Genomic DNA, 144,179 nt, shown 5'->3' with positions numbered 1-144,179 from the left:
CTTTTAATTAACCATCGCGGACGATGGTTTTCAAAAGATGGGGGGAGATGTGACCAAGCGTGCTATGCTTGCTCCAAAACTGCTCACACACAAGCTACAGCAGACGACGTTTTCCCTCCTTACCAGTGCCCAGACTTGTGTGACGTCACTCTGCTTACATCATTTTGTTCTGGCCAGACAGCCCACTCAAGGCTCCCCAATGTTGTGTCGCAGTACGCTATTAGCTGAGCTGGAATCTGTGTTTCTGCTCCAAAATATTTAATTAATAGCTCTTTTATCAGATCAGTAAACTACAAGTATTATATACTGGCAGAATCGTCGTAATTCGATCTTTAAATCTATTCCATTGATGTTCGCCTACGCTAAACTGATTTAACGCAGTTTATAATTTTCAGCAACTAGCTCGTTAAAACTGACCCTGTTCAGGTGACTTAAATTAAGATTATAAATTCATCTTAAATAATCAACACTTCATTTTATACTCATTATAAAGTAGGTGTTGAGCTCTTTCTTTTGCAACTTATCCGACGTAAATCGGTTCAGGAATCATTTAGAAATCTATCACTGAACACCTTGAAACATACAGTTCTTGTCAGATTTGGCTTCATTAGAGTCAATCTGTTTGCAACACACGTGACGGCCTTTGCGGTCCGCTTCACTTGCATAAATTGGCACAGTGAGTGATAAGTGGTCATTTCATACCTGGTCAGTCATCTGACCAGAGCCTGCTCTCTCTCTCTTGCTGTGTCGTGGGCAGTGTGACGTGTGTGTCCCCACAACGGCTGACGCCTCGCTATGTATCGCTGTAAGTACTTCTTCTTCTTCCTGTTAGGTGTCCACGGTCATCACGTTGACCATTCTGACACTGTAATGGGGAGGAGCGCAGCAGCATGACCCACCTTCCTAGGTGATGGAATGGATCAAAACCTGGAATTTCATATTCAGAATAATTGAAATCTTTTTGATTTTTAGCTTTAGCTTCCGTGATTGCTATTATACTGGGTTTTATATCATCCATTAAAGCAAGTAGTTCATTTTTCTTGTTAAGGAGACCATTATCAGAATTTGTGTACAGGACTGTACGTAAGGTATTTGGTTGAGCTGAATGGTTAAAAGGGCTAAAACTATTTTCATTTTTTGAATGGGTATGTTGTCAGGCTTCATCCCGGTCCAGCTTCTGCTGGGCCCAGGTGACCTCGACAATCTCACCCCTGCGGATTCCTATGTTCTTCTCACCCTTTTCTATGCGAGCCTTGAGCTCATCTCGAAGCTCTTTGTTTTTCTTTCGTTGGATGGGAGTGTAGTCGGGATTTATGTAGATCCTGTTTTTCTCTTCCACCCCCTCGTTTATTTTGCGTGCCTTGCGGAGGATCTCTGTTTTGATCTCAGAAAATTTAACTTTCACACGCAAAAGCCTTGGTCTAGTCCCCAAGTTGACTCGTCCGAGTCGCACTTGTTCGTCAATGATATCCTTTCTCTCCATATTCGGATAGATTTTCGTCAGGACTTTACTGGTTACCTCTAGGCGATCATGGTTCTTTCTCTCCTCAGCGTCTTCTGCTTTGCTCTCCGGAATGTTGGTAATAATCAAATTTAGCTCTCTCTTGTCTCTCTCTACCTTTTCATCCCACAGTTCATTTACCTTCCTCTCCACCACCTTCTCTATCTTTTTTTCTATGGCTGCTCCTGAGCAATTTTCTTCAAGACGCTGAAGTCGAGCATCAACCGATTCAAAAAGTCTGAGAATCATGTCTAGCTTGTCATCAACAGCCACTTCTGCTTTGTGTTTCCTTTTACCTGCTCGACATTCCTCACAAACCCAATCAATGCCAGCCTCAGAGGCTTGGCTATCGCACAGAATATCAAATGCCTCATCTGAGAGAGATGTGCAAGCTTGGTGCATCCAATTCTTGCATTCATAGCATTCTATGCAATCTTCACCATCAACATTTTGTTTACATCCAATGCATGGAAATGCCGCCTGTGCTTTGTCATTGCTACGAGACTCTCTTCTTGATGAATTTAAACTACTTTCACTTTTCTTCCGTCCTGCGCCTGTGGTTCCCTGCCTGTTGTTTTTGGAGCCACCTCCCCTGCCTCCTCTACGACCCCCCATGATTCAAAAATAACCAAGAATAGACCTCAATGAAAGCAGTCTTACCTTATATCTCTTGTCTTCGATAGTAGGTTGGTAGAGATAATTCACAGGGAAGGTTAACACAGATCCTTAATAGGTAAGTGAACACGTTTTTTTTTTTGTTTTTTTTTTTTTTTTAATCCGCCATTTTTTTGTTAGTCACATGTAGAAGCACCACAAGAACACTTAGCGATTATCCAAGAATATTCTTTGCACAGAAGAAAACACCGAGCTGGGCGTATTTCTTGTGATATATTCTACAAATCTGCCAATTTTTGTGTTAATTGGAGCACTTTAACTGACAAATATAACCACAAACAAAGAATAAAAATACCAGATGCAGCTATCTTCCCATTGATAGTCATGCGCATGCTTTTCTCTGTAATTCAGGTTTACCTAAGCCGTTAACAATTGCTCTGTCCGTCAATATCTTTATCTCACTGCAGCGCACATCACTTTTCTGACGATGAAACCAAACAGGAAGTAACTCGAAACCAAACAGGAAGTAATTTATAATTTTTTTAATAACTTGATTATTTTAGGTGGTTTTTAACTGCTTTAAGTATTGGGTATTAGTGTCAGTCATTGTTCATCCAGTCACTGTCAAAAATGAAAATAGAATAAATAAAATAACATAAAAATAAAATAAAGCAGTAGCAAATAGGTATATATACATATAAATGATTATTATGTACAAACTGTTCCACATATTTCTGCCTTTCTCATTAGAAGAAATACATTCATAAAATGTTCTTAGAATTTTTAAATGGTCACATGTATGCTTTCCCTGTTACATCATGACACTTTGTAGAAACAAAAGTAACTATAATCATGACACTTTGTAAAAATTAGAAGAAAAAATCATGTAACTGTGCAGTTTATACATAAATGATGAATCAGTTATTTTCTCTTTGTCTGATAATATTCAATCAGAAGTTTTTCTTTATTTATTTCTTTATTCATATTCTTGAAAGCCCATTCACCCTGCAGCAGTTAACATGCAACACACATTGAACCATACTCAAAGCAGTGATTACATATCAAACTGAAAAAATCCATGCTTGAAGTGTTTCTTCCTGACCGATTCAGTGATTGATTTGGGGGCATGTTGTGGTTTGATACTTTGGTTTTGTAAGTTTTAGAAAATAGCTCAATAATTATTAAAATGTATGTAAGATGTGTGCCTACCCCAGAAAATGGGCTATGGCTGCATATTTTGTTGGTTAAAATGTTCTCACTTGTAAAAGCCCACTCATATATAAGTGAAGGTGGGAGTTGCAGCCAGCATATGCTAAAGAAGAAGAAAATGTGTGACTGTGAGGTCAAAAGAAAAAGAAACAGGAGAAAGGAAATCCAGCTGCAGTAAATATAATTCCAAGCCAGACTACATGCGGTGTAAGGCAGACTGTTATTTTCTTTTACAAGCAAAGTTAGTAGTTTGCATGAGTCATTATGGAATTTCTACACACCAATAAAATCATAGGATGGGAGGTTTGTACATGTGCTGAGTGCACCAAGCATATCAGTTTTCCCTAGAATCATATCATATCCAGTGTGAACACTTTGGATGGCGACATACACTGACTTTTTCATTTAATGACATGCATGCAAAACTGTTATGGGGAAAAAAAAATACAGGTATACTTCCAGCCAGGTCTGTTTGAACATGTTTTAAAGACACTCACATTCCCCACTTTTCAATAATTCTTCCCTTATCAGATTTTTGTCAATAGGATAATATTTTATTTTTTCCATCTTTGGGTTCACATTTATGTCACATCATCACAAGAAATATTTTTATGGGTGATTCTATACCACATTGATACACCTGAATTCTGAGATAATGTTCAAGATGGATTGTTCTTTTGATATCACAGGCGAATGTACTTAAACAAAATGAAGACATACATGAAACCACACGTACATACTTAAAAAGAAATCTTTTTGTCAAAAGTAATATGAAACTGTATAATCAGGTGTGACTTGGATTATAAAAACAAAAACAAAACAAAACAAAAAAACCCACCTCAATCTTGTACACAGTAAATACAAAAACTGAATCGTTGTGTCAGAGAGATGTCACAATCTGGATCATTATTTTTTTTGCAGATTCCCATGCAAGGAGGTTACAGTACCCACAACATTTTGCCAGAGAGCAAAAGTGGTTTGAATCCGCTTTCCTAGTGCCAGGATATATTCCTGATGTTGACCATGTCAACAACTTGGAAGCTTTCAAGGACATCATTTGGAACAGGCCTGCAAGGGAACTCATCAATGAGTATGGTATGTTAAATTTATGTATCTATCCCAGTAGCTTTGTTAGTTTCTATGTGGACAGTATTTCATGCTAATAAAAAAAAAAAAGTACTGTTTTCAATGAAAATTTGATATGTTGGTTACTTGTTTTGGCCATAAATTACCAAGAAGTCATGTATGTTTACCCTCCACTCCAACTGAATACAGTAGTTTTGGTTCCTCTCTGAATGATGTACAATCATTTCTTTACAGTTGTACTCATTGCGCAAATTCATTTTCTGTGTGTACTCACACACTGGCATGTACTGAATTTCATTGTGGGATGTCAACATTCAAGTAACTCTCTCTCTCTCTCTCTCTCTCTCTCTATATATATATATATATATATATATATATCTGTGTGTGTGTAGAAAGAAAAAGTTGTGCAGTACTGTGATCTTCACTTTTGGATAAGAATGTCAAACATGGTATTAGTTGGGTTTTTTTCTTCTAAATTCTTTTATAGTGCTCTTGCTGAAGAGTTCAGGTTGACAGACTTAGAGGCATGCAGGTCTAACAATTACACAAACTGATATGAAGTTTTATACAAATCTGAAAATGCAATAAGTTACTATTATTTTTATTAACTTTATCAACATTATGAACATATGATTATGAATAAAAAAATTTTTTTTAAAGCAGTGTTAAGCATTTTCATATCATAGAATGCTGATTGTAATTCCCTTGAACCCCATGACTGGTTAGCTTAAAGGAGAAACATCCAGATTATCAGTTACATTTTCTAACGACTGATGCTATGAACTTTCTGACAAAGATTTTTTATTTTATTATTCTCATTATAAAGAAATTTGGTCTCAAAAAACAAAAACAAAAAAACTTAATCTTGTGTGTATGTGTGTGCACAGGGAGCACTGTGGAGGAGATGGCCGTTTTATGCGGTGAAGGGCGTGGAGGGTGGGTTTATCCCTTTCAGCTGCAATGGCTGGCAGACAGGGCCAACAAACAAGGCACACCTGCTCTGACGGTGTGTGTGGGTATGTCCACACCGGATAGTCTCCAGCGACTGGCAAGTAGGCACGATGTTCCAGTAGAGAGACTGGTTTTGGTGGCCAATGTTGACAGGGTGCCTGGTCAGGGAGTCCAACGGTACAAAACTTTTGTTGGCTCTCCCAAACGACCAGGCAACACTGGGTATTGATCACCATGGACCTTACAGACCATCGGGTCATTATGTATTGTGACAGTTTGGGGTGGGAGGTTCCTGAAGATCTTCTGCAGTGGCTGGTTCCATACACAGGTGCCTTTGGGATAGAAAATCTGGACAAACCCAAAGTAATAGTTATGCATCCCCCCAGTTCTTCAGGCCACCAGCATAAATGTACAAAAAAAATGCAGGAACTACCCCATCCAGATCTGCAGCAATGTTTGTGGGGTGATTGCTGGTGTGTGTGCTGTGCTAGCTGCCACTGATGAGCCCTTTTTCAGAAAATTAACTGGACCTAAGGCTGATGATGGCATCTTCCTGAAACACCCATCGAGGTACGAATGGTTTCTGAGAAGAGGCCTCATCAGGTGGTTCATGACCAAAGATCTTGATGTGTCCATAATGAAACAACATTTCCCACATGCAGACACTGACACATCAAATGGACTAAATAAAGCAAACAATCAGATACAAAGTGACCACACCTACAACAGCAAGGACAGAACCACTGAATATAGTTCCCCACCAGAGAGCCAGACACAAAGTGACCACGCCTACAACAGCACGGACAGAATCACTGAATATAGTTCCCCACCAGAGAGCCAGACACAAAGTGACCACACCTACAACGGCACGGACAGAATCACTGAATATAGTTCCCCACCAGACAGCCAGACACAAAGTGAGCACACCTACAACAGCAAGGACAGATTAAGACGCAAAAGAAAAACAGAATCCTCATCTCACCAAGCAAACAAGCAACATTTTCACATTAGAGATGATCAGACAGACACAATGGATACCCATTCTGGCAGCAGTCAGGCACAAGCCAGCACTGGGGATACAGAACAGAACAAACCAGAAGGCAGCACTTCACAGACCTCACATAACCACACTGCATCTAGTTGTGAAAAAACCTCTCACTCAGCTCAGTCTTTCCCCTCTTTGAAAAAAAAAATAAAAGGAATTGCCCTTATTGTGATAAAAATTATGGCTCAAAGGAAGGGTTGTGCAAACACAAACTAACAAACCACACAGTTGAGTATGCCCAACACAAAAGCAATTAGCCTACAAACTGTGTTTGTCAAGACTACGAGGGGTTTACATGTGTTACAATTCAAGACCTCATAGAACACTACCGCATTAAGCACAAAAAAGAATTTAATGTCAATACAGACCAAAGAGTTCAATAATGAAACAGATTTTACTGAATGGAAAAGGAAGGTGGAGAAGGATTCCAAATCGTATTATACTCAATCATGTGGATCCCAGAAGAGAAAAGTTTTCTTAGTAACACATTTTTTTTGGTCATCGTTCTGGCAAACCTGAACTAGTTAAAAATCGTATTAGGTCCATGAAATCACAAGGCTCCTGCAAGATAGGACAGCGATGTACTTCATATATAACATGTAAAAATGTAGAAAATGGAACTGTGACAGCTGAATTTTGCTTTGAGCACACAGACCACTGTTTGAAACTGGCACATTTGAACATTTCTAGTGGTCTACGTGATTTCATTGTAGGTAAACACACAGGGTCTTGATGCTAAAACTATTCTCGATGAAATAAGAGCTGACATAACACATATTGACAGAGACATGATGGTCACTAGAAAAGATATTCTTAACATTAATAAGCAGTTCAAAATATCACGAGCCAGGCGAGATGAGCACGATGCAGAAAGTGTTTACCTGTGGGTAGAAGCTTTAAAACAATCATCAGACAACCCAATAATATTTTACAAACGTGCAGATGATAAACATGATTCACTAGAAAATGAAGACTTTCTTTTGTGTATTCAGAATGATTTCCAAAGGAACATTATGTTAAAATATGCAAAAAATATTGTCTGTATTGATTCCACACATGGTACAACACAATACACATATTTATTAACAACTGTTTTAGTTCTAGATGACTATCAAGAAGCCATTCCTGTTGCATGGGCCATTTCCAATAAAGAAGATGCAAAGACTCTTAAACTATTTTTCAGTGCCATAAAGAATGCCTGTGGTCAGTCTTTGGCACCACAGGTGTTCATGAGCGATTTAGCCAATAATTTTTATAATGCCTGGTGTGAAGCCTTTGAACAAGCCCCTGAAAAGAGATTGTATTGTTCATGGCATGTTGACAAGGCCTGGCGGCAAAAACTCAGGGAAAGATCGGAAAGATGTCGAAAATGAATGCAACATTTATGCCTGTTTAAAATTATTGCAGATGGAGACTAATGAACCAAAATTTCTTACACTTCTTCAGTCTGCTCTTAGCTTCTGGGAAATAAATTCACCAACATTCCACGGATACTTTAATGATAATTATTGCAAAGGAAATAAAACAAAACTCTGGGCTGCATGTTATAGAATAGGATCTCTTGCAAATACAAATATATTTGCAGAGGCTTTTCACCGGGTATTGAAGGATGTATATTTTGATAAGAAACAAAATAGAAGGATTGAAGACGGGCGCAATAGCTGAGTGGTTAAAGCGTTGGACTTTCAATCTGAGGGTCCCGGGTTCGAATCACGGTGACGGCACCTGGTGGGTAAAGGGTGGAGATTTTTCCGATCTCCCAGATCAACTTATGTGCAGACCTGCTAGTGCCTGAACCCCCTTCATGTGTATATGCAAGCAGAAGATCAAATACGCACGTTAAAGATCCTGTAATCCATGTCAGCGTTCGGTGGGTTATGGAAACAAGAACATACCCAGCATGCACACCCCCGAAAGCGGAGTATGGCTGCCTACATGGCGGGGTAAAAACGGTCAAACACGTAAAAGCCCACTTGTGTGCATACGAGTGAATGTGGGAGTTGCAGCCCACGAACGTAGAAGGAGAAGGATTGAAGACCTCCTGGTGATGTTACTAAAAATTGCCAGAGACAAAGCTATTGATCAGTTCCTTAAACTAGAAAGAGGAAAAGTCACTAATCGGATACGTGAAATAAGGAATAGGCACAAAAACGCCAACAATGTGGCAGGCATAGAGAAAACTGAAGTTGAAGGTGAATGGAAGGTGCCTTCTTCTTCTGAGCCTGGTTGCTTACACTATGTGAAGAAGACAGACTGTGGCCAGTGCAGCTGCAGATTAGTATGTGACTTCTGTCATGTTTGTGTTCATATGTATTCATGTACTTGTCCTGACTTTCTGACCAAAGTTGTTACATGCAAGCACATCCATGCAGTCCATATGATGCAAACTACAAAGCAGAATGAAGTGACTTGAGACCCTGGTAATTCTGATGAAAACCACACAAATTTCTTTGAATCGGTAATATGCTATCAAAACAGGCTGGAAGAACACAGTTTTGACAGAGATCAGCAGTTACAAGCTACTGAAAGTGTGGCCCTTGAAATCATTAGTTTTTTACACAGCATTGATGATGTCAATATTTACCGAGAGGTCCGTGATCGTTTAAAGGATGTACTAACAATTGGTAAGGGCATGCTAAAGAGTAAGCAAGAAGGTATGGGTATAACAAGTTCTGAGAAAAAGTCAATTTTCCTTCTAATAAAAAGTTTGAAATACAGCATCGCTTCATACCAGCGAAAAGAACAGCTAATAAGAAACCAGATCTCAAAGACAAACAGCGTGTGGAACAAACACTGTCATCAGTACCAGTGGAGGTATGTACATGTTGCCTTAGTCATGATGACAACACAGGAAATCCTGAAATACTCTGGATTGAATGCACAACTTGCAGTGGCTGGGTGCATGTTCATTGTGATGCATGTTTGCAAGGTGCTGAACCACAGGATGACCATGGCCACTATGACTGTCCAGCATGTCAGAAATCACTCCGTAAAAAGAATACTTCAAATTTTTAATAAAACACTTCGGCAAACAGACGGCTTCCCTGTATTGTCATCATGATAAAGGCAACATGTACATACATCTACCAGTACTGATGACAGTGTTTGTTCCACATTACTTCACTTATTAAACAGGACTGACATGTAAGTTGAGGATTGATCAGAGTTCTACCGGAGATTAGAAAAGAGAGATAAACCACTCGCGGCAGGCCCCTTCTTACTGTCTATAACAGTGCTGAAGCCGTTTTGGGGCACACACGCAGTGCGGAAGGGTGGGGGTAAATCACCCTCTCCTTCCCCACCTGAAGGAAACTGGTCGGTTCTGACGGTTCAGCTGCAGTAAAGCGAAAGTTAAGTTATGCCTGGAATTTCCCACGTGTAGTAAGATTCGCTGTATACAATGAAAACTGATTCATTTTTGCTTGGTTTTTAGCACGTTTGCATCTGCTTGAATGTAGATAATATAAAAAGAAAATAAAGCAGCCCCCCCCACCACCAACTCTCCCCCCCCCCCTAGCGCAATGTTGCACATGAGAGAGACAGTTATAAATTATTGAACTGCGTTTTCGTAACGCTACTTTTTCTTCACACTTTCTGGTTTACATCACCATTTCTTAAAAAAAAAAAAAAAATATATATATATCAAAACATAAAACACATATTCAGCTCTGTCTCTCTTCTAACATCTGTCTATACATACATACATGCATACATGAATACATACATACATAATTTCATATAGATCTATCAGTATGTAAATCTAAATCTATCTATATTACATAATCATATATATAATGCATATATATACGAACGCTTCATGTTGCCCGAGCAGACCGTTGTATTGTGCTCTATCTCTCTCTCTAAGTCTCTGTCTCTGTCTCTGTCTCTCTCTCTCTCTCGGGAGTTTTACATGGCTGTTAAAAGCATCTACGATTCTGTACTTGTATGTGTTCGTGACAAAGGTATTTATTCAGACTTTTTACAGTGTCCAAGAGGGGTTAAACAAGGTTGTATGCTAAGCTCACAGCTGTTTTCCTTTTTCATCGGTGAATTGGCAGTGGAGTTATCAAAGAAGGGGAGACATGGAATACAAATGATACCTGGCGCAACAGATTTGCTCTTAATGCTATTTGCTGATGATGTTGTTCTCTTGTCTGACACACCCATAGGGTTACAAAATCAATTAAATGCCCTTAAGCAAGAAACAGATAGACTACAACAAACAGTGAATCTCGATAAGACCAATATTATAGTTTTCCGCAATGGAGGTCATCTTTCGACTCGTGAAAAATGGTGCTGTGGTGGGATGCATGTCTATGTTCCCTCAGCTCTATGTTCCCTCAGCTCTATGTTCCCTCAAGTCAAGTTACATGTTATGTCATGTCATGTCATAATGCCATGTCATATCATGCCATGTGCCATGACATATGCCATGCCATATTACGTGACGTAAATATCTCTTGACTTGAGGGAACATAGAGCTTAGGGAACATAGAGCTAATTCTCCTAACAAACCGCTCTATGTTCCCTCAGCTCTATTTTCCCTCAATTCAAGTTACATGATGACCAGAGGTCAACTAATGGTCAGAGTGACCAGTGGTCAAGCAATGGTCAGTGTGATAGTGTTCAAGCAATGGTCAGAATGATCATTGGTCAAGCAATGGTCGGAGTGACCAGTGGTCAAGCAAGGGTCAGAATGACCTGTGGTCAAGCAATGGTTAAACTGACCAGTGGTCAAGCGTGAGTTTATAATGAAAATGACTTGAGAGAGAGAGAGAGAGACACAGAGAGAGAGAGAGAGAGGGAAGCAACTGCGTTTGAGGCCAAATATGACTGTAGTCGCTTGACCACTGGTCAGATTGACCATATAGCTTGACCACTTGTCAGTTAGACCATTGCTTGACCACTGGTCAGTCTGACCACTGCTTTACCACTGGTCACTTTGACATGACATGACATGACATGACATGACATGTTACTTGACTTGAGGGAACATAGAGCTGAGGGAACATAGAGCTGACCCCCTGTGGTGATAGGGAAATAAAAGTAACCAATACATATAAATAGTTAGGAATGTTATTCACAACAAAATTGAATTTGACATCTGTGTGGGATGAAGCAAACAGAAAAGGGAAAAAAGGTGTAATCCAAATTATAAAATCACTCAGGAGACTGCGTTCGACTGACGCTTTCCTTTAGTTTGGGCGGGGCAAAGGCAGCTCATGAATAATGAATGCGTGTCGCGGCACAGGCTGCCTGGCTTCAGCAATTTCTGCAAGTGGTTTATCTCTCTTTTCTAATCTCCGGTTCTACCCAGTGCAAAGGCATCCTGAAAGAATTATGACTGAGTGTATGAGCCAGCCACTGCATCTTTATGTAGAGAATGTCCATCTAAAATATTTTTCTATTAAAAAAATCATTGTCATTCCATATTTGGGTTAAAAAATTTGTCACAGTAATCTCATTAGTGAATCTATACCACACTTGTTTATTACACATTCATTCTGTGTAATGTGCAAAGAGTCCATCTAGAAAACTGCATTAAGGTGTTCAAATTTTCTGACACCTAGACAAGTCATCAAGTTTAGTGTTGTTTGAAATCTATTTGATACATTTATATTTGCCATCTTCTTATCCTTTAATTAAATTTTCATAGCATTGCAGTTGATTGATTATTTTGCTAATGTGTTAAAAAATGTGATTGGGCTGTGGATTGTCCATAATTCTCTTTTGTAGTCCAGTCTCATAACACTGGATTTTTTTTTTTTTTAATCACTTGTAACTAGCACTGACTGTCACACACACACACACACACACACACACACACACACACATATATATATATATATATATATATATTATTAAATCAATAAATGTAGAAAAGTAAGTTAAAAAAAAAGAAGGTATTTATGTATGAACATACCACATACAAACAAACACACACACACACATAATATTTTATATATACATATATATTCTTCACACACACACACACACATACACAATAAACAACGTAGAAGAGTAAGTAAAGAAAAGAAAAAGAAATAGGTATATATGATGCACATACCACATACAAACACACACACACGCACACTATTTTATATATATACATATATATTCTTCACACACACACACACACACACACACACACACACACACACACACACTATTTTATATATATACATATATATTCTTCACACACACACACACACACACACACACACACACACACACGTGTGTGTGTGTGCCTGCGTGTGTGTGTGTGTGAAGAATATATATGTATGTATGAATTATTATGTTTATGTGTTGTTATGTGCATATGTGTTTATATGTGGTATGTGCATACATATATACCTATTTCTTTCTTCTTTTTTTTTTTACTGACTACATTTATTAATTTTATTAATTCAAACTTTGATCATTTACCTATACTGAAGCTGCAGTGCAATGTTTGTGCGCATGGTGTAGTTGTATCAATGTATGGTATGGGTGGGTGGAGTGAGGGTTGGGAGTGTTCATGTTATTATGACTCTTGTTCTTCACAATCCTAATGACTGGGATGGGTTCTGAGAGTAGGGGAGTGGAGTGGAAGTGGGAATGGATGAGGTTGTGGGAAAGAGATGGAAGAAAGCAGTTTATGTGTGTGTGTGTGTGTAATCATATTACATTTCAAGTACATTCTTAACTTACTCGTAACTTAGGGTTTTAGTCCACAGATCTATATTTCATCATAACGTTTGCACATGTAGGTCCAACTGTGTATGTTTGTACATTGGTAAAGACAATAAACCAGTCTTTAGAGTATAACTCATTTTCATGTACTTTGCTCTCATCTGATTTTGTATAATGTGAACACATTCCTTGTATATATTTCATAATGTACTTCACAACTTGTCTATATTTGTGAGGATGTTTTCATGTCTTCAGTGGACTGGATATGCAGTGTGATGTTGTATTGTTAATAATTGTATTACTATTTCTCTGCATTTTAGTGAAATATAATTGTGTACTAGACAAGTGATCAACCACAGTTTTTGATTAAGGATTATGAAAGGTGCATTATTATGTATCTGGTGTAACACACAATTATGGATGAGAAATACATTGTACTCCTTCTGGCTGGATACAAAACATTTTGTGTACTTTGTTATACATGTCACACCTGTTCTTGTATCCAGATGTTTGCTGAACACAAACATACAAGCCATGGGAATATCCACAGCAGTTTGTTAAAACAGACAATGCCACAGGTATGTCTGGCAAGTGCACTGGCCCTAAATTGTTAGGAATTAAAATCTGTGGAATGAATTGTAGATTGTAGTTTTTATTCTTGAGTTCCTGACTGATCTGTATTGACTGTTGTTAACCTACAACATTTTGAAAACACAGCTTTTAAAAGTATTCGAAAGCAGTTCTGATGACTTCTTTGAAAACTGTAATGTAACTGCAAATAAACTGTGTGTACACTGTATTCAAGTGCAGATTTTTCTCAAAATGCATGTAAATACACTTATATGTGCAATTTCTGCTGGTGTATAGTGTTATTTTTAACTACATATAAATAGACTAGTCCCTGTCTTTCTTTTTCACTTCTGAAATGCAGTCAACATCAATCACTAAGTGATTTCCAGGTCTACCACAGAAAAACATATTTTGCCTCCCCCCTCTGTGTGTGTGTGTGTGAGTGAGAGAGAGAGAGAGAGACAAGACAAGACAAGACAAGACAAGACAAAAGTCTTTCTTTTCGAGGATAACAGATAAGCACTGGCACTTTTTTTTCATCCAGTCCCCACCCTGAAACAGGGTCTACAATACACAATACTACATTATATATGTCATTGTATGCATTACACAATGCTACCTAAAGTCATAGCAAGCAAACACAATACTACTGAAAGGCATAAGCATGGTAATGAGATTCACACACACACACACACACACACACACACAGGCACAAGCATGGTATTAATAAACTACATTGGAAAACCCCCCATAGAAAACACACACACGCACACACACAATCTCTCTCTCTCTCTCTCTCTCTCTCTCTCTCTCTCACTTACGCACATACACACGCACACACACGAGCATATACATTGTGTATGTTATCGAATACTATACTAATGTGAATATTTAACAGTTTATTACAGATAGCAATAAAAGGGGGTATGGATATTCATTGCCAAGAAAGCATAATTCAACATATAAAATATAGTATATGAAAATAATAATGCCACAGGAGAGAGACTGAGCGAGAGACTCACAGAGAGAGAGAGAGAGGGGGGGGGGGGAATAAAACAATAGCTAATGGACAGATAACTTCATATTACATGGAACATATGATTGCAACAGCAGGTCAAAGAAAGTAACATGCATTGTAGTCACACACACACACACACACACACACACACACACACACACACACGGAGTCTGTAAACACTGGGGATACAGATAATTTATATTCTTTCTTTACTGACACCATATTACAAGCCGCTGATATATCAATCCCAAAATGTAATTCGCTTAAATCAAACAAGCATTTAGGAAATATTTGGTGGACACCAGCCTGTAAAAGCAGCAGTAAATGATAAAAAAATGAAGTTTATAATTTATATGAAAAACAAGTCACAAGAAAATCTTACTGAAAAGAAAAGGGCAAACCATTATAGTAACATGATCATTGCACAGGCTAAAAGACAATATTGGTCCTCATTCTGTAATAATGAGATATCCAGTCATAAAGATACTAAAAAGGTTTGGAAAAAATTCAATGAAATGAAAGAAGGTATAAATTTGCCATCTTGCCCAATTAAGATAGAAGACAAAGAATTCCCGTCCAGTGCAGAGAAAGCAGAAACATTTGTGGAAATGTTCTCAGAGTCTATGCGATTGGAAGGTCTATTGCCCAAAAAGAGTAAACACAGAACTGAAGAAGAGAACAAAAGTGATTATACAGATTCAAGTCCCGATAACAGTCAATACATCAATGCTCCGCTCACACTCAGTGAGGTTAAAGACGCATTACTATCCCTCCCTAAAAAGAAAACATCTGTAGGACTTGACGCGGTCTCAAATGAGATGCTTAGGCACTTACCAGAAAATTTTGTTTTTTGTTATTTCAGCTTTTTCAAAAGTGCTGGATTGATGGTTTAATGCCAGCACAATGGAAACAGTCTATTGTAATACCAGTTCATAAACAAGGAAAATGTAAAACAGATAAGAACAGTTACAGGCCAATTGCGCTAACATCACATACTGGTAAGCTGATGGAAAGAATAATTTTGAGAAGACTGATGTACTATTGCCATAAAAATAGAATTATCCCAATTAATCAAGCGGGCTTTCAGAGAGGTAGATCTGCAATTGATAATTTGGTTAAACTTACAACACATGTAAAACAACAATTTGCTAGAAGAAAAAATGTTCTTGCAACTTTCTTTGATATAAAGAAAGCCTATGATCAAGTTTGGCATACAAATTTACTCTTTAAACTGAAATCTGTTGGCTTTTCAGGGCGTCTCTATAATTATATCAAAGATTTCCTGACTAAAAGACGTATACAAGTACGAGTTGGAAATACATACTCAAATCCTAAGACTCTTCACATGGGATTACCCCAAGGTTCTGTTATTGCCCCTGTTCTATTTAACATATTGCTGAACGACTTACCCCAACATTTATCAAAAGACGTGATCCTAGTGCAATACGCAGATGATATATGTATGTGGATGAATGTAACTATGAAAAGAAATACATCAAAAAGGGCATTAAACTATATTAAGTAAACATACCAAAGAGAAATAGATAAACTGAATAAGTATATTGTCGACAATGGTCTTACATTATCAGCAGAAAAAACTCACATTATGCTTTTTAACAATGGTAATAATCCGGAAGAGTTACCAATATTTAAAATTGAAAATGAGCCCATTCAGTACAGAGATATGATAAAATTTTTAGGCTTAATGCTTACTTCAAAACTAGCTTGGAATGCCCATATCGAATATATAATAACAAAAGCAAGAAAATGTTTAAACTTGCTCAAAGTTATAAGTAAACAGTACTGGGGACAAGACACAACGATATTGAAACATTTACCATCATCACTTATTCGATCCAAACTATCGTATGGACAAGAAGTCTTTTTCAATGCTCCAAAGTATTTGTTAAAGAAACTTCAAAGCATTGACTGTAAAGCATATAGACTTGCTCTTGGCGTACCTTTCCATGCATCAACCCTCGGAACATATAAAGAAATAGGAGACGCGGTGACATTGTCACAACTATATATACACTGTTCAAAGTGGGATGGATGTTGTTCACTGGAACCCCTCAATCCTGTTATCAATACCTCTTGATTTTCTTATTTATTTACTGTAAAAAGTCTCATTACAGTTTCATTACTCATTGTACATTATTTTTCTTTTTCATGAGATATTCAAAAAGTGACATTTGCAATCACGATTTATCTCTAGTCCAACACACACACACACACACACACACACATATGAGTGCGTGCACGCACGCACATGCATAAGCACACACACACGCACGCGCACACACACGCGCACGCACACACAAACACAGAGTTTTGATTTTTCTTTCTTTGATGTGTGTGTATTTGATTGGGGAGGGATGCAGTGTGATTTGAAATGCAGAGCAGACCTCCGGGCCGCTCCTCCCTACAGGAAGTGGTTTTATTTGCTGTTTTTGAAATGTGTGATAAAAGTAATATGTTGGTGGTGGTTTTGTTGTTGTTGTTGTTGTTGTTGTAGTTTTGTATCATTTTGTTTTTTACCCCAGATATTTGTTTCTGGGTAAATATTATTTTAAAGTGACATCTTTAAATCAACATACAACATTCTGATTTCTTTCCAATTTAGATTGTTGCAATTGGGTGTTGTTTTGACCCACTTGTTTTCTGAGTGTAAAGATTATTGCTTCACTCCTCGTATGAGATATGTGATTGGCCGGCTGGCATTTTTACTGTCTAGTCTAGCGTGCCAGAGTTATGAATGTTTTTGTCTGTGAAGTTGTACCTGCGTTACAGTTATTTTCATTATCATTATGAGTGGTCAGATTTAAGGACATGTCAACAGATAGAAATGTATGAAAATGTACACCCGCGCCTGCCATGTGTAACACGGGTAAACAGAGAACACGTGATTTTTTTGATTTTTTTTTGGGGGGGGGGGTTTGTGTTTTTTTGTTTTGTTTTGTTTGTTTTTTCACAGCTAAATGGGGTTTGTGAACAGATCAATCCTTTTTTCTTTTTTTTCTGTTTTGTTTTTGGTTTTTGGTTCTTTTCTGCAACACACACACACACACACACCTACACACCTACACACACACACACACGCACGCACTCACTCACTCACTCACCCACCCATGCACACACAGCCATACATGCTTCTCCCGCGCGCGCGCGCACACACACACACACACATACACACACACTGCACACACACAAATTAATATTTGCATCCAACCCTTCAGAAACGCGCGCATTTTAATAACACGTAGCAAGTGCAGTCATAGCAATACTAAAATATGTGCTCCTCCATTGCTTCACTTGGTAAACTATTCGATGTCAATAATGCCAAGATTTAAGGGGGAAGTGGGGTGTCTTGGTGTTTTGATTTTTCTTTCTTTGATGTGTGTATTCTTTGATTGAGGAGGGATGCAGTACGATTTGAAATGCAGAACAGACCTCCGGGCCGCTCATCCCTACAGGAAGTGGTTTCATTTGATGTTCTTGAAATGTGTGATAAAAGTAATATGGTGGTGGTGGTTTTGTTCTTGTGGCTGTTTTTTTCTTTTTTCCCCCAGATATTTGTAAAACGCACACACTCACTCACCCAAGCACATCCACCCATACACAATTCCTCACTTGTTCGCACATGTGTGCGCGCGCGTCCGCGCGCACACACACACACACACGCACGCATCCATGTGTGTGTGTGTGTGTGTGTGTGTTTTTTTGTTTTTTTTTTGTTTTGTTTTTTGTTGGTTGGTTGTTGTTTGTTTTTTTTGTTGTTGTTTTTCCAAAGACAGGTTGAGGTGTTTAGATGATGAAAAAAAAAAAAGGTAAGGGGAAAAGGATTTTTTTTTTTTTTTTTTTTTTTAATTGTGCATGAAGTCCCCCCCCCCCCCCCCCCCCCGGGAGTTTTGCCTGAAGGTCAAGGTCAGAGGCATGTCAGGATGAACAGTGAACATGTTTTGTGCCCAGCTGGATGGATAAAGGACAGTTTGATGGAACCTGTTTCGGTTCCCTGCACGCCCACACCTACACACACACACATCTCCCTTCCTCATCCCTACCCAACCCCGGTCCCCCACACACATACATACACGCAAACCTCTTTTATTTTATTTTTTAAATTTTATTTATCTATTTATTTATATATGTACCTTTTTTGTGGTTAGCTCCTGTCCATGCTTTAAAAGAATATTGTTCAAAAAATTATGGGTTGCACTTTTTGCTCGAGAGCGAAAGTCCAGATTATCAGCCTTTTTGATTGTTTTTCTTTTTTTTTCTTTCAGTACTCCGTGTTATTGCTGTATTGTTTTGTTTTTGTTTTATATGTATGTGTATTTTCTGTGGAACATTATATACGTGTAATAACCATTCTGTTCTTTGTTTATTTTTATGTCTGACTTTGAACCATTCTTTTTTTTCTTTTTCTTTTTTATGTTCGATTTTGATAAAAACAGACAGGGTTTATCAGATCATGTACAGAGGGGTAGATATGAAATCTTTAGACTATAATTAATGTCTAGTCTTTCAATAATTTCAGCTAATGTTCAGGGCCTAGGTGACTTTCAAAAAAGACGTGATGTCTTTCAGTTTCTTAGACAAAAAAATATGTCAATATATTTCTTGCAAGATACCCACTTTGTAAGTAAACAAGAGAGACAGATAAGAGCTGAATGGGGATATGAATGCTTTTTTTGCATCATATACATCACAATCAAGAGGCGTAGCAATTCTGTTTAATAATAATTTTGATTTCAAAGTAAAAAATATAATTAAGGATGTTCATGGGAACTATCTGATCATATCAATTAAAACTATGGAAAGAGATATCACACTGGTAAATATTTATGGTCCGAATAGGGATAATCCTCAGTTTTATGTAGAATTAAGTAATAAGATTAAAGAACTGGAATCCGAAATAATAGTAATTGGAGGGGACTGGAATCTAGTTTTGAATCCACCATTAGATTACAGTAATTACAAACATGTTAACAATCCTAAGGCACAAACAGAAGTTATTAAATTGACAGGTGATCTAGAACTGGTAGATATATGGCGGGAAATAAACCCAGAAATACATAGATTTACATGGAGAAGATTAAATCCACTGCAGCAAGCTAGATTAGACTTTTTCTTAATATCCGAAAATTCACTAGCTAATGTAAAAGATGTAGACATTTTGTTCGGCTATAGGAGTGATCATTCTTTTATTTCAATAAAGTTTGAGTTTAGAAAAGATACTCGGTCAAGGAATTTTTGGAAATTCAACTCATCACTATTAAAAGATAAAGAATATGTAGATATGATAAATAATACAATTGAAAACATAAAAGAACAGTATGCTGCACTAGTATTTAATAGATCAGAAATATGTAATATTCCCATAGAACATTTACAATTCACCATATCGGATCAGTTATTCTTAGATACCTTGATAATGGAAATAAGGAAAAAATCAATAGAGTATAGTTCCAGAAAGAAGAAAAAGGACACACAAACAGAAAAGCAACTTGAAGAGAAATTACAAGCTTAGAAAGTAAAAGTTGTAAATCAGAGGAAGATTTACAGCAAATACAAGAGAAGAAGAATAGTTTAATTACACTAAGAAAAACTAAAATACAAGGAATATTGTTAAGAAGCAAAGCTAGATGGGCAGCGGAAGGAGAAAAGGTATCAAAATATTTTTGTAACCTTGAAAAGAGACATTATGTTAGCAAACAAATGTTTAAACTAGTATCTAAGAATGGTAGAAATTTAGATAAGATAGAAGATATGCTGCAAGAAACGAAAGAGTATTACAACAAATTGTATGAGGAGCAGGAAGTAAAAGACATTAAGTTAGAAAAGTACGTTAATAATTCGCCTAAACTAACAGACACAGAAGCCAACTCGATAGAAGGTAAATTAACTTTGAAAGAGGCATCACTAGCACTAAAAAATATGAAAAATGGTAAAAGCCCAGGAACAGATGGAATGACAGTTGATTTCTTCAAATTTTTCTGGAAACAGATAGGTGGTATTGTTGTACGATCTTTAAATGAAGGGTTTGAGAAAAAAGAGATGTCCATTACACAGAGAGAAGGTATCATAATTTGCCTACCAAAAGGAGATAAACCCAGAGAATATCTTAAAAACTGGCGTCCAATATCACTGTTAAACGTAACTTATAAAATTGGCTCTACCTGCATTGCAAATAGAATGAAAACAGTCCTGGATAAACTTATTAATGAAGATCAAACGGGTTTTGTATCTGGCAGATATATAGGAGATAATCTAAGGCTTATTTATGATATAATCTATTACTTGAAGGAAAAAAATCTACCAGGACTATTAGTTTCAATAGACTTTGAAAAGGCTTTTGATTCAGTTAGTTGGAAATATATGCATAAAGTTTTAAAACATTTGGGTTTTGGTGAGGATATTCGTAGATGGGTAAAAGCGTTCTACACCAATATGAAATCCTCAATAGTAGTTAATGGTAAAGTATCTACAAGTATACAGATTGAACGAGGCTGTAGACAGGGAGACCCACTCTCGCCATATTTGTTTATTTTGTGCGCAGAGATAATGGCTTGTAAAATTCTTCAAAATACAAACATAAAAGGTATTAAGATATCAGAGGTAGAATTTAAGATTAGCCAGTTTGCTGATGATACGTCTTATTTTTTAGAGGGTGACAAAAAATCATATGGAGAACTGTTCAAAGAACTAGAAGATTTTGAAACAGTCTCAGGACTCAAATTAAATCACGAAAAAACATGCAATGTATGGCTGGGAAATAAGCGTAATTGTGATAAAGTTTATTTATCAAATTTGAAAATGAATTGGAATCCACCACAGTTTAAAATCCTTGGGCTCTGGTTTACTAATGATTTAAGTAATATAATAGATTTAAATATAACTGATAAGTTCAATGAAACAAAAAAACTGTTTAACGTGTGGATAAAAAGACCAATTACACCTCTAGGAAGAGTAGCTGTCCTTAAGTCGATTATCTTGTCAAAATTAATTTACTTATGGATTATGCTTCCAAATCCACCAGATAACAGTATTCAAGAATTGCAAAAAATGTGTTTTAATTTTGTATGGGATAAAAAGAAGGACAAAGTTAAAAGATCAGTGGCAGTGCACAGTGTACAAAACGGAGGTATAAATATTCCACATATTCTATCATTTATAAAAGCTTTAAAACTCACATGGTTGAAAAAATGCTACAATATGTCGTATCGTCCAAAATGGAAAATTATATTATCAAAAGAATGTCCAGAAGTTGAAATGTTACAAGAATATGGCCCAGTAGTTCTTACAGTTGGAAGACGTATAATAAACCCCTTTTGGAAAGATGTGTTTCGTAGCTACACAGAATTTTATGACAAAACTGATATACATGTTGAGCAAGATATCCTGATGGAACCTTTGTTTTTCAATAACAAATTTAAGATTGATGGTAAAGTCTTGTATTTTGAAGACTGGGTCAGAAAAGATGTTTATTATGTGAGAGACATTGTGAAAGGGAATGGACATTTTTGCAATATTCAAGAAATCCAAGATAAAATTGAAAATCGAGTCCCAATGTTAGAATTCTTTGGTTGTGTTAATTCAGTTAAAAGTTTTTTAAGAGAAAAAAACATAACATTTGAAAACAATGATCACAGTGGAATCAGCTTTAATAAAGCATACACTGCAATGATAAAGGCCCCAAGAGGAACGAAATGTTTCTACGAAATAATAATTGGAAAACCAGAAAAGCCAAATGCCTGTAAAAATTGGGACTTGATTTTTGAAAACAAGCTTGATTGGAAAAACATTTTTTTCAATACAAAAAAAATCCATGAAATAAGGTTGAAATGGTTCCAGATGAAAATTAATTACCATATTCTTGTGACAAATTCGGTTTTGATGAAGATGGGAATACTCCCACATAACATGTGTAATTTTTGTAAGGATGAAAGAGATACAATTCTGCATTATTTATGGGAATGTAACCATGTACAACATTTTTGGAAGGAGTTTGTGAGATATTTAAAAGAAAAGTGTTTACATTGTGATAGACTTAACCTGAATGACACACTGGTGCTTTTTGGACATAACAAAATGAAAACTGATGAATGTTTCTCTTATATCTTATTGACAGCTAAATTCTATATATACAAATGTAGAATCAACAAAGTAAAACCAACATTACAAATGTTCAAAAAGGACCTTAAACAGGCATATGAAATAGACAAGTATGCCTTTAACATAACTATGGAATATAACAAATTTGTGGAAAAATGGGCACTTTATAATTGTTTGATACAAGATTAAGCTTTTCAATGATACCTTGGAACTTTGACATTGAACATATATTGTTTTGCTGTTATAGATTTGTCAGTACTTAGAACTTAATTATATGCCTACCCTATACTTTCTAATGCACAAAACATATAAATTCTGTATCTGTAAACCTTTGTCTGAATAAAAAATGTTGAAAAAAAAAAAAAAGAAATAGGAGAATTACCTTTGGATGAATACCGAAACCTGGCATGTGCTAAATACGTATTGAGAAGCTCAACAACTGAAAATTTTACATCGGAGGAAGTAAGATTTACATCTGAAAACAACTTCCCCAAAAGAGCTAAAGCGATATCTTATCTAACACCAGTTGGCACGTTTGTGTCAAACCTTTTCCAAAAGTCCGAAATTAATCCAGATAATGTAGACACGCAGAAAACAGTAAGTCCATGCCCCATTTGGGAGATGAGTAAAGCACAGTTTGATATCAATCATACTGACATTGCAAAAAAAAAGAAAATCCAAATATCATGGCAACAGAAGTCCGATTACACCTTCAGAATCGATACCGTGACCACTTACATATTTACACAGACGGCTCACTCCTAGACAATGGCCAAGCAGGTTCAGCTTTTGTTATTCCAAAACTGAAAACTGAACGATCATACCATATTGGTAAAGATCGGTCAATATTCACAGCTGAACTTATCGCTGTTCTTATGGCTTTAAATTATATTCTTGATCTTCCAGTTTGCCATCCACAAGTCTTATTTTGTGTTGATTCAAATTCTGTATTATACGCTTTAAACTCATCAAATTGTAAGAACAAGTCCAAAATAATAACAGAAATAAGTCACATTGTACATCTTATGAATTTGAGAGGAACACGTATAACTTTTTGTTGGGTTCCTTCTCACCTTGGTCTCCTATATAATGAATGGGCTGACAGGGCTGCAAGAAAAGGTGCAAAACACCAACAGGGAACCACATACCTTTATGTACCTTTGTCTGTACAAGAGGGGTACCGCTTACTAGAAAAAGCATCATGGAGCAAAGTCAGGGAAGTATACCAGCAACATGGCAAAGTTTTAAATAAAAGTATAAATAATATTCAACAACCGGAATCTATCAATCAATCAAATACATTCAGTAATTTATTCAGATTAAGGCAAATTCAGGCATTAGCAAACAGGATACAGCTGAACGCTTTTATAACAAAGTTCAGCAGAGATGTTAAATGCATATGTGGAGAATCTATTTCTAGAAAACACATACTCTTTGAATGTCAGAGTCTGAAATCGTTTTTACCAAACTTCTCGGAAAATTCTTTTGAATGTATTTTTGACAATTTCAAGATGCTATCTGCTATTGCAGAAGGTTTGCTGCATAGTCCAATTGGACATTTGTTATAGTTGTTACAGTTGTTTGATGTTAGCGTTTCCTTCTATATTGTGCCTATGTCTCCCGTTTTTAATGCTTTATTTTTTTCCAATGCTCTGTATCTTCCCCCCCCCCCCCCACACACACATATGCGCACACACGCGCACACGCACACACACACACACACACCATTTTTCACCCTCTGCCCAATACCGTTCCCTCCACCACGCCCCGCCCTCCACCCTCCTGCACTCCCCACCTTTTTTTTTTTTTCCCACGTCTAATATCACTTAAAGTGGAAGACCTTAAACTGAAGACTACTACTACTACTACTACTACTACACACACACACACACACACACACACACACACGTCAAATTTGCATTTTCTGTGAAACTGGGGATGGAGCGAACCTTTGACCTGAATTTAGGATGCTAAAGTGCGATTATTCCCAGACAAAAATCAGAGTTAGTGAGAAAAAAAATCCCAGGATTGAAAAAGAAAACACCTCCAAAACAAACGACAACTGACGGCGGTTTGCACTAGCGGTTTGTTGGCTGGTTGCGAAGGCAGAAGGAATTCCCGGGTATGACGTCAAACCAAAATGGCTGCCGAGTGTTAAAAATACTATCCAATCAGAGCGAGTTGGCGGCCATTGTTGCCGTTCTCCGGCTAGCTGCATTAGCCGCACCCCCACCTTACCCTTCTTTTGACTGTGTCCCAGAGGGTCGTGCTGTTCGCTGGCGCAAGTGGGTTGCACGACTACAAACTTACTTCACTGCTTACAAGATCACAGACGACATGCAGCAGAAGGCAATGCTTCTAACTTTTGGTGGCGCAGATCTAAACGACATTGTTGACACGTTTTCAGAAGATGACGTCAAACCAGGTGACGATGAGACATTTCGCCAAGCTGTGCACATCGATTTCCAACCATTTCAACCCAGAGGCAAATATGGAGTTCCAGAAATATGTGTTTCGTCACACTGAGCAGAAAACTGACAACATTGACGATTTCTATTCTGAGCTCAAACATCTGGCTGCAACTTTTGGGTTTCACGACATCAGCGCAGAAGTCAAATCACAGCTGTCAAATCACAGCTGATAGCCGGCTGCAAATCACAGAAGGTGCGCGAGAAAGGACTTGCCAACCCAAAGCTCATTCTGGCAGACTTACTGACCTATGCACGCACTCTGCAGCTAACCACAACACAAGCTGATGATGACAGCAGAAAGCCCACAGTTCGAGGTACATCGTGTTCAACACAGCAACGGACCCCAGGTACGACGTGGTCAAAACGGCTCATCCGTATAAGAGCAGCAACCCTTAAGGCAGTCCTGCTACTTCTGTGGAGGGAACTGGCCGCACGAGGGAGGAAGAAACGCCTGTCCAGCGCTCAACAAGCAGTGCCGATCATGCGGCAAGATGAACCATTTTGCCTCAGTATGTCGCTCCAGTCAGCGAGTGCAGAATCAAGCGCCTCACCAACAGTCTGCTGGTCAGTCACAGTCTGCCTCACACATCAACACAGTCCATGGGAGCACAAGTAAAGAAACCGAGCCCGGCACAGCCACTGACACTGCATATGTTTTTGCTGCATCCATTGCCAACTTCCCCACATTCCTAGTCACTGTCAACGGGAAATCTTTCCCTTTCCTTGCAGACTCTGGTGCATCCGTGAATCTTCTGTCACAAGCTGACTACAACACATTCGCACCACCGCCCCTCCTCCAGCACTCATCCAAACAGATCACAGCCTATGGCAGTCAGTCCCCAATCCCTGTGCTCGGAACATTTGACACTGTCCCCTCACATGAACACACCAGCATCAGTGCAACCATATGCGTTGTTGAAGGCAGGGATAGGCCCATTTTGGGCTGAGAGATGAGCAAAGCATTAAAGCTACTAACTGCAGTGAATCATATCAAGTCACAAGCAAATACATGGAGGAATTCCCAGACTTATTCCATGGCCTTGGGCGACTCAATGACAGGAAAATTGAACTGCACATTGACTGTGAGGTCCAGCCGGTCGCACAGCAGTACAGACGTGTTCCTTTTCATGTCCGGCAAGACATCGAGGAGCAGCTCAAGCATGATGAAGAGTTGGGCGTCATCAAACGAGCAACAGGGCCCACTCCTTGGGTTTCACCAGTCGTGGTTGTACCGAAGCCCAAGCAGCCTGGGAAGGTGCACGTCTGTGTTGACATGCGTGCGGCAAACAAGGCGATAAGGCGCGAAAGACATGCTACACCCACACTCGAGGAGCTGAAAACTATGCTCTCTGGTGCAAAGGTCTTCTCCAAATTAGAACTGAACCAAGGCTGCAACCAGCTGGAGGTTAATGAAGAGTCCAGGTACATAACGACATTCGCCACGCATGTTGGGCTCTTCCGCTACTGCTGCATGTTCTTCGGGGTGAACTGTGCCAGTGAAATCTTCCAGGAGACCATACGCCAAGTCCTGACTGGCCTCAGCGGCATTGTGAACATCAGTGACGACATTCTCTGCTACAGGTCTTCACAGCAAGACCATGACACCAACCTTTGTGCACTGTTCCAACGCCTCCATGAGAAGGGTCTGACACTGCATGCTGACAAGTGTGTATACAACAAGCGGTCACTGGAGTTCCTTGGCCACGTGTTTGGCGAGGAAGGCATCACCCCAAGTCAGGATAAACTGAAAGCCATCATTGACCTGCCAACACCCACCAGTGCACCAGAAGTCCACAGCCTGCTGGGGATGATGAACTTTTGCGGAGCACATCACATCCCCAACTACGCAACGCTGACCCATGAGTTGCGTCAGCTGACAAAGAAGACAACTCCATGGTCCTGGACATCACAACATGATGAAGCCCTGTCCACACTCAAGTGCGAGCTCAGCAAGGCTACAACACTCACCTACTTTGACCCCAAGAAACCGACGGAGATCTACACTGACGGCAGCCCTGTTAGTGTCTCTGCTGTCCTGACGCAAGAGGGTCGTGTCATTGAGTTTGCCAGCTGAGCACTCACCGCCACAGAACAGCAGTACTCACAGACTGAACGAGAAGCGCTGGCTTCACAACTACATTTTCGGAGCCCCATTCGTAGTGTACACTGACCACAAGCCACTCATTGCGATGTCCACTCGTGTCGAGCATTGGGTCCTGAGACTGCAGCCCTACGAACTGACTGTACGCTACCGCCCAGGCGCTGACAACCCTGCTGACTACCTCAGCCGCCACCCTGTCGCCCAAGACCCTAGCAGCCGATCTGTGCTGATCGAAGAAGAGTATGTGAACTACATCATCAACACATCAATTCCAAAAGCAATGACCTGTGATGAAGTCGCAAAAGCCACAATAATTGACCCAACACTGACTGCAGTCATCAGTGCCGTCACCACCAACCAGTGGCATGTGCGCAGTGCGGACATTGATGAGAAAACATTTCACACACTGCTCTTGTGCCGCTCTGAACTGTCACTCGCCTACAACGCCAGCATCATTCTAAAGGGCCGGCAGATCGTTCTTCCTATGTCACTGCAGCAGAAAGCTGTCAACATTGCACGCAGCGGCCATCAAGGGACAGTCAAAACAGTCGCCCTGCTGCGAGAGAAAGTTTGGTTTCGCTGTATGCAAGCCACTGTGGAGGCCACTGTCAAGAACTACATGACATGTCAGATCGCCACGCCAACAACTGCACGGGAACCACTGCAGATGTCCGAACTGCCTGAAGCCCCATGGACGGAGCTGTCCTGCGACTTTGGACACCTACCCAACGGCCAGTACTTGCTTGTGGTCACGGACAAGTACTCCCGCTACCCAGTCATTGACATCATAGGCTCCACGTCAGCCAGCACAGTCATCCCCAGACTGGACAAGATTTTTGCTGAATTCGGGATGCCGCGCACGCTGAAAACAGACAATGGCCCGCCATTCAACTCCCATGACTTTGCAGCTTACTGCAATCACCAAGGCATCCACCACCGCAAGATCACACCTGAGTGGCCGCGTGCTAATGGAGAGGCTGAATGCTTCATGCGAACTGTGAAGAAAGTGGTCAAAAGCCCTACGCTGCCAAACTTCCATGAGGATCTGTACCGCTTCCTGCTAGACTACCGCACGACGCCACACTGCACAACAGGAGTGGCCCCAGCCACGGCCTTGTTCTATCGCCCCATCAGGACAAGGCTGCCGGAACTGCCAGCTGAACACCAGGATGACAGTGCCATGCGCAACAGGGACGCACAGCAAAAAGCGTGCATGAAGCTGTATGCAGACAAGGCATATACCAAACCCTCTCCCATTGCAGTCGGCGATCCCGTACTCCTGAAGAACTCACACCCAACCAAGGCTGACACTCCGTACCAGCCCACCCCCTTTGTTGTCATCAGCAAGAAAGGAAGCATGCTGACTGTTCATCGAGGTGCCCAGCGCGTGACCAGGAACAGCATTGTCTTCAAACCTTCCCCCAGGCACCCCACGCCAGCTGAGAGTGAGGAAGACAAGGCTGATCCCATAGACAGTGGACCCGCACAGCCAGACAGTCAGGCGCACACTGCTCCGAGCAATCACTCTCAGTCTGCTGAACATCTGACACTTCGCCGCTCTGGACGCGAGGTGCGCAGACCAAGGCATGATTTTGTCCTTGACTTTGTCCACTGAGGTATGGATACCCGTCAGTGAACACCATAAACGTTGTAAAGATCCCCATAGTGTTTGAACTTTTATTTTATTTATTTATTTATTTTAGGGGGAGAGAAAAAAAAAAGACAGTGACAGTTACAGTTTTGTTATGGTTTTGTTGGTTTTTTTGTTTGCCGTTGTGAGATTTCAACGTTTCAGTGACTGTTAGTTAGTTCTTTTATTTGCCTTGTGAGGTTCCAAATTTTCAACGGTTGACTGTTCATGTCAGTTCCGTTACCATATGTTATTTTTGGGAGTTAATTTTCCATCCGAGGGAAAGGGTGGTGTAGTGTTGTGAAATCTTCCTTTGTTTGGGAATTTTGACATTAAAAGACACGTGTCTTGTAATGCCGGAAAGAGCAAGGTGCAGAATAAAAGTATATGCAAATTCATTCGAATTCATGCGTTATCATAAGCAAGTGTGGCTCATGCAAGCAAATAAGACAAGCAGCAATTACAGCAACTGCGACGCAAACACCACACAGCCCCCCAACCCAACACACACACACACACACACACACGCCACACACACACTGACACACACACACACACACATTGTCAGTGAACGAATACGTGCAAAAAATCAGGCCTATCATTCGAACATAAAAGGACTGACAAAGGGACAGGTGGAACGATAACACACAAGCAGCGGACAGTCAGACAGAGACAGAAAGAGATACAAACGGAGAGACAGACACTGACAGGCAGACATAGATGAAGCAATGGAGGCAACAAACAAACGGAAGAGATACACGCAGTGTCCCAGCATCAGTTGTTTTTATTAGGACTCAGTACAGGCCTGAAATCAGTAACGGAACTGCAGTGGGAACGCAGGGAGAAGTAGGGAAGGGTGAACAACTTTAAACATTCACATCAAGATAAAATGTGTCGCCCGTCGAAATCTGCATAAACATTTGCATGTAATAAAGGCTATTTCCATTTAATAAGATGACACAAAATCGCATCAGATTCAAGGTATATTACTTCATGTGCATGCCACATTCATGTTTGTCAAAATTTAATACTTCTGACAGGTCTCGCTAAAGTCCACGCAATACATATAAGATATCCCAACATTAGAAATATTTCCACTATCAGCTGCAACAAAATAACAGACTGCTGCAACAAAATGGCGAAATGCTGCAACAAAATTGTCAGTTCAACAACCTTTTTGTGGACAAACAATTACAATTTGTGAAAGGGAAAGCAATCAATGCAGAAACAAATGTCCATCATACACGTAAAACAGTCATATCACCGAAGGTCTACCGAATTTCTCCGACCATTTCGGGAAGTGGAGTAGAGGGGAATAAAAAAAAATGTTCAAAAATAAAGTCATTTGGGCAAGAACACTGTGGGCCCATCTTGTGCTGGACGTCACGTCTCCCAGCAGAGCTCATGGAACTGAAAGCAATGGCTTATGTATCTGGCCTTAGTTTTCCTTTCTCTCGTCTTCCTTGACTCTCACCCCCTACCATTCTCTCTCTCTCTCTCTTTCTTTCTCTCTCTCTCCCCCCCCCCCTCTACGCTCCATAGATCTTTGCGTTTGGTATAAAGAGACGAGTGTGCACACATGCACACACTCGAACATTTACAGACTTCATGGAACATATCCATTCCTGAAGTTGGGTGGAAAAAGTGTGCCGTAAACAAAACGAACACGGGAGAGATAACGGTCATTATCATTTCAAGATCTCGATCGAATTTTAATTACTTCTCTGTAGCTAACTTCAAATTTAGATCGTGAGTTTTTCGTGAACACTGTGTATACCCTGTTCAATTTCCGGTGTCGGCATATCGAGGCCACACCCTGTTAAATACCATTATCAACCATATATTGACTACTGTGTTCACCCTGTTAAATACTGGTGTTACATATCTTGACCTCTATACACCCTGTTAAATACTGGTGTTAGCATATCTTTACTACTGTGCACCCTGTTAGACATTGGTGTTAGCATATCATGACTACTGTGCACCCTGTTAGATACTTGTGTAAACATGTCCTGAACACTGTGTACACCCTGTTAAATACCAGTGTCAGATATCGTGACTACTGTGCTAACCATGTTAAATACTGGTGTTTGTATATCGTGACCACTGTCACATTGTTAAATACTGGTTTTAGCATATCGTTACCACTGTACATCCTGTTAAACACTGGTTTTAGCAAGACCGCTGTACGCTCTGTTAACTACTGGTGCTAGCATATCGTGAAAACTGTTCACCCTGTTAAATGCTGGTGTTAGCATATCATGAAAACTATGTTCATCCTGTTAGATAATGGTGTTAGCATATTGTATCTGTTTTGTGTCTGTCTTTGCAAAATACTTGTGAACTGAATGTAATCGAATTTTGACTATTGTGTTCAGTGCCATTTACATTCAAATTAAAAGCACAGTATGCACGTACATCCTGTTTGATGTTCGGATGAGACGATAAACCCCGGTCCCGAGTGCAGCATGCGCTTAGCTCACGTAAAAGAACCCACAGCAACAGAAGGTTTGTCTCTGGCAAAATCCTGTAGAACAATCCACATTGGTAGAAAAAAATCATCATACACTTGCAGAGAAAGAATATAAGTGGCACTGTTCTGTGTCGACAGAGATATAAGTCATAATTTCACACAAAGAAATATGTTGTCACAAAAAGTACAAGTCTGGTGAGTGGCATATTCATTGGTTGTTTGGTATATCTGTTAAATTCTGATGAATGGCATAATGTGATTTTTGTGCACAGCCTGATCCATTCTGATGAATGGTATATTTGTTGTTACTGTTGTGTACACCTTCCTAAATTCTAGTAAATGGGTAGTGTGACCGGAGATTAGAAAAGAGAGATAAACCACTCGCGGCAGGCCCCTTCTTACTGTCTATAACAGTGCTGAAGCCGTTTTGGGGCACACACGCAGTGCGGAAGGGTGGCGGTAAATCACCCTCTCCTTCCCCACCCGAAGGAAACTGGTCGGTTCGACGGTTCAGCTGCAGTAAAGCGAAAGTTAAGTTACGCCTGGAATTTCGCACGTGTAGTAAGATTCGCTGTATACAATGAAAACCGATTCATTTTTGCTTTGGTTTTTAGCACGTTTGCATCTGCTTGAATGTAGATAATATAAAAAGAAAATAAAGCAGCTCCCCCCACCACCAACTCCCCCCCGCCCCCCCCCCCCCCCCCCCCCCCAGCGCAATGTTGCACATGAGAGAGACAGTTATAAATTATTGAACTGCGTTTTCGTAACGCTACTTTTTCTTCACACTTTCTGGTTTACATCACCATTTCTTCAAAAAAAAAAAAAAAAAAAAAAAAAAAAAAAAATCAAAACATAAAACACATATTCAGCTCTGTCTCTCTTCTAACATCTGTCTATACATACATACATGAATACATACATACATAATTTCATATAGATCTATCAGTATGTAAATCTAAATCTATCTATATGTACATAATCATATATATAATTCATATATATACGAACGCTTCATGTTGCCCGAGCAGACCGTTGTATTGTGCTCTATCTCTCTCTCTAAGTCTCTGTGTCTGTCTCTCTCTCGAGAGAGTTTTACATGGCTGTTAAAAGCATCTACGATTCTGTACTTGTATGTGTTCGTGACAAAGGTATTTATTCAGACTTTTTTCAGTGTCCAAGAGGGGTTAAACAAGGTTGTATGCCAAGCACACAGCTGTTTTCCTTTTTCATCGGTGAATTGGCAGTGGAGTTATCAAAGAAGGGGAGACATGGAATACAAATGATACCTGGCGCAACAGATTTGCTCTTAATGCTATTTGCTGATGATGTTGTTCTCTTGTCTGACACACCCATAGGGTTACAAAATCAATTAAATGCCCTTAAGCAAGAAACAGACAGACTACAACAAACAGTGAATCTCGTTAAGACCAATATTATAGTTTTCCGCAATGGAGGTCATCTTTCGACTCATGAAAAATGGTGCTGTGGTGATAGGGAAATAAAAGTAACCAATACATATAAATATTTTGGAATGCTATTCACAACAAAATTGAGTTTGACATCTGCGTGGGATGAAGCAAACAGAAAAGGGAAAAAAGGTGTAAACCAAATTATAAAATCACTCAGGAGACTGCGTTCGACTGACGCTTTCCTTTCGTTTGGGCGGGGCAAAGGCAGCTCATGAATAATGAATGCGTGCCGCGGCGCAGGCTGCCTGGCTTCAGCAATTTCTGCAAGTGGTTTATCTCTCTTTTCTAATCTCCGGTGTGACCGATGTGTGCATCACGCTAGATTCTGATGAGTGGCTAATTGATGCACAAATACACTTCGTCATTAAGAATACAGGTCCAATGAACACAGAAAGATCACAGATCCACTTGATTATTAAATGAACAGATCCACATGGTCAGTCAGAACACTGATCAAATTCGTCACTCAGAACACAGATCTACATGGTCAGTCAGAACACTGATCAAATTCGTCACTCAGAACACAGATCTACATGGTCAGTCAGAACAGATCCACGTGGTAATTAAAAACATATCCAAATGGTCAGTCAGAACACAGATCCACATGAACAGTCAAAACGCAATCCAGATCCACATGGCCAGTGAGAACCCAGATCCAAATGGTCAGACAGAACGCAGATCCACACAATCTGTTAGAACACGGATCCAAATCGTCATTAAGAACTCAGATCCAAATGATCATTAAGAACACAATTCTACAAAGTGAGGCAAAACAGAGATCTACATGGTCAGTCAGTTCAAATGTTGGGATTACTGCATTATTTGACAAAACAATTCTGCCTGTACCTACACATGGTTGTGAAATTTGGGGTTTTGATATATCTGGTATTGTGGTAAAATTACAATTGAACTTTACAAGCTAGTTCTTGAACTTAGACAATCCACCCCATCTTTTCAAGTATTTGGTGAAACTTTAAGTTTCCTGTGTCTGTCCATGTAAAACTAAGCTCTTTAAGCTTGTTACTATCAAAGTACTTCAAAGATATCTTCAATTGTTCATACAATAGAACCAATACCTGAAAAATATGTTAAAACTGAAATCCTTTCCGTACTTTTTTTTTTTTTTCTTTTCGATATAGCTTTGCCTGGTGATAGGGAAAATTAGTCAAGTACTACGGAAAATCGACATATTCTTATGTTGATTTGCATATAGAAATGCTTGTTTGCGTTATTAGTCACTTACTAATTGTGAAGTCTCCCAACGACGGACCAGGCGGAGGAGGAAACCTTTCCCAACGGCTGTGAAGGCGGAAGAGGATGACCAAAGGGCAGGGGGAGCTCTTATCCTTGACTGGAAGACCTCCTAGGAGACGGGACTCCGAAGAAAAAACCTGCACTTGCCAAGGCCGTCCTACACGTGGCGGTATCTGCACCTGTGGGACTGTGAGCGTCGGTAGGCGAGAGAGTGGGGAAGAGACTGCACAACTCCTCTTCACTAAAAAAAAAAAAAGTCACCTGTGTTGGTCAGGCAACCAGGCTAATGTCAAAACGACGAGCTAGCCCTTCAACACCCAGCTTTCCCAAGCCCTGTGGCGATGGAAAAGTGATAACTAGGGACAGGCAGAGGATGCTGCTGGCAGTTCCTAGTCACGACTCTGCACGCAGGCGGCTGTGGGGTGATGGTCGTCCACCGTAGACTGGGGCAGATGCGGCGCCCGTATCCTTCCACCATGTCAGAGCAGCCCTTTTTAGGGACGGCACTGCTCTCCCCACATGGGGAAGGGGAGATAAAAGGATCCCTAAACAAAGCCTGCATCGCCTAGTACCTACTAGGAAACCGCACCTACTTGGACATCCAACACTAGTGGTCGAAAACAACAGAAGAAAAGAACCAGGAGTCATGCCCTGACTCTGGGTGACTGGAATGTTTGCACCCTTTTAGACAGAGACGACAGACCAGAAAGGCGCACAGCGCTCATTGCTAGAATGCTTGATTGCTACCAGGTGGACATAGCAGCCCTGAGCGAAACTAGGTTTGCCGGTGAAACCCAGCTGGAGGAAGTTGGAGGGGGCTACACCTTCTACTGCATTAGGAAACCAGATGGCACCCCAAGAACCTCAGGCGTGGGCTTTGCCATACGAACCAAACTTGCGCGACAGCTTGACAGCCTTCCACGTGGGATAAACGATAGGCTGATGACCCTGTGTCTGAAGCTGTCCGAGGATTGCTTCTCCACAGTCATCAGCTGCTATGCCCCGACGATGACCAACCCTGATGACATCAAAGAAACAAGGAGCTCAGCCACACCATTTCAGTGGAAGACATAAAGGACAGGCTTATCATCCTTGGGGATTTCGATGCACGCGTCGTCGTGGACTTCTCCTCGTGGCCAAAAGTCCTAGGACAGCACGGCACTGGCAAGTGCAACTCCAACGGACTGCTTTTGCTCTCACTCTGCGTCCAGCATGGACTGACCATCACCAACACCCTCTTCCAAGAAGCGGGCAAGTACAAGAACACATGGATGCACCCCCGCTCCAAGCAATGGCACATGCTGGACTATGTGATTGTCCGGCAGGGGGACAGAGGTGATGTTTCCATTACACGCTGCATGAGAGGAGCCGTCTGTTGGTTGGACCATCGCCTGGTACGCAGCAAGATGAACATCAGACTTGCACGCAAGCTCCAACCAGCCACGCAGAAACCCCCTAGGAAGCTGAACATCCACTGCCTCCCTATCACCAAGGACGTGCTGAAGCAGCAAATCCAAGCAGCTCTCTAAGAAATTCCTGCATCGACTGATGTAGAAGAGGTACGGAGCACGCTGTGAACACAGCAGCAGTTGACACACTCGGCTTTGTACAGAGGAGCCACAAAGACTGGTTTGACGAGAACGAGTCTGGAATCTCCAAGCTCCTGAACACACTGCACATATGGCATCAGGATCACATTTCCGATGAAGACTGCCAGAGGAAGAAGAACTAGTTCTTGAAAACCAAGCAACTCGTACAGAAGAGGCTGCGTGAGATGAAGAACACCTGGTGGGAGAGAAAATCCGATGAGTTTCAGTCCGCTGCTGATGCTCATGACATGAAGACCTTCCATGATGGTCTCTGAGCTGTGTATGGGCCGAGAGTCACAGGATCAACACCTATCCGAGCCTTGGACCAGACCATCCTCCTGACAGACAAGAAAGACATCCTTGCCCGCTGGGCAGAGCACTTCAACACCCTCCTCAACAGGGACTCGTCCGTATCTGACGAGGTAATTGCATCCCTCCCACAGCTACCAGTCAATGACTTGCTAGCTGCCCCTCCCACCAAGGCCGAAACCCGGAAGGCCCTGAAGCTGACAACGTCAGGAAAAGCACCAGGAGCGGATGGAATCCAGGCTGACATCTACAAATATGGAGGCGAGGTGCTGACAGACAAGTTGACTGCCCTGTTCCAGTCTATCTGGGAGAGATGGGAGGTCCCCCAGGATTTCAAGGATGCTTCAGTTGTCCACATTTACAAACGGAAGGGAGACAAAACATCCTGCGATAACCACCGTGGAATCTGCATCGCCGGCAAGATCTTCGCCCGCATCATACTGAACAGATTGGTTGACCATGTCTCCAACACAGTCACATCCCTGAAGCACAGTGCGGCTTCCGCTCAGGCAGGGAAACATGTGACATGGTGTTTGCTGTACGCCAGATGCAAGAGAAGCGCCGTGAGCAGAACAAGGAACTCCACATGGTCTTTGTAGACCTAAGACCGTCGACACAGTGAACTGCCGTGGTCTGTGGAAGATTCTCCTAAAGTTCGGCTGCCCAGAGAGCCTAATCCAGCTGTTTGCGCCATTCCATGATGGCATGCAGGCGAGAGTACAGGAAAATACTGACATGTCGGATCCGTTCCCTGTGGTAAATAGAGTGAAGCAGGGCTGCGTCCTGGCACCCACACTGTTCTCCATTCTCTTCTCTTCCATGCTGATTGACGCCTTCCAAGACTGTGACCGGGGCATCTACATTCAGTTTCGCACAGATGGCGAACTTTTCAACTTGCGGCGACTCCACGCCAGGTCCAGGGTGTTTGAGGCACTGTTGAGAGAGTTCCTCTTCGCTGATGACTGCGCGCTTGCTGCACACACCCATGAGGACATGCAGTTCATTATGGACAGGTTCTCAACCTCCTGCAGGCGCTTTGGACTCACCATCAACCTCAGCAAGACCGAGTCCATGTACCAACCAGCTAGCTCACAGAACGCCAGTGTCTCCCCCCCCACCTGCACACAAAAAATCGATGACACAGAGATCAAGTCAGTCGACAAGTTTTGCTACCTGGGCAGCAACCTATGCAGCAATGGAGCCCTTGATTCAGAAGTGACGTTGCGCATCACCAAGGCCAGCCCTTTGGCAGACTCAACAACAGGCTGTGGATCAACAAAGGCATCAGGCTCAGCACCAAAATCAAAACCTACAGAGCTGTTGTGCTGACCACCTTGTTGTACTGCTGTGAAACATGGACGACGTATCGCCGTCACATTCAACAACTTGAGCAGTTTCACCAGAGATGCCTACGAAAGATCTTCGGCATAACGTGGCAAGACAGGGCCTCCAACCTCCAGGTCCTAGAGAGGAGTGGCCTGCCCAGCATCGAAAGCCTGTTGATCCAGTGCCAGCTACGCTGGACAGGACGCGTTGTCCGCATGACAGACAGCAGGATCCGGAAGATGCTCTTATATGGCCAGCTGAAGGAAGACCACCGCGAACTTGGAAAACCCTGCAAGCGCTTCAAGGACACCTTGAAGACAAACCTCAAAGCCTGTGACATAGACATCACTTCCTGGGAAACTGATGTCCTTGACCGCTCTCGCTGGAGGATGCTGTGCTGTAGTGGCGTAAAGACGTTTGAAAACAAGAGAACGCTGGCCATTAAGGAGAAGCGTGAGCGAAGGAAGCAGGGCTCAACTTCTGGATATGTTTTCCCTTGCAACACCTGTGGGAAGTGCTGCGCATCCAGAATCGGCCTCTTCTCCCATAATTATGAGGACACACACTGACAGATAAGCCTGCCTGCCTACTCATCCGTCGGGCCGACGGGAGACTCCATCATCATCACTTGCTAAGGAAATTGACAAACTGATTTGTATTTGCTTATTTGGAAGAGTTAGCTTTTTTGTTTGTTTTCTTTTACATAAATTTGTTGATACGGTATGTGTAAAAGATGTATGTGTGTATTGTTTCAGTTCTTCCAGGGGGGCACGTAAAACAAATTTCTTCTTGTCTTGCCTTGCCTCAGTCAGAATACAATACACATGGTCAGTCAGAATACAGCGATCCACATGCTCAGTCAGAATACAGATCTGCATGGTCAGTCAGAACACATATCCACATGGTGAGATAGAACAAAGCGATCCACATGGTCAGACAGAACACATATCCACATGGTGAGACAGAACAAAGCGATCCACATGGTCAGACAGAACACATATCCACATGGTGAGACAGAACAAAGCGATCCACATGGTCAGACAGAACACATATCCACATGGTGAGACGGAACAGAGCGATCCACATGGTCAGACAGAACACATATCCACATGGTCAGATATAACACAATAGAATACAGCGGTCCACATGGTCAGTCAGAACACAGATCCGTGTTGTCAGAACACAGGCGTGGAACCAGTCAATCGATCTTTCCATCGGACGACGTCAGTCATAGATTTGCACCATCAAGGAATGTTCATTGTGTTGCTAAAGAAAGCAATATAATTTTTAACAAGTTAGTGATTCACTAAACACACACACACACACATATAAATATATATATATATATGTGTGTGTGTGTGTGTGTGTGTGTGTGTGTGTTCATATATATACGTGTGTGTGTGTGTGTTCATATATATATATATATATATAAATAAATATATATATATATATATATATATATGTGTGTGTGTGTGTGTGTGTGTGTGTGTGTGTGTGTGTGTGTGTGTTCATATATATATATATATATATATATATATATATATATATATATATGGTTGTGTGTGTGAGTGTGTGTGCTATAATAGCATGATCAAATCAAAATCAGTACTATGTTGTAGGGTGTGCACATGATGTGATATATGGATCTTTCCTTTCCAAAACGCACGCACTCAATCGCCAGATAACCAATCAATCCAAGCAGATTGATAAACAAAGACAAAAGTCGCATCAATTCAAACACATATTATATCACATGGTAAACAACATCACATTCATAAACGAAAGGTCCAACTCTTCAGTTATTGTAATTTAAAGCTAGTTAAATCAGCTAGGTTCGCTCACACATCAACAAATACTCTGTGAAAGACTTCTACTTGTCAACAATGTTAGGATGTGTGTGTGCTGTCCATCCACTGTCATTACTGATCGTGACTTGGATTTTTGTTTAAGATCACTTGCAACGAGAAGCAAGGCTCCATGCCCTCTTCTATCTTTCTTTTCGATCTTCTTTTTTTTCTTTCTTTTTTTTTTTTTTTTTTTTTTCTTTTTTTTTTTCTTTTTTTTTACACATACAAGCTTTCCAATTCTTTCCACCTGTGTATCACAAAATATTAGCCAAAGCATTTGTAAACAAGTAGGTCTCTCACATTATTTTGATGTGAATCTATAATATTATTAGTATTACTGTATTCATATTACCAGTAGTATAGTATATGCGCGCGCGCGCGCGCGTGTGTGTGTGTGTGTGTTTTCTTAGTATCATATCATTGCCATGCTTATGACTTTATCTAGTATTGTGCAGTGTCGACCCTGTTCAGGGCTGGGACTGAATGTAAAAAAAAACAAAAAAAAAAACAACACACACACACAACAAAAAACACCAGTGCTTATCTATTATCCTCGAAAATAAACAACTTTGTCTACTCTTTCTTGTCTTGTCGTCTTCTTTCTCTCTCTCAAGAGCACAAACACAGCACCAGAATGTGTCTACCATCATTCAGTCTTTTCAATAAACAACCACACATGGCTCGCTCTGTTCGCAGTCCACGGCCCCGCCGTTACCCACCATCCTCACTTACGAGAAAGCGTGGTCGTCCCCCTTATTTTTATCAATAATATTTCCTTTGTCATCGGGGTTGGTTACTTGTCTTTTACCAATACGAATCTAAGAGAAAACAGAGAGAGAAAAGGAAAAGAGAAATAGAAGGACAAGAACGATGGTGACGTGACGTTCGTAGTGACGGTGATGGTACAGCATTGGTTAAAAAAAAGAAAAAAAGTGCGCATGTATGTGTGTGGTTGAGTAAGCGTGTGAGTGGGTAAGTGAGTGAGTGAGTATGTGTGTGTGCATGTGTGTGTTTCCTTTTGTTTGTTTGCTTGGCTGGTTGATTTGTTCTACTTTCACTTCGTTTAAAAATTTTTTTCCATGTTCTGGGTGTGTGTTTTTTTGTTTTGTTTTTGTTTTTTGTTGTTTTTTTTAATTGAGAATCTACTTTCAGTGCAAACATTGACGTCGATGCATTGCAGTGATCCATCATATGTGAAATGCAATAAATAGATGTCAGTTTCAGTGTTATCACTGTTGATGTCTTCTCAAACGCCATTCTCATTAACATGATCGTCGTTGTCGTCGCCCCCCTCCCCCCTTTCTTTGTTTGTGTGTGTGTGTGTGTGTGTGTGTGTGTGTGTGTGTGTGTGTGTGTTTAATTAACAAATTACAAAGAAAAAAATCGACGAACAATTAACGTTAACAATTGACAAGCATCAACAATAACAGGAAATAATCAAAAGAAAACGAGAAAACCAAAAAGAACAACATCAAAACTCTTTATAACAGACTATCATCTGAAACTGGTCCCAGTACGGATTGGATGTTCATATCAGTGCAGAGCACCACTTTTCTATAAACTAGAAAAACTCCGTATACAGATTATACATAGACTTGGGGGAATATAGACCTAGGGGAACATAGACCTACCAAAAATGTTGTTTGTTTTTTTTTGGGGGGGGGGGGGGAATATAGACCTGGGGGAATATAGACCTGGGAGAACAAAGACCTGGGGAAACAAAGACCCAGAAAACGTAAATTTGGGGGAACCGTGGGAACAAACCTGGGGATATACGGACCTGTGGGACACACATATTTTTTAGGCACACGTTTGTTTCGGAAGTCATTATACTTTGTGCGTTCCGTTATAAAATAGAACTTATCCCCATTCTCAGCCATATTACAAACCTTGCATAACCGCAACTCTCGTGGTGCCACGACGTCTCCTATTTCTATTTCCCACTCATGATTACTAAGCATAATTCATCAAAAGCAATCAAAGTACACCAGAGCAACTGGACGTCTCTAGGAACAAACTTAATGTTCAAACATGTTATCAGTTAAACAGGTGTTCCATATCTAAAATTTTCATTACAAATAAGAGAATAGTTTTGTCCAAGCAACAAGTACACAGATTGCTTTGAACGTGACGTTTCCAGTTTTGAATATAAAGCCCATTGGTTATAAATATTGTGTAAAATAAATTTATCGCAGTTCACATCAACTTAATTCTAAGGTTGTAAATCTTGGCACCCTTCAAATATCAATATATATTTTAGAGAAAAAGAGGGGATGGGGGTGGGGTATAAAATGGCCCAAAGGATAACTGACCAAGACCAAACTATACCCCGGGTATATAATGTAGCCCAGGCTAGTTCATGCGGGGGCGTATTCTGGCCTAGCAAGTTTGTAATGGGGTATATTCTGGACTCGGCCAGCTTATATGGGGGTATATATCTGTCATATATATATATATATATATATATATATATATATCTGTCATAGTTTGTTTATTTTTTTTGGTATTTTTTTTTCAAAGTTGGTGTGCCCGAAAAAAAAAAGGAGAAATCGGCTCATGAAAACCCCCCAAAAAACATGCACTTGCCTGCTCGTAACTTTAGAACAAGAATTACAGTGGACTCCACTTATAAGGACCTCCGATATAAGAACCATCGCTTATAGGGACACCCCAAAGCAGGTCCCTGCCAAAGTTGTTCTTTGTGATCACTTATTAAAACTCGCATAGAAGAACCCTCTGATATAGGGTTCATCGCTTATATGGACAGCACTTGCTAGGTCCCCACATCAAACTTTCCTCGGATATAAGAACCGCAAGTAGGAATGATCATTTCTAGGAAGTCTGCAATTATTCTATTTTTGGAACCCTCGCTTGTAAAGACACCATCTACTTGTTCCCAACACGACCTCCCCTCGGATATAAGAACCGAAAGTAGAAGTTATGCTCGGTTCATTTTCGTTTCGTTTCATTTCCCAGAATTTCCAAGAAACATTTCTTCTACAAGATGGCGGAGCGTAAGAGAAAAGCATTGTCTCTCCAACAAAAAATCGAAATAATTAGAGAGGTCGAGCGTAACCCTCAGAAAAGCAAAAGTCTCATCGCTGATGAAATGAAAGTTCCGAGGACGACTTTGCTCAACATCGTAAGAGAAAAAGCCAAATACGTTGGGCAGTTTGAAAGTGGCAAGACTGAGCTTTCCAGAAAGCGTGCAAGAGGCTCCGAACATCGCACTGTTGACTCTGCTTTGTTGGAGTGGTTCTCTGTGAAAAGGTAATTGATCTCTCTCTCTCTCTCTCTCTCTCTCACACACACACACACACACACACATTCCCTCTCCCTCCCTCCCTCTCTCTCTCTCTCTCTCGTGGCAGATTATTTTACTTTCGAGAGGGACAGGCGTAATCCAGACCTCGCCCACCCCTGTTTGTTTGTTTGTTTAATGCCACCCCACTCTATTCCTACGTATACCATAGAAAAAAGAAATGATGCTCTGTGAAACTGTATTTGTTTCAGAAAACGCACCCAAGAATCCTGATGACACTGACTTTTTACCGCTGACTTTTTACCCCTTGCATGCTTATCTATATTTTAGACCTGTGCATTGGCGCGTTCTTGGGTTGTTTCGTGTGGGTAGGTGTGTGTGGGTGTGGGCAGAAAACGCAGAAAACGTAAAAAGAGAGAAAAGACAGAATTACAGTGCTCCTTTGCTGCAACATGGATGGATCAGAGAAACTACCCCTTATGACCATCGGCAAATTCATGAAGCCAAGATGCTTCCGAAGAGTGAAGGTGCCAGTTGCATACAAAGCAAACCCCAAAGCATGGATGACAAGTGAGATTTTCATACCTTGGTTGGTCTCGTTTGACAGAGAAATGGAACAGCAGAAACGAAAAGTGCTTGTGGTGCTTGACAATTGTTCAAGCCACAAAATTCCAGACCTCAAAGCCACAAAAGTACTTTTTCTGCCCGCAAATGCCACTTCAAAACTCCAGCCACTTGACGTTGGCATCATCCGGAACATGAAGATTCATTACAGAGCGGCGATGGTCTCGAAGCTGCTGGCACACATCGATGCTGGTGGAACAGCAGAGGACTTCCAGTTCAGTCTGCTGGGAGCAGTCTCCCTCCTGAAACAGTCATGGAACAAAGTGTCCCCTTCAACAATCGCCAACAGCTTCCGGAGCGCAGGCTTTCGCATGTCTGAAGCTAATGACGGAGGCGACAACAACAGCTCACAAGACACTGAGGATACTGAGAAACAGGAACCTCTTCTGGCACGCCTGTTCAAGGAATTTAACATTTCCCCTTCTGAGTACTTCGGCGTCGACGATGATGTCATAACCTCAGAGTCAGCAAGTCCTCCGACGGCACCATCCCCTTCGACATCAACAGCCCCAGAAACAGTCGTTGAAGAGGCATCAGATGGAGAGGATGACTGCGGGGAAGAGATGCCATCGATTTCAAGCAGGGCTGCATTAGACTGTGTTGAGAAAATCAATGCGTACTGTTTGCGATCGGGTTGTGCTGATGATGTCCTAGAATCGTTTCTTGTGTTCACTGCTTTGCTGGAAAAGCATGTGGCAAAGGCAAAAAGCCAGACACACATTACTGACTATTTTAATACTGAGAATGGGGCCCCGGGAAAAGCAGACACAGGTCGTAGAAAGGGGAAGTCAGGTGACGCAGGAAAGGGGAAGTCAGGTGATGCAGGAAAAGGGATGTCAGATGATGCAGAGGAGATGTCAGATGATGCAGAGGAGATGTCGGGCGATGCAGAGGAGATGTCGGGTGATGCAGGAAAGGGAAAGTCGGGTGATGCAGGAAAGGGAAAGTCAGGTGATGCAGGAAAGGGAAAGTCGGGTGATGCAGGAAAAGGGATGTCAGGTGATGCAGAGGAGATGTCGGGTGATGCAGAGGAGATGTCGGGTGATGCAGGAAAGGGAAAGTCAGGTGATGCAGGAAAAGGGATGTCAGATGATGCAGAGGAGATGTCGGGTGATGCAGAGGAGATGTCGGGTGATGCAGGAAAGGGAAAGTCAGGTGATGCAGGAAAGGGAAAGTCGGGTGATGCAGGAAAAGGGATGTCAGGTGATGCAGAGGAGATGTCGGGTGATGCAGAGATGTCGGGTGATGCAGAGGAGATGTCAGATGATGCAGAGGAGATGTCGGGTGATCCAGAGGACATGTCAAGTGATGCAGGAAAGGACGACACGCAGACAGTGGGTATTGTGGGGTTTGAACCAGGACCACGACAATTTTTGAATCCCACGAGCAGTTCTTGGCGCAAACAGCAAGCCCAAAGGTTAGGGTTGCCAGAGCCATTTCATTTGCCAGAGAGGAAAAACAATGTAGATCTGGGAAAGCCACTAGAAGTTAACACCATCATTGGTGATGGGAATTGTTTGTATAGAGCATTTAGTTTGGAAATTTGTGGGACAGAAGCCCATCACGAACAAGTAAGAGCAATAATTGTAGATTTCATGCTGAAAAATCACACCAAATTTGCTGCTTACGTCGGGGAGGATCTCGGGCAGTATGTCGCAAGAAACAATCTGGAACTGAACACCTGGGGTTCAGATGCAGAGATCTATGCAGCTGCAACGTTGCTTCAAACTCCAGTTGTGTATACAGCTGTGGGTGAGACCACCAGGCAATGGATACCACACATGCCACTGTTCTCAATTCCTGGAGTAGAAATCAGCCAGGAAAGGGTCTATTTGCGAAACCTTTGTGGTCATTTTGAACGGGTTGTTACAGTAGTGTAAGTGAAGTGTCCTTCACGGAATTCTGCCTCTGAACTTCACTTACACTAACAACCCGACAGAGAGACAGATGGATAGTGGCAGTTAGTTTGTGGAGGGGGGAGGGGAGGAGCGGGGAGGGGGAGGGGTCGTTAAAACCCGTTATTTTCCCCTGCGAACGCCGTAGACTGGGAACACATTTGAATGTCTGGCCATCTTGTTTTTTGTTGTTGTTGAAAACTTGGCCAATAAATTTCCTTGTATCCTTGTATTCTTTAAAGTCATTTTGTCAAAATGTGATCGTAACTCTCTCTCTGTCTCTCTCTCTCTGTCTGTCTGTCTCTCTCTCATTTTCATTAAGACAGCTATTGTTACATAACTTCTAGAGTTATTTGCATTAAATTTATGTTTCACGTACGCAAAAGAAGTAAACTATATTGCATCGAGATCAAGCCAACCAGCAAGTTCCACTTCATTGACGCAAAGGCTTAAACAAGCAAGAGATTGCCGTGGACACACACACACACACACAAGCACGCACGCACGCACACAGACCATTAGAGGTCGATATACGACTCTTTTTAGCTTGTCCACAATATTTTCTTCTTTCCTTGGTTATAAGAACACACACTAGCACAACTGACCTTATATCCGAGGTATGCTTATAAGAACCCTCGCTTATAAGGACACTCAAATGCTGGCCCCGGCGGTGTTCTTATATCCGAAGTCCACTGTATCATGAACATGTATGTGGTGTCAAACGATTCAGAATTAAGTAACAATAATTTTCTACTATATGAAAAATGCGCTGGAAAAATCATATTTTCTCTCTGTACTCAAACGAAGTCAAGAATGGCAAGTGCAAGAGTGACGTCATGTCACGAGAGCGCAGAGTCAACGGCAACACTGAATGTTGAATAAAATAAAAAATAATAAAATATAACGTTTACTAACCACAGTCATCAAGTGTATTGCCGCATCATCGGCTGACGTAATTTCAGGTGCAACTTAATTCAAAGAGCACTTGTGACAAGAATCTCTAGATTTGATTAAAACGAATTGTTTCACTCCAAAATCGAAGTGTAATGTTCGCTGGATCAAAACAGAACAGATTATAAAAACGGGCCTATCATTATCAGAACAGACGAACCGTCAGTGTGGCGGTATTTTTGTTTCCCAAATTTGTAGTCACACACACACATTATATATATATACATTATGTATATATTAGTATTGAATTGCAGCACAACAATGCATGTTTACTGCGTGCTTCCATGTACGTTTCTTCCTTTACTTCTCATATAACAATATGAATAAATAAATGCACTTGAGCTAATTGCGCATCAGCTGTGTGGCACAATGTGTCCTGAGCCATTCTACATTGGAGAAGGTTAAAAGAGGATTGGGCACTGCCTTCCTTTGCCGAGCCTCAGACACAGTGGATACATAGTCACTGACCCGATGGCTGCGAAAGGCTACGGGACCTTTAACCTTTTAATCCTTAAACTTCTAGAAGGGAGGTAATATACTAGTGATATACTAAGCGAGGTCACATGCTGCATATACGTGCTAACAAATTCTCCGCATAAGCGGGGTTGCAGTTTGCAGAGGACAGGAATCAGACCAGTGGGTCATGGTAAGTAAGCTATGTGTAATCAAAACAGTATTTCTTTCAATATAGTTTCATTGAGGTTGACACGGCCGCCTCTTCCCCCAGATCATCCAATTGTAAATCATTCAATGCCCATCTTACACGATTCCCTCCCCCCACCCTTCCAAATTCTGCGCCAGTCTGACATGGTCAGTAAATTTTGTTAAAAATGATTTGTTTTGTTTACTCCAGCCTCCTGTGGCAGGTATATTCACTGTGTCAAACTCATATTTCCGCCAATCCTATCCCGGTAAATCCCGGTGTAACAGGCCGAAACTTATCCCTGGCTGGTTCTTATCCCGGGTAAGAACCAGCCTAGGCCATTTCTTACCCTCCTGGCTGGAATATACCCCCTGTGTACACTTCGCTCACCCAACCAGTATGTATCACATTTACATTGATGATGATGATGATGATGATGATGATGGGAATTTATATAACTCCTTCCAACTCTCAAGCCACTTCGCAATTAATGCAAAAAAAGTGATATGATGATGTTCGTCAAAAAAGTGATGTGATGATGTTCGTCCTTCGGATTCGAAGATGACCATGGCTTCAAAAGTCAGATAGAAGATCAGTGGCAGTGGGTCTAGAGGTGACTGGTGAGGCCATTCCGGGCCCCGAAGTCTCGCCCACATGTGGGACACAAGTGAGTGGGTGCTGTTGTGGCAGTGGATGTTGCTCGGGCCTTGCGCACAGCACGCTTTCGGTGATGCGCCTGGCTTCAGCTGCACGGGCTTCTGTGGTGATTATGCTGCCAAGCTGGACGGTCCAGAGCAAGTGTCTCCCACATGTTGATGTCGACACCCAGGACTTTGAGGGACGCTTTGAGGCAGTCTTGGTAGCGTTTCTTCTGTCCTCCAATTGAGCGCTTGCCCTGACACAGCAGCTGATTAGACAATCGGCTGTCTGACATTCTGACCACATGTCCAGCTCACTTGGTTTGGACATTCTGCAGAAGGGTTTAGACGCTGCAGAGGCCAGCTCGTTCCAGGGCTTCCGTGTCGGGGACTTTGTCCTGCCACCTAATGTGGAGGAGTCTGCAAAGACCGCTCAGGTTGAGCTGTTTTGCGTGTCTGCTGTAGACAGTCCAGGTCTCGCTGGCGTCAGGATCACTGCACAGTAGACTTTCAGCTTAGTTGTAGAGCTGAGTCCTCTCCGCTCCCATGTCTATGTTTCCCCAGGTTTAAGTTCTCCCAGGTATTCCCCTAGGTCTAAGTTCCCCCAGGTCTATATTCCCCCACAGCTGACCATGGTTGACCACAGTTAAAGAGTGCTCAGACTGCATTATGTTGTCGCATTTGTACATTATGTCTATGGAGATGTTTGACCACTGTATGACCACTACTGACCACTATCAGAGTTCAGCTTGCATCACATTGTATGCAATATTACGACGTTTTAGTAGGATTTCACTATACTGTTGGCCATTACTGACCATTACTTGCCACTGCTGACCACTGCTAACCACTACATCAAACTCTTCAGACTGCTTTGTTTTGTCACATTTGTGCATTATCAAGACGTCCTCGTTTTTTGTTTCTGATTTTTATTAACTGCAAACTGACCACTGCTGACCGCTGACCACCACTGACCGTTGACCATTGCTGACCACTGACAACCACTACCCAGTGACCACCACTCACCACTACTGACCACTACAGTCCACTGACTACTACTGACCACTGCTGACCGCTATCCACTGCTGCCCACCACTGACCGCTGACTACTGCTGATCACCGCTAACCGCTGACCACTATTGACCACTGCTGGCCACCATATACTGACCACTAACCATTATTGACTACTGACCACTGATGACCACTTACTAATGCTGACCACCACTGACCACTACTGAGCAGCACTTACCACTACTAACAGCTGATCACCACTGACTACTAGCACTACTGATCATTTACAACCGCTAACCACTGATTGACTAGAACCAACCACTGACCACTACATACTGACCCCAATTACGACTATTGACCTCTCACCACTACTGACCACTGCTGACCGCTTCTGACCACTTCTGACAACTGACACCGCTGCCCAGCACTGACCACTGACTTCTGCTAACCACTGACATCACTGTCCATTAAAAAACACCGTTGCCCATTACTCACCACTGCCGACCGCTGACAACCACTGACTACTGCTGACCACAATTACAGAGCACCAATGACCACCACTTACCACCGCTGAGAGCCACTGACCACTATATACGGACCACTACTGATGCTACTGACTGCACTACTGACCACCATTGACACCACTAACCGCGGATAACTACTGACACTGCTGACCACCACTGACTACTACAGATCACTGACCACAGTTGACAACCACTGACCACCGGTGAGCAAGACTGACCACTACTGACCGCCACAGACCACCACTAACTGGTGACCACCGTCGACGGACCACTGACCACCACTGGGCACCGCTGACCACTACTAATTGCTGACCATTGACTACTGCTGACCACTGCTGACAAGCACCCAAAAGTGTATGTATGATTAAACAAACATATGTTTAGGGGAACATAGACTTGGGGGGATACAGACCTGGGGGAACATAGACCTACCGAAAACGTTTTTTGGGGAATATTGTCATGGGGTAATATAGACTGGGAGAACAAAGACCTGGGGGAACAAGACCCAGAAAACGTAAATTTAGGGGAATATAGTCCTGTAAGAACTTGTAGCTGGCTGAAGGAAAATTCTGGGGAACATAGACTAGGGGAACATAAAGCTGATCCCCCGAATTATCTGCAAAATAAACCGCTAAACCATCATTTCATGGAGCACATCTGATTCCCCGAATTATCTGCAAAATAAACCGCTAAACCGTCATTTCATGGAGCGTGTGTGTGTGTGTGTGTGTGTGTGTGTGTGTGTTTTGTCTCTGTTCTTGCTCGTTGGTTTTTTAGTGGAGATACCTTTCTTCAATACCCTCTTTTTCTTTCTTGTTTCTATTCTCAGTTTCTTCTTTCTTCCATGTTCATTATCTAAAAAAAAAAAAAAAGTTTAAAGTTTTATTCATCCTTCAACTCCAGTTGCTTATGGAGGACTGCTATCAAATGATACTTTTACGCCAAAAAGAAGACATTCAAATACTCAACACTATAACTTAATAAGAAAACGCAAGTACATTTCAAATAATAATTAGCATTTGAATGTGCAGATTATAGCTAACAAATTCCATCTGCTTCATTTGAACAAAAAACAACTTTGGAGACAAATATTTTTCATGCACACGCTTGTTTCCCCAGACTAAAAGTGGCAGATAAATAGGAAAGGGGTATTTCTAAGGGCCGTTAACTTTCGCAGTCTGGACTCTCGCCACCACTCTTGCCCCTTCCCACCACATATATTTTTGGAGCAGATTTCAGTTCAGGCTTCAGGTACTTCGCTGAAAAACGAATGAACAATCCTCTTCCCCACTGAGGGCTGGATCTCAAATGGGGGAGGTGAGGTCAGGACTGGCTTGGTCAAATTTACCCCAGTGGGTCATTCCAGCGAAGTCAATAAGGATCTTGAGGTTGATCTGGACTAGCCTGGATGAAAACAAAATGGGGATGGGATATGAAAAGCAACAAAACAACATCCTAACAGCAAATGTCAAAGCAAAAAACAAACAAACAAAAAACACAACAAACAAATAAACAACATCAACAAAACCAACATAAAATATAATTCTTGGGGAGGTGGGGGTGGGGTGGGGGGTCGAATGAAGAGAGGGGGTCAAATATAACTAGCTCAGCATGATTACAGTCTTCCCCACTAGAAGCTGAGTAGGCCTCAGCTGCCAAATAGAGGGGTGAGGGGGTTGATCTGGATTTCGCTACAACGCCTCCTCCCCCGTCACTGGAAGTTGATACCAACCAAATATGGGAGAGGGTCAATTCTAACTGGACAAAAATCACCCCCAGGGTTATTTCATCTAGCCTAGAATGACTCTCACATCCATTAAGAGGGGATGAAATACAAGCAGGGTTGTTTTTGTTTTGTTTTGTTTTTATAGTTCTGACTCAAAGCTGACCTCCAGGAGTCATTCCTAACTAGTCTAAATGGACCCCAGGGTTCTCCGGGTTGGCTAGATTTGACCCGGGGTATAAACCAACGGGGATACGAATAGGCTGCTACACCTGTTACAGCTTGCACCAGCTTGGCTGAGTAAATTATGAACTAATCTTGGCTGAAATAGTTTGTCTTTTGAAAACTGTCATCCCATACTGATAATTATACTCTTGGCAGGAATATCCTATATTTTCCTAACCGTTCTGTTCCTGGCTTTTTTTTTTTCACAATCTGCCATTTGACATTGAACTATTCCTGTTTTTTTGTGTTTTTTTAAAGTTTGTCATTTCACGTTTAACTATTCTAGATTCTTTAAAACCTGCCATTTGGCAGTGAACTATTCCTGGAGCATGTGTGTGTGTGTGTGTGTGTGTGTGTTTTCAATGTGTTTTCAATCCTGCCATTCCACACTTAACTATTCCAGGCTTTTTTTAATTTTTTTATTTATTTTTTACTAACCAACTATTTGACACTGAACTATTCCTTTTCTTTCCTTAAAAATCTGCCATTTCACACTGAAATACGCTTTGCTGAACTAATTTCCTCTTCTAGCTGATATTCTGTCTCTTGCACTGGAGGATATATACACGCATTTTTCTTTCCTTTTTTTGTTTCACTTGTCAGATGCAAGGGCTAGCACTCATGATGAATCATCTGCCATACCGGGCTGCTTCCCCCTCCCTCTCTCTCGTCACAAACTGAGACACATACGCGCGCGCGCACACACGCGTGTGCGCGCACACGAACGCATGTTCACACATGTTTGCATCTAAAACCACACTAAGTTAAAAGATGACGAACATTTACACTGGCATCCGCACATATACACAGACACATACACATACACCGCTTCATTCCCCCTCTTCTCTCAATCTCCCTCATCCCACTTATACACAGGCAGAGACAGGCAGAGTGAGAAATGCAGACAGACAGACTGACAGAGAAATAACAGAAAATGACAGACACATGTGACTGGGAAGAAAGGGGCGCAGTGAACGGCGTGTTAGTGTGTAATACTTCCATTTTTCAAGTGGCTGGGAAGTGCCACTGTGAAACGTGCTGCTGCTGCTGTAGACAGTGATAAGGGTAACTGTGATGTGTGTGTGTGTGTGTTTGAATTAGTGCTTCAAAGATGGTGAAGGTTTCATTTTCGTTGCTGTTTTTTATGTTTTTACCTGTTGGTGTGTTTATCTGAAGACCATTTTTGTCGAAAATTATTTGCCTGTGTTTTGTTGTCCAAGCATCAAATCACTTCTTACTTTGCTTGTGTTTGTTTCCTGGCTGCTTTACAATTTTATGTATGAATTCTGCTCTGTTGAATGCAGTGTTTTTGTTGTTCTTGTTTGGTTTGGTTTTTAAAATCACATCAGCTAATTCACAACTCCAAAACGTTGCAGTATTTACACAACATATAAAATGCTTTGAAAGGAATACAAGTTCGAAAAAATTCCATCTTTCAAAGAATTTATCAACAAAAGGCAACAGAGAAAGGATGAACACATTTATCAGCATAGGAATACGTCCATTATGGCCTCCTCTGTGGCCGCGAGGAAGACCAGAAAATGCAGTGAACATGTCCCACTTGCTATGGGATGATGCACCAGTGCCACAGTAGGATAGATGTCCCACGTCAATTGCTCATAGGATAAATGTTCAATATACACGACACTATCACAATTGTACTTCAGCATTGCAGCAGTGTCTTCAATCCAAATCTGCTTCCTCGAGCTCTGTCCATGGCGTTTGTTTACAGCACACTTTCTTCTTGCTGATCCTCATAAAAACTGTTCATTGTGTTTGTGTACACCACACTTTCTTCTTGCTTTTACACTTCATGGTTTGTGTGCACACTTTCTCTTGTTCATCATCTTGCACACTGTTCATGGTTTGTGTACGCGACACTTTCTTCTCGCTCTTCCTCTTACAAACTGTTTATGGAGTTTGTGAACATCATGATTTCTTCTCGCTCTTCTCCTCACAACACTCTTTATTGTGTTTGTGTACACTATGCTGTCTTCATACTTGTCCTCTTATAACACTCTTCATGGTGTTTGTATACACTATGGTATCTTATTGTTTTCATCAGTCTTCAGCTGTCTGCCAATTTTTGTATGACGAACGGCTGTTTAGTCAGAACAGCAGCCAATTTGTCAGAAAACTGTTGGCGTTTTGCCAAGTCTTTCTTTCTTCAATGTCTTTTTCAAATTATCATGCAAGATTCAAAACGTGGCTGAACATTGCCTACCCATAACCATGTTAACCGAACTTCAATGCTGATCATCTGGTTTTACAACTGTAGTTTAAAAATAAAAATGACCACTGAATTGAACTGAAAATATGTAGCGAGGGAAAGAAAAACTGTGTGTAACGGGTATAACCAGCTAACAATCAAGTGCTTCAAATAGACTGCCAGCCTTTCAGGTTGCCCCTTAAGTCCATGTAACAATGGTCTTCTGCTCGAGTGTTGGTGAGCTTCCAAGAATTGGACTGATGAGAGGAGAATCTAGTCTTCCGCAGTAATCGTGTTTCAGCGACAGCTGGTCTTGTTTCTTTGTCCACATGTACTTGATGTTTTCATTACCAGACATCCATTTACTGTATGCCAGAACACAGCAACTTGATTGTTAATAAAGGATTCTACTTTCATTTGAAATTTTTGATCAGTGAGTTTTGTATGTGAAAGAAAAACATAAACCGAGTGTTCAAAAAGGGTCCAGTTTCACCATTCTTTGGGAAAGGCATTAGCATGCCACTCGAAATCAGCAGAGTTTGGTTCATGGCTTCTGGAGTGTCATGGTAGTTATATGATGTGAACACTCTTCAGAACAGCGATAACAAGAAATACGATAATGGCAATGGCACTAATAATGAGACACACCACAAAGAATCCTTTTGCACAAGTTCTCTCTCTCCTTCGATATCCAACATCATCTTCTGCCACTCCCATAATGAATTCTTCATACGTCTGCAACAAAAAGAACATTACCATTGTCAACGCTATCAGTGATGCAATATGTGTACGACAAACAATGCAAAAATAGAACAGACAAGTAAAGTGGTATTTAATTAACAGAAATCTATATAACATCCACACAACATTCTACACATCACGTTCTCCAATCTGCTCTGTCACCTGGAAGCTTACTTCATAAGGCTTTCACAGCCTTCATGAGAGAATTCAAATTATCTTGCGTGTGACATATTGGGGAGGGGAGGGTACTAGTGGAGGGGAATGGGGGAAGGTGTGTGTGTGTGTGTGTGTGTGTGTGTGTGTGTGTGTGTGTGTCTGTTAGTGGGATAGTGAGAGAGAGAGTGCGTGCGCGCGCGTGTGTGTGAACAGAATGGAATAGAGTAGAACAGAACAGAATAGAAAAGAGAATGCATTACTGTACAGTCTGTAGTGAGATTATGGTTTATAAGACACAGGACAAGACATGAAATGACAAATTGATGAACTAATCACTGGATAGCACGTCTGTCCACTTTGTAGTGCATTATGTGACATGCAAAACGTTGAAAATCTAATAACCAAAAGCACAATCATAATTACTTTGTTAAAGAGATAAACATTCATGGACAAATATGACTGAAGGTGGTAGACTGGTTAAGATGCTCAGCTGCCAATACAGTGTCCGTGAAGGTCTGGGTTCGATTCCCGCTCTCACCGCTTCTTTCAGGTTTGACTAAAAATCAAACTGAGCGTCAAAGGTGAGACAATAAACCGAGGTCTCGTGTGCAGCACGCACTTGGCGCACCGAAAAAGAACCCATGGCAACAAAAGTGATGTCCTTTGGCAACATTATGCAGTAGAAATCCACTCTGACAGGTACACAGATATGTATGCATGCACTCAAGGCCAAAGTACGTTGGGTTATGCTGCTGGTCAGCCATCTGCCAGGTAGATGTGATGTAATGTATATGGGTTTATCTGAACCAGTTCGCATGGCATGTCATTTTGCCAACTTGTGTGAGTATGTGCGTTCGTTCCTTCTTTAGTTTAGCGTCTTTTCACTATCAGTAGGTGGCGGCAGCGAAAATTTAGAATTTCAATACAATGACTGAAATGTGATTTTTAGCAAACAGCTAGACAATATAAGAAAAAAATTTTTAAAAGTAAGTGAATATCTTGATTAGTTCCAAAGATATACCATTTTAAAGATGGGACAATGCGTACGTCCTGGTAATACTGAATAATTTCAAAATTCAACGGTCATACTGCACTGTCCATGAGGATACTAAAAGAAAACCTCATGTACTTTCTAAAACCATATGATAGTGGCATATTGCACAAGAAAGCACAAAAACTTCAGCAGCAAAGAAATTTGTGAACAGACCTGTCAAATTTGGGGGAAATAGTAAATTCAGACATGTAAATCTGCACAGAATAGCAATTTCGAAGGTCTACAGTTCTGAAAAAAATGAAGTGATCCATTTCATTATTCATTTTCTTGCAGAATATATCACAGAAAGTACACTGAATTTTTTTCAGGCAGGACAGTTAACTAAATTTTCAGTGCCATGGTCTCAAATTTTGCAAAATCGCCAATTTGACCGATGGAAAAAAGCTTGAATCAATGGGTAGTAGTTCTCAAAAATGAATATTTCAGTAACTATCCGAAGTCAGACCAAGAAATTTTGTATGTGTATTCAGTGTTATGTGAGCTTTCTAAATAATTGAAATCAACATTAAAACCACTTTAATTAAGCTGTCAGAAAGTGATTGATACCTGAATTTATCATAAAAGATGGTGCACATCGCTGATGCGATTACTTAAAAATCCTGTTTTTCAGAAAAAAATTAATACAGATATGTATTGTATTTTACTATTCAGCACCATTTAAACATTTTCAACTGTAAGCAAGATACATGAAACTTAATTCCAACTTCCTCAATGCAACATACGAAAAAATATGTCAACTTCAAGTCATGTCCAACATAAATTCCATGCACATTAACATGTCAAACCATTCCGTCACAACCTTGACACATTTCACTTGATCACAACCTTCTCACCATCAGGTGCTGAAAAAAAACACCCCTGCTTAACTGACGATCTGGCAGTTGTGACAAGTGCTGCACCTCCTCTCATTAGTGTTGATCACTGCCACCAAGACAGGTTTAACAAAAGGAGAAAAATGTTTGGAAGTGGTCATTGCTGTGTTGTACATATTGCCTGTGTACAGTGTCTTGTATGTCCATGCTAGCTGTGTGCATGTACTACTAAAGCTGTCTTCTGATTACAAAAGATTTTTGAATAAATGCATCTTGAACACATTGTACAGAGTGGGTAGGTTGGCGGGATGTTCCACAACAAAAGTTCTTCCAGAAGAGGAGGAGGGAGCAAGAATCAGACTGTTGGCAAAAATGACTGAAGAATCAATCTGAAATCGGTCAGGTCTCTGGGGCCATCTGTGTACCACCTTGCCACCCAGTTTTGTCCTTTCTAGGAAGCTCACTTCAGCAGAAGTGGGGCTGTACACGGTGGTGACCTCGCCAATAAAAAAGTTGTCCTTGTAGTAAACAGCTACGAGCTCACCCTCCTTTTCTACTTCAAAATTGTATGACCAGTTGTTATAGTCAAATTCTTCAGAATCTGAGCCAGAGCCTGGCTCATCTTCTGAAGAAGATTCTGATGATGGAAAGACATCTTGATCTTGTCTGGCCCGTTTGAGGGGTGGCAAATGTGTCACAGTTGGATGACCCAAGAAAGTCAGCAGCCTGTTGACAAGGGTGAGAGGGGATCCTGTCACCTTCAACAGAGATGATTTTTTTTTTATTCTGCACAAGCTTATGCCACAAAAGTTCTGCTCTCAAAGCCTTCTTCAGGCTGGCTTTGGTTCTAAAGGTGTTGATGAGGTTGTCTTGCTCCGTGACACATGGCCCATTGTGTTCTTGAAGTTCCCTGGTCACCTCCAGTATTTTTTGTGACCGTCCTTCTTCATCTTCCTCCCGCCATTGTTGCTCTTGCATGATGATCTCCTTTCTTTTCTTCAGAGTCTGCTTCTCCATGAGGATATGTTTCTCTTGAAGAGAAGATGCTGTTCTGGTGGCAAGCTTCAGGAGATCCTGCTTTTCTTTGTGGTCTTTTTCTAACAACCATGCTGATACAGATTTATTTCTTTTCAACATGTTCACAGTAGCATGGTGGTGCAGGGAGGCATTTCTACGTTTAAAGAGGGAGAAGTCGAGGTCAGCGAAGCACTGTTCACTGACTAGGTTGGTGATTTGGGAGTGCTGCAGTTTCTGGTGGAGAGCTTCATTTTGCATGCTGTGATATTTCCCACCTGGCAGAAAGTCTGCAAGTTGTCTCTCCACAACAGTGACCATGCTTGTGCAAAGCTTCTGCAGCAGGCTTTTGATTTCTGCAGTCTTCTCCTCCTCAACTTGGACAAGGGATGTAAAAATCTGGTCATCTGGCTCAAATCCTGCCTCTGGAAACAAGGGCTCAAAGTCACGGTTGAGAGCTGTGGATGCATCCTCACTCCACTGTTGAAGCAGCTGGTACATCCTACCCACATAAAGGTAGAAATCCAGGTTGTGGATCTGGCATCCCAACACACCCCAGTATGGACCTGCACCAAAAAAAAAAAATTGAAATTAAAAAAACAAAAAACTGTCTCTGTCTCTCTCTGTCTCTCTCTCTCTATATGTATAGGTTTGTGTGTGTGTGTGTGTGTGTGTCTAACAAGCGAGAGACAGAAAAGGTCAGATAGTATTCCATTTATGCAAATCATGCAATTGTTGCAATACAAATTTTCCTTGACCCCATTCATGTGTCTATTGTCTATCATTGTTCTGATACATGTCTCATGTATATCTGAGATATATCTGTGATTAATATGATCCACTGATTGTTGATATGATTTGAATGTATACATAAATGGACTATAAATTCACTGTAATTCTATTATAAGATATTTTACACATAGTCCTGTCACATTTTTTAGAGGAGAATTTTAACTTACCAGTGATTCTGAGGAAAAGAATGCCAAGAGCAATCAGGTGGCAGTCAATTATGTGACACTGGCTGTCTCCAAGAAGACTCTGGATTTTTCAGTTTTTGGGGCCAATGTCATTCTGAAGGCAGTCATAGATGTCTTCTTTGTGGAAGTGAAGACTGGCAGCAGCCTGAAAAAAAAACAGGTTTACTTTTTTTTTCACTTTGATTTATTCCATTGCCATCACTTTTAACAATTGTGAAAATACAATGTAGATTATTATTAATTTTTTACATTAAGATAAAGAAGTTTTTCCTAGAATGTTTCTAAGATAACTTACTTGAAAGAGGTTGTTGAACCGGTTCTCCCGAAAGCTTGTGATGGCAGATACTTTCCCAGTCATCAAGCAGTATGCTAGCCATGTGTCTCTGCATCCATTCTTGTCATCTCCCCGGGGGCCCATGATATCACATGCCATGCGGATATACCTGACAGGACAGAGCAATATTTGAAAAAAACAACAACCAGTAAACTTTAAAAAACAAGAGGTAAATAAATATGATAAAATGAGTTCAGTGTTGAGTCAGAATAACAAACATTTGTAACGTATCCCTGTACTAGAACAAATTTTCAAAATATATGTATATTGACACTGGTTAATTTTGTAGTTTCAATGTAGCATATTCATAAGACAACACTCATCATTTATGGATACATGATAGAGTGAATGGGTTACCTGAAAGCAGAGCATTCAGCATGGCGGTATCCGCTGAACAGAGGCAGTGCATCTCTCCCAAGCTGCTCTCCAAGGTTCTTTTCTTCTTCTGCAAGGATCTTTCTGCATTCTGTGCTCAGTCCGAGCAAGAAGTGAGCATTACAGTGCAGGAACTCCAAGCCCTCATCTGTGTCCAGAAATTATTATGATTTTTCATTTCTAATGTTGTAATGAACAGATTATTTACTGAAACACTTCTTTATTATGATTAAACACAATTAGTAATCATATTCACCTTCACCTCTCCCGTAGTCTGGGTTCAGACCGTTGGGGCACCGCTGCTGACCTGGCCACCACCCCTCTCCACTCTTCACGGTTTTCTGATTTCCTCAGGGCGTCACCGAGCGTCAAGCCTGTCCACCCCCGGATGTTGTCTTCCCATCTCTTCTTCTGCCGTCCTCTCCTTCTGCCTCCTTGTACGGTGCCTTGCAGGAACGTTTTGGCAAGACCAGATGATCGGGAGATGTGTCCATACCACCTAAGTTTGCGTTTTTTCACTATGGACAGAAGGTCTTCGTAGGGTCCAATACTTTGCTTGATTCTGTTCTTCACTTCCGTGTTAGTGATGTGGTCTCTGTAGGAGATGCCAAGTAGTCTACGAAAGCATCTCATCTCGACAGCTTGGATTCTTCTCTCGATGTCCGCAGTCAGGGTCCAAGTCTCGCAGGCGTAGAGCAATATTGATATAACCAGGGAACGCATCAGTCTGATTTTTGAGCTGAGAGCAATGTTTTTGTTGTTCCAGATGGTGTTCAGCTTGTTCAGTGCCATTGTTGTTTGGGCAATTCTCGAGAGTACTTCTGGTTTAGATCCTTCATCTGACACGATTGCTCCCAGATATTTGAAGCTGTGGACTGTTTTAAGCTTTTCGTCGTTGACTTTGATGTCAATGCTGATGCCGTTGGTGTTGTTAGTCATCAGTTTGGTTTTCTCCGCACTGATTTGCATTCCATACGATGTGGAGGCTTTGTCTAGATGTTTGACCAGGCTTGCCAGTTCTTCTTCTTTTCCAGCCAGTCCATCAATGTCGTCGGCAAAACGTAGGTTTGTGATTGTTCTGCCGCCTATGCTGACTGTTCCTACATGCTCTTCCAGTGCGTCAGTCATTATTCTTTCTAAGAAGATGTTGAAGAGTGTTGGGGAGAGTAGACAGCCTTGTCTCACTCCGACTGTGGTTCTGAACCAGTCCCCGATGCTATTGTTCAGGTAGACGGCGCTGGTGGCTTTGTCATAGAGGTGCTGTGTCAGTCTGATCAGGCTGGCGTTGATGTTGTACAGATTCATGGTAGCCCACAAAGCTGCATGCCAGACCCTGTCAAATGCCTTCTTAAAATCAATGAAGACGTGGTAGAGGTCTTGTTGGTGTTGATGGTACCTCTCACATAGCAACCTCAAGTTGAAGATTTGTTCAGTTGTGCTCCTTCCTGGTCTGAAACCTGCCTGTTCTTCAGCAATGATGTTTTCTGCTTGTGGTTTCAGTCTGTTAAGCAGGATCTTCAACATGACTTTGCTGGGATGACTAATCAGGCTGATGGTGCGGTAGTTTTGACACTGCTGGAGATTGCCCTTTTTGGGGAGGGTGATGATCAGTGATTGTGTCCACGGTGTGGGCCATTCCCCTGTTTGCCAGATCTTGTTGCAGATTTTCAGTAGCACATCTATCATAACTTCACCCCCGGCTTGGACCAGTTCTGATGGGATGTTGTCCACTCCTGCCGATTTCCCTTTTTTCAGCGATGCTATTGCTGCCTCTATTTCTTCACGGAGTATGGGGTGATTACTGTTATCAGTGGCTGGTGGAACATTCAGTATTGCTGGATCACCTGTGGTCTGTATGTTGTATAGCTCTGAGCAGTATTCTGTCCATCGCTTTAGGATGTCTTGTTCTTCTGTTAGACATTTTCCATCCTTGGTCTGGATGTTGGACATAGTTCTACCTTGCCTTGTGTTGGTAAGTTCTTTCACAACTTGGTAGGCTTTCTTGCTGTTGTTTCTTGTCAGGTTTTCCTCTATGTCCTGGCATTTTCCTTCAATCCAATTCTCCCTTGCCTTCTTCAAGTAATCATATGGTCACCCTTAATGTAAGAAATTAAGGCTTTATTCCAGTTTTGATTTTGGGTGTGAGAGAGTGTGGGTGTAGGCGTTTCCTTTTTGTTTGCATTGCATCGTATCACTTAATGTGAATATATATTATAAGAATAAATCAACAAACCAACCTGTGTCCAGTAAAACCCGGTGCTGGTCTTCCAAGGCAGCACCAAAGGACTTCATAACGGCTGCTCTGTCAGTCATAACGCCAGTCAAACCAAGCAACATGTTAACAAAGTTCTGTTGAGCTTCTTGAGCTGGATACAGGTCAACTTCTTCAAGCATTTGTATGCTGATTTCTAGTCGAGTGGTTGTATTCTCTACTGCTACTGGGATGAATCCTAGGGAGAGAGTCTCTACTGATGTTGTAGCTTGCTGGCAGACATACTTTTTCCCACCTCGGCTTGTTCCATCTATGTGCAAATCCCAGTGGTCTGCCTGTATCAGAGTCTCTGCCACGTGAGCTTTGCTGATGACATGTGCTTGGTCAGCAAAGCTGAACATTGAGATGGTAGGTCCTGGTCTGGAATGCTGGCCCCGCAGATCTGACGTACAACTGTTTGGATAACTGAGCCACATCGGTGTGCTGGAGTCTCCTGTTCCCCTACCAGAGACATGGTGCAAATTTTTGCCTCAGGCTTAAATTCTCCCAGTTTATCTTTAAGCCTGACCACTGGTGTGTCGTCAGCAGCAGCAGGGTTTTTTGCTACTAAATCAGCAATGGCTTGCTGAAGCTGGTTGATTTTATCTGCAGATGATCTTCGATGCCTGTCCAGTTCTTTCTTCGCATTCGATGCCTGCGTCTGGAGGATTTTCTTTTGCCGTCGTAGTTTTCTTATGGCTTTTTCACAGCCTCCAGTTTCATGGGCCATGGTGATAGCAGCCTTCTTGTTCAGGTTCCTCTCTCTTCGTTTCAGTCTTCTTTAGTATGTACTTGAGCGGATTTTCTGGAGAGTAGCCTTTTCTGCATTCAGCATGCCTTGTGATTCTTTTAATTCAGCTTGTAATTCTTCTGAAGACTGCTTAAGCTGTTGAACCTGAAGCTGAAGCTGCTCAGTGGTGACAGACATATCATGAATACTTGCCAGCAAAACTTCTTTTTCTTCTTTCGCTGCCAAAAGTTCACCTTTCTTGTCCTCAAGCTCTCTCCTCAGTGATGCCATGGTCTTTTCAGCTGAGGCAAGGACTTGCTGTTCTGGTGTCAAAATATAAGGCTGATGAAGAAACGGAGCAGAAGTCTGGGGTTCTGCACTGCTTAAAACAGGTGACTGTGATAGGAAGACAGCCAGTGTTCTTTGGATGCACTCCCGATTAACATTTTTTTTTTTCAGCCTGAAGTACTCATTCATAATGTTCCTCAGTCTTTTCTTGAGTAATTGTTTTGAGGTGTTGGAAAGGTCAGCTCCTAGGAACTGCAAAATGGCACGCTTGTTGACTGCAGTCTCTTTGTTGCTGAACAGTTGCAGGTCAACAACCATCTCATTTGTTAAGTCAGCTGGTGCTTGAAGAGACTGCAGTAGTTCTGGGTGCAGCAGGTGCTGTCGACAAATCCCATGCTTTAAGAGAGATGGGCCGATGTTCCTTTCTAAGAAAAAAACACACAAACACACAAAAAAACACATCACTCTTTGTAAACATTTTTTTTTTTTTTTTTAGGTAGTAAAATGTGCAATGATGTGTACCACTTGCCGTGTATTTACTGTGTGTAACTACGTACACAAGTGTGTACATACACAGATGAGTGCAATAGAGAGAGAGAGAGAGAGAGAGAGAGAGAGAGAGGGAGAGAGAGTTTTTATACAAGCCCACCTCCACACCATTCTTTACTACAATCTCTAGCATTCTGATTATATACCCATGTCAAATATCAACTGCATAACGCAGTAGAGAAACAAGAATTAAATTAATAAATCATGCTAGTCTTGAGCCCAAATCCATTTCAAATACTGTTAATTACCTGCAATGCATGAAGCAAAGTTGATCTCAAGGAATGCCTGAAGATTAGCATCTGCAATCTTGGCACCAGCCTTCATCACAGCGCTGATCTCTGTTGTCAGAGAAAAACCTTGAAGAGGATCCCCTTCTGTCATTTTGTGGAACAGATCTTCAACTTCTTGCCATGAGCAGCCGGTCCTGAAACATGTTAAATACACATACCAGTGCATAAGATACAATAAGTAATAACCAAACAAAAAAGAAATGAACAAATACAGAAAGCAACTCTTTTAAGCTTTCTGAATTAGGCTTGTGTTAAATCAGGTGAGTTTGGAGTGGGGAAACAAAACACTAAAATAACAATCCGAAAATGCATAAGAAAATGTCTCTTTATTCTCTAAAACTTTGTAAATAGCTAACATGTCACTGCACATCAGTAGCAAAAAATTAATTGCAGTTAACTATAAAGGCAGCATTTGATTTACCTTTTATGCAGTAAGTCCAGCTGAAGCAACAACTTGTGATTTGACAACTGAGGCATAAGTTTTGGGGGCCTCCCTCTTCCAGTTGCTGACAGAGACTTCACCATCTGCATGTACTGTTCATCTTCTGGAATGTTTAAAAAAAAAATAAAATAAAAAATAAAAAGTATAAACACATACATGATTATATATGTAATCATATACCATGTATGTGTGTATATATATTGTATATCTATATCTCATATGTAATGTCACACACACACAGACACACATATACATATATATAGAGAAAGAGAGCGAGAGAGAGAGAGAGAGAAATGAAAATAACTTTCTTACTGATTGTCATATTGTATGTTAAATCTTTATTATAATATTCTGCACTGCATCTGAGCAAATTTACAAATCTGCACCAGCAGCACAAAAACTGTCAACCCTGAACACAGCATAGCAAAACTACAAAATATATAAATGAAGAGAGTTAATTTTTTCTTCTTTTTTTTTCTTTTCTTTCTTTTCTTTTTTTCTACATTTTTTTATAACTTAGATCGATGTAAATGAAACCAGGCATGTTTTTTGTTTTGTTGAAGGGCCACACTTTTAACTGTAAAAAAGAAAAGAAACAACAGGATTTTCATAATCGTGTAAAGACCGAACACTCGGTAGCAGACGACAAGTGTACTGTACTGGGCACTTCCGGTCTTACACCGACAGAATATTTTGCTTAATATAACAATAATCAATCAAGCAATCATAATGTTACTTTTCAAACTCCGTCGTGATATGTCTATCTTTCATTCTGTATCAATATTTCTTGCATTTTGTACACAGAAAAAAATAAGATCATGCAATAAATGACACACCATGCCATGCAACGATCACACACATGTAAACGGTTCAAGGTTATCAGTTACTATCATCGATCTGAAGCCTAATTCGAAGAATTTCGAAGCAACCTTGTGCAAGAAAGTACTAAAGACAATCGTTTATGTTATAGCGTGTCAGGCACCTATGGTGGAAGCGTGGGATTTTCTCAGACACACTGCTCACTGATGGACCCCTCCTTCCTACCTCCCTACTCTTCTCCCCCCACCCCCCTTCCATGGCATCTATCCCCACCAACACCCCTCCCCATACCCTCTCTCCCTTTCCCCCCTTCCCTTGGCCAAGTGCAGAGGGAGCAAGTTATCAAGAAATACTAAGTAAAGATGGTATCTCCTCTGACCATTCTCTTCCTATACACTCCCCTGCCCTTTTCCCTTCCACTCCCATCACCCTCAACCCCGTCCCCCCCCCCCCCCAACCCCAACCACCCTCCTTACCCCCCATGTCAATCTCTGGCAGGATGGCATCTACCTCAATGGTCACCACATGGTGTGGTGTGTTTATCATGAGCTGTTTGGAGCAGAATCAGGGCTGGGCGATCTTTCCTCCTCCTTCCTTTCCTCTTTTCACCCCCCCTCCCCTTCTCCTTGACAATGCTGGGTTCTGTGAGAAAAGTGCTGATGTGCAAATCCAGCACTGTTGGTCCCAGATTGGTCTGTTAACTTCAGCCAATTGGAAACGTTCTGGGTTGGAAGATAGTTTGCATTCGGCGCCAGCTTGTGAAGAGGATAACATGAATAGGCAAGTGGGGTTTCTTTCTTTTCCTTCCTTGAAGCAGGCCAGGAGAGCCGGACGGTCAAGACAGTACCATGGGGGCTGTGTGCTGTTAAGTTAGAGAAATAAACACCTCAATTCATCTTTCTGAAAGACCCTGCTGTGGTACGAGGAGTGAGTGGATTGTGCACCTATCCTCTGCCTGTTATCCTACTCTACTTCTACACCTACCCTACTCAACCCCTACCCCCACCACTACCCCCCCTTTTAACAACTTGGCGTTGCCGACAGGATCAGCAGGTGAGGTGTCTCTTAGCTTTAGCAGCACACAGCCCAACACAGCCCAATGCAGCCCAGCACAGCCCGAGGATGACCATGCCTACTACCACAGCACAGCAGTCCCCCATGCAGTGGTGTGCGGCACCCACACTGCCAGTGTTCACTGGTGAGCAAGGCGAGACGTCGGCTGAGGACTTCGTCACTGAGGCGGAGAGGGTCCTGGCCGCATACCCCATAGGAGACGAGATGGCTGCATACTTCATCTACAGCCATCTGCAGGGAACCGCACGCAGGGAGCTTCTTCTTCTTCTTCTTCTTTTCGGTCGCACTTGTCACAGAGTCAGGCTGGCCTGCGAGACAAATGTCATCGTGGCTTCCAGGTCTTGTCTGCAGCCGTAGAGCTTGGTGCGTAGTGGGGTCGCTTCTGGCCACACGGTGTCTCTCAGTCCCAGGTGGAGGGGACAAGTCTGCAGAACATGTTCTGGTGTTTGGTCTTCAAGACCACAGGGACAGGTCGGTGATGGTGCCAGCTTCAGTTTCTTGAACTTGTGCGCGTTGAGGCAGCAGTGTCCTGTGCGTAAGCGCATAATTGCTACCTGCTGCCAGCGTTCAAGCTCGTAATATGCATCCCTTGTGGCTTGTGGTCGCAGTGCTGCCTTCACAAGGGTCTTCTTTTCAGCGAAGCTAACACTGTTGTTTGGTTGTCTTTCTTTCGCTCCGAGTTTGGCGAGCTGGTCCGCACTTTCGTTGCCTGGAATTCCGCAGTGGGCTGGAACCCATTGCAGGACTACTCGTCGTTGCTGGGCAACTTCTTGTAGTTTCTCCTTGAGACGAGGAAGTTTATCTCCTGCAAGGGCTTCCAGGACAGACAACGCATCTGTCAGAAAGACAACTTGTGGGCATTCGCTCTCTGAGTCGTGAACCATTGAAGCGGCCTGCGACCATTCTCTTCCTATACACTCCCCTGCCCTTTTCTCTTCTACTCCCATCACCCTCAACCCCTTCCCCCCCCCCCCGCCCCCCCCGCACCCCCCAACCCAACCCCCCTCCTTACCCCCCATGTCGATCTCTGGCAGGATGGCATCTGCCTCAATGATCACCACACGGTGTGGTGTGTTTATCATGAGCTGTTTAGAGCAGAATCAGGGCTGGGCGATCTTTCCTCCTCCTTCCTTTCCTCTTTTCACCCCCCCCCCCCCTCCCCTTCTCCTTGACAATGCTGGGTTCTGTGAGAAAAGTGCTGATGTGCAAATCCAGCACTGTTGGTCCCAGATTGGTCTGTTAACTTCAGCCAGTTGGAAACGTTCTGGGTCGGAAGATAGTTTGCATACAACGCCAGCTTGTGAAGAGAATAAAATGAATAGGCAAGTGGGGTTTCTTTCTTTTCCTTCCTTGAAGCAGGCCAGGAGAGCTGGACGGTCAAGACAGTACCATGGGGGCTGTGAGTGTCAAACTAGCATCTATTTTTCGGACTTAGTTGAATGCTTGATTTATGGTATACTTGGATTCTGTGACTAACACACTGGCTCAGTGGGATTGTGTTCTGCTACATGAACATAAAGTGAACCCTGAAATGTTGGGGGCTGTGAGTAATGCTTGTACTGGTAATTTGGTTTGTTGGCAATTTACTTTCTGGTTTGTGGAAACAGTTTGGAGTTTGGAGAATTGTGATGTTGTGTCACAAGAGTGTTGAGAGATCCTTTTTAGCTGATGTGGTATTTTACAGTTAATGTAACTGGAATGTGTTGATGCAGATACCATGACTTGTGAGAGAGCATAGCCAGCATGTGTATGGCTTAATTGTATTTGAGGCTAGTGACTGAGGGAAAAGTGGTTAAAATACACAATGTAGCCAATACATGACTAAATGGAGTACTGGTTTAGGGTATTTGGGTACCCCCCCCCCCCCCCCCCCCCCCCCCGCCCCCTTTCCTGTTTCCTACAGGTTGATATTATGGTATGATGCTTGGACATCATGTTTGGGTTTACATGTTGTGCATCTTGGCTTACATAAATGATAATATTCAGTAACATGTCAGTGGTGTGTCAATTGCTGACATACTGTGGGAACAATGTAAGCATTCAGTCACAAAGAAACACAGAGATTACGTGTGGGTTGCATCTGTGTAGAATGTTTTGGTTGTAACAGTTGGAATTATTTTGAGGTTTGACATACCTATTTTGTATGTTAGGTGGTGATGGTTATATTCAAGGTGAACAAATCTACAGGCTAACTGTATGCTCATGTGTTTCCATGTGTGTGTGCACATGAGTGATAATGCAACATGGGGAACATGTGTGACTTGGTAGTTGTGATTACCATGTGCTGTAGTCATGTGTTATATGCCAGTGGGGTAACACATAGCTGTATGTGTTCAATAAGATTTGAGACCACTGAGAGGCAGTCCTATGTTGGTGCACACATATATATATATATATATATATATATATATATATATATTTACCAAATTACTTGGTAACTATATGATTCCCATGTAAAAATTTTACCAATGAGGTACTTTGCAGAGAGAAAGTACAGATTTGTTCAGTCTTAATGGAAACAGCTAATACTGTATGGTGATTTAACTGGAGTTAAACACTGGGAGTTTGTAATTGTCTGCCACATACTTGGTGCGACAGCTATTACTGTATGGTGATTTAACAGGAGTTAAACACTGGGAGTTAGTATTTGTTAGTCATATATTGGTGCACATTAACCTATGTGCCACTGATTGTTGATAGTAAGCTAAATGAAGCTTGTTTTACATCTTTACATAGATCTCTTTGAGAAGAGAGTGTACGGCTAGACATTGAGTGTCAGGATGGAGAAAGGTTATCTGTGGAATTGTTTACTTGTCCAGACAACATAATGATGTTTCTGTTACATCAGTGTAATTATGTCTAGCATATGTTTTGGTACTGATTTAACCTGGGTTTTAATATTATGTGTGTTCCAGGTGTGCTGTTAAGTTAGAAAAATAAACACCTCAATTCATCTTTCTAAAAGACCCTGCTGTGGTACGAGGAGAGAGTGGATCGTGCACCTATCCTCTGCCTGTTATCCTACTCTACCTCTTCACCTTCTACACCTACCCCTACTCAACACCTACCCCCACCACTACTACCCCTTTAACATTTACAAAATTAATCTAAAACTTACCGATGAAATGTTCAATTTTCTGGAGAAACAAATCCATTTCTGTCGGTGGTGAAGCGCCGCTATCACGTTCATTCGACATGACGAATGTTCGCAGCAGACGACAGAACTGACGAAGCGGTGCCTTCGTTTGTTTGGCCTGAGCAATTTTCTCATGGATTTAAACCGTTCGTTTCGGATACCATTAGATTCAGCAGAAAATGCTGTTTAGCGCTCACACAGTAACCCCTAGAGTCCGATTTCATTTTCGAACTGTGCGAGGCGTTTGAAAATAGTCGAAATTTTCCAGTAACTTTACGCTCGGATTTTTCCAACCTTTCTTTGTAGAAGGCATAAAAAAAAATTACGAAGCTATTCCTTGATCTTTCTCCTATGACCTCTGCAAGTTTTCACTTCGCGAGCAATGACTGGGAAACAACGGCAGGGATTTTTCGACCCAGTGGTTGTAACATAACGAGCGCGCACTCTAAAAAATGAACGGCGTCCACTGAACATGCAACGCTGTTTCGCGTGACGGTAGGTTCCTTTTTCAACCATCCGCGAACTGTGTCATGCAACAAATAAAACAAATACTATGAAAACTAAAAGATGGATGATAAATCTTTATTTCACTCGGATGTTTTTTCACATAATGCATTCACATGAGAGAAAATACACATCAAAATTAGTCATTTTTTAAGGCGATTACAGGTTTCCCGGCATCGGCAGCAATGGCTGCCGCTACCTACTATCAGTCATAATAGACGACATATTTTATTTAATTAAAAAAGGAAGAGGGAATGATGGTGGGAGGGTGGGCGGGGGGGAGGAGAGAGGAAAGAGGAAAACTGAAAAGGTAGAAAACTACCAGAAAATGCATAACTAACATGCAATTACATTTAACAGTAACAATTCAATAATGATAACAATAATCAGACACCATTAACACAATTCTGAAGTACATTAAAGGAATGTAGAAATTGGGCTACGAACTAATGCCTGTGAAAGTTCGACCATGAGAACCTTGTCAGAAATGACTTTCCAAAAATCATCTGCAGAATAGTTATTCTCTTTGAAATATTGCGTGCGTGCATGCGTGTGTGTGCGTGCGCGCTTCTTGCATTAGTGCTTCAGACCAATACCCAGGCAACCGACCCCGTGGTCAGGGTGTGTCCCTACCGTGGTGCCGCCCTCCGCATTGGGGTCCGCTTCACGCGGGGCGGTGGCCAGTGCAGACTGATAGAGCTCGCTGGCCAGCACGGCATTCTGGGCCTCCACATACTGCCCCACTCTCTGCTGCTGCAGGAGTGGGATGCTGCCGTTGCCACCAGGCTGCAGCGGTCGGCCATGACGGTCCAGCAGCAAAGATGGCTCTGATTGATTGGTATAGCCGTCCAGTGTGTCGTAGCGATAATTGGTCAGAGTGGCGCAATCCGAGGGCCATTCAGGCGGTAAGCTCACCTGCAGTCTGAAACACGTCGTATCAAGCGCCTTGAAATGTGTTGGTTGGTAGGATCGGTATTTTTTTTGGCTCGTTTTTTCTTTTCATCAATGTTCCTTTTCGAATGAATCTCAAAGGCTAAAATCTACTGTCTAATCTGAGCAGAACTTGCCGTATTCCCCCTTTTTGGGTAGGTTCAAATGGAAGAGTATGAAAAAGTTTCAGAATGGAAAATACATCTTAATTACCAAACAGCTTTGCGCCACAAGGGCTACTTGGAAGGACAACACCCAAAGCACTTTACCACCAACTATGCTGGAATTCTGAAGAATGTGGCATTCCAGTTGAATCTGTCACTAGAATACAGCGCGTTTACTGCTATCAATGTGATGGTGTCGGGGTAAGGGTAGGGTTGGAGTGGAGTGGAGTGGGTAAGGGTGTAGGAATGGAATGAGGGATTAGGAGTAGTAGAAGATAACAGGTTCCCGTGCAGGCAGAAGCATATGAAAGCGGACGCCTTTTCAATGGTTTATTCACTACAGTTATTACAGGAAAACAGTGCAGCGATACGAAGCAAGATGTCGCTGTTGTGGGACACAGCAAGAGAGAAAGAGAGCAGGCTCTGGCCACGGGCTGGCTCAGGTGTGAAGTGACCACTCATCACTCACTGTGCCAATTTATGAGGTTAAGCGGACTACAAAGACAGTCACGTGTGCTGCAAAGCAGATCAGCACTAATCAGGCCAAATCCGACGACAACTGTGTTTCTGACAAGGTGTTCAGTGACAGATTTCTAAATGATCCCTGAACCGATTTTCGTCGGGTAAGTTGCAAAAGAAAGAGCTTAACGCCTACTTTCTAATGGGTATAAAATGAAGAGTTGACTGTTTATGAAGAATTTAAAATCTTAATTTAAGTCACCTGAACAGGGTCAGTTTTAATGAGCTCGTCACTGAAAATTACAAACTGCGTTAAATCATTTTGTAGACAAACATAAATGGAATAGACTTATAGATGGAATTGTGATGATTCTGCCAATATATAATACTTGTAGTTTACTGATCCGACAAAAGAGATATTAATTAAATACCACGAAGAAGAAACACAGATTCCAGCTCAGCCAATAGCGTACTGTGACGCGACAGTGGTCGAGCCGTGAGTTGGTTGTCTGGCGAAGAGGACAAAATGATGTAAGCGGAGTGACGTCACACATTCTGCGCGTGGGTTAGTTGCGAAAACTGTCGTCTGCTAATACAGCTTGTGCGTGAGGCAAGTATTGGAGCAAGCATAGCGCTTGGTCACATCAAGATGTGTCACATGTCATGAATCTATAAAGAAAACATTCTGAGGAAAAAAATACGAGAAAGAAGGCCCACTACTCAAGATGGCGCAGCGATGGTACGTACAAACAATAAACACATTCTTCCTTTCGACCAACTGTGCCTTTTTTTTTTAACAGGGGCAGAATCAGTTTGAGTTTATAGGCTCACTAACAAAAAACATTTATTTACCAATCACGTAATAAAAGCACATCAAATTTCAAATTTCCCCATTCTTTCATTTAGTTTGAACAATGAACACATCCTGCCAACAAGATGACTTGGCAGCGATCTTCCTTTCGACCAACTGTGCCTTTTTTCCAGGGGAGGAATCAGTTTGAACCCAGAAATAAAAAAAACCCCAGGGTTTATAGGCTCATTAACAATAACATTTATTTACCAATCACGTAATAGAAGCACATCAAATTTCAGTCTAATATCATCATCTTAGATGAACCCACTATAAATAAATAAACGAACGAACGTAATAGAACCACATCAAATTTCAAGCTTCCTCATTCTTTCATGTAGTTTTTCTTTTTGTTTTTCTTCCTTTTTAATTCAATAAATAAACAACAGAAGGTTTCATGGCGGCCAGAGGATAAGACAGTTTCCAGATTTTCTTACTGGAATTTGCAGAGAAGCTGCAGGTAAAGCAGACTAACCTGACAGGAGGCGTGTGGTTGACGTGGGCATTGAGCGGGTAAGGGGGCTGCTGGTGCCACAGGTCTGAGGAGGGGGAATGATGGTGACGGACAGGGTTGGGTCCCTCCAGCACAACATTTTCATACAGCGGGCACTGGTCCACTCCGCGCTGTGTGTCCTCGTAACTAGGCACTGAAACAATGAGAACAAACAGTTAGTGCCGGACCTCATATCCAGGTGGGCACTAGTGCCCGCCCTCGTATCCAGGTGGGCACTGAAACAATGAGAACAAACAGTTAGTGCCCGTGGAATTTGGAAGTTTGTGTTTGGACTTGAAAGAAGGCATTGAAGCAATGAGGTCTGACATGTTAACCTGTGACCTCGAAACTTTCTGGCCACTGAAACAAAGACCTTCGACGTGTATACAGTGTGTAACCCTGAAACAACACGAGCCCAAAAGTGTAAAAGTCAACATAGGTCCATGCAGGCTATGTGACACTGAAAAATTACAACAAAGTTTAAATGTTCATGGGCCTCTAAATAGAGTTTACAGGTTAATGCGTATCTTTGTTCAGCACTGAAACAATATGACGTTATAAAAACAAGGTAAAACAGTGGTCAAGGCTTGTCCTTTCTGCAATTAGGCACAGAGACACGCAACTTTTGGTACCGTAGCTCGATCTTTCCTTCCCAAAGATAACAACTATTTCAATCCTAACTACATGTTTCTTTTATATATTCATGAAGCACAATGTATATTTTCAGTGATGTATATCTGCCATCTAATTAATGAAACGTCAGTTCACAATCTGTATTTGTGTTAATGCTTGTACGCGTAGTATTGTGTCATTTGCATAAATGCATTCACATACATACTACATAGTGTAAACGTTTAAAATGGACATGATAATTAGTATATGGCTATCACCACCTTCCCATCTACACCAATCATTGTGCGCATACCAATGCATTCAACAACCCCTAATCGTTTATACCTGTAGAAATGTAGATATGCCCGTCATAACTGCATGGTCAATAATTACCCATGTAATAAATCTACAAATGCTTCCTGAAAGTGGAGTTTTGTAATAGATTATAAAGACAAAAGTCCGTCAGTCAGTTATGCCCATCACTCTCCCCGGAGCATAAACCGCTCACAACAGTCCGCCTGAGTCCTCTGTCCTGGGCTGCCCTTTCTAATTGTCTCCAGGTGTGCCCCATCTTCTTGGTGTCTGCCTCGAGGTCATGTCGCCAGGTGTTTCTTGGCCTTCCTCTCTTCCGTTTGCCCTGGGGATTCCATTTCAGTGCCTCCCTGGTGATGTTATTGTCTGGCTTCCTCAGGGTGTGCCTGATCCATCTCCATCTTCTGCGCCGAATCTCGTCTTCGGCTGTCAGCTGGTTGGTTACTGCCACAAGTCTGAGTTGCAGATAGTGTCGGGCCAGCATATCTGGAGGATCCTTCTCAGGCAGCTGTTGATGAAGGTCTGCACTTTCCTGATGGTGGTCTTTGTTGTCCTCCATGTCTCTGCTCCATACAGAAGGACTGACTTGACGTTGGAGTTGAACAATTGTGCCAATTGACAACACCTTGGAGCTCCAGATGTTTTTCAGTTGCAAGTATGCTGCCTTCGCTCTGACGTCTGTGTATGTGCCACCCTGCTTGTCGATGCTGTGTTGATCTTGAGGATCTTGGTCTTGCCCTTGTGGATGTTGAGGCCGACTTCTGATGAGGTGGCTGCCAGCTCTGTTGTCTTGTCCTTCATTTGCTGGTGACTGTGGGAAAGCAGGGCCACGTCATCCGCGAAGTCCAGGTCATCTAGCTGGTCAAGCAGTGTCCACTGGATTCCGTTTCTTCTGTCCGCTGTTGATGTTTTCATGGTCCAGTCGATTTCCAGGAGGAAGAGGAAAGGTGACAGGAGACAGCCTTGCCTGACTCCAGTCTTCACCTCGAAGCTGTCTGTGAGCTGTCCTCCATGGACCACCCGGCACCTCATTTCCTCATAAGAGTTCTTGATCAGGTTGACCAGCTTGACTGGCACTCCATAGTGACGTAGCAGCTTCCAGAGGGTTTTGCGGTCTATGCTGTTGAAGGCCTTCTCGTAATCGACGCAGTTGATATACAGTGATGAGTTCCGCTCTAAGGACTGCTCGACAATGATGCGCAAGGTGGCGATCTGGTCAATGCATGATCTGTTGGTCCCGGAGAAGGGGGTTGACTGCACTTTTCATTCTCTCAAGCAGGATCTTGTTGAAGACCTTTCCTGGCACTGACAGAAGCGTTATTCCTCTGTAGTTGGCGCAGTTGCTGAGATCTCCTTTCTTGGGTAGCTTGATGAGGTAGCCCTCTTTCCAGTCTGCTGGTACTTCTTTTTCTTCCCAAATCTTCTCGAAGAGAGGGTACAGCATCTCTACTGTGGTCTCCAGATCTGCCTTGAGTGCTTCTGCTGGTCCTGCTGCTTTGCCATTCCTCAGTAGTTTGATGGCTTTCCTGATCTCCTCCCTGGTTGAGTTCCCATAGTTGATGTCCAGGTCTCTGGGTTGATGTCTGGGGGATTTGGAGGGATGGGTCTGTTCAGCAGCTCTTCAAAGTGCTCTGCCCATCTGATCAGTTCTCGTTCAGTTCCCTGAACTGTGTTTCCTTCCTTGTCTTTCACTGGTCACTTGGGCCTGATGTGCTTCCATGACAGTTTCTTGCTGGTGTCATAGAGCATCTTCATGTCATTTCTGGCTGCTGCTTCCTCGGCCTCCTCTGCCAGGCTGTCGATATACTTGCGCTTGTCTGCTCTCGCGCTCCTCTTCACTTCTCTGATGGCTTCTGTGAAGTCTTCTTGTGCCCTGGCCTTTGCTGCTCTTGTACGGCTGTTGTTTACTGCTGCCTTCTTCTGTTTCCTCTCCTGGATCTTGCGCAGTGTGTCTCTCGATGTCCATTCCCTCTGTTGGTATCTCTTGGGGCCTACTACTTCCTGACAGGTTGATGTAACTATATCTTTCACTTTCTGCCACTGGTTCTCAATGTCTGCCTCTTCTTCAAGCAGTTCCTGTAGCACTTGATGCTGAATTCTTCTCTGGTCTTAGAGTGTTTCAGCAGGGTGAAATTGAACTTCTGTCTCTTCGTTGTTGCCTCTATCCAGTTCTTCTTCAGCTTCAGTTTTAGCCTTGCTACCAGCAGGTGGTGATCAGATGCAACGTCTGCTCCTCTTCTAACCCTTACATCCTGCAGAGACCACCTGAATCTCTTGGCCATGCAGATGTGGTCGATCTGATTCTCAGTCACTAGGTCAGGAGATACCCACGTGGCCTTGTGTACTCTTCTGTGGGGGAAAGTGCTGCCACCGATGACCAGGTTGTTCACTGCACAGAAGTCTGCAAATCTCTCACTGTTCTCATTCATCTCTCCCAGTCCGCATCTTCCCATCACTTCCTCGTATCCGATGTTGTCCTGCCCGATTTGGGCATTGAGGTCACCCATGAGGATGTTGACATCTTTCTCTGGATACTTGGCCATGACTTTCTGCAGTCTGTCATAGAACTGGTCTTTGGTTTCTTCATCACTTTCGTTAGTTGGGGCATAACACTGGATAACGCTCATCTTTATCCTCTTCATCTTCGTTCTGAAGGACGCTGTGATGATTCTTGATCCGTGTGCTTCCCATTTAATCAGAGCTCGCTGTGCAGGTCTTGACAACATGAGTGCTATGCCTTTCTGTGTGTGGAGCGTTGTCTTCTTCATGGCTGGAATACAGCAACATCTCTCTGGTGAGCAGTCTCCTTTGTCCTGACTGTGTCCAACGGGTCTCGCTGATTCCAAGCAGTGTGAAGTTGTAGCTTTTCAACTCTGCCACTACTTGTGATGTTTTTCCCGTCTCATACATGGTCCTCACATTCCATGTTCCGACAATGATGGTCCTAGTCGACAGAAGGGGGGTCAGCCCTGTAGCTTCCGTAAACTCACGGCTTTCACCACATGGCGTCATCACGTTCATGTGTCCTCTTGACGAGGACCCTTCCTCTTCCAGGGTAGTAATCTCTTGGTCTGTTGTTGGTGTTTCTGTAGCAAGCAAGGTTGGGCCAGGGTTGCTAGCCCCACGCCCAACCCTCCCCAGTTTTTCATCCAGGCTTGGGACCGGCACAAGCGGAGTTATAAAGACAAAAGCCAACAAGAGATGCAAGGCCTTCAAGACTCACTCGAGATAAAAAAAAAATAAAAATCCAAGCTTTTTATGTATTGAGTATAATTTCAAAATGTAATGTTTAAGATGAGAAAGATCAGTTTAAAGCAAATTAAGTCCCCTAGCATTACAGAGTAATTTCCCTTTTTTTACTATCTGCACCAAAACATTTGCAAAATAAATAAAACTTCCATGCTTAGCATAAGAAGTTCCTGTTTGAACAAAAAATGATAATAATGACTGCTCTAGCTGTTGGGTCAGAATATCAGATCAAAGTGCCAAGTTTAGAGAATACATAAAATATAAATATAACAGTAAATGCAGTTTGCATATAATTACTAAATTAGGCTTCATTCTTTATTTTTTTGTGCCCATCCCAGAGGTGCAATATTCTTTTAAACAAGATGACTGGAAAGAACTGAAGTTTTCCTATTTTTATGCCAAATTTGGTGTCAACTGACAAAGTAGTTGCAGAGAAAATGTCAATGTTAAAGTTTACCACGGACACACAGACACACTCACACACAGACAACCGAACACCGGGTTAAAACATAGACTCACTTTGTTTACACAAGTGAGTCAACAATAAACTAATAAGCAGGTAAAATATCTTGAAATCGCATTTGCAAGATTACCATAACTGATAGCTCTTTTTTCAAATTATGTTTCTTTTTATTCCCCAGGAGGATATATGGAACAACTGGATCAGGGTGATGATAAGTATTTTTATTAGATAAACTTTGGGGGCTGTCCATGCTCGAAGAAGACTCTGCATCATGTAAAATTAAGATATTGATCAAGGCCTTGTAGAAACATTATTCATACTGAAATTTTATATCCTCCATATTCATCTTGGCTACAAACTATGAAATATACTTAGTTTTCAGATACTGTTTAGAAACAGCGAACTCTGGGGTGGCATTTTGCATTTATAAGGGAAAAAACTGCACAAAGTGTAATAGTGTAAAAAAAAAAAAATTTTTTTTAAAGTCAAATTTATCACCCATGTCACGCTTTGTCATTACAAACCATCACAAATACTTTGTTAAGGCTTAATAAAATTACATTATCACATTTATTCAGAAAACCTTCAATTGTTCCTCTATCAGTTTTGCAGCATGTACAGATACCATTATCAGTCATAGTATGTTCTGGAAAGAAATGTCTGTTGCAATAGTTATATTAACAATTCTGATTTCAAACAATTTCTTTTGTTTTCTATATATTGATACAATACAATACATTCAATACAATACAATGCAATGCGATACAATACAAGAAAGCCATTTGTACATGGGCTTTTACCATTAGTCACATTTTCAGAGCTATCCCAGCTTCCTCGTGTGAAATTCTGCCTTCAAGTGACAGCAGGTCATCCTGAGTTAACCTTGGAATATCATTAACTGTTTAATCAATTTTAAAGTGTATCAACTTTCATTTCTAGTACAATTTTTTGTGTGAAAAGTTTTGACTTCCACCATTATTTCACTTCAGTCTTTGAATATTAATAGATTCATGAAAAGTCAATGTCCATCAACTGCCTGTCAGCAAATTGAGATATTTCATATTTTTTATCATTAATATCTATACCTTTTATATCTTTCACTTCTCTGATCATAATTGCTAATATAGTAATATATATACACATAAATAATCATGGAGAAAGAGATAACCTATCTACAGGCCATTTCTATAAGAAACCAATCTGTAGTTTTACCTTTGACAGTAACAGTCGACATTATGTTTTTGAAAAATGTTTGTATCCATCTACAGATAGTATCACAAAAACCATATCCTCTCAAAGTTTTAAACAAAAAATGCCAGTCAACAGAGCCGAAAGGATTTTCAAAGTATAGTAAACATCCAGGCAAATGTTGTGATTCTAAGTGATTAAGTCATAAATCAGTCTTATCTTCAAGATTTTGTCTGCAACATAATCAACCTATCTTCAACCATGAATCTGGAAGAACATTTTAAAAACTTATATTAGCAATGGCTGCTGACCAAATTTTGCATAAAACTTTAAACAGTGAGATAGGTCTCCGGTCTGGTTATGCATTCTTTCGATTTGTCTGGTTTTTGGATACAAGTTATAATCCCTTTTTCTGAGTGGATAAAATTCTCCATCTCTCATTGATTCTTACAAACGTATTTCTCGCATTGTCTAGTATTGTTCCTATGAGTTGATAGTTCTGTTGGCAATTCACTGACTACATCGCTTAATTCACAAGTATCAAAAGTTCTTTCCCGATTATGAATTTCTGTACAGATAAATGACTTCCTGATTTGTTTTCCGGTTCGTCTGTATGTAACGGCAGGGTGCTATGTGAGGATGCAGTCTGCCTGGGTCTGAGTTCGTTCGTCCATTCCAACACCAAACACGTGGTAACGCGTTGGTTTGCAGTGGTTCCACTTTATTGGTACAGTGGACAGCATGTGATGCAGCAAGTCACATGACAACAACAACAACAAAAAACCCACCTCTGCAACCAATAAACAGGAAACAACTATTTTCCATGTGTACCATGAGGTGGGGGAGAGATAGGAACAGGACTTAATTTCAAGTGAAGCATGTAATGTAAATTTTAAGTGCCGAAAGAAACTACAGGGCTAAAAAATCCTGATGACAAACATTACTGAAAACAAAGGCATCATTTAAGACAATAAAAGAAAGACTTTGCGACTGCATGGCCACCACTGTTTATATTTGTCTTCATAAAGAAAACCAACCAACAACCATATTCCTGAAAACAACCCCCCAAGAGGTGTTTCCCATCCCCAACAAGCGGAAGGACACCAAAACCGCGTCAACAAAATCTCTCCCTTCATGCTTGGGAAAAGCTATCTTTGAAAAACAACAGTATTCCTCAACTGGCTTAGTTATCGACAGACCATCTGATTAAATGTACAATAATCCTAGCATAAGGTCACACTACTAGTAATTCATTCAGCACCATGCACTGAGCCAGTTCATAAGAACTGAAAGAAAGAAATGCTGTTATGATAACATGTTCAACAAGAAAGGCAAGGCCTTCAAGACTCACTTGTGATACACTTTTAAAAAAATCCATGTTTTATGTATTGAGTATAATGCATTTACTGTTATATTTATATTTTTTGTATTCTCTAAACTTGGCACTTTGATCTGATATTCGACCCAACAAAGGATCTGTCATTATTATCATTTTTTGTTCAAACAGGAACTTCTTTTGCTAAGCATGGAAGTTTTATTTATTGCAAACGCTTTGGTGTAGATAGCAGAACAAGGGAAATTACTCTGCTGGGGAACTTAGTTTGCTTTAAACTGATCTTTCTCATCTTAAACATTACATTTTGAAATTATACTCAATACATAAAAAGCTTGGATTTTAAAAAAAAAGTGCATCACAAGTGTCTTGAAGGCCTTGCCTCTCTTGTTTCAAAATGTAATGTTTAAGATGAGAAAGATCAGTTTAAAGCAAATTAACTCCACTAGCATTACAGAGTAATTTCCCCTTTTTACTATCTGCACCAAAACGTTTGCAAAATAAATAAAAATTCCATGCTTAGCAAAAGAAGTTCCTGTTTGAACAAAAAATGATAATAACGACTGCTCTAGCTGTTGGGTCAGAATATCAGATCAAAGTGCCAAGTTTAGAGAATACAAAAAATATAAATATAACAGTAAATGCAGTTTGCATATAATTAGGCTTCATTCTTTTCTTCTTTTTTTTGTGCCAATCCCAGAAGCGCAATATTGTTTTAAACAAGATGACTGGAAAGAACTGGATTTTTCCTATTTTCATGCCAAATTTGGTGTCAACTGACAAAGTAGTTGCAGAGAAAATGTCAATGTTAAAGTTTACCACGGACACACAGACACACACACAGAGACAACCCAACACCAGGTTAAAACAGACTCACTTTGTTTACACAAGTGAGTCAACAATGGCGTCTGTTTAAAGACTTACTGTTTGACAGACATATTAACCAAGTTGTTAACAAGGCAAATCAAAGGCTGGGTATTATTAAACGTACTTTTTCGTTTATTGATAAGGATATTTTTCTCCGACTTTATAAAGCTCTTGTAAGACCTCTCTTGGAGTATGGTCTCCCTGCCTGGTGTCCTAGACTAATACGTCAATCAATTACTATTGAAAGAGTGCAAAGACGTGCTACCAAACTGGTGCATGAAATTAAGGATTTGTCGTACGAAGAAAGACTGAAATCCCTAAAATTACCCTCAATGAAAGCAAGACGAAAAAGCGGAGATTTGATTCAAGCCTATAAGATCTGTAATGGTATAGACGATATTAAAAAAGATCACTTCTTTGATTCACCGCCAGATACTAATAGGGAAACAAGAAACAGTGTTGATAAAATTTATAAACAGAGACATAACAATAACACAAGGAAATTTGCTTTCAGTTATAGGGTTACTAACGACTGGAATAAACTAACCACTAACATCAAGTATGCTTCCAATACCAACAACTTCAAGAACCTTATCGATAATCACAAAATTTTAAAAGACATTTGGTTTGACTTTGATGGTCCAAGATAATTGTAACTGGGTCTACTTAGACTGAGACAAGACAGATAACGACATAGCATAAAGAAGGCCGTGAGGCCTTGTGCTAATCAAATGAGATGGGGCGTAAAAAGCCGTGAGGCTACGATGATCAACATCAGCCCCTAACCTGAACCTGAACCTGAACCTGTACAAATCTAAAATATAAAACTTCCAAAAATAACTAAACATGTAAGCTTACATATGTAAAAAGATACTTAAAAAAACTAGGAAGAAACACCCACCTGAGCAGTGTGCTCAAAGGCTTTACACAGTGACAGTGTATATTCCAAGCTGAGCAACTTGCACTACTGTCATCTGGCTCACCAAACACTGGATCAGTGAACGGGCTTCAAAAAGATCAAGGGAAGGAACTCTATTCCAAATACGTCATGTGTTTTGTAAAAACTTGAATTGTGCATTCTAACAATTTGAAGCTATGCACATTTATAAAATATAGTAATGCTATTTTTATTTATTTATGTTATTCTTCATTACTAGTTTCTTATTTTTCTTTTATGTTTCTCTCTTCAATAGTCTCAGTTTCACTCTACTACATGTAAATGCTCCATTATGGTTGAATAGTTTGGTTATGGTCATACTCTCAATCACACACACTCTTGTTACAAACAATAATTTGTGATTTTTCACATTCGGTGACTCATTTTCCATTTTATCTTACGATAACACGTTGTATTTTCTTTTCCATAAGATATTATGCAAACTCTTGATGTTTCTCTTTTTGCATATTCATATCTTCATCTGTTCTAGTTTCCTTTCTTTGTCTAATGAATTGATTCGTTTTATCACTTCTTTTATCCGTTGCATTCTTCTTCTTCATTGTAGCATAGGCGATCGTTTCAGATAGTATTTTCGTGAGAAGAAATAGACCTATATGAATACCTTATCTAAGACTGCAAGATCAATATTATTTGTTTCTGTATCATACAGTTCTATAGAATATTCGCATAATATGGTTTCATCAAGAACAAGATTCCAATCACCTACCAATATGAAGGCATGATTATCACACTTTTTTTTTTTTTACCTACTTGTCTAAACAGAGTGAGTCTATGTTATAACCCAGTGTTCGGTTGTGTGTGTGTGTGTGTGTGTGTGTGTCCATGGTAAACTTTAACATTGCCATTTTCTCTAGAAATACTTTGTCCGTCAATTCCAAGTTTGGTTTAAAAATCGTAGGAAAAAAATCTTCACAGTCATACCAATAAGAGTTTGTAAGTCGCCCGAATTAAACCGTGTTTCCCGTATCATTAACGGTTTATTTCGTTGAGGCCATTTCCCGGATTCCAAAAAGATCATATTACCGCATCCCAGTTCCAGTAGCATTGGCGATGCTCTGTGAGTAGACGGCGTGAACTCGATTTTCTTGTTCGCAATTAAATGGAAAGAAATACAAATTCTGGACAGAACACATACAGTGTCACAGACTACATCATTGACGTTTTACTGCTTATGAATCTTAAAGTGGATTCTCAATTAATTAGAATGAACATAAAAGAAAAATTGAATCGACCGTGTCCTGTAACAAAATGTGCCTATCTATCTATAGATCCAGAGAAAAAACGCCTAAATGTTGCAGTGTGATTGCGGCGATAAGCACATCTCCTTTACCGCGGACTTTAAAAGATTTCTTAATTGCTCTTAAAGAATTCTTAAATGCCCGAGATACACCAAAATAATATGATTTAAACAGCGTTATCACTTCGAATGCCGCAATCGATTAACCCCCCTTAAAAAGCATGCTTGAATGTGTTTTTTTGAACGTCAACCATGGATTCGCGATAGTGCAGTGAGTAATACAATTTCTTCCCACCCGAACATGCTGGGTTAGAATCTGCACTCATGCCTTTTTTCTTTTCTTTTATTTTTCTTTTTTTTTACCCGAAGCTTTATAATAACAAATACATAACCCAAAGCTTTATAATAACAAATACAGAACACATCTTAACGATTTTTTTGTTTTGTTTTTAAGTGTATCACGAGTGAGTATTGAAGGCCTTGCCTCTCTTGTTGTTATTCTTTCCTTTAAATTTTCGTAAAATTCTGGATTACCTTTGTTTGGACCATAAACATTTATCAACAGGATGTCTTTCTCCATAGCTTTTTGTGATGTTAATTTTCAAACAGTTTATCCCCCTTCTTTTTTTTCAAGCATTTCCCTTCAGTTTCCAAATCTCTGAGATAACAATCTCACCATGTATTTGTCAGAACGGCAACCACATTGGATATCGTCTTTAATAGCAAAGCCTGAATGAAGGAAAAAATAGTCTGCTTTATTTCAAAGGATTTGAATTTCGCCGAGTGTGTCGTCTGGATTTCGGGTTATATTCTAGCCATATATCCGACCCAAATACATATTCATTTATAGGCATGTGCAGACATATTGTGCGTGAATGCATGCACTGCAGTGTGTGTGTGTGTGTGTGTGTGTGTGTAGCATACCGGGTCATCTCCTCTCTCCCTTTATCTGCGCAGTCGGATATTTTGCAGTTTGGATCGTTTGAACTCATTCTGGGCGGACGCCCTCCTCGTTCACTGCGGCTTGTCTGACATCACTCTTGTTATCACCACAACACAAAGAGACACAAACATATAGACACAGACAGACAGCCAGACAAACAGTCACACAATCACGCGCGCGCGCGCGCGCGAGAGAGAGAGAGAGAGAGAGAGAGACGAAACGAAGTGAAACGAAACGAAATGTATTCAGTTTAGGCCAAAACTCAACCTGAAGGGGGATACAAAGATACGAAACTAATAATGACATTTATAACACAGAGTGCTGATCTTGTACTTTATTCTGTGTGAAACAGAGAGCCAGTGGAGATGTTGCAAAAGAGGAGTAACGTGCTCAGATCTTTTCTTTCTGAGGATGAACCAGGCAGCAGAGTTTTGTATGCACTGAAGAGACTGAATGGATGAAGCAGGCAAACCGGACAATAGAGAGTTGCAGTAGTCAAGGCAAGAGAGAATGAGAGAAACGACAAGTCTAGATGTTGCGTTGGTGGACAGGTATTTCTGGATGGAATTTATGCGCCGCAATTGACAGTAGCAGGACTGACATGTCTGACTGATAATTTTTTGCATGGACAGTGTGTTGTCAAGGACAACGCTGAGGTTCCTGACTGAACTGGAAAGAGGGATGGATGTACTGTCAAGTTTGTCAGTTGTGATGGAAGAGAGTTTTTGTTTAGTTCCTATGATCATTGCTTCAGTTTTGTCCGCGTTCAATTGTAACTTATTTAGAGTCATCCAGTTTTTAATGTCTAAGAAGCAGTTGGATGTTTCTTGCAAGAGCGATGAAAGTTTTTCAAAGTATCACTCTTCTGGAGTTGAGTGTCATCAGCATAAGAATGATAAGTGACATTATGGCGGTTGACAATTTCAGCTAGAGGAGCAGTATACAGTGTGAAGAGTACAGGGCCTAAAACAGATCCCTGTGGGACTCCATGTTCGATTTTAACGGGTTCAGACTAAAAATTATCAACAATGACAGACTGGAATCGATCAGTGAGATAAGATTTGAATCAGTTTAGAACAGTGCCATTGATACCAAATGTAAAATGAAGACAGGAAAGAAGGATTGAATGGTCTATCATGTCAAAGCCGGATGACACGTTGAGAAGAGTGAGAAGGGAGATCTGTCGGACGCTAGTAGTAGGTTATTCAGGATGTGGCAAAGAGTGGTTTCGTTACTGTGGTCAGCATGATAGGCAGACTGAAATGGGTAGATGAGATTGTTGAAACAAAGGTGGTTGTTGAGTTGCTTCAGGACAGCTTTTTCAAAGAGTTTGTACAGGAATGGAAGATTAGAAACTGGTCGATAGTTTTTCAAAATGTTTGCGTCAAGGTTGGATTTCTTCAGAAGAGGCTGGACAATTGCAGTTTTGAAAGTGGATGGAAACGTTCCAGTGAGAAGGGATGAATTGACAATATTGGTGATTGTGGGGAGAAGCTGTGAGACACACTGGGAAAAGACAGAGGATGGAATAGGACCGAGCTCAGGATTTTATTGTAATTTCTTTGAGGATTTCATGGACTTTCTGTTTCAGTCGGTGGATTAAAGGAATGGAGACGAGTGCCGTTGAATTGAGGATCAGGATGACACGTTGGAAAGGCATTTGGTCTATGATGGTACGAATATTTTGGACTTTGTCGAAAAAGAAAGGAGATATTGGGGAGTTCATATAAACTGTAGGCAGAAGGAAGAGGAGTCTTTGAAGATTTGACATGATAAAGTAAAGATATTTGGTGGATGTGGCATCAAGAACTTGAAACGAAAAGAAGTTTGTCTTTGCTGATGAGATCATATGTTTGACTTTATTTATTTGTTTTCGAAGATTTGATTGTGGACTTTCAGTTTTGTTTATCGCCATCGCCGTTCCAATTAGCGACATTTGCGTTTTGCAAGTCGAATGTCTTGTGTATGCCATGGGGTGGAAGGTCTATTAAGGAGCATGCGGGTAGAGGGTGGTGCATATTCATCCAGCAGTTGAGAGAGGACAATGTTGTAATATGCAGAGACGTCAGTGTGGGAAGAAATTTTGGAAACGCGTTCAGCAGCTTGAGAAGAAAAAGTGTTAATGTTGATGGATTTCAGGTTGCGATGAGTAACGGATTCTTTTGGTTCTGGTAGGTTTTGAAATATTAAGCAAAAATATGACAGCAGAATGTTCGGAAGAGAGTTCGTCAGTTGCAGTCACTGACGCAACCATGGCACCAGAGTCACGTGTGATGAGCCAGTCCAACGTATGGCCAGATCTCTGTGTTGGTTCTGTAACAAGCCGAGAGAGAATGATTGGACAGAGATAGACATAGGCGTTTGACATCAGTGGAAGTTTGGTTGTCGAAAAGAAAAGGAGAAGGAGAGGGAAGACTCCAAGATGTCTCAATAGACGATGGCGATGCCACCTCCGCAAGTCAGTCGAGGAAGTGACTTGGTTTTGTATCCGGAGTGGGGGTGGGGGGTGGGGGTGGGGGGTTGGAGGGGTTAGTTGTTTAAGTTTGGGTTCATGACCTTGTCATTTTAACCAGGTTTTAGTAAGAAATACGATATCAAAGTTATTTTCAAAAATATATGGACCGTATGGCAAATGCCATCCCTAAAAAGTCGGAGGAATGACTTAGGGAGAGAGCACAATTTCCCTTTTGTTGCAACAATCCCTGTTGTGTGCACAGCTCCAGAAATCTGGATGTGTGAATTGTACCCAGGGCCTGTGACTGTGCCAAGTAGAGTCAGGTGAGTAGGTACCTACCTAGAGGAACTGAACTCTGAACATGAACCTGGAAACCCCTGCCAGCCCCACCGTCAGCAAAGGACGGGGTGCAATGGTTTGACCGCACGGGAGGGCAGAGAACTGGGTTACCCTGTCCCTCCACATGAACGTCAGGTTGCGGTAGGATGCCAGATCAATAAGGATGTGGACACGCACAACCTGCAGGTTTAAAGCAGTAGCACATCGCACTGCTGAACAGTCTCTCAAATGCGTGCCTGAGAGTCCATAAAAATGTGGCCCTGTTGAGGGGGATAAATCCAGGATTGGTCGCCACCCTCTAGGGACCTTTGGAATCACAAGCAGGCGTCTCTAAAACCCAGGGCCCCAGTTTGGGGCTTTCAAGAAGCCGTGAGATATCCCCGTCGTCAAAATGTTGTCATGCTCCTGTAACTTGGGTACATAAGAAAGAGGATTGGGTCACAGAGGGGGGGAATCTTCTGCCCGAAACAGCATGCACCCCAATTCTAGCCTCAACATAACCCAGTCATCGAGTCCCACTTCTCGCAACTGTAGTGCATGGGAGAGAAGCCCAACTTGCCGGGGCTGAGCGACTGGAGGGTCTGAAATGTGTCCGAGTCATTGGTGTAAATTGGCCCCCTATCTGTGCAGGGGACAAAAACCCAAGAGGGAGTGCTGATGGGTGTGAATTGACCATGAGGCAGTCTTTTCTTCTCCTGGGTTGTTAGAGAGACAGATGCCAGTGCTCCTTCTGGCAAGCACGGAGTTGATGAGCTGGCTGGTAGTAGCGTCTGGCACTCTGTCACCCAAAGTAGTCAGCTGTGGATGGCTGAAGAGTTAATGAGGTTCAGGAGAAGATAACTCCGAATCTCACAGGAATTCCCGCTCATCCCACACGTGACTGACCCTGTAAGGGAAAGCGGCCAAGGCATAACGCCGAGGAAACATGTAGCAGGCACCGACCAGCCTATTTGTCCCCCTCAGGCAGCCGTCATGTAAGAAAGGATGGCCGAGGTAGGGGAGGGAAGGTTTTGTGGGACCAGCCCCATGTCCCACCCAAGAGGGCATCACACAAAAGAGGCTGTGTGAACAGGGGTGAACAAGGACCCAACCGCACCCATGAAGAGTCCTTTTCATTTGTCTTGTCTTCTCTGTCTAACGAGCTACTTCCCTGGGGGAACAGACCCCAGGGACAGACAAGGACTCCCTACTGGGCTGGGGTAGAGAAAAATTACTCCTGTCACTGAGGGCGGGTTTAATCAGCTACCCCAGTGCCATCTGTTGGAACTTACGGCAAAAAGTACTGTGGTGCCAAAGAAGGGTTAATGGTGACAGTGTGGTGTGAAGGGCAGATTCAGAAGGCTGATGGCGGAGTGACCCATGTGGGCAGGGTCAGCCCCAGTGCCGCCAGGAAGGAACTGGGTTCAGCCTGATCAGAAAGTGAACATGGACTTGATCTGTCACCCAGGAGAGGGTAGGAAAAATCGTCATTATTCTCACACTCTACAGAACATTGGTTTGAAATGGACCTCCCAGACCATATTGGGCAGGGTTCCTTCACACCTGGATATACCCAAGGGGGTCTCCAGATTTGGGTGTGAAGCCCCGTGGGAAGAAGAGTGAGCCAATCAAAGTTGCCTGCTGATTATCCCGTTCATGCCTGCTTCAGGGCTAGAGCCCATGGACCACAGATCCAGCAACGCCCACGAGGGTTGTGCCTATATCGACTCTGCGCACCTCCTGAGATGGTTGGGAAGGGACCCATGCATGCACAGAGGGCATGAACACACTTCAGTCTCCCCAATGCAGGAGCGAGTAGTAAAAAGAAGCTGCAAGCTTCACCAACCTCGTCTTGGTGACCCAGAGGCGGTCAGTGCCTAGAGGGAGGCGCTAGAATCCCTGGACCCCATATAAGGGGACCCCAAGGGAAAGGGTCCCTAAGGGGAGGGGGTGGGTGCAGGTGACCATGGTGACTGCCCTGACCTAAGAGTGGGTGTTCACAGCCAAACTCTTTGGTGCGCCCAGTAAGAGGTGCATGGCAGAGTTCAGGAGGTAGAGGATGAGGGGTTCTACCCAGGCCTTGTAGCAGCCAAGCATTCACCTTAGGTGTATCTGCATCAGGTCTGAAAAGGAGAAATCACCCGTGGAGGGCGACTGACCCAGTGAAACCCTCCTCAAGGGTCCCTGGCACCGGGACCTCCAGCGAGGGAGACGGTGGCCCCGTAGAAGTGAGGTCCCATCCAAATTAGGTGTTGGGACCATAGGCCGACCGAGACGTGGACAAGCCGGAGCCACCCGACGCACATGCGCGCTGTCGCCAGATGCACAGGCAAGGGTCCCGCCTGCAGTATTCCCTCCCATGGTGGTACAGATGCCCACAATGGAGGTGCTGGCAGCTGTAAAGGTAGCCCCAACCCACAAGTGCTCGCTACTTCCACACTGGCTGCAATCGTGTCCTGGTGGAGAAAAATACTCGGGCCAAAACGTGCCAGGTTGAGACCTGGGAGGCAGGTCTGCAACTGAGCCAAGAATATACTAGGGGTGAAAACAGCCTGTCATCTCCCAAGGGGCAGCGCAAACTCTTGGCTTCCTGATTTGATGAGGGTCCGGAGATGCAAGGACCCAAAAGGGAGGTGATGATGAGCATGGATGTTGTCATGACCAAGAAATACTTAGTCCCTCCACAGTGCTGGGCTCAAATCAGGGTAGGGAGATGGCCTAGCCCTCCGCTGCGCTCAGTGTGGCCACAGGGCGAACCCCCATTGGGGAATCAACCCATGGACGCCAGCCAGAGTGTATCAGGAGAAGATCTTCAGCCGCGCTTGAGAGTGAGGGAGGCAAGGTCCTCATGTAGCACCTCATGAAAAGAGGTGGGGACACATGCGTGCTGGGAGGCAGTCTAACAAGGAAACGCACCTCGCCGAAATTGCGGATCTACGTGACGTCAAAATTACGGAAAGCAAAGGATGACGCAACCCTACGGAATATTACCGCGTCATCGCCAATGCCTGTGTAGTCTGCATTCACAATCAAACTTATTTTGGAGAGCTCAAGTATTTTGTTGAAATTAAGAGGTGACAGAAAAGATTGAATTTATGAATTTTATCTACAGGATTATCTTGATCTAGAGAATGAATGGACTTACTTGAATTAATTGTTTTGATTGTTATTTCAGGTTTTTTGTATTCTTATGATTTTTCTTGCTGGGAGAAAATGAATGAGCTCGCCAAAATGGGTTGGCTCATTGACTATTTTAGATCTCTCAGTATTTCTTTCATATTCTTTTAGTAAAATTAATGTAATGGTAAGATGACCAAGATGGAATCAGAACGAAAGATTATTTCATCGTTTATTTAGGATTTGCTTGGGATCTAAAGATTTAGAATTAGAGATCCAGAAAAGTTTATATCTGAAGGGAAGGCGAGCTTCTTAGGAATCAAAATTAATCTTTGGGTTCTAAAGGGAAGGAATTGTAAATTAACTATTGATTTAGTTGGTTTGATAATCATTGATGATATTTATTTTAAGCTGCCTATGGCCTGTTGGTAAAACGTCCAGTGTATTTCATGTTGTATTTCTGGCGTTTTGCTCGTGCCTCTCTCATTTGTTTCTGTGCTGTTCTTGTATTATAATGAGCATAAAGAACTAAGAAACTTAGGCCAGATGTTCCACTGTGTTGTGTCCAGCCCCAGAGAATAGAAGAAAGAACTGGTGCCAGGTTTTGACGGGATTTTCAAAAGACTGTGACCTTACCCCTGAAGAACTTTATGTTCCAGCGCAGAACGGAAGACACTCAACCTGCTCACTACAGAAGTCTTCTTCCTCTACAGACTTCACCAGCTGGAGGTCGTCACCTCTTCTGTGCCCCAGTGAAAAGACGATGCTTCTTCAATTACCGTGAAGACTTCACCCAGCCAGCTAAGTAGATGTTATAAAAAAAATATAAAAAAACAAAAAAAACAACAGGAAGCCACCTTCAAAGAGTCTTATACATATTCAAGGATCTGTAAATAGCTTCCTAGAGACTTTAATTGAACCTTACTAAATACAGGACCGCCAACAACAAGGTCAAATCCAGCATGAGAAAAGCAAAAGAAAACTGGATAGAACAACAGTGCTCAGAGATTGAAGACAACCTGCAAAAGAACAACTCAAAAAGAGCGTACGCAACTGTCAAAAACTTGACAACAACCAAGCAAGGACGAGTCAGCACCATCCAGGACAAATCAGGGAAATGCCTCATTGAAGAAAAAGACATCCTACAGCACTGGACTGAATATTGCTCCGAGTTGTACAACCATGACACCAAAGGTGACACTTCAGTTCTGAACTGTCCCCCATCAACCAACAACGACAGCCAGCCAATTCTTCGGGAAGAAGTAGAGGCAGCAGTGAAGACACTGAAAGCAGGGAAGTCAGCTGGCGTCGACAACATTCCCGCCGAACTGATTCAAGCTGGAGGCGAAGCGGTGATTGATGCCCTCACCACCATCTGTAATAAGATCCTGCAGACGGGAGAGTGGCCAACCACCTGGACACAATCATTGGTCATCACAATCCCCAAGAAGGGCAATCTACAACAGTGCAAAAACTACCGCACTATCAGCCTAATCAGCCACCCCAGCAAGGTCATACTAAAGGTCCTTCTCAACCGACTGAAGCCGCAAGCAGAAATGATCATCGCCGAAGAGCAGGCCGGCTTCAGAGCAGGGAGAAGCACAACAGAACAAATCTTCAACCTGCGCTTGCTGTGCGAGAAATATCTCCAGCACCAAAGAGACCTCTACCACGTCTTCATTGACTTCAAGAAGGCGTTCGACAGGGTATGGCACGCTGCCTTATGGGCCACCATGCACAAATTCAACATCAGTGAAGACATCATCCAAGCCATACAGAACCTATACGAAAGAGCAACCAGTGCAGTCCTCTTCAATGGTAACACGGGTAACTGGTTTAGAACCATGGTCGGAGTCAGACAGGGCTGTCTACTCTCTCCCACTCTCTTCAACCTCCATCTTGAAAGGATCATGACTGACGCCCTGGAAGATCATGTGGGAACTGTCAGCATTGGAGGCAGAGTCATCACCAACCTGCGCTTTGCCGATGACATTGATGGCCTGGCAGGAGAAGAGAAAGAACTCGAAGAACTCGTGCACAAACTTGACAAGACATCATCAGCCTACGGCATGGAGATCAGTGCCGAGAAGACCAAGGTTATGACCAACAACAGCCAAGGCGTAACGTCCAACTTGCACGTAAACGGTGAAAAACTGGAAGAAGTCTCCTCCTTCAAATACTTGGGTGCCATTGTGTCAGACGAGGGTTCGAAACCAGAGGTCCTGTCCAGAATCGCGCAGACTACTGCCGCACTGAGTCGATTGAAGACTATATGGAAGGACAAAAAGATCTCCCTCTCGTCCAAAATCAGACTAATGCGCTCCCTCATCTTCTCAATATTTCTATACGCTTGCGAATCCTGGACCCTCACTGCAGAACTCCAGAGAAGAATCCAGGCCCTGGAAATGAGATGCTTCCGCAAGATCCTGAACATTACATACAAAGACCACATCACAAATGAGGAAGTGAAAAGAAGAGTCCAAAACGCCATTGGCCCATTCAAAGACCTGCTAACCACAGTGAAGGAACGCAAGCTCCGCTGGTATGGACACGTCACACGATCAGACGGCCTAGCCAAGACCATCCTGCAGGGTACCGTACAAGGAAGGAGGAAGAGAGGCAGACAGAGAAAGCGGTGGGAGGACAACATCAAAGAGTGGACGGGCCTGCCATTTGCCACAACTCAAAGGGCCGCTGAGGACCGAGGCAGGTGGCGCAAGCTGACCAGGCAGTCATCCATGGTACCCCAACGACCCACCCACGGGTCAAGGGATAGATGAGATGATGAGAAGAAAGGAAACTCAAAACTTTTGAATAAAAAAAAGAAAGAAAAAAAAAGGGAAGTAATCTCAGAAAATTTGTGGTTGTTAAATGAAATTGTTTGGAATGCAATTTGTTGTGCTCTGTTGACAATGACATGATGGAGGAAAATACTCAAGCTGCCTAACAAGACGTTACTTTCTCACAGCATAACAGAAATCACGTCCATTTCTCTTGGACCGTTGGCGAAGAAGCAAGGTGGCGCCACCGGTATTTATTCCGGTACAAAGACAACATTAACAAGGGACATAATTTTAAGATCATCATTCATATGTCTCTATCTTAACACCCCCACTTGATCGCAAAAATTATGTCACTCATGCACACATACTCAAGAATACTTAATATAATAATACAACATCTTTCGTGATATTTACCCCCAATAATCAGTATTTTCAATTTGTGTAACTGTAAATTTGTCCCAGTAACATCATTTATTTATACCCTATTTTTACTGACATAATTTAACCAAAAATCAGATTCTTGAATTTTGGCAATTGAGATTTTGTAGCAGGTTTGGTCATGACATCTGCCAGCATTTCAGAAGTAGGACAATATTTCAGTTCAATTTTCTTCTTGTTCAAAATGTCTCTAACGAAATGATAGCGAACGTCAATGTGTTTTGATCTTTGTCTACTGACAGGATTGTTTGCCAAAGTGATTGTTCCCTGGTTGTCTTCTAGAATAAAAGCTGGACCATAACTATTCTTCCTGTCAATGGCCTCTAGTAACTGTCTGATATACAAACTATCCTGAACAGTGGCTGAAAGAGCAATATATTCTGCCTCACGAGTGGACAAGGCTACTGTTCGCTGTTTTCAGGATTTCCAAGAAATGAGAGGTCCCGTCTTGGACAGGGAAAAACAGTATCCAGTAGTGCTGCGTCTGTTTTCAGAGGATGACGCCCAGTCAGCATCACTATAGCCTATCAATGACAAGCTTTCATAATTTTTCCTGAAAATCAGTCCATTATCTTTCAAATACCTCAGTACATGTTTCACAGCAACCCAATGAGAAGTTAGAGGTTTTGATAAATGTCGTGACAGTTTGGTGACAATCCAACTGATGTCAGCCCTGGTACAAATCATTATGTAAATCAAAGTACCCACAATTTCACGGTATTTTTCAGCTATCAATTGGATCATCATCCTCACTGTTCTCAAGTCTTTGTTCACAAGGAGTAGATCTTGGCTTACAATCAGTCATGCCAAATTTTTCCAATGTATTTTTTCTGGCTGATCTTTACATACCCCTCACCCTGCTCAAAATCCATACCCAGAAAGTATGAGAGTTTACCAAGATCTTTCATCCGGAATCTGTCTTTGAAAATCTGTTTGTTCTCAGACAACAACTTGTCATTGTTTGCACCCACTATCAGGTCATCAACCCACATAACAATGACAACCATTTTGTCTTCATCATGTTTTGTGTAGACACAGTGGTCAGTTGGACTCTGGACAAATTTGTTTTGCACCAAATGTCTGTGAAGCAAGTTATTCCAGTTTCTGCCAGACTGTTTCAGGCCATATAATGATTTGTTAAGCTTATAAACAAGTTTCTCTCCATTTTTTGATTGAGTTTGAAAACCCTCTGGTTGTTCTATGTAAATTTCACAATCAATTGGCGCGTTTAGATATGCAATCTTGAAATCCATTTGGTGCAGAACTAAATCATACTGTGCAGCAAGCTTCACTGTACAAATAGAAGTTAGATTTGCAGTTGGTGCAAATATGTCAGTGTAATCAATGCCTGCAACCTGACTGTACCCTTTTGCTACAAACCTAGCTTTGTAGAGATTTGATCCATCACCTCTTTCTTTTACAGTATATACCCAGCGTCCCCCCACTGTTTTTCTGCCCTGTGGAAGGGTGGTCAGTTTGAATGTCTCGTTCTCTTCCAAAGATTTGATTTCTTCTTTCATTGCACCTTTCCAAAGAACAGACTCAGGGGATTTAATAGCTTCACTGTAAGATTGCCGAAAAGCTGCAAATTTATAACAGTAGTCTATGTTCATCATGACTTGATCATCATCATCATCAGGTTTTGTTTCATAATCTGCCAAATGAACTGGAGGCTTTCGTTCCCTGGTGGGATGGGATACCTCCATTCGGTAGAAAGTATTTTCTCATCTGACATGCAATCTGACATCCCTTGAGTAGGTGGAATTTCTGTCTTCTTATCAAGTGTACTGGGTTTATTACTAACCTCAACATCATCATTACGCTTCAACATCAAATCATCCATGTCAAGACATCTTTCTGTCTGTGTTTTCTTATCAGTCAAATATGTTGTCAGCGTACTTTTCTTTGTCACAGATGTTGATGTGGGTTTCTTTGTCATAAATTCTACTCTTCTGTATCATCCCACCTTATTTGTCTCTGGAAAGTACTCCAAGTATGCTGGGCTATCTCTGTCATAACCCACAAAGACACCCTTTTTGCACATGTCATCAAGTTTCTGTTTGCTTTCAGTGTAAGCAAAACACTCACACCCAAATGTTCTCATGTTGGACAAATTTGGCGTGTGTCCAGTCAGGGCAGAGTAAGGTGTCTGATTGATACGTTTGCAATAACATCTATTGCGTATGTATGCAGCTGTCCTGACTGCGTACGGCCACAGCTCCTTTGGGAGCTCAGCCTGAATGAGCAAACAACGACCCATTTCAAACATGGTCCGCCAATACCTCTCAGCTGTGCCATTCTGATGTGACGAATAAGGCACAAATTTTTCATGTTTTGTTCTTTCTGAGAAATGAAACAAATGCCTCAGAACAAATTTCTGTGCCATTATCTGACCTCATTGATTTTACTTTGCCAAAAGGAGCAGACTCGGCCAGAATTTTTTTCAGTTGCTACAACTGCATCACTCTTCTTCTTCAGTTCCTGAATAATCATCAGTGAAACTCATAGCGAATCAGAAATCTTCTTTTGAAGATGGGGTAATGGGCCCTGCAAGATCAGTATGGACTAACTGTAATGGTGCAGTCAAGCGAGTCTGTCGTGGCCCCTTGTTTCTGTCATTTGTCATTTTGCCACACATACACACATCACACTCATCAGGTTTATTTGTCTTGTCCGTCACTGTCATGCCCTTAACAACCTTTTCAAGTTTTAACACATCATCAAAATTGCAGTGACCCAAAATTTCATGCCAACCTTTCAAATCGTTTGCATAATTTATGTGATCAGTTTCAACATTTTTGTCAAAAGTTTGCAGATAATACAATCTGCCTTGCTTTTCAATGTTGAATTTTGTGCCATTTTGATAGACAATTTCAGCTGTGTCTGGTTGGAAAATCTTAACGCCCTTTTCAGTGGCTGCTTGGACTGAAAATATGCTCTGTTGGTATGATGTTACATACAAAGCATTTTTTAGTGAAGCTGTAACATATCTACCATTCCTGTCCAGGACTTACATTCACATCTCCTCTTTTCAATGCTATATTGTTTTGCCTTTCCCCATTTGCACGTTCTATGTAATGTTTCTCAGGAACAAAGTTTTCATCAAATTGAACAAATTTGGACACATCGTTGAAAATATGAGTGGTTGCACCACAATCAACCAAGAGTTTGTCACTCTTCATCTGAGAATTATCACTACGGCAAGCAAAAGCAAAAGAATGATCATCTTCAGACAATTCAGACACTTCATTGATTTTATCACTGTTTTTACCCTTACGACCACACGAATTGTCAGTGTGATTGTTCATGTGACAATGACTATGCCACAACCTTCCCTTCCCTTTCTTTTCATTACAGTTTTTCGCAGTATGTCCAGGGAGTTTGCACTTGAAACAGATCACGTCTTTTCCATCTTGATCCCGCCTGTGACTTGGTTCAGATCTGGACGCAGACTTCAGCAGTGAATCATCGCCCGAAGCAGATCTCGACCGCTCCGTGTCTTCAAAACTTCGTAAAGACACTTTGAACTCTGTGAAAGTTTGTTTCTTTTCACTTTGAGTAACAACAGCAACGGAAGATTGAAACGAATCAGGTAAACCTTTCAATACCATTGCTATCAGCAGACTATCATTCACTGTTTCACCAACATTTTTCAAAGCAGCAGCAGCAGTTTCGGCACGAATGATATAATCTGTTACTGTTTCGTCTGACCGTTTCACGAGCGAGGTAAGTTCAGTATAAAGTGCTATCACACGTGGAGTGCCTTTTCCTGCATAGTGTTCATGTAAGATTTTCAAGGCTTTTCTTCCATCATCAACAGCATCTCTCATTATAAGAGATAAACTTCTGACATCAAGAAATTGAACTAATTCGGCGAAGGCTTCTTAATTTTTGCTCTCATCGATTTCTTCATCGTCGTCTGCTAGGATTACATCTGAGTTTCTGCAGCTTCATGTAACCGATAAATTTAAGTTCCCATTGTTCGTATTTACGTTCGTCCCCATCGAAAACAAGTCTCGAATATCTACCCGTACTGGGCCCATAACCTGTTGACAATGACATGATGGAGGAAAATACTCAAGCTGCCTAACAAAACGTTACTTTCTCACAGCATAACAGAAATCACGTCCATTTCTCTGGGACCGTTGGCGAAGAAGCAAGGTGGCGCCACCGGTATTTATTCCGGTACAAAGACAACATTAACACGGGACATATTTTAAGATCACCATTCATATGTCTCTTATCTTAATATGCTCTTTGTTGACCAGTTGGTCAAAATTCCAAATTCTTCCAAGAAAGGGAACAGAAATTTGACCGAAACTGAAGATAGTAAAAATCTGTTTTTGTTATTTCAAAACAAAGTTTGTTTCTCATACATTTTGGTTTCGTTAGCTGTGTGGAAGTTGGACACTACTGTACACTAACACACATTACGGAACTAATAAGAAAAACATGCATCTGGCAATATTTGAATACAGACAAGAGAGGCAAGGCCTTCAAGACTCACTTGTGATAGACTTTAAAAAAATCTAATCCTTAAAATGTGTTCTGTATTTGTTATTATAAAGCTTCGGGTTAAAAGAAAAAGAAAAAAAAGAGTCCTAATGGCAGATTCGAAACCCCGCGTGTTCAGGTGAGAAGAAACTGTCTTACCCATTACACTATCATGGCTCCTTAACTGATGTTCAAATATATAATATTTAAACATGCTTTTTTAAAGGGCGATAAATCGATTGCGGTATTCGCAGTGAGAACGCTGTTTAAATCATATTATTCTGGTGTATCTTGGGCATTCAAAAAATCTTTAAGGGCAATTAAAAATTCTTTTTAAGTCCACGGTAAAGGAGACGTGGCCATCACCGCAATCACACTGCAACATTTAGCCGTTTTCTCTGGATCTAGATAGATGTACAAGTTTAGTTACACCTGGTTGACACGGTCAATTCAATTTTTCTTTTATGTTCATTCTAGCTTTATAGTTTTAAAGTTGATATGAAAATTGAGTATTTTGTTAAACTAATAACATGTAGAGCCAAGTACAAGTACTTCTAAACGTCGTATGGAGTGAAAAGGACTTCATTTTGAGAAAAGGCAAGACTGGAAATTTTTATGTTTCATCAATTCAAGGGTATTAACTCTCATGGTTCATTATTTTTAACTGTGAATTCCGACTGATTCTGTGGATATTTTTATGGCAGTTTGGGGCATAATCCAGTAAGTGATGAGGCGTTCACAAATCTTTCTCTGCATAAATATTTATTGGTCTCCTTCTCCAACTTTCCATCACATGTTATCGTGTATTGTCGATTGAATATAGGATTGAACGGGCAGGTCAGCAACTTGAAACAAAATGGCGTCGTTCGGGTTCGCGAAGAATATGAGCACGCGCTTTGAATATGTATAAATATGTGTACGCAATTGATTTTTGCTCCTGACCTTCAGGGCTCAGCCAATAGATCTATAAAGTCCACTCGTCGTATTGATTTTAGTGTTTTCCGAAAATGACCACTTGGGCGAATGAATATAGCGAAAGCCCTGTACACTGGGAGTAAAACACACAAGCTTTTTATGTATTGAGTATAATTTCAAAATGTAATGTTTAAAATGAGAAAGATCAGTTTAAAGCAAATTAAGCCCCCTAGGATTACTTACAGATTAATTTCCATTTTTTACTATCTGCACCAAAGACATGCAAAATACATACAACTTCCATGCTTAGCAAGAGAAGTTCCTGTTTGAACAAAAAATGATAAAAATGACTGCTCTTGTAGTTGTGTCAGAATATCAGATCAAAGTGCCAAGTTTAGAGATTACAAAAATATAAATATAACAGTAAATTCAGTTTGCATATAATTTGGCTTCTGAAAAAAAAATTTTTTGGTGCCCATCCCAGAGGTGCAATATTGTTTTAAACAAGATGACTGGAAAGAACTGAATTTTTCCTATTTTTATGCCTAATTTGGTGTCAACTGACAAAATATTTGCAGAGAAAATGTCAATGTTAAAGTTTACCACACACACACACACACACACACAGACAACCGAACACCTGGTTAAAACATAGACTCACTTTGTTTACACAAGTGAGTCAAAAATTAGAAAATTAGTAGAACCACGAATGACAGTGAAAAAACATAACAAATGGGGGCTCTGTCCATAGATAGGAAATAATTCGAAATTTGACACACCTTTCAAAATTTTATCAAATAAAATTCTCATAGAAAAATTGCTGTAGGTTTATGTCCTTGATAGGTGGCTTGTCTTGTTTGTAAATTTCGTTTATCAAATTTATTATTTGGGTCATAGCTTTGACAGACGATGTGTCTTTTAAATGTTCTGTATCCCCCTCTTTGTAGATATCAAAGTTGGCAAAAATCTACAGTGGTGATTATAGAAGCCACTATAAATTAAATTTCTTTAGTGAAGCTGGAAAGGTCTCTTAGCATAGAGAGCCAGCTGGGAAAGATCTACCGCACTTGCCTGCCAACAAATTTGCATGAGGAAATTCGTGTAGGGTTCAGAATTATCGACACGAATTATGGCGTAAGTTATTGTGATAGTGACTTGAGAGTAGCCAGAGATAACTAGCTATAGAGATAGTAACTAAGGGGTTATTTAGTTACTAACGTTTTTAGAACGTGAATGAACGAACTCGAAGATATGGCAGGTAGACATTGTTACAATACATGGTTACGTGGAGATGTACTGTCAGATCTAAAAATGTAGAGGATCAAGTAGAAGAGGAGTCGGGGGAAGAAGATGTCATCCACACCGATGAGTATCAACAGAAAGAAACCCCTCCCCCACCCAATCCGAAAAACCCCATAACATCGTTATTGGAAGGACGTTTGATGGGTTTTACGTGCGGAATTACGAGATTACGTAATAAAAGAAAAGGGAGGCTAGATGAGGACGAGAAAGAAGAAAGCAGACTTTGAACTGGAAAGGTTAAGGATAAGAAATGCAGGAAATGGAAATGAAAACAACAATCAAAATGGAAATGCAACAAGAAAGGTTGATGATTTAAGACCCAAGATACCATTTCTGGATGATAAAGATGATATTGAGAGTTGGTTTCAGCAGTATGAGCATTACGCGAAAGACTGCAAACTGACGGAGGAACAAAAGGCCTACCGCATCATCTACTTCTTGAAAGGAAAGGCAAGAGTGACGTATTCACGTATGAGCGATGAAGACTGGGAAAATTATGAGACGATAAAGGCAGAGCTGTTCAGAAGTTTTCAACTCACAGCAGAAGAATACCAAAATAAATTCAGACGGGCTAGTAAGGGAGGAAATGAAACGTACAAAGAGTTGATAGTCAGACTGGATAGATACATGACAAAGTGGATACAAGACAAAGTGGATTGAGTTGTCCGGGGCAGATGATTCAGTGGAAAACCTGCAAGACTTGTTTCTACAAGAGCAGATACTGGAAATCTTAACCCCTGAATTGGCTGTATATGTTTGTGACCGTCAGCCCAAGACAGCGCAAGACATTCTTAACCTGGTACACACGTATGAACAAGCTCGTTCTGGAATGAAAGGATATGATAAATCCCAGAACTGAAGGTTCAACCCGAAGCTGAGAAGAAGGCCATGAAAGAGAAGGGAGCGTGTTTTTGTTGTAAAGAAACCAGACACATTTCTCGTGACTGTCCAAAGAAGAAGAGTGGGACGAACCACAGTGCCGGTTGTGCTTCAACTGAGGGAGAAACAGAGAAAACGACCCCATCCCAACCATTGAATGTAATACAATGCCCCGACTGTCTCCACCGAGCGAGTGTGATTAGGACAGAGAAGAAAGTTGTCATACCAGACAAACTAGAAAAACTGTGCTTCACCTGCGAAGATAAGAAATTCAACAGCGTGGTGCCAGTCAAGGTAGATGGAAAAGAAGTGTTAGCACTGAGAGATTCAGGCTGTACAGGAATCATTGTAAAAGCAGACCTGGTGAATAAAAGTTGCTTCACCTCTGAGTCCAAGGAAACTACGCTAGCTTCCAAGGATGTCAAGACTAGTCTCCAGATAGCAGTGGTGGAGATCGACTCACCATACTTCAAAGAGGAAACTGAAGTATTCGTGATGGAACAACCCTTGTACCCTGTATTGATCGGACAGAAAGAACCACCTGTGTACCCAATGAGAGACCCTGATTGGTACAAGAGCCCGGTCACTGCTGTGACGACTTGACAGCAGACTCGAGAAGAAAACACGACTATAGCAGAAACTCAAAACGACAGCAAGAAAAGTAAGACATGTTTGCGCCAGAAGATCTGAAACGCGAGCAAGTGAACGACCCTTCTCTGCACAAGATAAGGCAGTTTGCTGCAGAAGGAAAGGAAGTTCATGGCGAACAGGAGGTCAACAAGAAAGGAGTACTTCTGAGAGTAGTATCTGATCAGACAGGAGCCAAACATTCCAAGATGGTGGTCCCCAAAAAGATGAGAGCGAAAGTATTATCTTTTGGACATGATCAGGCAATGGCCAGACACGTAGGATTCAACAAGCCTTCAGAACGCATCTATGTGGAATTCTGGTGGCCAGGTTTCCTCACTGACATAAAGAGATACTGCACATCTTGTGATACCTGTCAAAGAACCACACCCTGAGGAAGAACGCCAAAAGCCCCACTTGGAAACACACCAACAATTGATGTAATGTTCAAGCGAGTGGCAGTGGACATCATTGGCCTCACTGCACCCATATCTGAGTCGAAAAAGCAGTACATTCTCGTCATGGTAGAATACAACACCAGGTACCCTGAAGCAATAGCTCTGAAAGATATCAGAGCTGAAACAGTAGCAGATGCACTGTGGGAAATGTGGACACGTCTCGGAATCCCAGACCAGATCATTACCGACCAAGGAAAACAGTTCACTGGGCAGCTCATGAAAGGAGTTAACGAGTTCCTGAAGCTTAAACACAACATGACAACATGACATCATGACATGACATTCCATCCCCAGTCAAACGGACTTGTGGAGAAATTCAATGGAACACTCAAGAGCATGCTCAGGAAACTAGCGATGGAATACCCCAAGAAGTGGGACACTTTCATCCCAGCCCTGCTGTTTGCTTACCGCGAAGCTCCTCAGGAAAGTATTGGTTTCTCCCCGTTCGAAATGATCTATGGGAAGAAAGTCAAAGGCCTGATGCAGATTATCCATGAAACATGGACACAGGAGGAGATGACTAGTTTAGAAGTCAAGACCTCAGCCGAGTACATGGTCGATCTACGGAACAAGATTGAGAAGACATGTGAGATTGCGAAAGAAAACTTGCGAAAGGCTTCGAGAAAGCAGGCAAAGTACTTCAACCAGAAGGCAATGGACAGATCCTTAGAAGTTGGACAGAAAGTACTGCTGTTGTTGCCTACCAAGCACAACAAGCTTGAACTAACTTGGATGGGTCCATTCACCGTGATAGAAAAGATCAACAAGGTGGAGATTACCGCATACAGAGGGGATCTAAATCCAAACTCTGTCATATCAGCCTGATGTAAGAATATAAGGAATGAGAAATAGTCGCAAGTGTTGTACAGAAATGGAACAGCCTGGCAACAAACCACGAAACGGCTGAACCTTAAGTGTGATTTGGAAGGAAGGGACGAACACTGTGCAGTAGTCATAGAGGAAGAGGAAGTGGAAGACTCGAGTGTGATTGAACAACGGAAAGATATACCTCTACCTTCAATCCAGAGATCCGAGAACGAAACGCAAGTTCACATCAGTGAAACTCTGACACCTGAACAGAGGAATGAGGTTCAGGAAATCTGTGCCGAAGACTACGAATCTACTGGAGTGCGAGATCCAGCTCACTGAAAAGAAGCCAGTCTTCATTCACCCAAGACCGGTTCTGCACATACTTGTCAGCTCAGTAGAAGAGGAAATAGAAGAGATGGTCAAACTAGTAGTAAAATAACCAGCGAATTCACCATACAACTTTCCAATCATTATGATTAAAAAGAACAATGGGAAGTACAGATTCTGCGCAGATCTGTGAGGGTTGAACAACATCATTGTATTTGACGGAGAACCCATCACCAACGTCAAACACCTGTTCCAAAGTCTAGGGAAGGCCAAATACTTTTCCAATCTAGACCTAACGAAAGGATACTGGGCGATCCCGATCAAAGAAGAAGACTGAGACAAGACTGCGTTCACTACATCGAAAGGTCAGTTCCGCTGGGTCAACATGCCATTTGGGCTGAAGACTGCTGCAGGAGTGTTCAACAGAATGATGCAAAAACTCCATGGCCCGATGAAAAGAAAAGACATCCATCATTTGATGGATGATGCACTGATAGCAACAGAGATGTGGGAACAACACACGGGCACCTTGAGGGCGATCATGCAGCGACTACGGGAAGCCAACCTGGCCACGAAACCCTCCAAGTGTTTCTTAGGGTACCCTGAACTAGTTACCTTTCTTAGGGCATGAGGTAGGGAACAGAAAACAGTGGCCTGAAGCTGATAAAGTTGAGAAGGTTCGGAAGGCAGTCCTATCGAGAACCAAGAAAGAACTTTGCTCATTCCTCGGCCTCTGTGGATTCTACTGAGCCTACATTGAGAAGTACTCAGAGATCACCACACCTCTGACAGACCTCACGAAAAAGATGCATCCGGAGAAGATCCGCTGGAACGAGAAGCACAAAGAAGTTTTGAAACCCTGAAGGAAAAGCTCTGCTCCAAGCTGATCCTTTGTATGCCAGACTACGAGAAAGAGTTTGTACTCCAGACAGATGCAGCTGACAAAGCCATTGGAGCCCTGCTTCTCCAGGAACAGAAAGATGTTCTCAAACCTGTGGCCTACCAGAGTAGGAACCTGAACGGGGCTGAGACTCGCAACAACTCGACAGTAGAGAAGGAATGTCTCGCCACAGTCTTGGGAATATCGAAATTCGAAAGGTACCTCTATGGAAGACTTTTCATTTTGAGACTGATCACCAACTACTGAAGACCTTGCAGAGGACCTGGGACCACCTGACACGTGCTTGCCTGCCTCTTCCAGCAGGGGAGATCAGCCGGATAGTGGGACCGCCTGACACGTGCATGGCTACCCCAGCAGGGAAGACCCGACGGATAGCAGCTTCACCTGACAAGCAGGTGGGTGCCATGTGTCCCATATCTCCTCCCGTAGAGATAGGATACTGGGGTGACTTGACCTGGGGAGAGAACGAGAGTGTGGATGTCCCGAAGGCCTGGTGGTTGCCATGTGCCATGTATCCCCTCCCGTAGGAATACTGGGGGGACTTGACCTGGAAAGAGCACAAGAGTGTGGCCTTCCCAAATGCCATTGGTGTCCGCCCCCACACAGGGAGGTGGGGGAGGGGGCTCGGCAAGGGAGGGATGGAGAGAGAGCAGTGCCACCACTGAGAGCCTGTCCATGAACAGAGGATAGAGGGCTGAATCACGCCCCATTGTGACATGTCAAGGCCATCCCCACAGGCACAGTAGGGGCATGTTCCTCAACAAAACCATCTTCCACTTGGGATAACTTGGGGTCCAGCCCGAACTCCAATCCCTCACAGTTCTCTTTGTGACTGTGTTAGGAGTTCAAGCTGTTTCACCTCAATGTGTGAACAAAGATGCATTGGCCTGATCGCAAACGGGAGAACCTGTTGGTCCCGGGACCTGACATAGTCTCCTGTGAGAGCACTATCCCAACCTCACGGGTTCAGCAATCGCTGAAATGGTTGGCGATGCTCCGCGATGGGGACAAGTTATCCCCAAGTATTGCGGCGAGTCCGTAAGTAGAAGAAAGTCAGGAACGGTTAACGACCAAAGGGGGACAGCATGACGAAGTTCACAAAACAAAACATTGAATAAAACGTCACAAACAGACGCAAACAATGTAAGATATATAAATCCCGAGACGAAAACGTCATGGAAAGCCACAACAAACAACAAACATGAATGAAAATAACATTTCTAATGCATAAAAGGTTGGCAAAGACAGAGCAAATCGATAATGTCACTTATCTGAAAAATGGCGGCCATTGAGAATGATTGTTTACCTCCTGCCGGAAACGGCATTTCATTGGCAAGCAGACGGTGGTCTAATGGCGAGATGTCGTATCACTGAGTTGCCGCGATAAATTTTGGCTGAGAACAGCATCAGTTTGACATGGTACAGTATGTGACACAAAAACATTACCAAGTTAAAAAAAAAAAAAAAAAAAAAAAAAAAATCTAATCTGATAAATGAGCAATAGTTAATAGTTCGCAGTTCTTAACTAAGAATATGATCTCGCCTCTTAAATGCTTTATACTAGCAAATACACAAATTCTTCAGTGTGGTTTTGTTATGAGTTGTCATCAGCAAAGTCAAACGAAACACACTTGGGTTTGGGCGAAATTTCACAGGAATAAACTCATGATGCACATCATTAAAAGCAGGGCAGAAGAACATCTTATGTATTTCATCATCTGTAGCATTTCCACATAATGTCACCTCGATGTGTTATCAGATACTGTATCATATCGATAGTGATGTACTGCTATATCTGATATTCTGAATCTGAACCTCGTCATATAATTCTTTACATGTCTGTCAATATCTAAAGAAAGATAGGTTGCACATTTATTTGAAGTTTTAACCATTCTGTACCCCCCCAAAATCTGTCACTTTCTTAAATATGTTCATCCCACTGTTGCCATCTGTTATCTACATGTCTTTGAGGGGATTCAGCAAAGAATAATTTCACATTTTCCACGCCTTGATTTTGCCACAAACCCAAATCCATTACGAATATCCAAGACCTATGTATTTTTACCACGCGAATATAAATTCAACAACATATTATAAGCTTTAACTCTCTCCATACGAACGGCGAAAGAGACGACGTTAACAGTGTTTTACCCCAATTACCATCATCAAAATATTGCAAGCGGAAGGCTCTTATACTGAAGAGGTGAATATTGACAAAGAATACCACAGTTCTGGCGACGGAAGCTAAAGGTTGGGTCATTCAGACACCCACTGGACATCCGAGGGGTCTGTGTAGAGGAGAAGAGAGGACTGGCCGTACTGAGTGAGTTAAGCGGTAATTGCTTTTCGTTCATGCATAATATTTTTAAACAGTATCTCATACATTGGACACATGCATTAATGGAAATGGGAAAACGACCTGTCTCTCCATCCCCAAAATCATTAGGGGTTCTTATATGGACACCTAAAAATTTCTTTAAAGTATGTATAGGTACCTTTTCAACATGTACCACATGTACTACTTGCAAGATCAGTACAAGCTGCTGCAAAACTAAGACGAGTAGAAAAATAAATACCTAGGTACTTATAACAGTTAACCATTGTCGTTTTCTCGCCACTGATAGGTTGCGGATTCACTGCGAAACAAAATGGACAAACAATTAGGGAAGAGAATGCTGTCTACAAAGTCACAACCTCCAGCCTAACAATGGAAGTTGAAGCTGTGACACATGCCCTCCAGTGGCTATCGTCTATCCATATGCCCAGAAACCAGCATGCCATGATTCTAACTGACTCAATGAACCTCACACAGAAAATTGAAAATGGAATGGAAATCAAAAAGAACATGTACAAGGCCATCACACGATCGATCGTCTCAAAGAAAAAAAGGTAGAGAGAGGGAGCGGCTGTAAGTCTAGCATGAAAGGTTGAGCACGATCCTTTGCAAATCAAACAAATATCGACATTTCCAAACTAACATTGCGCAAATTTCTTCAAAACGGAACAGAGTCTCTGTGGGCTTTTCCAAATAAATAGACTGAGCAACACACTAGACGCCACGTTCTTGGCATCAGAGATCTTTTCCCACCACTTTTGCGGCCAATCAGTGGCAGCCTCGAGCGTGTGTGTGTGTGTGTGTGTGGAGGGGCCGGGGGGGGGGGGGGGGGGGTCTGTGTGTTTGTGTGCGTGTGCAAGTGTACACAAGTGTTAGGAAAGTTCTGTACACGTGCGTGTGTGTGTGTGTGTGTGTGTGTGTGGGGGGGGGGGGGGTGGAGGGGGGAGGGGTAGAGGATGAGGTATGTGTGTGTATGCATGCCTACACTGTGGGAGCAACGGAATATATATATTTGTATATATTTGTGTGGGGTTGGGGAGGGGGGGGGGGGATATGGGCGTATGTGTGTGTGCTTGTACAAGTAAGTGTGCCTCTGTGCGTGTGATCGTGTGTGTGTGTGCCGTGGAAGCTGCGATACGTAGCCTAGAAAATTGAGTGTGTGGAGGAGGGGAGGTAGAGGGGGTGCAAGGTAATGTGTGTGTGTGTGTTGGGGCTCATGTACGTTTATGTGTATTTGATTGTGCTTTCATATCTGTGAAACTGCATGTTTGGTGCATATCTGTTATACATATGTGTGTGAATGTGTGTCTGCATGTTTCACATTTATTTGCTTATTTATCATCATTGTTGTCTTTTTTATTCATTTTATTTTATTTTTTAAACATTAAAAAAAAAAAATTGTACGCTTACAGTTGACTTCATAAAGTTTTTGCGCCTTATAAATATTAGTAGTAGTAGTTCTTTTTCATGTATTTATCTGTTATTTATTTATTTACTTATTTACTTATTTCTTTTTATTTTATTTTATTTTATTTTTTATTATTATTTTCAAAAAAAATTTGATTGTGTGTGTGTGTTTTTTGGGTTTTTAAAAAAAATTTTAATCTTTTTTATTTTTACTTTTTACATTTTTTTTTCTCAAGGCCTGACGAAGCGCGTTGGGTTACGCTGCTGGTCAGACATCTGCTTGGCAGATGTGGTGTAGCGTGTATGGATTTGTCCGAACGCAGTGACGCCTCCTTGAGCTACTGATACTGATACTGATCGCCACTGAGGAACCAATTCTCTCTTGCCGCTAAAAATCCACCTTTTCTAAATACAACAATATTACTTTTTTCCATATTCATCTTAAGTTGAAGCCTAGCTGCAGCAGTACATAGATTGTTCCGCTGAGTCTGAAGTCCAGCAGGCGTTTGTGATAACAAGGCAATATCGTCTGTTAATACGGGGAGTGTGTGCGGACTAGTCGCCTGACAGGAAGGCACTTTTGCTCTCTGAAGGTTTTAGTGATTGTTTTATTTCCTGGGTTTTAAATCGTGTTTATATCTGTCAGACTACTTGGTGATGGACATACCTCCAATCGCCGTCCGCCATTGCTGGAGTATGGCCAACGCGCACAGTGTTCAGTGCAAAACATCAACACTGCACACGCCACGCCATGCAAGTACACTCGGCAACATTTGCGTACACTGGCGTCTCAAAGGCTTGAACATTGGCTACAACCTCCCCCGTAAAAAACAACAACAAAAAAACAAGAGATGCAAGGCCTTCAAGACTCACTTGTGATACACTTAAAAAATAAATCCAAGCTTTTTATGCACTGAGTATAATTTCAAAATGTAATGTTTAAGATGAGAAAGATCAGTTTAAAGCAAATCCCTAGCATTACAAAGTAATTTCCCTTCTTTACTATCTGCACCAAAACGTTTGCAAAATAAATAAAACTTCCATGCTTAGCAAAAGAAGTTCCTGTTTGAACAGAAAATGATAATAATGACCGCTCTTGTTGTTGGGTCAGAATATCAGATCAAAGTGCCAAGTTTAGAGAATACAAAAAATATAAATACAACAGTAAATGCAGTTTGCATATAATTAGGCTTCTTTTTTTTTGTTTTTCTTTTTTTTTTGTGCCCATCCCAGAGGTGCAATATTGTTTTAAACAAGATGACTGGAAAGAACAGATTTTTTCCTATTTTTATGCCTACTTTGGTGTCAACTGACAAAGTGTTTGCAGAGAAAATGTCAATGTTAAAGTTTACCACGGACATACAGACACACACACACACACACACACACACACACACACACAGACAACCGAACACCGGGTTAAAACATAGACTCACTTTGTTTACACAAGTGAGTCAAAAAACGATCTTGTCGGGGGGAGGGGAGGGGGGGGCGGGGGGGGGGGGGGGGTATTGAAAAGGAAAATAATACGTGTCGTTCAAGGTAGAACCAATATTTCAAAACCCGAAACAAACACACATGATTCATAAGGTGAGAGTAAACTCTTTTAATCTTATTCATATAATCCCCGTGAAGAATCTACAGTCAACTGATTTACCCTCTCACCCGTCATATCTAAAACTGATGTTTGTGAATGTTCAGTCACTGCAGGCAGAAGGCCGCTTTTATTCACGATGTGATTGTTGAACATGCTTTTGACATCGCCATACTGACTGAGACCTGGTTGTATGAGCAGGGAGACGAATCATATATAGCGCAGCTTACGCCGCAAGGGTACAAACTGAAATCATTTCCTAGACAAGTTAGGGAGGGAGGCTTTATTGCAACCATTATGAGAAGCTATATTCAGGATATACATCATTTGAGGGTGTAGCGTTAAGGGTTGAGTGCAATAGTTCCGTGTGCCATATTATATGCATATATAGACCCCCACCTAGTCGACACAATAAATGTAACACCCGGACTTTTATTACTGAGTTTTCTAATCTCCTGGATACATACAACCTAGAAGCAGGAGACTTAGTTTTAACTGGCGATTTTAACCTTCATTATGAACAGACCAGCTGTTCAGATATACTACGGTTGCGTACTCTACTTCACGACCAAGGGTTAAAACAGCTAATATGTGAACCAACCCATAAACGGCTCACACTCTCGACTGGCTTGTGGTTCAAGAGAACATTCACACCCCCCAGTTTAAGGTCATAGACTTGGCTCTTGCTGATCACATGGCAATTCTTTATGACATCCCTTTTAGGAGACTGAAGCGACCAAAACGTTTTGTTACACTACGAAACACAAAGATGATTAACCTTGGGGGTATTCCAGGCTGACATCAAATCCTTCATGGATGGAATTAACTCAAGCTCATCTTCTCTGACAACATACAGCACCGGCCTCCGTCAGATTCTGGATAAGCATGCCCCTCTCTCCACTCGCCTTGTTACTGACCGTCCCTCTGCTCCCTGGATGACTGATGAACTGAGGGCCACCAAGCGTCGAGAACGATAGGCTGAGCACGTCTGGCGCTCCAACAAATTGACTGTTTCCAGCGTAAAACACTGAATGACATGCAGACAGCTGCAAAGCGTCAACATTTCAGCACCTCCATCAGTCAGTGTTCCACTGTATCAAAGCAGTTCAGTGGCAAAAATAGAGAACTGTTGCTGCCAAAAAACATTCCTTCTCAGGATCTACCTGATGCTTTTAGTAATTATTTTAATGACAAAATTGTAAACATCCAATAACAACTGGATGCTAGCCCACCAGAGGACCGATTTAATGATTTGAAAGGAAATTTAATGACATGTTTTAGACCTGTCTCTGAAAAAACTGTAAGAGAATTTATTCTTAAATCTCCAAGTAAGAAATGTGACCTTGATCCATTGCCCACTAACCTTTTGGAATTATGTTTTGATGACCTTCTCCCCTTGATCACCAGAATTATTAATCATTCTCTAGAGTCAGGCATTGTTGGTGATTGTCTTAAATTGGCCATTGTCACCCCTCTTTTAAAAAAAGCACAATTTGGACACAAATCAGCTAAAGAACTATCGACCTGTTTCTAATCCTTCTTTCGTTTCTAAAATCATTGAAAAAGTTGTGTTACACCAGCTCCAGGAACATCTTGTTGAAAACGGCCTGCTTGAAGCTTGTCAGTCAGCTTATCAGAAAAGCCATAGCACAGAAACCGCCTTTCTTTTGGTCACAGATAGTCTCCTCTCAAACTCAGACAAAAGACTTACATCTGTAGTGACATTTTTAGATCTGTCAGCGGCATTTTACAACTGATCACCAAATTCTTATCAGTCGTCTTAGCACTATCTTTGGCATTAGATCTACTGCTTTAAAATGGTTTTCTTCATATCTTTCAAATCGTCAACTCAAAGTTAAAGTAAAACATAGCACCTCTAAAGTTATTCCTCTTGTGTTTGGTGTCCCTCAGGGATCAGTCTTAGGGCCTATCTTGTTCACTTTGTACACTCAACCTTTGTCTGACATCTTCAAAAGGCACTCATTTGGTTACCATAGATATGCAGATAACACAGAATTGCAAACAGCCGCTCCACCATCTGATTTTAAAACAGTCATTACTGAATTGGAAGCTTGTGTAGCTGATGTGTGGACAAAAACAAGCTAAAGCTCAATGAAGACAAAACCGAACTCTTAGCCATTGGAGACCTAACTCGTCTTAAGGCTAGCAGAAAAGGACCCAGTTACGTTTGGCCCTGCTTCAGTAGCATTTCAAACATCAACCAAATACCTGGGTGTGTATCTCGACCAAACCTTGACTATGAATGACCAAATTTCATTCTTGTGTCACTCATGTAATTTTCATCTCCAAAGGCTAGCCTCAGTCAGACTCTACGTAACAGAGAAAAATATGGCTCAGTTGGTTTCCTCTTTTGTCCTGTCCAGACTGAATTACTGCAATTCCAATCTTGCAGGTTCACCATTTTCCTCCATCAACAGATTACAGAAAATTCAGAACAATGCTGCACGACTGGTTCTCGCCAAAAAGAAATCTGATCATGTTACACCTCTGCGGAATAGGTTACACTGGCTTCCGACTGAGTCCCGCATTCACTATAAGTTAGCAACACTCGTCTTCAAACATTTTGACAAGTCTCTTCCATTGTATCTCTCCTCTGTATTGGCAACACACGAACTGCACAGAACATTAAGATCCAGTTCTGAAAAGCTGCTTAAAGTTCCAAGGACTAATCAGAAATGCGCCGGAAATAGGTCTTTCAGAGCTCAGGTTCCCCAAGTGTGGAACTCTCTACCTTCATCTCTTTGAAATTCCTCTGATCTACATTCCTTTAAGTCAGATCTGAAAACTTACCTTTTCCGTAAGCATTTTTGTTCTGGGCGGAACGGTTAAACCAAGGTATGCCTGTTAACAAATATCTTTGTGCTAGTACTTTTGTGGTCCTGTCTTAATGCATTGTGTATTTTATGTAGTTTGGTCTTAGATGTGATGTCACTTTTTCTATCTGGTTATTTTTAATGGGCGTGTGTGTGTGTGTGCGTGCGTGTGTTTGTGAGGTTACAGTGCTCTGGTACGCGTGTGTAGGTGTGTAGGCATGTTAGTGTGTCCGAACAGAATTCTGTTAGAAAATAAGAAATATTTTAATGCTTATGCAATTTTGTTTTTAGTGCAGTTGATATTTAATGTCAGTGTATGTGTCTGTAAGGGAGGGACATTTATATATATATATATATATATATATATATATAATATATATATATATATATATGTGTTTGTGTGTGTGTGTGTGTGTGTGTGTGTGTGTGTGTGTGTGTGTGTGTGTGTTATATGAAATGCATTTTGTTTTAATCTAATCCTTATTTACTTCATAGCTTTTATAATCTTCAGTGTGCTTTTGCATTCATATGAACACACTGGATGTTTTCCATTATCAGATAGTGGTTGATATGTTTTTTTAAGGCATGTTCATAGTCAACTATGATGTAAGGCGCTTTGAGCAGCATTGGTGCTGGATATCGCGCCATAGAAAAACTATGTATTATTATTATTATTATTATTATTATGAATAGTACAATAACATCTGGCGATAATGTAGTACCATGTCTTCCATTTTCAATTACTTCTGTTGCTAATTCATTTATGAATAGACAAAAGAGGACCAGGCTACAAGTATCTCCTTGCTCAGCACCTCTTGTACATATGATGTAATCAGCAAAATCTCCACCACATCTAACCCTAGCTTTCACATTATTGTACATACTCTTGATGCATCGATACAACTGACCTTTAATTCCATTCCTTTTAAGTATAGGCCTTAACAGATTTGGCACTGAATCAAATGCTTTTTCAAATCGATAAAGGCTACGTACAATTTACGATTCAAAGAGAACTGCTTTTGTATTATTGCTAAAAGTGTAAACATTTGATCGACAGCAGAATACCCTTTCTTGAAGCCTGCTTGCCATTCACCGGTGATATTGTTTTGTTGAACCCATTCATGTAATCAAAAACTGATTAGAGAACAACATAGCCTACTACTTATATCACATAATGATAAACCCCTGTAGTTATTTGGATCATTTACTGCCCCTTTTTTAAAGAGAGAGAAAGAGAGATTTGGTTTGATTTGATGATTTTATGTCAAAAGCATTTACAGCCATTTTGACAAGGGGGGATTACAAAAAAATAATTAAACAAATACCACGAAACACACACCGCAACAACTGTATGCAAGAAAAGGGTAGGGAAAAACAACAACAAAAAAAGCAAACAACATATGGACCATCCATGGTCATAATTCATTTACTTATATAATAATTAGTGAATCCGTTTATTCATTAGCTTCAGGGGGTCATCTGTATATAATTACGTATCTTTTACTTGATTCTTTATGCCGTCTGCCCATATTCAGGTGTTTTCTACCTACAGTTAAGTGCTACGGTAAGAAAATTTGACATAGCGGTTACCATTACTTCGTTCTCGTTTTTTAGCACGTGTTGCATGTGGGTCAAGTCATCAACGGGACTTAATTCTATGTTGAATGGATATCTGTTTCGGATGTGTGCATATGCAAGACAGTGGAATAAAACGTGTATTTGTCTTCTTTTTAGAAGCCACACATTGGGCAATTGCTGTTTGCCTCAGCCTCAGTTAGACACTATACCTTATGACTCCTCAGTCACCACGCTGTAAGTCGGAATCGTGTAAGAGTATCTCGGAATTTCGTGGTGGTAATAAATGACAAATGTTTTTCTGCGCCAAATGTATCTTTAAACGAGTAGTGCCAGCTGTACTTTTCATAGTGTTCTATTTCTGAATGCCAGTTTAGTTTGTAACAAGAAATCAGTCTGTCTTTGAAAACTGCAATGAAGTTATTTTCATACCCAGCACTTTGGCATAACCACACAATACCAAAACCATTGTCATTCAAAATTTTCTGTGTTTTCGATACCCGGTTATTTTTTCCTAGTTCATTTTGTAAATGGAGCATTTCATATGTTTGTCTGCTAGTTCTAGTTAAAGGCAGTTTTATTAGTCTGAGCCAATATTTAACACATTTCACTGCAGTTCTGATAAAAAGAGGATACCTGCCTGTCTCCCCATACAACAGCTTATTTGATGAGTGCATAGGCATGTTTAGAAACCGTTTAATTGAAAATCTATGCATCTTTTCTATCTGGCTAATAGGTCCAGGTTCTAAACCCCAAACTTCAGAGGCATATGTAAGTATAGGTTCTATATGGCTGTCAAATAGTTTCCAGAACAGAGCAGGACTGATAGAACCCAGGCGTTTAATGGCGTTGAGGATTTCTATTAATCCTCTTTTACTCTTCCTGCACGGTTCGTCAAGGGAAGTAGTGAGGCAGAGTTTACTCGGGAATGTCAACCCTAAATATTTATATTATGCATTTTAAACTTTAACTTCAGTGTTAACATACAGCCACTTTTCACTTGACGACAAATATCCACCCATGCGAAACACTACAACATTCGTTTTTAGCTAAATTAAATGAGACCTAAGCGATCAGCTTCATGATTTAAAATATTCAGTTGATTCTGCAGGCCTATAGGGGTGCTTGACACCAATATCACGTCATCTGCAAAAAGCAATAAGAAGATTTCTACAGCATTAGGTATCATTTGGATGCCATGTTTATTTATTTTTGATAGTTCAATTGCCAATTCATTGATAAGAAAAGAAAATAGCATGGGACTAAGTAAAAAGCCCTGTTTAATTCCTCTTGGACAATTAAAGAGATCAGAATACAAACATATGTCACGCGCACATGCAAGTACAGAAGTATAAATTCCTTTCACAGCTTTATATAAATACCCGTGTATACCACATTTTCTTAAAACATCCCATAATATATTGCTGTCCACCGAATCAAAGGCCTTTCTAAAGTCCACAAACGCAATATAAAGCTTACTATTATTCTGTAAATATTTCTGTACATGTCCATACAATGTAAATATGTGATCTACAGTGCTGTAGCCCGCCCTGAAACCTGCTTGCTCTTCGACTATCTTTTCTTCTCTTTCTGCCCAAGCTGTTATATCATACCAGAGCAATTCAACTGGCGAATGCCAAGATTCCGTGCGATCAATAACTTTTACATCACATTTACTAGAAAACAGACTTTCAGAAATAATAAAATAGTCAATAACGCTACTACCATTTGGTGAAACGTATGTAAACTCTCCTCTACAATCCCCAGCACAAAATTCATTCAAAATGACACAGTTTTAACATGCAACATAGATCCAGCAGTGATCGACCAAAATCATTGACAGTACAATCTGTAGAATATCTGCAAAAATTATCTTCACAATCATCAGACTTGCATCCTGGTGAGTAGTTTTCCATAATCAAAACTTTGGTTTGTTCATTACCAGTTCTTGCGTTAAAGTCACCAAACATAACAAGATACAAATCCTGTTTATCCATAACTTGCATAATACATTCCACGAGAATCACGATGCTATCTTTCAATTCAAGAAAATCATACAGAGGGCCATTTTCAGGGACAACATAGCAAGCAATTAACAATACACCTTTGTCTGCATTAAACACACATTTATCAATTTTCATAGCAATAGTGTTGTCAGCATTCATTTTGATATGTTTAATGAAATCACGCCACTTTCTTTTAACCAAGAGCAATACTCCTCCTGAATGTCTATCATGCCTTGATAGTTAATTGCTGATGCAGTCAAATTGATGTGATCAGGAAACAAACCATCGAAATTAAAGGAACTATCTACAAAAGTTTCTGTCAGGCATGCAAAATCAAATTTTGACACATAGCTCATAAAACAAGAGTCCTTGACCTTAGCAGCCAGATAATCCACGTTAAATGTCAGAAAACAGACAGATGACATGAATGGCCCTGCCTGCCCTATTGTTTATCGCACTGAACACGGCTCGGAGTCACTGTCCTCTGGGTGCCGGGGCTTTGTGGGGGCGAGTTTCTTGTTTTTATCCAGTAGTCCGCAGCTCACCTTGCTTCTGTTTTGTTTCACTGCGTGTACTACCACTGTCTGCACGTGCAGGAATGTCACTGTTACCACGGGATTTGTTGATGGCAGATGGAGGAATGTCACGTTGACCAGGTCGCACGTCACAAGACGAGGAATCCCCGTCGCTGTTTCTGTTTTCCCAATGGCTCGGACTCACATGGCAGGGGTCGTCTCCCGAGTCAGTCTGTGCTGGGGGTTTCCGGGTTGTCTCTTGTGTGTCGTCTCCTTTGGCGGCTGCTGTTTCGGCGTAGGTCCTGGGGTCGGATCGTCGGGGGCCGATCGTCATCTTGTCGTGTCAAAAGAAAGCCTCTTTGCCGTCCTGCCTGGCGTCTGCTACAATGGCTGCTTGCTGTCTCGTCAGGTCGTTTGCCACCCTGACTCCACGGGACTCCAGAACTCTGAACTTTCGATCGGAGAGAATAGTCATTTTGTCTTTCCATTTGGAAAACTTGATTAGCATAGGTCTGGGTTTACCGTCCTGACTTCTGCCCACACGATGCGCCCAGGAAATATTGTCCGTTGTCCACTGTTTTGGACCGTCGACACTGTTCAAAGTGTCTGTCACAGCACGTGCACACGTATCGTAGGATTCTCTAACTGCGTCACCAATGTCCGGGACTCCGTACATACGAAGGTTGTCCCTCCTTTAAAATTGTTCCAGTCCGTCAGCTTCAAAGTTCAGTGATGCCGCTTCTTCCTGCAGTCTTTGTACAGAAGAAGACACACTTTGTAACGTTTGTTTATTTTGTTTGTTTTCATTCGCCAGACTGTCGATGTCCCCCAGCTTCTGTCAACTTGCAATCTGGCAATATCGATGAGTTTATTGCAAACGAATATTTTAAAATGGGTGCTGCATTAACTAGAATAAACACACTGAAAACTATAGTCGATTGAAGCCATCTTGTCGGAAACGCCTGTCACTGTGGGGAATCGTTCTGCATACGTTAGGCCACCTACATTTGTTATGAAGTATCTGAGCGGAAAAGTAATGGAAAAGACGGGAACAGATTATAAGTTCGACAGATATATATGACTGAAGGTGAAATGCTGATCCGATATGGCTAAACATCAGCCAGATACCTGGGTGTATATCTCGATCATACCTTGACTATGAACGACCAAATTTCATTCTTGTGTCGCTCATGTAATTTTCATCTCCGAAGGCTAGCCTCAGTCAGACCATACATAACAGAGAAAACTATTGCTCAGTTGGTTTCCTCTTTTGTCCTGTCCAGACTGGATTACTGCAATCACTTTTGCAGGTTTACCATCTTCGTCCATCAACAGATTACAGTAAATTCAGAACAATGCTGCACGACTGGTTCTCGCCAAAAAGAAATCTGATCATGTTACACCTCTGCGGAATTGGTTACACTGGCATCTTATTGAGTCCCGCATTTACTATAAGTTAGCAACACTCGCCTTCAAACATTTTTACAAGTATCTTCCATTGTATCTCTCCTCTGTATTGGAAACATATGAACCGCGCAGAACATTAAGGTCCAGTTTTGAAAAGCTGCTTTAAGTTCCAAGGACTAATCTGAAATGCGTTAGAAATAGGTCTTTCAGAGCTCAGGTTCCCCGGGGAAGTGTAGAACTCTCTACCTTCATCTCTTACAGATTCCTCAGATCTACATTCCTTACCTTACCTTTTCCGTAAGCATTTTTGTTCTGGGCGGAACGGTTAAACCAAGGTATGCCTGTTAACAAGTATCTTTGTGCCAGTATTTTTGTAGTCCTGTTTTAATGCATTGTGTATTTTATGTAGTTTTGGTCTTAGATGTGATGTCATTTTTTCTTTCTGGTTATTTTTAATGGGCGTGTGGGTGTGTGTGCGTGCGTGCGTACGTGCGTGTGTTTGTGAGGGTGCAGTGCTCTGGTACGCGTGTGTAAGTGTGCAGGCATGTTAGTATGTCCGAACTGCTGAATTCTATGTTAGAAAATAAGAAATATCTTAATGCTTATGCATTTTTTTTTGTTTTTAGTGCAGTTGATATTTAATGTCAGCGTGTGTGTGTGTGTGTGTGTGTTCTATGAAATGCATTTTGTTTTAATCTAAGCCTTATTTACTTCATAGCTTTTATAATCTGATTCATCTCTTAAGTGTTCTTTTTCATTCATATGAACACACTGGATGTTTTCTATTGTCAGATAGCGGTAGATGTGTTTTTATAAGGCATGTTTATTGTCAACTGGATGATGTAAGGCGCTTTGAGCAGCATTTGTGCTGGATATCGCGCCATAGAAAAATTATGTATTATTATTATTATTATTAAGAATGTGTAGCACAAAACAGATCTGCAAAATTCGTATTCTGATACCACAAAAATATTATTTGGATCAACTTATGCAGTTTGTGGGTCGACTAACTGTTGTAATTAAATTGTTAATAGTAGGTATCCTTCAGTTTCAGGAGAGTATGAACTGGAGTTGTGCTCTGGGTGATGTTTCATGACAGCGTCGGTTGTGACCTAGACAGGCCTGCTCGAGAATGGCAGTCACTCTGACACTACGCAATTACTGAAGTCTCATATCCTGGTCTGTCTGTCAAACACTGAGTTTTTCCTTCTTTACCGTTTCACCTCTAGCTGGGCAAGTGTTCCTGCAAACCTGTTGATGTCTTTCTTCACTGTCTGCCTCCGGGATGATCATTCAGGGGCTGTTTCCTTTGTATCTGGTTGATGCCTAGGTCTTCGTTATTTCCTTCAGTGGCAGTTCATGACTTGAACAATTTGTTTTCCTTCATCTTAAAAAAAGAAAAAAGAAAAAAAAAAGAAAACACTATCGTAAGAAATACGTCATGCAACAACAACAACAAAATCGTAATAGTTGATGATCGAATTCATTCGTAATCGAGGCAAAAAATATCAAGCGTCCGTGGTATTCATGGCAATGTTTGTCTGTCAATGATGTGTTGGGATCTCTCTCTTTCTCTATCTCTCTCTCAAATATGGAAGACACCTAGATTTATATTAACAATATTTAGATTTGGCATTTCAGAAATTAGTATGCATGCACATGTACCGCTATCGTGCAACGAGTCAAATCAAGTTCGTTACGTTTTGAAATGTTCTGTGTATAATGATTTTCGCGCGAAAAAATATTCCAAATGGATATTATGAACGTCCATGTTTGTTTAAATTCTACTACATTTATTGATGACATACTTAATCTGGTGATGCGGTTATAGGCAACATAATCTCGCACTGTAGGTATACATATACGAGAGCTTTTAAATTCAGATAAACAGTGTAGTTTCTGTATTTGTGAAAACAGTTGAATGTTCTGTCATCACCTTTCATTCATATGGGGCGCTATATGGCCTTAAAATAAATCCTCTCTCTCTCTCTCGCTCTCTCTCTCTCTCACAACACACACATGGGGGGTGGGGGTGAGGGTTACATGTATGTGTTTCCTAAGAATAGGAAATACCCCACAACATTCTCCCACGCCACCCCACCTTCTTTTTTTCTTTTCTTGTTTAAAGTCCCCATATTTCTTCTTTCTTTCTTTACCGACTTCATTCCTCAACACACAGCAAACTGAGACAATCTGGCGTTCACCAAGTAAGCGCTGATTTGTTGCCGATACACTGCCGATCGGAGAACATTTGGCGGATGACCAACTATCAGCTACATGCATATACAGCTGCAGATGAAACTTCGTCGGTTTGGAATATCCTCATAGTGTTCATCATTTCCATTTACACTCTCGTCGTCTATTACGTCACTAGTGTCAAGGAAAGTGATGATACAAAGCAACGTTCTAAATATGTGATGAAATATTTTTTGGCCAGTAGGAAGGTAGAGGGCTATACTTTTTTTTGTCGTAACATGACGACATGAAATGGCAGCTGGCTGGCAGCGACAAGCTGGCTTATCACGGAACCGTCGTACTCCGTAATGGCAGAAGTGGGCTGCGCGTGCGACGAGAAAGGCCGGGTAGTGGGGAAGGAACGGAGGGGGACGGGGTAGGTGGGAGGTCTTGTTCTCTTGTTACGTTGGAGAAAGCTATTTTTGTTGACATTTTAGCGCCGTACGTAGCTCCGTAGCACTATCAAAGGTTTCGCCATTCTTTGCACTGTGGCATCATACAGGGAATGTGAACGAAGGCATGACAGTGAAGAGGCTGGTAACTGCATGACCTCTCTTGCACTAAGTTCGATATACCCACCGAAAAGGAGATATGTGTACATGAGGTCTTCAAACTGACAAGTGAACCAGACAGAAATGAGAACTTGTAAGCAGGCTACGAAACTAACAACTTTCTCAGCCATTTTTTACTCACTTGTGTAAACAAAGTGAGTCTATGTTATAACTCAGTGTTCCGTTGTGTATGTGTCTGTGTCTACGTGTTTCCGGCCGTGGTAAACTTTAACATTGCCATTTTCTCTGGAAATACTTCAGTGTCTCCCAATACCAAATTTAAGTTAAACATATTTGGAAAAAAAATCTTCACAGTCATACTGAGGAATAATAAGTTGTGCGTCTCCTGAAATTAACCGTATTTCCGAATCATTAACGGTTTATTTCGTTGATGCTAGTTCTGGATTCCGAAAACGCTGTTACCCCTTTGAAGCTGCCTGAACGTCTTGTAAGAAGGCGCCATGTCCTTGTTTTTCTTATTCGCAATTAAAAGCAAATAAAAACAAATTCTGGACAGAACACATATGCGATGAAGTCTCCCGTCGGACCGACGGATGAATAGGCAGGCAGGCTTATCTGTCGGTGTGTGCCCTCATGTGGGAGAAGAGGCCGATTCTAGATGCCCAACACTTCCCACAGGTGTTGCAAGGGAAAACGTCTCCAGAAGCTGAGCCCTGCTTCCTTCGCCGGCTCACGCTTCTCCTTAATGGCCAGCGTTCTCTTGTTTTCAAACGTCTTTATGCCGTTAGAGCACAGCATCCCCCAGCGAGAGCGGTCAAGAGCATCAGTTTCTCAGGAAGCGATGTCTATGTCACAGGCTTTGAGGTTTGTCTACAAGGTGTCCTTGAAACGCTTGCAGGGTCTTCCAAGTTCGCGGTGGCCTTCCATCAGCTGGCCGTACAGCTGTCTGCCATACAGTGACACTAACTACATTACTGACGTGTTTACTGCATATGAATATTCTAAAGTGGACACTGAATTAACTAGAATGAACATAAAAGAAAATTTGAATTGATCGTTTCACTAAGGTCAGTCTTGTCTACACTGGTTTGTGCAGATCTTGACAACATGTTGCTGCTAGCCTGACGCTATGGCAACGTTTCTTTTACCGCCGAATTAAAAGAATTTCTCAAATAATCATCGACGTGTTTACCGCAAATGAATGTTTTAAAGTGGATACTGAATTAACTAGAATGAACAGAAAAGAGATATTAAATGGACGGTGTCGGAAGTTTCGATGCTTGTCGAACACGGATTTTTGCAGATCGGACACATATTGCAGTGTATTTCATGCGATGGGAACGTATCCTTAACCTCGGACTTACCTCGGACTTGACAGGAATTTTTAAATGCCCGAGATATACCAAAATAACATTATTTAAACGGCGTTTTCACTTCGATTGCCGTTCTCGATTTATTCCGCTAAAATCGTTGGATGCCGCGTAAGTGCAGTGCACAAAACCACTCGTTCTCAGACTGAACATCCAAGGTCCGAGTCTGCGTTGAAGCCTCCCCCCCCCCCCTTTTTTTTTTTTCTTTTTTTTTTTTAAACGCAAAGCTTTATATAATTAGGATAACGAACAGAGAACACATTTCAACAAAATAATTCGGTTTTTATATACATATTTTTTTCTTTTCAGTGTGTATCACAAGTGAGTGTTGAAGGCCTTGCCTTTCTTGCCTACTTTGTTTTTCCACACACGTCAGTTTTCAGAACCAGTACCAGTGTTCCTTAATTGTAGGCAATAAGATTTTATCAGTGTTAGATGAATGTTTGCTCAATTTAGAATGTTCAACTCGAGGTAAGATGTGGTTTCAACAAATGCATACTAAACGGTATACCACACAGACACGTATACCTACCGGCAGATCTTACAGCAAAAGAGAGAGGGAGTGAAAGACGAAACAGAAAAGTATGGAGAGAAATAAAGAGAAAATTGAGAGAGAGAGAGAGAGGGAGGTATCTTTGCTGCAGAAACTCACTGTCTGGAGAAAATAGAATAGCTTACAAAAACTATGGCATGACAAACTCAAATGTCAGACAGTATCACTCGGAACATTTATGTTGTTACTACAAAAGCAGGACGAATTTGACGAGAACATTGTGATCGCCGTTTGTTTTTTTCCCCAAACAGGCTCACATCCTAATCAAAGTTCGTATCATGGGTGAGAGGAAAAACAAGTAACTTGACTGTTTCACTTAACCTATCTGAATTGTCTATACCAGAAAATATTATACCGGACATTCATACATGTTGATCTCGGAGACCTGGAGCCAGTTGCATTGCTCGGATGGAAGAGCCTAGTATGGTCGTAACCCGCTACTAACTGTGTGTAGTATGGAACTGACCAGTGGCGTAGTTCGGTCAACGCAGGCATTTAGTCATGTGTAACTGTCAAAAAGTTGGAACCAAGCAATGCAACTGGCACCTGGAAAACTGATTTCCACCCCAATAGCCCAGCATGCGTCAGTGGTTATCGGGATCGATCCCAGTCGGGCCTCTCGATTTGAAAGTCATTTGTTAACACCGCGGGCCATTCGGCTGTTGCCCGTCACCAGCTGATGAAAAGCTGGAGGATTGACAACTGAGAGCAGCAGAAACAACCAATCAGAATGAATAACCACTGGCAACCAATCACAACTGTACTGACAAACCAGTCACTGACTGGTTGACAAACGTGACAGAAGCAACAACCAACAAATCACAAAGCGAGGTTACTGAAAGGATGAAACAGCCAATCATGATGCAGCGCCAAGAATCACTCTCCCCTCCCCCCCTCCCCCCCACGCCCCCCCCCCCTCCCTCTCCGTCCCCTGCCCCCTCATGTGAACTTATCATTGGGGGAGGCTGTATATGGGTGTAAGGCCAGGAATTATTCCCTTCGCTTTTCTGATCATAGTCTGAGAAGATTGGAGGGAGGGGGGAGGGATTAAAATGGCCTTCGGGCCAGAATCACTCTCCCCACCCCCAGTCCCCCTTATGAGAACTGAACTTTGGGTGGAGATTGTCTATGGGTACAGGGCCATAGTTAATTCACTTCTCTGACCTTAAACAAAGAAGGTGGGAAGGTCAAAAGGGGCATAAGGCCAATCACTCCCCCACCCACCCACCTCCCCTCATGTAACTTGACAGATGTTGGTAATAGAAAAAATTGGAAACTAAGGTGGAGGGATTTTGGGGGGGGCGGGGGGGGGGGGGGGGGGGTTAAAACGGGCAAGGGGCCAGAATTACTCCCCCACCCCCTCCTCCCCTAGTGAGAACTGAACATTTGGTCGCTTCTCTTATTTTGGTAATAGAAGAATTGGAGTCGGACGGGGGTGGATGGGTGTCAAAACGGGCATATGGCCAAAATTTCTTCACTTCTCTTTTCTGACCTTAAAAGCAGATGGGGGGTGGGGAAGGAGGGGGGGTCAAATCGGGCACAAGACCAGACTCACTCCCCCCCCCCCCCCCCACTACCCCTCTTATGTGAACTGAAAATTGGGTGGAGATTGTGTATTGTGTACAAGGCCAAAATTCCTTTACTTTCTTTTGATTTTCCACAAATATAAAACCCTATAAGATGAATTAAATCCCAATTAATTCCTTAATTAATTCATAATAAATTCTATCGTCAACAGTCAATGTTTATATTTACTCTTCTAATGTCATATACGAATGAACAATTGACGGGAAAAAAGTCGCTGTATTTGTGCATAAAGCATTGGACCCTCGACAAAGCTGTGTATTAACAATATGAAACGAACATAATAGCATTTAAACAAGTTTGCATTTTGTGCATATCCTCACCCCCACTGCAATGGACCTTTGGTTTCTGTAATTAAACCATTCTGAGTTCTCTCTCTCTCTCTCTCTCTCTCTCTCTCTCTCTCTCTCTCTCAGAATTGGACAGTTCCCAACATGACAGTGAACTTTCTGAATGGGCAAAAATGGGCCTGACCACACAATAACTTGAAACGTTCACTCATTCGTTAAATCTCTCTCTCTCTGTCTCTCTCTGTGTGTGTCTCATTTCACATCTCATGATTAGCGTTTTTTGAAGAAAGGCACAATCCACTTAGCAGCTAAAGGGAAGAAAGCTGTAATAAGCTGAACACAGTGTTTAAAAAATTTAAGGAAATGTCAAGGGATGTCTTCTTTATAATTTTTTATGTTAAGATACAACCAGTGTTGTTATATTTATTTGAGGTGTGGGGGGTAAACAGACTTGAACATATAGAGAAAGTGCACTTAATGGCATGTAAACGGTATTTAGGTGTTCCAGCTAGGACTCCAAATAACATGGTGTATGGAGAATTGTGGAGATATCCATTGTATATTTATTCCTTCATAGCTTGTCTACGTTATTGGTTTAAACTGTTGCGGATGGATACGGAAAGGCTACCTCACAAGTTTATATTATTAGACAAATCGGGTCAAAACTGCTGGGTAACACAGTTGAGAGAAATTTTGTGTCAGACTGGTTTTACTATGGTTTGGCTACAACAAGGGATATGGGATGTAAAGGGATTTTTGACTGTGTTTAAACAACCGAAGACTTGTTGACTGGTTTATACAGGAATTGGATTGAACAATTAGGGGTCGTGATAGATATGCTATTGAGAACATTTAAGACTGTTTTTGGAAAGAAAAATGTGTTTATGACATGGATACGTATTGCTTTCGAGATGCCATTACTCAGTTAAGATTGAATGTACTCCCCTTTAACACTAACGTTCATCGATATAGCAAATCTGCCTGCCAAAGATAGGAATTGTTCTTTTTGTTGTAACGAAGTTGAGAATGAACATCACGTTCTGTTTCATTGCATGTTTTATAACGATCTCAGAGCTAAGTTTCTTAAAGAAACGACTGCAGTATCAATTCATTCACTACTCAAAGCAACAAATGTATACCATAGATACAATGTATCCAAGTAGTCAGTTTTTCATGCAATCAACAGAAGGCAGAAGACTACCTTTTAGATAAAATAATGTCATCATGTTTCATATAATTTCCAGATATAACTTTCGAGTCCACTTACACGTGAAGGGATATGATTTTTCTGTTTTCATGAAGCAAATGCATGTATGTTTGTAATTATCGATATCACCCGCACCCCCACCACATGCCCTTTCCACCAGCCATATGTATTGTGGCCAAAGGCTGATGTTCATAAACCTTCTGAGTTCTGAGTTCTCTCAAAGTCTCTCTGTCTCTGTCCCGGCTCCGAAACACCCAATTTATGGAATGTGTTCCCAATTGTTGAACTGATTTTGGTTTTTTTGCCTGTATTCGTTTCATTTCATTTTCGCTGTTATCTTTAATGTCTGTTTTTGTGTACTGTGAACATTTGTGTGTCTGTCATTGTGTGTGCGCCTTTATTTTGTGTTGCTCGTTGTTTGGAAACTACCCCAGTGTGAAGAATTTCATGATGTAAAAGGGAAAAAAGAGCGAATATCGTCCTGGGCTTTGGAGTATCTATCTCCCACGGGAACACACACACACACACACACACACACACACACACACACACACACACAGTGACACACACGCGCGCATATATATATATATATATATATATATAATTTTATATGTGTGTGTGTGCAGAGTGTGTGTGTGTGCGTGAGAGAGAGAGAGAGAGAGAGAGAGAGACAGAGAGAGAGACTATTGATATGATTCAGCACATGCATCACCATTCACTGGGTATGGAGTGCGTGAGGCACTGTCAGTTGTGCTGTACTGCTGTGCTCAGTGGGGCACTGTCTGCCATCTGGCCAACACGTAAACACACCACACATCGGGGAATCAGCCAACTGATACTGAGCAGTGAACCACGTGTGTATAGCACTATACGGTTACAAGAGAAACGGGGATTTCAAAACAGAATATAATGAATACATAACAAATACGCTGGAAATAAGTGAATAATAACTACATTATCAATAAAAAGCATTCACATAATTTATCTCAATGACATCTGCTACATAAATGATGTTGAGGAGGGTGGCAGGACAGTGATGCAGATAACGGAATACTAGTGAGTCTCTCAGCGACGACCGTCTTCCTCATTAACTCACCGCCATTCTGAATGGCATTCCACACACACACACACACACACACACACACACACACACGGACACGGACACACACACACACACACACACACACACACACACACACACACACACATCACTCACTTCCAGCTGCCGCCCCCTTACAAGCACTCCTCCCTTTCTTGCCACCACCACTCCTCTGCCCGCTGGCTGAAGCAGACTGCTGTGCCTTGCCTTGGCAACATGAATAATGAGTGGAGCGCTGTATGTGCTACACCACAACGTGGAGGAAGCCACGCATTGACACAGCCCAGCTGATCCCTTCCCTGAGTGGTAAACACAACCCAGCGACAGAGGTGGAATCGATCTGACAGGCGCACATCCTCACAGACCACAAGAATGTCACATGACCCACTTACGTCCAGGCATTATTTAATGCTGCTGCCCTTTCCGCTGCCGTGTCCCTAGCAAGCAGGAGCTCAGAGTGGCATGCGGGTGTCAAGAAGGGGACAGGAAGCGGTCTGCATCCTGCAGACAGTGCTCAGCCCCTTGGCAGTGGCCAGTGGCAGACGAACACATCACATATGTCCCCCGTGAATGTCAGCACGGCCACACAAGCTCAGTCATGGACCATGCTGCTATTGGCGTGGGCGATCGCAGACACTGCTCGCGCACTTCTGTGGTTTGGTGCTGGAAGAATAGCAAGCCCGGAATCGGTCGATGGGGTTTTCGGGAAATTGTTTCCCTTTGCACTTTCGATTTTATGGAGGCTGCAATTTAGTCTAAATACGAAATGTTGATATATTATGCTGAATCGAAGAAATATGTCACGTGACAAATCATCAAGCCCACACCACGTGGTGCTCGTTCTGCATCATACTTAACTGACCAGAGTCGCGGTAATTTAACCACAAAAGATTGAAGCGTACTGCGACTGAGTAACAATCGCGGATAACAATTAACCAGCATATCTACCCATCAGTCTCCGCATACACCTTGAAGACAAACATATAAACCATTTTAGTCACTGAGATGTTCAGCTTAATAATGATAATGATAATGTTACTACTATAGCGATGAATCTTGTGCAGAGACAACTAATCAAAGCGCTTAAGCAATAAATGTCCATAAACAGATAATCTGGGATATTTGGGGTGCCCCAGCATGGGGGTAACAAAAGAGAGAAAAAATCTAAGTCGTGCACAGAATAGAGAGTCTATAATGATGATAGATAACACAGTAGAACGGGCAGCTGTAGTGCCATCCCTGCACTGCTATTTACCTATACTGTATTATATGTGGTGCTGCAATGATCTGACCAGCATTTCAACTGAGATTATAAAATACTGAATTACGTGGATGGACGAAGAAACTACACGACAACTGAAGAAAATGGGGGAGGGGTGGGGGCCGGGGGGAGGAGGGAGGGAGAGGGGGGGGGGAGAAAACAAAGAAAGTAAAAGAAAGATTCATGTGTGTAGAATTTTTATGTCCGGCACGTTGCTAGTCTTCTCTCGCAAGTTGATGTAGGCATCCATACTCCGTTTTCGGGGGTGGGGTAGGGTGTATAAATCAAAGTAGTTCCCATTTACGAAAATATGATTTAAGTATTCCGTAAGGAAACCTGTCAGTAGAGCCCCACCTGATTTGAGCATTTCTGTCAACCTACCCTTAAGTTCCACATGATTTTCCTGCCTTTGACTTCCTAACACTTATTACTAACGCGTTGATTATCAATACTAAAATCACAAAGCAAATTATCACTGCATGATTCATCGACATATGATATTTTGTGCTGCTACCAGTTTTAGAAATGTATATTTGACCATCATCTAAACTTCTTAATCCCATTGAGGATGGAGCAAATGATGCATGATTTTCGCAATTTTCTCTCTCCGTGTGAACGACTCATACAACCCATAATGACATTAACAATCTTGAAAAAAACAACCACTTAATCTTTATCAAAACTTTAGGTTATTAAAGTTAACTTATTATCTAACTGTTAATATTAAGTAGTAAAGTTAAAGTTAACAACCTGTCTATCTATTCCGTAGTCTCGTAGATCGTGGTGGCACCACACATTTGGCAACCAGCCTCCTCCATCCCTCGCAGTTGTCTGTCCTTCTGACTGTCCCACTCAGGGTTAGACCTGTCCACTCTGAGATGTTGTCCTCCCATCTCTCCTTCTATCTGCCGCTTCCCCTAGCTCCCTGCACTGTTACCTGCACGAAGGTCTTGGCCAGTCCTGATGAACGCGAGACGTGGCCATACCACTTCGATTTCCTTTTCATTACACTAGTTGGTCAGTAGATCATCATCTGGCCCAATAGCTTGCTTGACTCTTCTACGCACCTCATCGTTTCTGGTGTGGTCCCTGTATATGATGCCAAGGATCTTCCGGAAACATCTCACCTCTGTGGCCTGCCTACTCTCTAGTTCAGCTGTCTAGGTCCATGTCTCACAAGCATATAGAAACATACTATCACTTAACTTAAACTTTACGTCTGAAATGTATTGAGGATCTAGTTAATTGGACAGAATTTAACTATATTATATCTCTTCACAAAATAATCAAGAGATGAAAGATGCAAATCACTTCAGGTGAATTTGCGTCTATCCAACCTAAAAGCAAACCTTTTGCACAGGTGAGTGATGATAAAATCCTGGGAGTTATAATTGACAATAACCTGCCTTTGAATCCTCACATATTCCCTGTGCAAAAAGGCAACCCAGAAAACCTACCAACTGTCCAATTCAGTCATTTCCCTGACTTCCACTAGCGGATTTGTTAAGCACATATCCAGTCCAGTCCTCAATAGACTACGCATCAACACTAATAGTCCAGAAGGAAAAGCCCTCTAAAGGGCCTAGAAAAGTGATTTGTTAAGGGGGGACACGGCAGTGCAAAAGAGACCAAAATGATGATTTTTCATGATTTGGGTTTTTGATGGATTTTGATTCTTGAACATCTCTTTTATCATATACATAAGTTTTTTTTCACTGTAAAGATGTCTTTAACAATGAAAAAACTGCTAATAAAGATTGCATGCTGAATCAATTTCTTTGTTCAATTTCGACGCAAGTCGTCAAGTTTCTGGCCCTGACAACATACCTTGGACTTGCTCAATGATGAGTAAACCTACAACCATGAGACTTTGCATGATTGTTTTATAACATGTTATTGAAGTTTTTGTCGTGAGAATGTATATGTATGAAAATATTCTCTGGGTTTTAATTCATAGCGGTTCCAATCGTTTTACTCATTGTAAATTTTGAGGATTTCGCTATACCCCAAATTTCAAAAATTCATCACAAATACAATAATTGAAGAATCAACACAATCTCACGTGAAAATGAAGATAATGTAATCGTGTATCAAGTCCACATAACAAAAATGTTTGCATGCACCACATGGACCACAAACCCGATTTCTTTGATACATTGTTTGGCGGCCATTTTGATTTGTTTTCATAGCAACGGGTATTCACAGAAATCTAAGATAACTTTTTCTATGATCCACAAGTGATGATACACCTAGTAGACAAAAAAGAAAAAAAGACAAAAAAAAGACATATTGTTGGAGAGAAAAAAGTCGTTATTTGACTGTAGTGTCTGGCCTTAATTAAATTAATTAATTAACGTGTTAGATGACCAACGTTTGCCTGCTCATACAGGTACTCTGATGAAAAAGAAGTAATCTGGTAGATTTTCATCTCGGTCAATAGAGTAGAATAGAACAGAATACGTCTTTATTACCAAGTGCACCGGGGTCCCAAAGAATATTGGGAGGGGAGGGGAAGGAGTACATAAAAAGGTACAAACATAAATCGAAAATCATATACAAACACAGATACAGTAGAATTTTTGACATATACAGTCATGTGCATATCAATATAAGAACTTGTGCATGCACACTCACTCCCACACATGCTCTCTCTCTCTCTCTCTCTCTCTCTCTCTCTCTTTCACACACACACGCGCACGCGCGCGCGCGCGCGTTTGAACATAAGCCGCACATTGCACAATACATATGGACGGGACTGATGACCAGATTTTCTGGTAAATGGTTGTTGACTGTCCATGTAAAGATGGGACCATAAGTGGATAGCCCTTTGCAGGTGTGTGTGTCTATAGATCATATAGATATATTCCTGTATGGAGTCTGCACGACACAGTTACAAAACAAAATCATTAAAGAACCAAATTAGAAAATGCCGAAATGAGAATGGTATCCATTTAAGAATGTGACTATCATTATACACTTAACCGACACTGCTGACAAACAAACAAATCAAAACAAACACTCTGACAAATAATATTGGTACTATGAAGAAAAAGAAGCAATCTGGTAAATTCTAGCCTCTATTATCCAGATCCATGTGAAGATAAAGCCATGTAAATACGGTACCAAAATCATGTGGATAGCCCACTGCAGGTATGTCATTTACTTATTCTGCAATGACCTGAGTAACTCCTTTTAACAAAATCATATAAATATATTTCTGTGGAGTCTGCATGACATAATCACAAAACAAAATCATAAAAGAACCAAATTAGATCATAAACAAATGAAAATTCTGTCCATTTTAAGAACGTGAACTGTACCTGTCATGTAGTATAAACTAATAGTGCAGGTCTGTGTGGAGCCCCATTGACTCTTCACACAGAAGAACACAGCTGACAAAAAAACAAAACAAAACAAAAAACAACAACAAAAAAACAACAACAAAAAACAAAAAAAGAAGAAGAAAAGATCAACTGATACAAGTACCATGAAGAAAAGGAATTAATCTGGAATTTTTTTATTATGATTTTATTATGCCTGTAAGTGTAACTGAAATTTACTTAGGGGGAATTTGCTTTTGCTTTGCTTTTTTTTTTTCCACTGTCGGAATATATATCATCAGTGGATAACTTTGAGCTGAAGTATGCTAGTCTAGCCAGCAGCCTGAGAGAATCTGGCAACCAAGCCAAAGTCCTCGCCTTGGAGATTGGTGCAAGAGGGTTTGTGAGCGCATCTGCATACAGCCTCATGAAACAGCTGTCGATTTCTGGCAGAGAGAGGGACAAAGGCTCTCAAGGCAATGGTAGAAGCAGCAGAAAAGAGTTCCAGTTGGATCTGGTCGAGAAGGAATGAAAGTAATCTTCATAAGGATTTAATTTCCTTACTCAAACAAGGCGTGCGATGGTTCAGTGGTTAAAACATCTGCCAGAAAGGTGACTCAGTCCGACCACCCTGTACTTTCTGTAGTCGAGAGGAAGAAGGTAAACATGCTAGAGTGTAATCGCAGTAATTTAGTCTGGACAAGAAAAAAAGAAAAAAGAAAAATAGGAAACCAATTGAGCCATGTTTTTCTGTTAAGAATGGTCTGACTGGCCAGTCTGCGAAGATGGAAATTACGTGAGCGACACAGGAATGAAAGCGGTCAGCCATGGTCAAGGTCTGATCAATATGCACACCCAGGTATTTAGCTGATGTTTGAAATGTAACTGTAGCAGCGCCGAAACTGACAGGGCTTTTTAAAAAAATTATTATTACTCGGTTTCCTGCAGCTAAGAGCTCGGTTTTCTCTTTGTTAAGTTTTAGCTTATTTCTCAGTGTCCACCCACACCTTTGGATCACGGCCACACAGGTTTCCGTCTCACTAATGATTGTTTTGAATTCAGATGGTGGAGCCGCTTTTTGTACCTCAGTGTCATCAGCGTACTTATGGTAGTTAAATGAATGCCTTTTGATGATGTCAGACAAAGGCCGAGTATGTAAGCGAATAAAACAGGTCCAAGAACTGACCCCTGAAGGCACCAAATACAAGAGGGATAACCTTAGAAGTAGCATTATTTACTTTAACGCAGAGCTGATGGTTTGAAAGGTATGATGAAAACCATTTTAAGGCAGTAGATCGAATGCCAAAGGCAGTGCTAAAACGGTTGATAAGAATTTGGTGGTCAATTGTATCAAAAACTGCTGACAGGTCTAGGAATGCCACAAAGGATATATTTTTTTGTCTGCATTTGAGAGAAGACTAACAAAAAGGGCTGTTTCCGTGCTGTGGTTTTTTCGATAGGCTGACTGACAAATTTCGAGTAGATCGTTTTTATCAAGATGTTCCTGTAACTGCTGTAACACAACCTTCTCAATGATCTTTAGAAGTGAATGAAAGATTAAACATGAGTCTATTGTTCTTTAGTTGATTCGTGTCCAGATTGTCCTTTTTCAAAAGTGGGTTGCCGATAGCCAATTTGAGAGATTCATCAACAGTGCCTGACCCCAGAGAGTGGTTTATAATACTGGTGATCAAGGGGAGAAGATCATCTTGACATATTTTTAAAAGGTTAGGTGGCAATGGATCCAAATCACAGTTCTTATTTGGAGAGTAAATAATAAAAAAATTTTCTGTGACTGTTCTAAAACATGTCATTAAAACCCCTTTAAAATCATCAAACTGATACTCTGGCGGACAATCATCCAGTTCTTGTCGGATGTTAGCGATTTTATCAGTAAAAGATGTACAAAAAAGCATCAGGAAGATCCTGAGGAGGAATGTCTTTCGGCAGTCACAGTACTGTTTTATATAAACATGAAAGCATTCATACACAGAGAAACAAAGACGTAAAATGGTGGTGGTGGTCATATTCTTGTGAGAAAAAGGAATGAAATAATATGCTCCAACAAAAAATGTATCGGACATTATCATTGTTATTGTTGTCAATGATAGTAGCAAAGATGATAATGTGAGAGTCAATCAAACCGTATTGTATAATAATAATATTAATAATAATGTTTCCAAGTCAGTGTCAGTGTCAGTCTCATTGACTGATACAGCCGCATCCTGCTCAGCAACTGGCGGACACGCTGTCTGCTAACACAAAAGCCCATTCTAAAATAATGCTCCAAATCCTTCATAAAACTAAACCTATGTATCATTGATTGTCAGAGTATGCTTACTGTACCTACGTATATTTAAACCAGTTAAAATTGCATTAAAATTTAATATTCAATCCTTTTACTGGCCACATGTTTCCATTGACGCTTACGTTATTAATTTTCATCTCTTCTTCACATATTTCGTTTTTTTCAGTTTTTGTTGTTGATATGTGATTGTTTGTTGGTTAACCAAAAACTGCCAACACTGTAATGTGTACGGACACACACACAAAGATCGAGTATTTAGATGACACAAATCAAATCTTTATGGTCGATACAACCACTCCACGAAAGTGATATGCCTGTGTGTTCGGCGGATTTAAAGGCTGTGTATGTTGAACTACATTTTGTGGTATTTATCTCTATTACCAGTTTATAATGCATTGAACATTAAATATTAACAAAATTTTCGCAACACCTTTAAATTTGTACTATCAACTGATTTAACGCAATTAGCATTTTTTCGGCTGTGAACTCGTTTATAAGCAATAATCAGGAGTGGCTTATGCAAATTAATCTTTCATAATTAACACTTCATTTTATATTCCCTAGAAAGGTTGTATTGAGCCCTTTGATTTGCGACCGATATGACGAAGTGGTTAGCGTCGCGGACTGACGGCTGGGAGGACGCGGGTTCGAATCCCAGCGGAGGTGGGTTTTTCGGCCCGTGGCCGGCTCCTACCCAGAGTTGAGTGTGCTGTGGGCTTAAATGGGGAGACTGGGACCACACAGTCGAGTGTCATCCACTTCAAGGATGCGTCTTTGGGTGTGTTGCTCTAATTACCAGACCAACACTGCAAGTGTCTCTATCTCTCGGGCCTGGTTAACGCCGGGATATCATTATGACAGGAAGCGTAGAGTACAGCCTTGTTACGCAGTCCCAAACCAAAATGGACTTCCATAGCAACATCGTCATCATCATCGTCATCCTCCTTCTCCTTCTTCGTCATCAATATAAACAAAATAGTCTCAAAGTCTGTGACCTTTCATGCCCTGCTCTCATGGTGACCTCAGTTTCGATACCCCTCCACCTCTGTGCTTGGAGGGAGTCCTGTTAATGTCGTCAGTGTCGGCAGATTCATGGGGGGCTGTTGTTTGAGGGACGTGGTGGCGGTCTCCACTCTGGGAGGGACACTCACTCCGCAGTCTGGCTCCGCGACTAAGCCATTATTGTCGTTAGTAGGGGGCTTAGTAGGTGGTGTCCTAAGTACGTTAAAACAGAACAGGCACCACTGAACACCACCGAAGTGACTCAGCAGCAGTGCAGGGTCTCCTCTGGTGTGTGGCCTCCAGGCGACCTAACATCGATGGTTCCCTGTGGTCTGCCGACGCTGCAACTGCGACGGACGAACCCGGTTGTGGCCGTGTATGGGGGAATCTAAATGAGCGGCGTGGGTGTAATGCCACTGAAACGGCGCAGATGATGGGGCAGAAAAAAAAGAAGAAAAAAGTTACGTTTTTAGAAAACTGTCCCACTTATGCAAATTAATCTTTCATAATTGACACTTCATTTTATGAGCCCTTTAATTTGCGACTGATATGACGCAAATCAGGTTTATAGAAACCTGTCCCTGAATAAACTAGCAACTAACTCAGAGTTCTCCAATAATGACACAGTGAGTTTGGATTTCATTGACCGATGCCAGTGTCGTCTTAGCGTCCGGTGAAATTAGCTCCGATTGCCCGTCGACGTCAGCATTTATTCACTGTCTTCAAGTTCTTTTCTCCTGTTACCATTGTAAATAAAACAATAGAAACCTTTTTGTGACTGGCCACCATATGTCACTGGCCTGTGAGTGAATATTGCAATCCTTTGGATCCTATTCTTCCTCATAAATTCTTCAATCTCTTTTAATCCTTTTATACCTTTTTATCCTTTAAGCCCTAAACATGTCTGTTTATTACATTTGGCACTACGGATTATCCCTTCTTTTTTTATTAATTTTTTTTATACATATTCCTCCAAATTTATGACAACTTCACTCCATCACATTTGGCACTTGTGAGCATAGGATTTTCAGATATCAGAGGCAATAACAGTCACACAGGTTTAACACAGGAGGCGAAGACAGTGCAACTGGTATTCCAAGTCTACAGAAAAGAAACACCACTCCATCAAAATGGCTTGTTCGTCCAACTTTCTGCTCAGACTCCCGACGTTCTCTGGTGACGAAACAAGCAGAAAAGGCAACGAATTCATCCAGGAGGCCAGGCTCACTAGTGCAGTCCCTGGATGTTGCGGCAGCCTCTCTCTGGATGATCTCAGCCTTTGCAGGCCGAATTCGCCTGAAGACAGTCACGCTGCCGGCGACAAACACGAACACCCCAGCCAAGATCTTCACCATTCTTGAGAAGAATTGGGGAGAACAGTGGGACCCCACAGCCCTTGCTGCTACCTTCTTCACCAGGCGGCAGCACCCCAAGGAGACAGTAGCCGAATACACATCCCATTTCCAGTATCTGTGGGCCAAGACCAAAAGGCTGAAGATAGAATCATGCAGGTGTCACCGACCATCCTCAGCAACATCTTCGCCAAAGGCTTTCAATCAGCCGATCATGAGGGACCATCCTGTCATCACCTTCGAGGCTGCAAAGGAGACCAGCGATGGGTGCGGGAGGAAAGCGACGCTGACAACCCCACCCCTGTTGGTGTAGACATCACTGTTGCCCACCTGCAGGCTCAGCTGGCAACATTCACAGCTGAAGTCACAGCCTGAGATGCCAGCTGCAGTCTCCCATGCCAACACATTGCCCACATCAACTAGGGCCAACGTTTCATCTAAACTGCTTTGTTGCTGACCGGGAACCCCAAACCCTCCACACTGTATCTGGTGCGAGAGATCAGGTCACAAAGAGGACCAGTGTCACCACAAGCAGTGAGACAAGGATCGTGGTCCTCACCAAGCTGTTCCAGTGAAAGCTGACCACCTGACTCCAATTGCGGTCAATACCAGTGTGTTGCAATCACACTGTAGGGGTCTGGATTCCTGTCCTCTTTTCCGGCACTGTGGGTCACGGTAAGTATGTTAGTTAAACGTAATTTTAGGGGAAAAAAATCCTTTTCATTACACATACTTTACTGTGACCCACTGGCCCCTTAGACCTCTACGTTGATGGTCTAGAAACTACTTGTAAAGGATACACTGATTTTTCTAGTCTTTTTATTATTTTTCTTTGTCCAATGTTGTTATTGTGTTCTGTCCCTTTATATTATTTCTTTCTTTTTTGCCAGAAATTTATATTGACACACGCACGCGCGCGCGCGCACACACACACACACACACACACACACAGTATGCAACCAAACATACAAAAAAGGAATAAATTACATACATGTGTGAATTTATATAGGTTGGAAAACGTTTCCACAAAGTGATAAAACCAGCTATATAGGTCTACATGCCTATAAAGTGAGAGGTGGTATCATATGACCAAACAATATATAGCGCAGACTAGATCCATAACAGTGCTGACCAAACACTGATAAAGAAAGTCTGGAAAAAGACCAAATGTATGTGGCTTCTTCGTATGGACTGTGTGGTTCGTCCGTCGGGATCGACGAGGACCATCTAGTCATCCTGGGGGTGGGTGGGTTGGGCTCTGTGGGTGCGCAGATGACTGGTCAGGCCAATCCGCGCCCGGAAGGTTCTGACGCAGTGTGGACAGGGGATGGTGGCGGCTGTCGGGGACTTTCTGGCACTTTTTTCCTGGCCCGTCTGCGTTGCTGCTGCAGCGATTCTGTTGGCCTCACAGGATTTGGCGCCTTTGTGGACAGCTTTAATCTGTGAATTGCATTCAGCTCCCATGTGTCGTGGCTGATGTTGAAGGCCTTCAGAGAAGCTTTCACAGTGTCTTTGAAGCGTTTCTTTTGGCCTCCATGGTAGCGCTTGCCATGTTGGAGTTCGCCGTACAGCAGTTTCTTGGGGAGCCGGTGGTCTGGCATGTGAACTATATGGCCTGCCCAGCGCATCTGGGCCTGCATCAAGATGGTGTAGATGCTGGGCAAGTTTGCACGACTGAGCACCTCTGTGTCAGGGATCTTCTCTTGCCACTTTATGCCGAGAAGTTTTCTGAGGCTGGTGGTGTGGAAGTGGTTCAGCTTTTTGGTGTGGCGTTTGTAGACCGTCCATGATTCACATCCATACAGCAGTGTGGTGAGAACTATGGCCTTGTATACTTTGAGCTTCGTCTCCAGGGTGATGCCTCTCCTGTTCCAAACGTTCTTATTGAGTCTGCCGAAGGCAGCGCTGGCTTTGGCGAGTCTGGCATTCACGTTGATGACAACTGTGCAAGAGAGTGTACTGCTCAGGTATGTGAACTTGTCCACCGCGTTCAGTCGTTGCCCGTTGATGAAGATGTTTGGTCAACGTAAGGCTTTCCTGGAGCTGGCTGGTGCATCACCTCAGTCTTCTTTGTGCTGATTGTGAGGCCAAAGTTGTCACAGGCAGCAGAGAACTTGTCGACGCTATGTTGGATGTCAGCTTCGGAGGCAGCGTCGAGAGCGCAGTCATCAGCAAACAGGAAGTCGTTGACGGTGTCTGTCATCACCTTGGTTTTTGCTTGAAGCCTCCTGAGGTTGACGAGTGAGCCATCTGTGAGGTACCTGATGCCAATGCCTACGTCAGCGTCTCTGAAGGCATCTGTCAGCATGGCTGAAAACATGAGACTGAACAGGGTGGGGGCAAGAACACACTCTTGCTTGATTCCGTTGGAGACAGGGAATGGTTCTGAAGTCGCTCCGTTGTCTTGGACTCGGGCCAGCATCCCATCGTGTAGTTGCCGTAAGATGGTGATGAACTTTCTGGAACATCCGTACTTCTCCATGATTCTCCAAAGGCCATCTCTGCTAACAGTATCGAAGGCCTTGGTCAGATCGACATAGGTGGAGTAAAGGTCGGCGTTCTGTTCCTGACACTTCTCCTGGAGCTGCCTGGCAGCAAACACCATGTCGATAGTCCCGCGTTCTTTCCGGAAGCAACACTGGCTCTCTGGTAGGAGACCTTGCTCAAGGTGTGCTATGAGACGGTTGAGTAGCACTCTGGCCATAGTCTTGCCTGTGACGGACAGCAGGGATATTCCACGATGGTTGTCACAGGCCTGTCGACTTCCTTTACGCTTGTACAGGTGTATGATGGAAGCGTCTTTGAAGTCCTGTGGAACTGCCTCATGCTGCCAGATGAGCTGGAACAGCTGTTGAAGCTTCTCAGTCAGCGCCATACCACCACCTTTGTAGACCTCAGCTGGAATGGAGTCTGAGCCAGGGGGTTTGCCATTGGATAGCAGACGGATAGCTTTCTGGGTCTCCTCCAAAGTTGGAATGGCATCCAACGACTCACTGCCTGGCACCTTGGGGAGTTGGTCGATGGCTTCATCATTGATGGTGGAAGGGCGGTTCAGCACGCTGTCAAAGTGTTCAGCCCATCTCTCAAGGATCCCGTCCTTGTCAGTGATCAGGGTAGAACCATCAGCACTGAGGAGTGGAGCAGATCCAGAGGTGGTGGGACCGTAGACTTCTTTCAGGCCGTTATGGAAGTTCTTCATGTCGTTCTTGTCTGCAAAGCCCTTGATCTCATCAGCTTTGTTGCTCAACCAGGAATCCTGCATCTGCCGCAGCTTCAGCTGGATGGTGCTGCATGTGCTCTTCAGTATGTCTTTCTTTGACTGTGACTTGGGATCTTCAATGTGGGCTCTGTAGGCTTGGCGTTTGTTTCCAGCAGCTGCTTGATCTCAGTGCAGTTCTCATCAAACCAGTCTTTGTGCTTCCTGGCAGAAGGCCCCAGGCACTCCATGGCAGTATTGTACACCGTCTCATGCAGTGCGCCCCATGCTGCCTCCACATTCTGGTTGTCCAGCACGGTGGACTAAAGGCGTTCCTCCAGGGTGTCAGCAAAGCTCTGATTGATGTTGCCTAGCTCCAGCTTGTTGACATTCAGGCGTTTGGGTGCTTTCATGCCCTGAGGCCGTCTCTTGGGCTGGATGCGGAGGTTGAGTTTGGAGACGATAAGGCGGTGGTCTGTCCAGCACTCGGCGCCGCACATGGCCTTCGTGACTCGTACATCCTGCCTGTCCCTCTTCCTGACGATGACAAAGTCGATGAGATGCCAATGCCCAGAGCGAGGATGCATCCATGACATCCTGTTACGGGTAGGGATGCAGAAGACGGTGTTTGTGATAAGAAGGTCGTGCTCGGCACATGTCTGGAGAAGTAGTTGACCATTGCTGTTACAGTTGCCAACCCCATGCTTCCCAATCACGCCTTCCCAGGAGGTGCTGTCACAGCCAGCTCTCGCGTTAAAGTCACCAAGAATGATGAGCTTGTCTGCGTTGGGAACAGTGGTGATGACAGCGTTCAGGTCCTCGTAGAACGTGTCCTTGATCTCATCCGGGTTGGTCATGGTGGGCGCGTAGGCGCTGACAATGGTGGTAAACTTCTTCCCGTTGCATAAAGGGAGTTTCATCGTCATCAGGCGATCGTTCACTCCTTTCGGAGGCCCAGCCAGCTTGCCAACGAGGGTTGTCTTCACTGCAAAGCCAACTCCAGCCTCACGTCTCTCTTCACGTCCGCGACCACTCCAAAAGAAGGTGTAGCCTGCGCCTCGCTCACAGAGTTTGCCTTCTTCTGCCAGTCTGGTCTCACTTAAGGCAGCGATGTCGATGTTGTACTTGGCTAGTTCACTCGCAATGAGTGCTGTGCGTCTCTGTGGTTTGTCTGAGTCGCCTCTGTCTAGAAGCGTACGCACGTTCCATGTGGCAATGGTCAATGGGGTGCTCCTTGCTTTCTTCTTTCTTTCCTTTGTGTGTCGACTTCTTGAGTAGGGTCCCCGTCAGCCGCTGTATGCTGACTAGGGTGGTGTGGAGCAGGCAATGTTTAGGGCACCTTTTCTAGCCCCTTCCTCATGCCATGGAGGTGAGCAGTGCTGTCCTGAAGAGGGCTGCTCAGTCACTCAGGGGGCTGCCGATCTCCACTGCTGCTCCAGTCGGTGAAAAACGACCCTATGGCCTGAGCCGCCTGTGTGCAGGTCCGCGGCTACGACTGCCAGTGTACCCACACCTGTCGCTTCGTCGCTCGCCTGTCGCCACAGGGCTTGGGGAAAATGATGGTATGGGATGAAGGATGATTGATGACTTGCGCGATGACTTTGTTTATAGTGAGGAGGAGTTGCGCACCGTCGACCTCACTCTCTTGTCCGAGACCGTCTGTATCCAGTGGCAAGACGAGGTCAAGACGACTAGAGATGGAAACGGATGCAGTGGATAACCAGGATGTCCTATGTACCTCATCCTGCCCTCAGCACTCCACAGTGCTCTGCTGCAACCGCCTTCCATGAAGGTTTCTTCCGCAGAGTCCGCCGGATCCAGTCTTCACATGCTTGGGTAGACAAGCCCTAACTCACCGAGGGTTTGAGACCCGTCGGCTACCCTCACCTAGTTTAGCCAGCCTGTCAAAGCCGTTGCTCGGGGGTTGGGCGTGCCGCATGCTAGCAGCTTCTAGGACCCATAGGTGAGAGCTGGGTGCCGGTGGGGACCAATAGAGGACGATCCACTCCCGGAAGAGCGTGACAACTCCCCCCTCTAGAGGTACTACTCCTCTGTGTGTCTTAAAGACATAGATTGGGAACTTTTCCTTTCATCTTTTGCGGGGATGTTGCCTTGCTTTAGTGCATTCAGTTACTCCAACTACACCTCATGGGAGCCCTTTTATCGGCGGACATGAAGATACTCCTTGTGACAGCTCCCGAGATGCATCAAGGCTTCGTAGTGCAAGGAGACTGTTATAATCAAGTACCAGCTGACCGTGCTGTTGATCACCTTAACATGACAGAAATGTTACTGTAAGCCTTTTGGGAATTATTAAGAATTACACTGCTAGAGGCCGGTGGTGTGTTGCTTTCAATGAAGAGGTGCATCTAGCATGGGACATCAGAAGTGACAGCTGACGACGAGAAAGAAAAGCATGAATCTCTACAAAAGGACTGTGGAGTGAAGAAGCTAAAAAGAGACCAAAATGACCCCCTAAAAGCTTATCAATTTATGCCAGACCTTCTATTCCTCCACTTGCACAATATAAAAAAAAAATCTCATAGTGATGTTACCAGCGATCTCCTGGCAAGTGACCTAGTGACATAAGAAGAATCCGGGCTTCCATGAAAAATTAAACAAGAGAGTTTCAGACGTTAGACAATCATTACACAGTTGAGGTCGGTTCTGGGAAAGAGAAGGCCGTCGCAATTAAAGCAGACACATAACGGCAGCGGAAGCAGATACAATGAGCACATAGTCAAGTCTGCAGATAAAGCAAAGTGAGTTGAAGGAAAGAAAGCCAGGATGTGTGAATCCATCAGATCGGACCAGCCCTCTGCCTCTGCCGCTGGAATTTATCCTACTGGCTAGTTGCTTGGTTTCTTGGCTGGAGGCTTCATTTGATTGCTTTCTGAAGCCGGCACATCACACTGTCTTCCTAGTCCTATCTTCAACAGCGTACCATTCCCTTGAAAGACTTGACAGATGCTAAAACTACTAGTGAATGGTGAGTGTTTTAAACATTAATTTGATCTTTTTCTGTTTTTGTTATGGCTGTGTGTGAGTTAGATTGTTGTATGATGTGTTACACTGTCTATATACACTCAGTCTCATTCAGAAAAAAAAGAGAAAAATTATCAGAGGAAATGTGTGTGTGTGTGTGTGTGTGTGTGTGTGTGTGTGTGTGTGTGTGTGTGTGTGTGTGTGTGTGTGTGTGTGTGTGTGTGTGTGTGTGTGTGTGTGTGTGTGTGTGTGTAAATGGTAGTCTGACTTAAGTCAAAGACTAATGATTTTTACTGTGCAATACAGTATTTTATTGTACTGTCCGCTTGTGATCTGTCACATTCTCATCCACTGGCTAAGTTATTCTATTTGTTTATGTAAGTATGTATATTGTTTATCGTGTTTCTTTATCACTTGTGTAATGATTCAATGACTTGAACATTTATCTGTTTATGTTATCTTCATTCCTGTAACTAAATGCACATCGATATATTTATCCCACTTTTACCTTGTTTGCTCACTGGAGCAGCAATGAATTGCTTCTGGGGGGAGGGAGGGAGGGGAGGGTTCTGAGAGTTAGCGCAGGGGTGGGAGGTGGGGGTGGTGTTGGACGGCATGGATGAGATGGGATGAGAATAATGTGTGTGTGTGTGTATGTGTGTGTGTGTGTGTGTGTGTGTGTGTGTGTGTGTGTGTGTGTGTGTGTGTGTGTGTTTGTGTGTGTGTGTGTGTGTGAGTGTGTATGATTATATTTCAATGTATATACTTTCTTAACTTACCTATAACTTCCTTAGCTTTAGCTTATTGTTTACACTTTTATTTTAATCAATTAATAAACTAGTGTTTGCACATAATTACACAAACACTGAACTACTTGGGCATCGATAACGATTCAAAAGCATTTGCTCGTGATGGTAACGCTTTGAATACAAATTTGCATACCTACTGACACTCTCTCACTCGCACAAGATAACAACATGGACATTTTAAAAGCACTTGGATATTTATGAAATCTAGCAGGAATTAAACTGGGAACGCAGAGAACAGTACTTCAGTAGGGCAGACCAAAAGAAAATGCATTTCGGTTTCCGGAGTGTCAACACAAAAAGGACAATTCCTGCTTTGCCCATCATAATTGAACTGCAAAACGTATGAGTGCAAGTTGGACATTCCAATTTTAAACCGCGAAAAAAGGCCCATATTTATACATTTGACATTGTTCAAGGTTCAAGTGACAAGGACTGATTGTAAATTGATTATACATCATAAAAAGCGTGAGACTGGAGAGCTGAATGCCAGTCTTGAATAAAGCAATCAACCAGACGCTGCTTAAATTCAATCATATACATTTTTGACATTACCAACTGACTAAGCCTCCAAAACAACACCAAATCCAAATTTATACAAAACATTTCTCACAAAACAAGCCCGAGTACAATAATTATGACTCTGCAATGATAACATCATATTATAAGCTTCCTTGGGGAAACGGTCATTATCCATAAAGACAACACGAAGCCAAATTTTAATGCATTTAGAGTAGGTGGTCACATAGAGGGGATAGCGACCAATTTCACATATATCAAGTGTCTTGGTGCTCTCTGACTCACGCCCAATAGATGCTTCAGTCATTGCAGTCAAGTGCACCCTTTTGATGCACTCTTGATTTTCAGTCAAACCCCAGACTTCTGCCCCGTATGTCAAAATTGGTTTGATTTACATGTCAAATAGTTTGAAAAAAATACCTGGGGAGTGTTCACCAATAATACCAAAGCATTTAAAAAATAGCTGCACATCCCTTTCTAGCACGTTCAGATAAATCACACATTGTGGGTTGGAAAGAAAGTCGCGTAGTAAGGATAACACCAAGATACTTGTACATGCTAACAGTTTTCAGTTGTGCAGATCTCCGAACATCCATGCCTCGTTCTGTGCAAGAAAACCGATCCATTTCTAAAGAGAACATTTGTTTTTATCAAGATTTACAACTAAATCAAGGCGTCTGGCGTTTTCGAACAAACATCCAATTGGGGTTTAACACCAATTATGCTGTCAGATAACAAGACAACATCATCGGCGAATAACAAGATCGAAATTCGGATAAACTCTTGTGAAAGCTGAATACCGTACCTACCATGAATATCAAATTCTTTTGTTAACTCGTTAATAAATAATGAAAACAATGCAGAAGAACACACTTCGTCTTGTTTCAGTCTGCGATGACATAAGCTAATAAAGTGTCTGTGAGGTCACCTCCGACGCGAACACGCGCCTTAACAACTGTGTAAATACTTTTCAGTGCATTAAAAAAATGTTCATTCATACCATTGACACTCATATTTCTCCAGAGCTTATCTCTTCTAATAGTATCGAAAGCTTTTCGAAAATCAATACATGCAACATATACTTTTCTATGTCTGAGTAATTGTCTCTGTATTAATGTAAGCAATGTAAAAACGTGATCAGTTGTACCCTCTCTAAACCCAGCTTGTTTTCCCCCAATAACCCCATTTTCTTCAATCCATTTAGAAAGACGTCTATTCAGCACAAAAGTGCAAAGCTTGCTACAAATGTTTATGTAATTATCAGGGCATTCAAATCACCCTTCTTATGGAAGGTCGTTGCAACACTGACAAAGACCAATCATCTGGAAAAATGTGATAAAAAAAAAGAAGAAAAAAAGGCGCGGCATGATGTGAAATGCACTATATCTGTAAAACTCTCCAATTAGCCTATCGGGCCCAGCAGCTTTCTGACTCTTGAGTGCCCTGATAGCAGCTTAGATTTCTTGATTTCTTGATCTAATGCATCATTTCTCTCGCATAAACGAGCAGCATAACGGTTAGCATAATGCATACGAAAGTCATCACCAGTACCGTTATCCACAGAAAAATCACTGAAAACATGTTGAAAGTGGGAGAACAATTCATTGATTGAAATATTGTCGGAACCACCTGATAGGCCTAACAGAACGAACTGTGTCCCAGAACTGCTTTGGATGTCAAGTGACATTGTAAGACTGAATCACGTCCTCTCAAAAGATGCAGTTTTCTCTTTTGACGCAATAACTCTTAAAACTCTGCGTTTTTGGATATAAACCAGACGGTCAGTGTCCAGGTTAGTTCTAGAGGCCCTATGCGATTTATTACGAAGAATTATTCAACTCTCACGGCACTGAAGGTCAAACCACACTTTTCTTCTCTCATTCCCAAATACAACTGTTTTCTTCATACATTCACCTGAGAAAGCAAAACATTTATCAAATTTGGACGGTGCCGCATTAACATCAACAAGTGAAATTGCATCCTGAATTATTTGTTTCACCTTGTCAGAGGACATATCACTGTAGAAAGTCTCCCTCGTCCCATTTATACTTAATCAGCGTGGACATGGGCATACGTGTTCTGGTCTGCTGTTGCGAAACGTTTGTATTCATATTCACAACCAAACAAAACTCGACAAGGGAATGCTTCGATTCTGCCACATATTTAACATTCAAACTTTTACAATGAGGAAGCACCGAGCAGGATACCAAAAAATAATCAGTAACACTACAGCCACCAGTAGCAATGCATGTACATTCATCAGAATAGCTCAACAACAGTCTCAAACCATTCAGAATGATCATGTCAAAATCCTCGCATACATTAAGTAGGAAACGACCAAATGAATTCACATGACTGTCTTTAGAAATTCTACATCATTCTGCACAGTAGATGTCTTAACGTATCACGACTACTCGGAGTACATAAATCACTAATTGGATCAACATTTCTGTAGTCCAGTGTACCCGTGCCAGCATTCAAATCACCACATACAATTACAGGAAAATCATCAAATTCTTT

The 144,179-nt window shown here is 41.9% G+C and overlaps 3 protein-coding genes across 6 annotated transcripts in view; 2 read left to right on the top strand and 1 right to left on the bottom strand.

The window, feature by feature from the left end:
- Positions 1-9,985, top strand: part of LOC143286833 (t-SNARE domain-containing protein 1-like) — a 21,103-nt gene extending 11,118 nt beyond the window's left edge. Inside the window, exons 3-4 of the mRNA XM_076594656.1 lie at positions 4,247-4,420; positions 5,299-9,985. Coding sequence (XP_076450771.1) covers positions 4,247-4,420; positions 5,299-5,591 — 467 coding nt within the window. The 3' untranslated portion in view covers positions 5,592-9,985. The remainder of the gene's footprint in view (positions 1-4,246; positions 4,421-5,298) is intronic.
- A 32,107-nt stretch (positions 9,986-42,092) lies between these two features.
- On the top strand, positions 42,093-45,053 carry LOC143286474 (uncharacterized). Of its 3 annotated transcripts, none has more exons than XM_076594048.1 (2): positions 42,093-42,524; positions 42,768-45,053. In XM_076594048.1, exon 2 carries the CDS (start codon positions 42,969-42,971, stop codon positions 45,018-45,020), a length of 2,052 nt encoding a protein of 683 aa, XP_076450163.1. In that variant the 5' UTR covers positions 42,093-42,524; positions 42,768-42,968; the 3' UTR covers positions 45,021-45,053. The 3 variants fall into 3 exon arrangements, with proteins under 3 accessions (XP_076450163.1, XP_076450165.1, XP_076450164.1); XM_076594050.1 differs by having other exon boundaries at positions 42,093-44,181; positions 44,404-45,053; XM_076594049.1 differs by having other exon boundaries at positions 42,093-44,364; positions 44,404-45,053.
- A 5,747-nt stretch (positions 45,054-50,800) lies between these two features.
- On the bottom strand, positions 50,801-125,578 carry LOC143286473 (uncharacterized). Of its 2 annotated transcripts, none has more exons than XM_076594046.1 (4): positions 125,303-125,578; positions 71,384-71,555; positions 69,139-69,427; positions 50,801-53,694 (listed from the first exon to the last, which is right to left on the bottom strand). In XM_076594046.1, the coding sequence occupies exons 1-4, from the start codon at positions 125,310-125,312 to the stop codon at positions 53,530-53,532; spliced, it is 636 nt and encodes a 211-aa protein (XP_076450161.1). In that variant the 5' UTR covers positions 125,313-125,578; the 3' UTR covers positions 50,801-53,529. The 2 variants fall into 2 exon arrangements, with proteins under 2 accessions (XP_076450161.1, XP_076450162.1); XM_076594047.1 differs by lacking the exon at positions 125,303-125,578 and adding an exon at positions 125,028-125,256.
- Positions 125,579-144,179: the final 18,601 nt, after the last annotated feature.

This window comes from Babylonia areolata, chromosome 10 (genome assembly GCF_041734735.1).
Source record: "Babylonia areolata isolate BAREFJ2019XMU chromosome 10, ASM4173473v1, whole genome shotgun sequence".
Classification (NCBI taxonomy): domain Eukaryota; kingdom Metazoa; phylum Mollusca; class Gastropoda; order Neogastropoda; family Buccinidae; genus Babylonia; species Babylonia areolata.
The sequence above is the reverse complement of the archived record's forward strand: the minus strand, read 5'-3'. Positions and strand labels throughout refer to the sequence as shown.

Excerpts from the sequence above, each read along its gene's own strand:
- LOC143286474 (XM_076594048.1), top strand. The coding sequence starts at position 42,969 with ATGGATGGATCAGAGAAACTACCCCTTATGACCATCGGCAAATTCATG.
- LOC143286473 (XM_076594046.1), bottom strand. Across the intron at positions 69,428-71,383 it reads AACCACACGCCTCCTGTCAG|ACTGCAGGTGAGCTTACCGC; the intron begins GTTAGTCTGCTT and ends GACGTGTTTCAG. Across the intron at positions 53,695-69,138 it reads ATGCGGAGGGCGGCACCACG|ACGTATGAAGAATTCATTAT; the intron begins GTAGGGACACAC and ends TTTTTGTTGCAG.